Raw genomic sequence first — 144,179 nt, forward strand, 5'->3', positions numbered from 1 at the left:
CCTTGTATGTTGTTTGACCAGGGTTTAACCAGGCCCGTGATCCTATATTGTATGTTTAATAAGGAATAAATGAAAAGAAAAAAATGCCTTCCTCCTATATTACCCTATCTTGCCCACCAACATTTTTTTTTTATTAAAAGTCTTACTATATGTTAATAATTCTTACTGCACTCTGACTTCCATTTAACCTTAGGAAGGTGTGAGAGCAAGAGTTTAGCAGCATTCTAAATTATGTAGAATAAAATGTAAGAATACTTAAAATTATTCTAATCATCAAGTGATGATTTTCAACCCATTCCAGAGGAAACCATTTCCAAGGTGACACATTGACCATGCCCATTAGAACTTAGTCAGAGAGGAAAAAAATTGCATGAATTTATGCTTTGCTACAACAATATATTAAAAACCATCTAACAATAAGTGGATGCAAATTGTAATTTCTCATTTTGCTAAATTCCTTTTGCATATTTTCAAATCCACATTAATACCACCATTAGTGCATCTTACTTACTACTGAGTTACCTACTGACAAACATGTCTAAAATATTGATACAATTCGGATATTCTCTGTTCGGTATATCTAGATTCTATACAATTATTTTAAATAAAAATTATAAAAGGATGTGCACTATCTTACTTAGATGTCACTACTATGCTCAAATCCTTAGACTTGGCAACTATTTACAGTCTGAATTGCAAATTAGGACTGATCAGGTGATAGGTTAAATTCTCAAATTCTGAGTTGCATACACTAATCAAGTACCCAAATAACAAACCAACCAAAATGCACAGTGGCTGAGCATGTCCGTTTTGGTTTGTGATTCTGAGCTCCTCAAGAGTAGATTGATGGGAAGAAAATCTGACTGATGGGAAGAAAACACGATTGATGACTGTCACTAAATGTTGATTTAATTCACAGATCAATTAAGGGAAAATAACAGAAGCAGTAAAAAACTAAAATTTATATTCATATATTATATGTTTAATAAATATATGAGATATAAATATAATGTTGTTACTTTTTTTTTTTTACTGTTACTCCCGTTTTTCCATCTATTGGTGACTTTTTCTTACTTGATCTGTGAACCAAATAGTGGGAAAATGATCATATCAATGGACTGCTAAATAAATACATGTCTATGTTTTGCAGTACACTGCTTGGCCCTTTTGGTTCATCTGACTCAGTGCCAGAACTGGGTTTTCGGTACTGAAATTCTACCAAGCCAAATAAACATTCAGACACAATTAAGGAAAACATAATTTTGCTGGGTCAAATGTTTTCGCCATGCACAAGTCTACAAATACATTTCATTTATCTTCTCCAGGTATTAAAACATGTGAGACAGGTTTTAATAAAGCTCAAATTAGGTAATATTTGAATTCACAAGACTAATCTTAGCAGCCATCATTGATACAAGTGTGACACAGTAGATCAGCCAGACACCTAATGTTACCACAAAACCTGTGTAGGAGGCTTTAATGATTAGGTATCAGTATTATGTACCTACATATTATATAAAATAACAGCTGCATTGAAATATAAGTAAATTAAACATTCTATGTCATGGATAAAACAGCAACTGTGATCAACAAGTCATTACGTTGTCAGATGAATATTTCATGATGTTGAGTAAAAGAATTAGATAAAGCATGATATTGTTTAATAATGGAAAATAACATGGATGACATTAGATAAAATCAATAAAGATTTAATGGCTACAGTTCAATGGATGCATTGTGAAACATATTACATCTTTGTTTTAGTGGAAATGGAAAATGACATGTGCAAGCTGGCAATCATTTACTCTTATTAAATACATTGAAGCAAAAAATGACTTACTGTGATTTAATTGCAAAAAATAAAAATAAAGTAATGATTGTTTTATACTTTAACCGTAATATGCATCTTTTCGAATAAAACTATACCAGAGGTAACCAAGAAGATATGGTTTGGTAAAGTTTTTTTGTCAATCTTAATTTTTTAGTGCATAAGAGTACAGACAGGCTTGTAGGGCCACAAGAGCGACAACAAGCTTTTTGTTAAGAAACAAAATATTTTGGCATGAAATGTACTGGCACATTTTTGACAATAATACAAGAAAACAAATTAAATATAGTAAGCTGATATGTACAGAGGTATACTCCTAAATAAAATGCTGGGAGGGTCATGGTGACTAGAGGGAGTGTGAAGCTGTAGATGCCTTTTTAACTATAAGAGGAAGCGAGGAGAGTATCACCTAGAGTAGTAAGGCTAAAACACCCACGTTTAGGTGGTACATCAAGTAAAACTGTGTCATCAGCCGGGTGTGGGGGGGAGGTTCAAGGGGGAGGAGAGTACGAAGTGGGTGAGTAATCCATTAGGAAGCAGGAAAAAGTGTAGTAAGGCACCAAACTGTGTACCTGAGAACATGGTATGTGTCACATAAAAATAAAAACTAAAACAAAAAGCAGTAGAAACACAAACTGAAACAAAACATAAAACCAGTAGACTACTTGCAGGCCAGTCACGATGTTTGCTAAAGTTGTAAAGGAAAAATGATGACAAAAATGTAGAATACATTTTTAAAAATCTTTTTCAGGACAAAGATGTCAGATCATGTGATGACAGGGAACACCACAAAACGCATTTGTGTAACATGTTATTAAAATTTCGATTGAGACAAAACATAGATTTCCATAAGAACCATTCAGTCCATCTAGTCTGCACAATTTTTAAAATACTTTTAATTAGTCCCTGGCCTTATCATAAGTCTAGAATAGCCTTATGCCTATCTCACGCATGCTTAAACTCCTTTACTGTGTGAACGTCCAGGGCTGCCATCAGAAATTTTAGGGCCCCTGACACAGCTCAAGATCTGGGCCCCCGGGGCCAGCCCCGAGTCCGCCCACAAGGATGAAGTGTGTGTGTGTATAGTGGATGCGGTATGTGTGTCATGGATGCAGTGTGTATAGTGGATGTAGAATGTGTATAGTGGATGCGGTATGTGTGTCATGGATGCAGTGTGTATAGTGGATGCAGTGTGTATAGTGGATGCAGTATGTGTGTCATGGATGCAGTGTATATAGTGGATGCAGATTGTACGTTTGTGTAATGTATGTAATGTTTGTATGCATGCATTAGATGCAGAGTGTGTGTGTAGTGAATGCAGGTGTGTGTATAGTGAATGCAGAGTGTGTGTTTTTGTAGTGGATGTAGTGTGTTTGTAGTGAATGTAGTGTGTTTGTAGTGAGTGAAACGTGTGTATAGTGAATGTAGTGTGTGTGTAGTACAAAGTGTGTTTAGTGAATGTAGTGCGTGTGTAGTGCAGTGTGTTTAGTGAATGTAGTGCAGAGTGTATAGTGAATGTAGTGCAGAGTGTATAGTGAATGTAGTGTAGAGTGTATAGTGAATGTAGTGTGTGTGTGTAGTGCAAAATGTGTATAGTGAATGTAGTGTGTGTGTGTGTGTGTGTGTAGAGCAAAATGTGTATAGTGAATGTAGTGTGTCTGTAGCGCAAAGTGTGTTTAGTGAATGTAGTGTGTGTGTGTGTGTGTAGTGCAGAGTGTGTTTATTAAATGTAGTGTTTGTAGTGAGTGCAGAGTGTTTTAGTGAATGTAGTGTATGTGTAGTGCAGAGTGTATTTAGTGAATGTAGTGCAGAGTGTGTTGAGTGAATGTAGTGTGTGTATAGTGCAGAGTGTGTTGAGTGAATGTAGTGTGTGTGTGTAGTGCAGAGTGTATTGAGTGAATGTAGTGTGTGTGTAGTGCAGAGTGTGTTGAGTGAATGTAGTGTGTGTGTGTGTAGTGCAGAGTGTGCTTGTAAGGATTCAGTGTGTGTGTGTAAAATAGGGGGAAGGGGAGTATTATTTTATTTATTTATTTGTGTATATTTCAATTTTATTCCCACCTCCCTGGTTCTTTCTGTGCCAGGGAGGGGGGAGATCGCATTTCCTGTTGATCCAGTGGCATGGTGGAGGGAGCCAGCCGCGGTACATTGAAGAGGGGGCCCAGCAGCACACATTGTCTTCCTTTCCAGCTCCTCTCTGACTAAATCTCACGAGACAGGCCTGTGTGCTGTGCGGAGCGTTGCCATAGTAACCCGTGGCAACGCTCTGGCAGCCGCAGGGTGCAGGAAAGTTAGACAGAGAGCAGCTGGAAAGGAGGACAGAGTTTGCTGCTGGGCCCCCACTTCGTCGTACAGGTAGCAGGGGGCCCTCTGCGCACATATATATATATATATATATATTTATGTGCTTCTCTATGACAAGCGTTCAGCGTCGACATGCAGAGCATGGAGATGTTGAATGTCAGTGCTGCACATTTTGCAACACTGACACAGGAAGCGCCTAGGTGTTCCTAGGCAGCAATGTAAACACTGCATTTTCTCTGAAAAGGCAGTCTTTGCAGCAAAAACCCTGCAGTGGTAGACTATACTCACCAGAACAACTACATTAAGCTGTATAATATAAATTAAGCTGTAGTTGTTCTGGTAACTATAGTGTCCCTTTGTGCGTGCAAAGGGGTAGGGACTGCAGAGGGTGCCGAAAGGAAGGGGCTGTAAAGGGTGTGAGTGGAAGGGGCTGCAGAGTGTACAGGGGGGAATAGAGGCTGTAGTGGGTGCAAAGGGTAATAGGAGCTGCAGTGGGAGCAGTTGGGTAGCCCACTAGCCACTACCAAAAGCGAAACCCTACCATTGCGCACAGTGCAGGGGATAGGGGATGCAGTGGGAGCGGGGGGGGTAGGGGATGCAGTGGGAGCAGGGGGGTAGGGGATGCAGTGGGAGCAGGGGGTAGGGGATGCAGTGGGAGCAGGGGGGAAGGGGATGCAGTGGGAGCATGGGGGTAGGGGATGCAGTGGGAGCAGGGGGTAGGGGATGCAGTGGGAGCAGGGGGGTAGGGGATGCAGTGGGAGCAGGGGGGTAGGGGGTGCAGTGGGAGCAGGGGGGGTAGGGGATGCAGTGGGAGAAGGGGGGTAGGGGATGCAGTGGGAGCAGGGGGTAGGGGATGCAGTGGGAGCAAGGGGGGGTAGGGGATGCAGTGGGAGCAAGGGGGGGTAGGGGATGCAGTGGGAGCAAGGGGGGGTAGGGGATGCAGTGGGAGCAGGGGGTAGGGGATATGCAGTGGGAGCAGGGGGTAGGGGGATGCAGTGGGAGCAGGGGGTAGGGGATGCAGTTGGAGCAGGGGGGTAGGGGGATGCAGTGGGAGCAGGGGGGTAGGGGGATGCAGTGGGAGCAGGGGGGTAGGGGATGCAGTGGGAGCAGGGGGGTAGGGGATGCAGTGGGAGCAAGGGGGGTAGGGGATGCAGTGGGAGCAGGGGGCATAGGGGATGCAGTGGGAGCAGGGGGCATAGGGGATGCAGTGGGAGCAGAGGGCATAGGGGATGCAGTGGGAGCAGGGGGCATAGGGGATGCAGTGGGAGCAGGGGGATAGGGGGTGCAGTGGGAGCAGGGGGGTAGGGGGTGCAGTGGGAGCAAGGGGGGTAGGGGATGCAGTGGGAGCAAGGGGGGTAAGGGGGATAGGGGATGCAGTGGGAGCAGGGGGGTAGGGGATGCAGTGGGAGCAAGGGGGGTAGGGGATGCAGTGGGAGCAAGGGGGGGGGTAGAGGCTCCCAAAACCCTCCCAAACCTTACCTCTCTGGTGGTCCTCTTCTGAAGGAACCTCACAATGCTGACACGCTGCCTGTAAGTCTGCTCAGGGCAGCTCCGCACAGCTCACTCTGCACTGTGACTGGTGATGTCACTTCCTGCAGAACCAGCTGCAGGGAGCTGCCCTGAGCAGTTACAGGCAGCTCAGTGAGGCTGTGTTTGGAGACAGGCACACTGAGGGGCAGCCTAGTGGGGTCTTTGGAAGGCCCCTATAGCTGTCCCTCAGTGTGCCCTGCACGGAGGACATGATTAGTAGCAGCAGGGGCCCGCGGACGGCTGTGCGGGCCCCTTGCTGAGTGCAGGCTGGCTGGGGAGATTGTTTAACTCCCCAGCTCAGCCATTACTTACTGCAGCAGTATGTGGGGCTCGGGGCCCCCCAGGACCGCCGGGCCCATGACAACTGTTATGGTTGTCATGCCCTGATGGCGGCCCTGTGAACGTCTACCACTTCTATTCCTCTCTGTAAAGTAATACTTCCTGAATTTATTTTTAAACCTTTGTCCCTCTAATTTAAGACTATGTCCTCTTGTTGTTGTAGTTTTTTTTCTTTTAAATTTAGTCTCCTCCTTTACTGTGTTGATTCCCTTTATGTATTTCAATGTTTCTATCATATCCCCCCCTGTCTCGTCTTTCCTCTAAGCTATACATATTAAGATCCTCTAACCTTTCCTGGTAAGTGTTATCTTGCAATTCATGAACCAGTTTAGTAGCCCTTCTCTGAACTCTTTCTAAAGTATCAATATCCTTCTAGAGATACGGTCTCCAGTACTGCATACAATACTAAAAGTGAGGTCTCACCGGTGTTTTGTGCAATGGCATGAGCACTTCCCTCTTTCTACTGCTAATACCTCTCCCTATACAACCAAGCATTCTGCTAGCATTTCCTGCTGCTCTATTACATTGTCTTTTTACCTTTCAGTCATCTGAAATAATTACTCCTAAATCCCTTTCCTCAGATGTTGAGGTTAGGACTCTATCAAATACTCTATACTCTGCCCTTGGGTTTTTACATCCAAGATGCATTATCTTGCACTCATCCACATTAAATGTCAGTTGCCACAACCATTTTTCTAATTTATCTAAATAATTTGCCATTTGACTTATCCCTCCTGGAACATCAATCCTGTTACACATCTTAGTATCATCAGCAAAAAGACACACCTTACCATCAAGACCTTCTGCAATATCACTAATAAAAATATTAAAGAGAATGGGTCCAGGTACAGATCCCTGAGGTACCCCACTGGTGACAAGCCCATGCTTCGAATATACTCCATTGACTATAACCCTCTGTTGCCTGTCACTCAGCCACTGCCTTACCCATTCAACAATATTGAAATCCAAACTTAAAGATTCATCAAGCAATCTCTTGATAAATTGCTTGATAAAGACACATAGTCAAAACATTGCTGTCTTAAGTTGCCAAAAAAGGAATATAATTTTTCATGATAAAGAGTGCTGGACATTCGTTTCTTATGTTTGGATAGTTTTCCAATGCGATGTAACCAGAGTTTCAGCATCCATAAATTCATAGAAGATGGGTGCTCTCCTTAATTACATTACTGTTTACATTTTTTTACTATTTGGTTAGTGTTACCAATTTGAATGTTTTTAGTGTCACTGTTCATACTTTTACACTGTGTTTTTAAGACGTTTTGCGCACCTAATTATCTATTTTACTTGTTTGGGAATTTGGTTGCTATGTGAAATTGTTTGACACTGTGTTTTGGGTGTTGCTACTTGCACTTTACGATTACTTGCGCCATTTTATTCTGCTTGTATTTCTCAGAAGATGATCTATATTGAAAGATATCTGATAGAACACTGTAGGCACCATGACCACTTTACTTAAATGAAGGGGGTTATAGTGTCTGCAGTTCGTATGTGCTAAGTCCTGTATCATGTTAAATGGTTCACTTACCATTTAGTAGAGATTCTTGGCCTGGGCAGCTTGTAACCTGGCCCCAACTTACAAAACCACAGAGGTGGGTCTATGCTCTGCTTCTTACCATACCAGAGGAAGCAGGCAGTGATTCACTGACAGTGATCTCTGACAGCCCTCAGCAAATTACTGCCCCAATCAGTGGTATTGTACTTAGGGACCAGTCAGCAGGCTGCCAGGGGCCAAGTATCTCTGCTGAACAATGAGTTAACTAATCAGCCGTGATGCAGGACCTGGTGCTTGTTGATTTCAGGAACCATAGCCACTTCACTCAGCTCAAGTGGTTATGGTGCCTTCACTGTTCTTTAATTCATGTTTTAATGGATTTTGAGAAAGAAACAAAACTTTACAAATAAACAAACATAATTCTTTCAGTCTGCATGTCCTTTAGGACACACAAATCCAACAGCAATTCAACATGTTTAAGATCTAAGCAACTCTTGGGAGGAGATTTGATCTTTGACATTAAAACAATCAATTAACCTTTTTAGGCAGTCTGTTAACTTATATTTTTTTAGTGTAGCAGTTAAATATTATACTCCCTGCAAGTCTAGTGCAGACATGAGCACAGATCCACAGTATACATGGCCCCTTTTTTTCAAGGATTCAATTATTCTTTTCCACATTAACCCGTTGATTAAAACAACAACAACAATAGTGTCAGGCTCAACGACTGTTGTTCAAAATAATTATATTCATATGCAAAAGAATAAAAAAAGATTTAATTTGGGTACCTGAAAAACAAAATCAAGGTGAAATCCCAAGGTTCTAATAATCTGAAAATAAATAACTCTAAGAAAATAATTTCAAATTTGTATATGAAATCCTTAATTTTCACTTATGAAAACAGGCGATTAAATAATTAAAAAATATGAACTATGTTGTGGGATTTTCATAAATATAATCTTTAAGCTCACAGCAAGTGCAAGATATACTGATAGCTATTATTGGTGAGTCCATTCGTGATACACACAACTACCCAATTGCTTACTCCACTAACAACACAGGCAAATACATAGCTCTCTTACTAATCTCTGTATTGAACTTTGTTAGGAGGAAATAAATTGTCAACCAATTTACAACCTAACAATCTAATTTATTGTCTCTACAGTCTGTCTTGTGTGTCAAAGTTCTGAACCCAAGGTTAGAACACTTCAAGATTAAGGGAAAAGTTCCCTGTTTTGTTTTGTTTTTTTGCAACAAAGTCCATAGTAATTTAATTACCGTAATAAATGTGATACTGTTTAGCAATGTCTCTGCTCTGGTTAGGTTATACGATCTAATTATTTTTTGTTTTATTACAAAGCAATTTACATATGATGTAAATGTATTATTAATAAGAAAATATTACTTTATCACCCTTGTCATTAAAGACCGCTAGAAATGTCTATATGACCCGAAAGCCAGGATACGCATCAACAGAGCCCTATCGCCCTTCTTTCCCATACGGAATGGCACGAGACAAGGATGCCCTCTGTCCCCCCTCCTGTTTGCCCTCTCTCTAGAACCATTCCAGGAGGCGGTTAGACGGGATGGGGTTAGCACGGGATTCAAGCAGGGAGAGGGGGAGCACAAAATAGTAGCGTACGCAGACGATCTGCTATTCTTCTTAGAAGCGCCAGCTGTCTCGCTGCCTAACCTGCTCACTAGATTCTGCGAATTTGGTGGAATAGCCAACCTGAAACTGAACATGGATAAATCAGAGGTCCTCCCGGTCACGATACTGGACGCAGAGAGCATGAACTTGAGATCATAATTTGCTTTCAAATGGTACAAAGCCAGAATTAAATACTTAGGCATTTGGCTCACAAAAGACCACTCCAAGCTTTACCAAGAAAACTTCTTAACCATCCTACACACACTCTGAACAGACATGGCACGGTGGGACAAACTCTGTATCTCGTGGTTTGGCAAAATCAATGCGCTGAAACTGAATTTACTGTCAAGGTTACTATACCTCTTCCAGACCATTCCGGTGGCTCTTCCAAAGGTGTTCTTTCAGTCCATCAACACGGCGCTCACGAAGTTCATATGGAAAGCTGGGACCAAAGTCATAATAGATACGGACTTGCCATTCTAGTCACTACCGATGCACCTGCATCACACCAAACTCCCATTGGCGGCATACAAGAGCTCTCTCACACATCATCTCCTGAACGTAGCCAAGTCGCTCATCCCGCCCTCCCCCTTTTTTCACAGGACAGACATTCACTCTGTGCTGGGAAAATGACAATTAAGAAACCTTTCATGCTTAGCCACGACCACACGCACTTCTGGGAGTTGAGAAAGACTCCAGTGCCAGGATCAATAAGGTAGAATGAGCCCTGTGGACAAGTGTGCATGGTTGCATGCACTCACAGGCTCTCTGACTTGAGGAAAGCAATGACAGGTGCATACTTGCACTTACCCTAACCTCCCCGGTTGTATTATTGACAGCCAGGGAGACATATCATAATTTATTTATAAAAGTGTCTATTTCTCAGGGCAAATAGGCAGTTTTGTAAAGTGCCATCAAAATTGTATGCACCCTACCCATCAAGCACGCTGAAGTTCTTCATGGTTGTGGAGTGGTCCTTTAAGCAGTTTTTACTGTTTTAATGCTAAGCAAGTGTCTCCAGCAGTTAATCCACTCTGTGAGGAAACACTAGCCTGAGCAGCAATGGGTGGCTTTGGTTGGCCAAGGGTGTAAAATTACCACTTTTATCATCTCACTGCACCCTTTGCTAGTATCATTTGGTATAGCTAGAAATAATTGTGTATTCTCTGCCTTAGCAGTGGGGGCTGGGCTTTGGATGGCTAATTTGGTGTCAAACTGCTGAAAATGGTTTAACCCCTTAAGGACACATGACATGTGTGATATGTCATGATTGCCTTTTATTCCAGAAGTTTGGTCCTTAAGGGGTTAAAGATGAATGGTGGGACAGTGCCTGGGGACTCCGGACAATATAACCATTTTTATGAGATGAAATGGTTATAGTGCTTACAGTGCACATTTCATGTTACACCTACAAAATTAATATATGACTTACTAGTCCATTTCTTCCCAACAAAATGTATAATCATACTAACATTTATTTTGCATTGCATTTAAAAAAAGAAAAGCAGAATTGAATTTGACCCATAAAGCCCTACTTATAGTCCCCTTTCTTCCATTACTGTTTCTACACAGAAATAAATTTCTCTGCCAGAGCCCCAGTCTGACATTCTGCATTCCTGTTAAGGGACTGTAAATGACACTCTTCCTCCTTATGCTCTGTGGCACCTTTAGGGGGTCAAATTTTGTGGCCACATTCTAATAGGAAATAAGGGGGGGGGGGGGAAGGACACAGGAAAGGAGGGGGCACCTAGCAGCTTTAAAACCTTGTGGTTGGTGTTACTGTAATTATTATTTGTGGACAATACACCCACAGAGAGACATTATTTTTACATTTTAGTATTTTGTTTGCATTTCTTTTATAAATTCTTTATTTTTGTATTGCAAAGACGAATGAACATACAGCTTGTCATGCCCCAATAGCAATTGACAAGTGAGCTAGGATACATACAGGTGATACTCGAAAAATTAGATTATCGTGCAAAAGTTAATTTATTTCAGTAATTCAAGGTAAAAGGGGAAACTAATATATGAGAGACGCATTACATGCAAAGCAAGATAGTTCAAGCTGTGATTTGTCAAAAGTGTTGATGATTATGGCTTAAAGCTCATGAAAACCCCAAATCCACAATCTCAGTAAATTAGAATATTACATTCAATCAATAAAACAAGGAGTGTACATAGAACAATATCGGACCTCTGAAAAGTATAAGCAACATATGGACTCCGTACTTGGTTTGGGACCCTTTTGCAGCAATTACTGCCTCAATGCGGCGTGAAAGCTATCAGCCTGTGGCACTGCTGAGGTGTTATGGAAGACCAGTGAGCAACAGACCAGGTCTGTTTTTCTTTAGCCCAGGTAAGACGCTTCTGACGTTGTTTGTTGTTCAGGAGCGGCTTGACAAGAGGAATATGACATCTGAAGCCCATGTCCAGGATCCGTCTGTGTGTGGTGGCTCTTGATGCACTGACTCAGTCCTCTCCTTGTGAAAGTCCCCAACACTTTTGAATGGCCTTTTCCTGACAATCCTCTCCAGGCTGCGGTCATCCTTGCTGCTTGTGCACCTTTTTCTTCCACATAACTTTCTATTAATGTGCTTTGATACAGCACTTTGGGAACATCCAACTTCCTTCATAATTACCTTTTGAGGCTTTCCTCCTTATGGAGGGCATCAATGAGGGTTTTCTGCACAACTGTCAGGTCAGCAGTCTTCCCCATGATTGTGATTCCTACTGAACCAGATTGAGAGACCATTTAAAGGCTCAGAAACCCTTTGCAGGTGTTATGGCTTACTCAGCTGATTAGAGTGGGACACAGAATATTGCACTTTTTCATAATATTCTAATTTACTGAGATTGTGGATTTGGGGTTTTCAGGAGCTGTAAGCCATAATCATCGCACTTATGACAAATCACGGCTTGAATTATCTTGCTTTGCATGTAATGCGTCTATCTCATATATTAGTTTCCCCTTTTACGTTGCATTACTGAAATAAATTAACGTTTGCACAATATTCTAATTTTTTGAGTATCACCTGTAGTTTACATGCAATAAGGCAGTGAATGTGACATGCACCAATTTTTAACCCCTTAAGACCGCAGCCAAATGTACAAGTTGTGATCCAAAAAAACGTAAACAAAACCTGGCATTTGCGCTATATGTCTCTCCAACCATAATTCACCTCTTTCATATTAAATGCACCCCCCATTATTATATATCATTTTATTCAGGGGAAACTGGGCTTTCGTTTAACATCAAATATTTAGGTATGGAAGATAATTTAATATGAAAAAAATATTTAAAAAATGGGAGAAAATAAGAATTTTTTAAATTTTTTTAGTTCTACGTGACATTCTAACTGTGAATGTCATAATACTGTTTGCTTTTACTGCAATACAATACACATATTTGTATTCAGCGATGTCTCGCGTGTAAAACAGTACCCCCTATGTACAGGTTTTATGGTGTTTTGGGAAGTTACAGGGTCAAATATAGCGTGTTACATATTTCAGTTTTTTTACATTGAAATTCGCCAGATTGGTTACGTTGCCTTTGAGACCATATGGTAGCCCAGAAATAAGAATTACCCCCATGATGGCATACCATTTGCAAAAGTAGACAACCTAAGGTATTGCAAATTGAGTATGTCCAGTCTTTTTTAGTAGCCACTTGGTCACAAACACTGGCCAAAGTTAGTGTTAATATTTGAAAATGCAAAAAACTAATTTGAACGCAAATTTTGGCCAGTGTTTGTGACTAAGTGGTTACTAAAAAAACTGAACATACCCTATTTGCAATACCCTGGGTTGTCTACTATTGCAAATGGTATGCCATCATGGGGATAATTTTCATTCCTGGGCTACCATACGGTCTCAAAGGCAACCTGGCGAATTTTAATGTGAAAAAACTGAAACGCAAACCTTATATTTGACTCTGTAACTTTTGAAAACACCATAAAACCTGTACATGAGGGGTACTGTTATACTCAGGAGACTTCACTGAACACAAATATTAGTGTTTCAAAACAGTAAAACGTATCACAACAATTATATCGTCAGTGTAAGTGCCATTTGTGTGTGAAAAATGCAAAAAATTTCACTGTCACTGACGATATCGTCGTTGTAATATATTTTACTGTTTTGAAACACTAATATTTGTGTTCAGCGAAGTCTTCCGAGTAAAACAGTACCCCCCATGTACAGGTTTCATGGTGTCTTGGAAAGTTACAGAGTTAAATATAGTGCTAGACAATGTAATTCCCTGAACTTTTGGCCTGGGTTGGCAGGCAGGTCCTGCAAATTGTAATTAATAAAATGACCTAATTATGTAAAATTATTACATAAATATATGCGTAGAATTATTATATATATATGTGTGTATATATATATGTGTGTATATATATGTATATAATTTTTTTTAATAATTTTTATTTATATATAGGTATATACATAGTGATATACACGTATATACTTATGTATATAGATATATATATTATTTCGTTCTACATGTATTTTGATATCAATATATATATATTAATTTTAAAATACAGTTAGAACGAAATTACGCATGTTTATATATTTTTTATCTATTTTTTTATTATTATTTTTTTATTATTTTTTTATTTATTTTTTTAACGTATTTATATATTTATTTATTTTTTATTATATATAAATATATATATAATGAAAATTATATATATATTTAATCAATATCATTGTACGTGTATTTTGATATTAATATATATATATAATTATGTATATATTAATATTAAAATACACGTAGACAGTGTATGCATATTTATGTGTATGTGTGTATATGTGTATATATATACTTAGATCATATATATAATAAATATATATATGATCTAAGTATATATAATCTTATTTTTACACTGTTTTAACTGATTTTATTTGAATTTCAGACAGCAGGGGGAGTACCTGTCATTACAGGCACTCCCCCTGCTGGCAATGCCTTGGACGGCTATGCCGTCCATGTGATCGCGGGGTCCTCGCAAGGACCTCGCGATCACATGGCCCTGGGCGGCTGAAGAGGACGCAGGGGGACTCCCTGGGCTCCCAGGTAAGTCCCCCATACCGCGATCGCCGGCGTGGGATCGCCGGCGACCGGGTAAGTACATAAGATCGCAGGACGTACTATGCCGCCCTGCGGATTTTAGAGCCACCAAAATAAAGACGGCATAGTACGTCCTGCGGTCTTAAGGGGTTAAAAGAAGGTATAATAACAAGATTATATGAACATATGTAGTGATAGGTCGGTTTAGGTTTAGCATACAAGAATTATTTAATTTTCTTTATCTTATCCTATTGAGGCAATATAGGTTAATCAGGCGCTGTGGTTCCTGCTACAGAAGTAGTCATATTGGTATTTGGGGAGAACCCCCCAAGGCGCGCAGCCTCCCGTTTAAGCTAAAAGTCATGCTGGTTCGACAGCGCATGCATCTGTTTCATCAAGATACTACATAACATCAACAGATTGCGGAAAAGTGTAAATAACATGAGATTTGTAAACAAGGTTGGTAAACAAGTTAGTGGCAACGAGTGAAGTAAGAGGGTCATGCTGGGTAAAGGGACCTCCAGTGGTCTCTGCTCAGGCTATGCAAGTGTACCACTCGATCAGTAAATAGTATTATTGGTGGATTGGAGTTCCGGTTTATTCCTGAATAAACGTGCCCTATGCGAGTAGTAGGTAAGTGGTATTACAGTGCTATTCTATTAAGTTAAACAGAGAGTGGAAGGGAAGCGTTTCATGGTGGAGCTGTGGAGATGTGCCTGAGTGAGGCCCCGCTGGGGGCTGGGTGGCACTCTGGTTGGGTATAGTATCAGGGGAGTAACCGCTAGTGGCATTGAGCTGTGTCATTTATAGTTGGGGAAGAAATTAGATCTTTAAAAGTGTGTATTGCTCCCCAGTAGGAGAGTTGTTCGATGCCACAACAGCAGTTGCAGGGCGTTATGTTGGTGCAATATGTTGTGCCTATCATGTGTGGGGCTTGCAGGAAAAAATACAACAATCTATAATACATATCGGAGAGAGTATGAGGTTACCACTAGGGCTCCTGATAATCAGGGATTACTGCTCAAGGTTAGGTTAATCAGAGAAACAAAAATGGGATGACTGGAAACAATTTTAACTGCACTTTTGTGTCAGCTGTGCAATCTGCAGGGTGGTCGCCCACTTGAGTGAGAGGGCAACAGCTCATGGCCGTTTTGAAACTAACTGCGGATTTAATTATAGAACAGAAATACAACGATTATATAATAGTAACACAACTAGTTCAACTGTGTCCCGAGGGATTCGAGTCCCCTAGGGAGGACGGGTTGCAGTGGTCCTGTATAGGCAGTTCATGGTGGCGCTTAGGTAAGTGAGTGTGCCCGCCATCTCTGATTAGGTGGTGACTGAGGCGTAGGCGTCTGGCGTGGCGTTTTGTGGTACATATTGGGCAATTCTTGCTGGATCCCAGCTGTGGGCAGGAGAGGTGAGGGCTTGGGGTCTCTCTTGGGTGAGTGAGTCCTGTGGCAGGCCCAAGGTTTGCAGGAGATCTGCTGCGTCCAGCATGCCGTGGATCTGGTGTGTTTTCTCTCCATATTGTACGTGTGTTAAAAAATGATAAGCTTAGAGTCATGTCTACAAATGCTCGCAGTTTAGGGAATAAGATCCATGAACTTGTGTCAATAATGGCAACTGATAGTGTAGATTTAGTCGCTGTTACTGAGACATGGTATAATGAGAAAAATGACTGGGACATAGCAATACCAGGGTACTCTTTATATAGAAAAGACAGGGAAGGCAAGAAAGGGGGAGGGGTGGCCCTGTATGTAAAGAATAGCATAAAATCTAGCCTAATAAAGGTTAGTGAGGCGAACATAGAGTCAGTTTGGGTTACGTTAGAATTTGGTAATCACACAGTAACTCGTGTAGGTGTGATTTATAGGCCCCCAGGACAAATTGAAGAGTTAGATAATCTACTAGTTGAAGAAATAGCTAAAATGACAATGAAGGGGGAAGTTATCATCACGGGTGACTTTAATCTTCCTGATGTAAATTGGAAACCAAAAATAGCTACTTGTGCCAGGAGCACACATATTCTAAACTCCCTACTGGGATTGTCTCTAAAACAAGTCGTTGAGGAGCCAACTCGTAAAGAGGCCATACTAGATTTAGTGTTAACAAATGGAGATTTGGTATCAGATATTACTGTAGGTGAAAGTTTAGGATCCAGTGATCATCAGTCAGTGTGGTTTAATATAAGAACAGTGACTGAGTCACACCACACAAAAACAAAAGTTTTAGACTTTAAAAAAACAGACTTTTCCAAAATTAGAATATGTGTAAAGGAGTCATTATCAGACTGGAGCAATTTAAATGGAGTCCAAAAGAAATGGGATTATTTAAAAGTTGCACTACTGAAGGCAACAGAAAATTGCATTAGGCTTGTCAGTAAAAGCAAAAAATTCAAGAAACCACTGTGGTACTCCACAGATGTAGCCAAAATAGTAAAAAACTAAAAGTTAGCATTTAGTAATTATAAAAAAAACCAGAGTGAGGAAGACAGAATGACCTATAAGATTAGGCAGAAAGAGGCTAAGCAAGTTATAAGAGCTTCCAAATCACACACAGAAGAGAAAATAGCACAGTCAGTAAAAAAAGGGGGACAAAACCTTTTTTAGATACATAAATGATAAAAGTAAAGTAAAACAAGGATTAGTTAGATTAAAAACAAAAGAAGGAAGGTATGTAGATGAGGATAAAGGTCTAGCTGACTGCCTCAATGAATATTTTTGTTCGGTATTTACAGATGAAAATGAAGGAAAGGGACCTCAGTTAAGAAAAAGGATAAATTAGTCATTTATTACACGTGAGTTTACAGAGGAAGAGGTTCTATTTCAACTGTCAAAAGTAAAGCCAAATAAGTCAATGGGACCTGATGGAATACACCCAAAGCTATTAAAAGAGCTTAGTGGTGTACTAGCAAAACCATTAACAGATTTATTTAACCAATCATTGATAACAGGAGTAGTCCCAGAAGATTGGAAGTTAGCAAATGTTGTGCCCATTCACAAGAAAGGTAATAGGGAGGAGTCGGGCAACTATAGGCCAGTAAGCCTAACTTCAGTAGTGGGGAAAGTGATGGAAACCATGTTAAAGGATAGGATTGTTGAACATCTAAAAACACATGGATTTCAAGATCAGAGACAACATGGGTTTACTTCAGGGAGATCATGCCAAACTAATCTTATTGATTTTTTTGATTGGGTAACTAAAATTATAGATCAGGGTGGTGCAGTAGACATTGCTTACCTTGATTTCAGTAAGGCTTTTGACACTGTTGCACATAGAAGGCTTATCAACAAACTACAATCTTTGAGTTTGGATTCCAATATTGTTGAATGGGTAAGGCAGTGGCTGAGTGACAGGCAACAGAGGGTTGTAGTCAATGGAGTTTATTCGAAGCTTGGGCTTGTCACCAGTGGGGTACCTCAGGGATCTGTACTTGGACCCATTCTCTTTAATATTTTTATTAGTGATATTGCAGAAGGTCTTGATGGTAAGGTGTGTCTTTTTGCGGATGATACTAAGATATGTAACAGGGTTGATGTTCCAGGAGGGATAAGCCAAATGGAAAATGATTTAGGTAAACTAGAAAAATGGTCAGAGTTGTGGCAACTGACATTTAATGTGGATACGTGCAAGATTATGCATCTTGGACGTAAAAACCCAAGGGCAGAGTACAGAATATTTGATAGAGTCCTAACCTCAACATCTGAGGAAAGGGATTTAGGGGTGATTATTTCTGATGACTTAAAGGTAGGCAGACAATGTAATAGAGCAGCAGGAAATGCTAGCAGAATGCTTGGTTGTATAGGGAGAGGTATTAGCAGTAGAAAGAGGGAAGTGCTCATGCCATTGTACAGAACACTGGTGAGACCTCACTTGGAGTACTGTACACAGTACTGGAGACCCTATCTTCAGAAGGATATTGATACCTTAGAGAGAGTTCAAAGAAGGGCTACTAAACTGGTTCATGGATTGCAGGATAAAACTTACCAGGAAAGGTTAAAGGATCTTAACATGTATAGCATGGAGGAAAGACGAGACAGGGGGGATATGATAGAAACATTTAAATACATAAAGGGAATCAACACAGTAAAGGAGGAGACTATATTTAAAAGAAGAAAAACTACCACAACAAGAGGACATAGTCTTAAATTAGAGGGACAAAGGTTTAAAAATAATATCAGGAAGTATTACTTTACTGAGAGGGTAGTGGATGCATGGAATAGCCTTCCAGCTGAAGTGGTAGAGGTTAACACAGTAAAGGAGTTTAAGCATGCGTGGGATAGGCATAAGGCTATCCTAACTATAAGATAAGGCCAGGGACTAATGAAAGTATTTAGAAAACTGGGCAGACTAGATGGGCCGAATGGTTCTTATCTGCCGTCACATTCTATGTTTCTATGTTTCTATGGAGTGTTTGGGAGGGCCGCCAGCGGTAGTGTATGTTGTGTCACTGGAGCAGGGAGGTGAGAGGCCGGAGTGACCTATGCCATGCTAGAGTTCTGCTGGACAGGTCTGCGTAGAAGGTCAGCGTCATGTTCTCAAACTGCAGGGGGGTTTTACCCGGGAGGGCAGTGAGGACAGTCGATTTATCTTTCCCAGTCCTGAAGGTAATTATTGTGTCCCTTGTGGCTGTGACTGGGGCCTTGGTGGGTTTGGGGACCTGGAAGAGGTCTGTGGGTGTGATGGATTTAGCTTGGCCAGGGGGTAATATGGTTGTCAACATGCGCTTGAGTGCTTGCGGCAGCTCTGCCTCCGGCAACCCCTCTGGGAACCTTCTGACCTTCACATTATGTCTCCTTCAGGTATCTTCTTGGGCCGTGAAGCGACATTCAAACAGCAGGTTTTGGTGGCGTAAGTCCTGCACATCTTTCTGTAGCGAAGTAATAGTCCGCTGGTGGTCTTGGGAGGAATCCTCCAGCGATCTTATGCGGCCTGTCAGGCCCTGTAGCTCTCCCCTTAGAGTGGTGACATCCGTGAGGATGTTCATCTGTAGGTCTGCTAATAGGGTTTTTAATACCCCGGTGGTTACCAGGTCAGCGTCAGGGTCAGCTCTCGGTTTGTTGGATGTCACCCTCGGCTTTGGGTCTGAGGCTGGGAGGTAATCATCCTTGGCTCACCCAGAGCAATCATCCGAGAAGTCCGAGCAGCCTCTGTGGAGCGCCGCCATATTGGATCCGATCATGCCGCATGCTTGCAGCCACATTTCTCCTATTGTCAGCCCTGGAGCAGGTTTGTCTAGCGCCGTTTTTTTATTTTTCCGACCCATTAGGCTTGGGGTAGTAGTCGGTGGGGGTGATGTAGGATATGTTTGGCCTTAGTTTCTTCATTTTTTGCTCGGAGCTTCAGGATCGTGTGTCCGCTTGCCTCCGCAGTTAGGCTCCATCCCCCTTGTTTGGATTTCTCAAAAGCTAAATGTGTGAAAGTAGCGGGGATCCTAAACCCAAGAATTAGACATGAAATCTGACTTGTGAAAACAGCCAACAGCTTTATTATCAAAAATGTCACCAACAAATATCATTCAATAACAAAAACTCACTATATTAATATAATATATAACTATGTAACCTTAACGCAAAAAAATGTCCTTGCCAAACTATATATATATATATATATATATAAATAAAAAATACAAAATATTCCTGCACTCACGCTTAAATCATTTTTTTAGGAGCTACAGAAGTGGGCACCTCCACCAGGAGCCGGGGAAAAGGAATTGGAGAACCAGAAGGAGACGCAAAAACAGGATCAATGCCGAAGGGCAAACCACCTCACAAGAAATAATCCCCATCTTTAACCTATCCCATAGGCCGTTAATCCAAGACGAAATTGATTTGTTAAGTCGAGGATTATCTTTTGTCCCCACGGCCAAAGCTAATAAATTTCAGTGGGATGTAGAGTGGTTCAAATTTGGCAGAAATTTGAGACTAAAATAATTTTTCAATAAGACCAAAACCACTTCACCGATGGGTAATGATGGAATAAAAGAAAAGTTCAGCCTTAAGTCAACCTTTGATCCCTCAACCTACAAGTCCTCCATTAAGACTTACCTTTCACTAACAAGCAAAGAAGCACATAAATTAATATCTAAACCCGAAAAATAGAGAATGAAGGAGAGACCACCTCGTAACAAGACGGGCCGTTCTCCTTCAAACCACCCCAAAGTGAACGTCTATAGAAAATAAATACATTTTATTGAAAATAACGGTATAAAAAAACAAATAGCCTTGGGACTCATAAAAAGGTCTTGCCTATTAGCTGCAAGGTATATCAATCACTAATAAATGTAGCAATATAAACTTGAGTTGATGCCAAAGTGATGTCAAAAGTGGTAATAAGGGTATAAGATGTGGCAATCTTAAACTTAAATTAAGTTAATTGCTAAAAGTGATGGTTGCAATGCAAACTAGACCTTGCAGGGGACCAAAGAGTGCAAAATTACTAGCCCAGAATTAAAGTCAAAAAGGTAAGGGGATAGTATGTATCAGTCACTTAAAACTTAGGCAGAGTTAATGCTAGATGTGATATCTAAACCCTCTTATGGACGACAGAATGTCACTAAATATCAACGTCATCTCATCAAAAACTTAGCAGAAAACAACTCTATTGTCATACAGTCGGCGGACAAAGGAGGGGGCATTGTGCTCATGAACTATCTTGAATATGCCAATGAGCTGAAGAGCCAATTGCAAGATATAAATACCTACCTTCCCCTTGACCACGACCCTACTATGGACTTCCAGCGTGTTATTCACGATACTCTCTCCATGGGCCTAAGAGCAGGATTTATTAATTTAGATTTGTTTCAATTTCTAAACCAGAAGCATCCTCGCAGTCCTATTATATATAGCATCCCGAAGATTCACAAGGATGCCTTGCGCCCACCAGGACGCCCAATAGTGTCCACGATTAAAGGGATCTTGGAGCCTTTAGCCAAATAGCTTGACTCCCTATTTTAAGGACCAATTGAACAGCTGGAAACCTGTATTAAGGACACGCCAACGTTGCTAGGCAAAATCAACAATATTGAATTTCGAGAGACTAAACCAATTCTAATCACGATGGATGTCAAAAGTTTGTACACCGTTATCCCACACGAAGGGGGCATAGAAGCCATGAGACAGGTACTTTCAGCTTCAACAGTGTATGTAGAGCCACCCATTGAATATGTTTTGGAGATATTGGCGTTAACACTAGAACTGAACTATTTCCGATTCGAAAATCAGTGGTATCTCCAGGTTTCAGGTACATCGATGGGGGCAGCAATGGCCCCCATGTATGCTAAAGCATACATGTTCATATCTGAACAAAAGAATATCCTGATTCCGCATGGCCACCTAATACAGGGTTACTTCCGTTACATCAATGACCTGTTGATTGTATGGAATGGCACCATAGCTGAAACCTATACCATGGTACAAGAACTTAACAAGCTCCCAACACCAATCAGGATGAGGGCCAACATCAGTAGTGAGAAAGTACAATACTTGGACGTGGAATTGTCTATTGGTACGAATACAATAGAGTACAGTCTGTATACGAAGGCCACAGACCAGAATACGCTGCTACACAAACAGAGTGCTCACCCTACAGCACTGAAGTCTTACCTTCCGAAAGCCCAATATCTTAGAGTTATTAGGAATAACTTTAAAGAAGACCTGAAAGAGAGACAACTGTTAGAGATGACAGGAAGGTTCCTGGAACGTGGGTACCAGCGCTCTATCCTTGATAAAGCTCTTATGGAGGCCAAGTTGCCTCGAGCAAAGAATGTTTTTTCCTACAACCTTCCACCGGTCAACTGCACACATCTCTTCGTTATTAGAAAGAACTGGAGGATATTGGCTGCAGATGACACCCTCCCCAAAGTCTTCCAAGAACAACCTCTGATCTGCTTCAAGAGGAACAGAAATTTTAAAGATCTTTTGGTCCACACGGATCCTATATTGAGCTACTCAGAGAAAACCACAACATTGAACCGAGGTAGTGTACGCTGCCTGGGCTGTGTAACGTGTGGCCATATGACTCCATCAAGAACTTTCTCACATCCACATACCAATAAGAAATACTCCATTGGAAGTACAATCACCTGTAAAACCACACATGTTGTATACAGGCTCACATGTCTATGTGGCCTTGTATACATTGGCAAAACAGAAAAAGCGCTATGTGAGAGGATCAGAGGACACCGTTCCAGCATCAGGCTGGCATAAAGGGATGGGATATCTGATAAACCTGTAGCCAAACACTTCCTCGAACAGAAACATCCATTAGCCTCTTTGAAGTTTGTGGCCATTGATCATGTCCCCATATCAAGAAGAGCGGGAGATCGAGGCAAGATTCTATTGAATAGACAGACATTCTGGATCCATGAATTGGATACAGTAGCTCCAAAGGGTTTGAACGAGACTATCTCTTTTCACTCTTTTTATAAATATTCTTTGTTTTAGACTAAATTTCTGCATTTTAGTCAGTTTGCATCATGGCTTTCATATTAGTGTTATTTAATGCTCCAACTTGAATTAATTTAGAATTACAAGTCCTAGATATACGACTTACTGCCCTGGCCATTAATATAATATGTTTAATATGATAGTTCAAAGCTCCTATTTTGTAGAAGATATTTACCTTCAATATTTAGTATTTAATATAAGGGATTAATTGTCTACTGACCTACATATGTTTAATGGCAGCATACCTATTTGGTGGCAGCATCGCGACTGGGACTTTTAAATATGTGTATATGGTATGTGTTTGTTATATGTATATTTGTATGGTATTGTATACTTAGCAGAGGACTTTACATCCTCTGTATATTTGAGATATCAAAAATCGCCATAGTTTATTTTTGACTAGTGACTAATCTTAATTGTGTTGGCACTTTTAGCACTTTTTCACCTGCACTGGATTTTTATCACTTAGCACTTTTCTAGTTGTTTATGCACCAGCCACTTTTTAAATATAGCTGTGAAACACACAGCCATCGATGTGAATAGTAATTATGCAAATTTACAATTTAATCTTGTCACTTTAATATGCACTACTCAGACTCCAAGTACAGTATAATAATGCTGGTATTTTGTTTCACCATCTACTTTACTATAACACTTATGTCATCATCACATATGACTTTCACTCACTCACTAGCAGACACACACACACTCACTAACAGACACACACTCACACTAACAGGCAAACACACACACACAGTCAGACACACTCACTAACAGACACACACTAGCAGACACACACACTCACAGGCAAACACACTCACACTAACAGACACACACTAACTCACTAGCAGACACACACACACACACTCACTAACAGACACACACTTACACTAACAGGCAAATACACACACAGTCAGAGACACACACACATTAACACACCCACACTAACAGACACACACAACCAGACACACACACTCACACTAACAGGCAAACACACACACAGTCAGAGACACACACACACACACTAACAGACACATACACACTCACTCACATTAACGCATTTTTTTATTTAAGTTCTCTATTAACTATTAACTCTATTAACTATTTAAGTGAATAGAGGGTTCTCTATTTTCCTGGTGGTCCAGTGGCTGCAGGGAGGGCGGCACTGGCGGGCGGGCGGCTGGCGAGGGAGCACTTCCTCTGAGCTGTCTGCTCAGCTCCCTCGCGCACCGCAGAGTGAGGCTGGGAGCCGGAATATTACATCATATTCCAGCTCCCAGCCTCACTCTGCGGCGCGCAAGGGAGCTGAGTAGGCAGCTCAGAGGAAGTGCTCCCTCGCCAGCTGCCCGCCCGCCAGCGCAGAGCAGCCTGCACGCCCACCCAGCATGTCAGTTAGCCGCAAGGCTAACAAGGCATTTGCCTTGTGCATTTGGGGGCGGCGTTTTTTGCCGCCACCTGGATAATGCCGCACAAGGCAAATGCCTTGTTTGCCTCGCGGCAAAAACGTCCCTGGTGTCCCTCAGGGTTCTGGGGCTACTTCTATTTAACATATTGATAAATGATCTTCAAATAAGCATTGAAAGTCATGTTTCAGTGATTGCAGATGACACAAAACTCTGTTAAGTAATACAATGTGAGAAAGATATTATTTGCTGATAGACTGAGAGAATGGCAGATGCAATTTAATGTAGAAAAATGCAAAGTTATGCTCTTTGAGGTAAAGAGTGCACAAGCAACTTATACCCTAAATGGTAGTGAATTAGGGATAACAACACACGAGAAGGATTTGGGAATTGTTATAGACAACAAACTAGAAAATAATGTGCAATGTCCATCAGAAGTGGCTAAGGCCAGTAAGTTATTGTCATGTTTAAAAAGTGGGATTAATTCTCGGGATGAGAATATATTTTTGCCTCTTTATAAAGCACTGGTAAGACCACATCTTGAATATGCTGTGCCATTTTGCCATCTGTTATAAAGAAGGATTTTATGGCACCAGAAAAAGTGCAGAAGCGAGCTACAAAATTAATAAAAGCAATGGAACATTTTAGTTATTAAGAAAGATTAACAAATTTAAACCTCTTTAGTTTAGAAAAACAGTAGCTCAGAGGAAATATGATAACATTATACAAATATATCCGTGTCCAATACAAACTATTGTCTGGAAATCTATTGATGCGTTGAGACTGGAAGAAATGAGATTTAGTCTAAGACAAAGGTACGTTTTTTTTTACCGTTAGAACTATAAGGATATAGAATTCTCTGCCTGAAGAAGTGGTTTTATCAGATTCTGTACAGATGTTTAAACAGCAACTAGATGCATACTGCAAAAACATAATATTCAATTATATAATTTTTCATTTGTAGGGTAATAGCTTCTTGATCCAAGGATAAATCTGACTGCCATTCTGAGGTCAAAAAGGATTTTTTCCTAGTTTGTTGAAAAATTTGAAGTGCTTCAAACTGTGTTTTTTGCCTTCGTTTTGATCAACAGCAAAAAACTAATGTGTGGAAGGCTGAACTTGATGGACACATATCTTGTTTCAGCCTATGTAACTGTGTAACTATATGTAAACCGAACTCTCCTGGGCATACCAACCTCATACTAACCAACACTGGCCTCAAAATCTGGCCTTCCATTAACACCATGCTAGCAACTATCCAGCCTTTGGAACAGTGGGCACGTCTGATAAACTAATACCGTTTTAACAGAGTTTAGGGGAAGGATCAGCCCCTATCTTCCTTCATTTCCCATTGGACTGATTGGCAAGGACAATCCAGGCCTGCTGTGACAAGAAAAACAAGTTAAAACAAACAAACATTGCATAATACCAAAGAAAGGGCAGGAGGGGGGGGTTGCTGTTACCTAAAAAAATACAAAATGGCTGAGGGATAAGGTAAGATGGAATATATAGGTTCTAACTTAGGTAGAGTATCCATGTCATTCCCCCCAGTGGATAACTAAGGCATCCGGCACGTCGAGAGATGGGACAGCCACTCAGCGAAACCCACACACCCTTACTGAGCACGTCAGTCTTGGGATGGCAGAGCAAAAAAAAACTAACCGCAGTGGCGCCTCAGAAAAATGCTGAAACAAACCCCCTCCCCCACACCTCCTTGCTAGGGCTAACAAGTTCCCCCAAAAATGGCAACGGTGAATGCCAGCTGAAACAGGATCACTTCATAGTCCGAGGAGCACACCACCAGCAATAAAGTAAACCTACCCAACAGTAAAGCCCTTGACATAGGCCTGCAGGAATCCAGATGCGGTTATTCTTTAATGGGCCATGGAGTTAATAAATATGTGTCTGTGCTAATTTAGTGTTAAATCTAGATTGTGTTACTGGAATATCACACAGTAAAGTTCAATCAGTGCATGGTCATTCTCGCAGCTTGTGTTCTTTTAAATTGTTAAGTTGGTACTGGTACATTCTTCCTTTATTGGTTTATTGCTGGATAGATAAGATCTAACTACCCTGGCTTTCAATCTGGTGAGCTCAGAAAAATAGAAATTTAAAAAACAAATGTAACCAAGTTATTTACAGGCAATCCTCCCATCACAGGTCTGAGAAAATGAGAACAAAAATGTGAAAAGGAGCAGATAAAAAAAAAGTGTTCTGTGCAGACCTCAAACATTTTGTATATTATTTTTCAAACGGCTAGCAACCTAATAGATTGAATAGCCATTAATATTAATTGTTTGATATAGTAGTGTGAAAACAATATAGATGAGTTGACTTATCTGGCAGACTTTGTCTTTCCTCTTACAGTTTAAAGATGGCGGCTCCCTTATCAGCAGACAGGCAGGCTTTGTTTCTTGTGAAATTAAGCTAATCCTGTTAATGTATTAAAGAGACTTAGGGGGTGAGAAACTAGTTTTCCAGCTGTGTCGTGTCTTTCGTCAGCATGGAAATAACCATGGCTGTGTGTTTATGGGAGATAGTGGAACCACTGGCACTATAGCCTGAGAGTTCATTTAGGAGGAGGCCTCAGCTGAAGATTCATGGAAGCCTCCATCAACGCCAGAGTAGGGATGTGCATGGGCAAAAAATGTGGTTCGGTTCGGCACTTCCGAAAGTCGGGACTTCGGCAGTTCTGGAGTTCGGCAATTCGGCACTTCGGTTCAGTTCAGCACTTCCGAAATTCGGGACTTCGGCAATTCAGGACTTTGGCAATTCGACACTTCGGTACTTCGATTTGGTTCGGCACTTCCGAAATTTGTGGACTTCGGCAATTCGGGACTTCGGGAATTCCATAACCCTAACCCCTAACCCTTCCCCTAACCTTACCCCAACCCCTAACCCTACCCGTAACCCCTACCCTTAACCCCTAACCCTACCCCTAACCCTTACGTTTTCCCCAAGCCCCTTAGCCCCTGGAAAAGAAACACTGTGCTGAGCTCTTTCAGTTTGTTCTCACACCAAAAAGATATATAACTCTATACATTATACCCTCCATCTGATAAGTATATGGGGTTTCTTATAACATTAAAATATATAACACTATATTAAATAATTTACTAGCACTAGGAACAAAATTTAAGCTAACCTGTCAATATGTTGAATGAAGATCATAAAATTCTGTTCTTTGTCCAAAATTAATTAGTTATAAAAGAAAACATGACAATGTGACCGGGAAAATTATGTGAAAATACTTTTAACTTTTACTTTATCACTTATTATATAAAAATGAGGGTTCCCATTGAATATTCTGACTTCCTTCTATGTAGTGAAGACATTTTATGAATGATTATTTTGTGATTGGATACTTTCAGACAGCCTAATTTCCCTATATAGGCATGTTTCATTTAACTTTTTTATTTATAATTTTGATTTTGTCTTGATTTATTTATTTAATTAACATAATTCCCTAAAGGTAATTCAGCATTGTATATTTGGTCTCCAAATTGGATCATAACTATACCCATGGAGACACTTTATTCTTGTTTATTTTTTGTTTTCACGTTATTATTATCATTTTTATTCAATTATTATTGTGAATGATATGAGATTGAGGAGACTAGTCTTTTTGGTTTTCATATGAATGTATATTTATTTAAGAACCTGTTAAATTTTTCAACAATGCCATATATAATTACAATCAACATGTCTAAGCAAATGGTATAAAAGATGTACTTCTACCCAATGAACATTAGTCTTGATAAAGTCTGGCTGACAGACGAAACGCGTAGACCGAGTTCCTCGTATCATCGCTTCATTACCTTACTACTACTCCAGCACAACTTCTTCCACTTGGTTTATGGATCCTGACTCCTGACTGCTGTCGACTTAGCTAGCCAACATTATTTTTGACGGGTTCATCGGTGTGCTCCCTGAGCCTGGCGTGCGTTGTGGCAAATAGGGTAAGTTAATACTGGGAGTCCCCACGCAACACCCTCAGCCTGATCGCATTTGCCGGGCGGGTTCAAGAGCTCCTTGTTCCGTTTGCCTCTCTTTACTTCACTTATTAACATTCTTTTATTTTGTATAAACACCCATATTTTTGGGTGTTTTAAAGGGTATTATATATATATATATTAACTCCAGCAGAGGGGCCCCTCACTGGAGTTATATTTAACCTGTTTGGGAATCCCTGTTTTTATATGGGTTTATGTGTTTAATATCGTATTTTTATGATTTTTTCTGGTTATGTGCATTGATCTATCTAGAAGGCTACTTAGTGACATCAAAACCCATTGAATTATATCTAGCTATTGGTCGGGATAATATCCTGCGATATTGCTTTTTGCTGGGTTAAATTTAGCCACTTTTTATATACTGTTATGTGTCGTTTGAATTTCATTGTTGTTAAATAAAAGGCATTATATGGTTTGCCGTATTTAAATCAACAGATTGTGTTGTTGTGTGTGGATTCAGGATACAGAGTTATTAAATTATATTTTGTTCCTTTCTTAGCCATTATATCTTATCTATCTTGTTATAGTTGAGATTGATCATTTTACCAGATTAGCTGACATTGTATGAATTTTGCTATTTGAATTTTATGTTGCTACAATTTGGTTTGGTTAATAAAACCTTTAGATTATCTTTTCTTTTCACTCACTGTAATGAAGAATATAAATTAAGACATTTTAAAATAATACAGAAATTTAACATGCAGCATAAAAATGAATTAGACCTTGGTAAACATGTCCCAAAGTATTTAGTGGAAATACAAGCCATTTTTATTATATTGTGCAATGTGCTTGGTATACACATTATCTGAATGGCTTCATTCAGAGAGATTTTTTTTAATAGAGATCATATTCCATTTGCATGGCCATTTGAAGGGCATCCATTGTCTATGCAGTAACAGCTTTAACCAAGCAAGCTTTCTACCACAACTCTATTGATAAATTATTTACCTTTTCAGCCAACGTAAACATAAGCTAGCAGTCTCATTCATAGTCAGACTAGTTTGTATAAATTCTTTCAAAGTGCCATTTGCTGTCAGATGAACTAAACCACAGCTCTGTCATTTAAAGTAGGGGTATAGCTAGGATTGACATAGTAACCTAGCCTTGCTGAAATGATCAGATTTGATCTTCTGAAGAAAAGTCAAGCAAGGAAGAAATGCAGTATTTCAGATACTGCCCCAAGGGTCGCTACTTCCCTTTTTTTCTACCCAACACGGAGGAAAATACACATACGTATATCGGGAGAGAAGGGTCGTGTGGTCTACCCAAAAAGACACAGACACTAGGAAGTTTAGAGCCTTATGTCTGCAAAAGGCTCTAAAAAGTGTGAGTGGATTCGATATTATATCCGGCAAATTCACTATTTAATTTAACCCACTTTAATATACTGCACAATTATTTGTATATTTTCTCTCTTTTTTCTTTTCATATATACAAGTGTGAAAAAGAGGGTAAGTGCAATTAAAGCACTTTTCACTTTTATATTTCTAACTATACCTAGCGCTACACTCATTGTTGTTTTTGGTGATTTTTTTCATCCAGCACTGTAACTGACGACTCACAATTGTGTTTGTCAATAATTGTGACTTAGATGAAGATCAGATCACATTTTTATGAGTAATCAATACAGAAATCCTTTTCTTGCAACTGTATATGTACTTTGTAATTATAATTAATGATGTGGTGCTAGCTATGAATAAGTTGATCTGTAGATATAATATAACATGGGAATCCTTTAGTAAGGTTCTACTGTTTCAAGGATTAAAGCATTATATGTCATAATACTTACTTCTATGGATTCATATAGGTTATTAAAAGAACACTATAAACTCCAAAACAACTTTAGCTTAATCAAAGCAGTTTTTGTGTATAGATCATAATCCTGCAGTCTCACTGATCAGTTTCCTGCCATTTAGGGGTTAAATCACTTTGTTTATACAACAATAATCACACCTCCTTGCATTTGACTTGCATAGCCTTCCTTAACACTTCCTGTAAAGTAAGATCTTATGTTTACACTTAATTTATTGCAATCTGTTTAACCCCTTAAGGACGCAGGACGGTTCAGGACCGTCATCGGCATTTTTCCATTGCCGACCGACGACGGTCCTGAACCGTCCTAAATTTAAGATGTACTTACCCGATCGCCGTCGTTCCCCCGGCGGCGATCGGCAGTGCTCCCGTTGTGGGGAGACTGCCTGCAGCCCAGACAGTCTCCCCATGGCGGATTAGGACCCCTGTGGCCATGTGATCGCCCAACAGGGCGACCACATGGTCACAATAGGTGTCCATGTGTCTGCCTGCAGGGGGACTGTCTGTGCTGACAGGCAGTCTCCCTGCTAGTATAAAATCATTAAAAAAAATTAAGTTAAAGTGAATAAAAAAAAATGTATTATTATATATGTGTATATATATATATGATATATAGACATATATTATACCTATATAATATATGTCTATATATCATATATATAATGTCATACTAAGTGTATTTTTATATTAATATGTACATATATTAATATAAAAATACACTTATAATTAAATTACACACGTATATATATAATATATAATAACTATATATATTGTATATATATTGTATATATATATTATTATAAAATACAAATAAAAAGTAATTTAAATTAAATTAAACATGTAAAAATAATAATAAATTTTTTTTAAAAAATTATATATCTATACGAAATTTTATTCTAACTGTATTTTGATATTAATATATATATATATATATATTTATATTAAAATACACTTAGAATGAAATTGTATATATATCTATGTATATATAAATAAATAAAATGAATACGAACTATTCATATGTCCATATACAAAATTACATAAATAATTATATAAATATACACGTAGACTTCAAATATATAAATATGCATATATATTTAAATTCTACGTGCGTATTTATGTAATATTTTTACATAATTAAGTTATTTAATTGATTGCAATTTAAGGGACCTGCCTGCCAACCCAGGCCGAAAGTCCAGAGAATTTAATTTGCTATCACTGTATTTTACCCTGTAACGTTCTACGACACCCTAAAACCCATATTGAATACCCTGGGTTGTCTACTTTAAAAAAAAATATGTACATGTGGGGTGTTCTTCAGCGATTTATGACAGATAATAGTGTTACAATGTCACTATTGATACATTTTAAAAATGTATGTTTTGAAACGCATATATCGCAATATCCTACTTGTACTTATAGCCCTATAACATGCAAAAAAATAGCAAAAAGCATGTAAACACTGGGTATTTTTAAACTCAGGACAAAATTTTGAATCTATTTAGCAGTTTTTTTAATTCGCTTTTGTAGATGAGTAAAAGATTTTTCACATAAAAGTAAAAAAACATGTATTTTTTTAAATTTTTCATCATATTTTTTCATTTTTTTAAAATTAAATTACATGAGATTATATAAATAATGGTATGTAAAGAAAGCCCCTTTTGTCCTGAAAAAAACATATAATTTGATTGGGAACAGTAAATGAGAGAGCGGAAAATTACAGCTAAACACAAACACCACAAAAGTGTAAAAAGATGCCTGGTCGCAAATGTACAACATTGCAAAAACAGTCCGGTCCTTAAGGGGTTAATCAAGGAATTCTTATCTCCTGCTCTTTTAAGAATTATAGACCCTCTTCTAGAAGGTTATTAAAGAAGGCTTCTTCCAGAGCCTCCTGTGTTTGATTTAATTTTAATTTACAGAGCAGGAGATAAAAACTTCTAAAACAAGTTAACATACGATTGAAAATTAATTTATTTTTTAATGTAGGGTGTGTGAGTCACAGCCCTGGAAGGCATGGCTAGGACTGCTTAAACAGGGTCTAGAAGGCTATTAACATGTTTATGTTTTTCTGATCTGTGTGCCATATAATGCAGATGATATTACGGTGTCCTGTTTCCCTTCATTGTTACCTTTACAATGTCATCTGTTTATGCATATTTGTAAATAAATTTTTAATGACAAAAAATATATATTTTTTAATTCATACCGGGTATTTAAATTCTTGGCCATTTCCCACAGTACCAATACTAATGGGTTAAATTCCTCCACTCAGCATGCAGGACAAGAAATACATATAATCTAATTTTAATAAACACCCTCCCTGCAGATCTAGAGGTCAGTCATTTTTAAAAGACCAAGAAGAAAGGGGTGGGAAGTGGCCAGAAAATGAAAATGACGGTAAGTATGTTAAGAATTTTGTGTTTTCCTGAGATTTATCCCCATCTAAGAGGTAATGCTTTGCCAATGTGGAACTAGATGACAAGGTAGCAACCCTGCAAATAGCATCTGTGGGAACATCTGCCCCAGAAAATAGCCTCTGTGGGAACATTTGTCCAAGAAGCCACCGTGGCTCTGGTAGAGAGGACAAATGAATGGAGGCACATCAAGACCCGTCTGCAGCATGGTCCACATACTGAGGTTTGGGCCACCCAATGGCAATGTGTCCTCAGGGGCCGAGGCAGCGCTACAGTCCTTTAATAGCACGACCAGGTCCCTGTGATATCTGCAGTGCTGACCAGGCCCCTTTAGTGATGTCAGCGCTGAGAGGAAGTGACAGCTAACTTCCTCTTGCTATCAAAGAGCACCATGAGGAGAACTCCCAACAGCCTCAGGCAGCCGACTGGACCCTATGGAAGACATCCTCCTGCTCCCTAGGTAAGAAACAAGAGGGTGGCATATGTGTCTGTTTATGTATCTGTATGTCTGTCTGTGTGTCTGTGTATCTATCTGTGTGTGTGTCTGTATGTGTGTCAGTGTTTGTATCAGTGTTTCTGTGTATCTGCATGTGTGCCAGTGTGTGTCTGTGTATCTGCATGTGGCAAGACTACTCTGTCTGGTAAAACCACTGTATAAGGGGTGTTGCAGGAGAGTGCCTATGGTTTTGAAGCCATTCTTGCCTATGTTATGGCCATTAGGCAACAATCTTCAAAGTTGCCTATAGAAACCTTTCTGCCATAGAATCCAAAGCCCATCTTTCATTTGTATGTGCCAAAATAGCAGAGACTTGGACCCTTAATGGGTTGTGGCTAAATCTTGTTTAGGCTTTCCTCAAGGAATTCCAAGATATTAGCTCTTGAAGGATGCTAGAATTATCTTGGTTTATCTAAAGTCCACAACTGAAAAATTTCCCAAATCCTATGATAGGTCTTTAAAGTGGATTTCTTGCATGAGAGAATGAGTCATAAATACCCTGGGTCAGAAGCATGAGGCGTTCAAAAAACAGCTTAACAGCTCTTTCTTCGCCAGAGGGCTCCAGCACTGGGTCACTGAAGTTAGCCTCTGAAGTAGGAGTACCATGGCCAATATTGATATTAGCTAGTTTTACAGTTTGGTAATTTTATTTTATATTCTCTTGTCAGTTCTCAACAATTCCCAGTTTGTTTAAGACAAACAGTTGCTATTTTGGAATAAAAGGATATACAAATGTTTATTATGAATGTACTAAAAGCTTTTAAGGGGTGCGGGGCCTGACATTGCAAGGAGACGGATGCCATTGCTCCGAGCTCCGTAAATATTCGCCCTAATCTGCGGGAAATCTCTACCATCCTGTTCAATCCCGGGCAGCCCAACACACTGTCTGCCTCAGCACACCCGGAGGCGACAACAGATGCCGTTCTTTTCACCCTCGGGCTCCAACACACGATGCTGAGGCAGCAAGGACTACCGTGTGAGCCGGTGTCAGTAGGATCTAGCCGGAGGGCTCTGGCCATGGATCAATTGCGATCTGGAGGACTGGATATCCGGTTCCCAACACGAAGGTGAGATAGGCCGCAAAACACAAAGACCGCCCTCAATCAACCCGAAGCCCCAGAGGGAAATAGGCCAGATGCTCCTAACTCCCAACCCTGCACAGAAATCGACCCTCCGAGTGACATCACTAACGCCCTCAGATGAAGGGGACCCACTTGACAGCCCCCCGCTGAGCCCCCAACCTCAAAGACTCCCGCGGGACAAGCAGAACTGTGCCCCAGCCTCTAAAAGCGACATCCAGGTGATGATAGCAGGCCTACAAACTAATCTCAGACAGATGTGGGAAGCAGACTTAGCGACACTCACAACCAAAGTACAGGCAGTGACAGCAAGAATGCAGGCAATGGAAGACAAAGTAACAATCCTGAGACAGAACCTCCACACAGTCCAAGAGAGTGTACAACAACTACAGGCCACACAGGCAAATATGACCAGGCAGGTGACCCTGCTAGATGACATAGGCAGATGCAAAAACCTCAAGATCAGAGGGGTTGCGAAATCGATGCAATCGGAGTTACCTCACTTTATTAGGCGTCTCGCGGCAGTAGTGTTACCTACGAGAATGGCCAAAACCTTCAGATTTGACATGGGTCTACAGGATCTCTAAATCAAGCACAGCCCCACGTGACCTCATACTGCGGTGTCAAAAAATGTCTGACAAACTGGGATTGCTAACAGTTTTGCAGGGAAAACACCCTATGACTTTGAAAAATGCTAATTATCCTTCTTCCAGGACTTAAGCTGGGCTAAGCTAATGTGGCGCAAGAACATGCAATCAGTAACCAAGCCCTTCCAGGCCGCAGGAATCGCCTACAAGTGGGCGACACCAGGAACGCTCTGGGTCACAAAAGATGGACTGCATTACAAGGCCAAAGGCCCAAAAGATGGCCCAGCGCTGCTCAAAGCACTAGGACTCACCCAACATAACTCGGACTGTACACTACTGACTAACCTCCTACCACAGACCACATGCACTGCAGCCCCGACCTGAGCCCGCTATCGTGGGCCACAAACAACATACCAGCTAACACTGTTATGACTATATGCATTACTTTTCTTGTTATGCCTTACCCTGTTTTGTTCTACCTGTTGAATTGACACCTACAGGTTATATAGCGATACACACCCTATGGACTACTGGCCATAGAGATAGCACACCCTCGCTGCACCACCCACAGCCCCGGGGATGTAAAGGGCCCCCCTCATAGCCCCAGGGACACAGGGGCATATCCAGCATAGGAGCTCACCCCTCCAACCCGCCTCAACAAGAAAATAGAGTTGTCAGCCTAGAGAAGGCACTGTACCGGCCCAGACAGGTGGTACAACTCACCCAAGCTCCTAATAGCCCACTATACGACTATAACTAATTTCCTGACCTAGTCTAAAATACATAGCGCAACAATATAGACAACAGCATGACAACACCTGATGGGGCCCTGGTAAAGCCCAACTAGCACCCCTACATACCACGGATTTCGCCAACTCACACGACCCCTCAAGGACTCGCAGCACCAAGTCCCTACCACGACTAATTCGCACCTACAGACAGCACCTAACCAACACGATCCAGGCCTCCATACATTTTCGGCCTCACAATCCGATACCTAGAGAGCTGTGAACCCCATATAGACGAGTGAATCCCACTCTCCCTTTTTGTTACTAGTGTCATACCTCGTTATAACCTATCAGCCCTTCATAACTAAAAATGTGCAAATTGTACCTCAGTGACATCCTATATTAATTTTACTAGTTTTTAAGTAGTGCAGCAAGGCTGTTGTGGCTCAACGCATCTGTTTGTAATTTATACTTGCACGAAAAATAAAGAATTTTTAAAAAATAAAATAAATAAAACATTTAAGAAACATTCTGTGGGTTGCTGCGATTTTATTTTAGTCAGAGTCAACATAAAACTGACATCAACAGGGTTATCACTCATCCAAGTTAATATTCAAACATACACTGTTAACAGATGAAAAAAATTATTGAAACCTATGTGTGAGCTAGCCGAGATTGCTGAGAGTTGCATATCCCACTGTTACAGTTGAAAAAGTTAAACTAACAAGGGGGCACGAGTGAATCTTTTTTTTCCAGAAACACACAGTCAGGAATAACAAGTCCTTTTCAAAACAAACCACTAATAAGCCAAGTATGCAACTAATTGAGGAATTGTTTGTCCAGGGAAATTGTCCTAAATACCTGTTAACATTTTGAAACTAATTTTAAATATTGAAATACTTTGTTGTTACTTTTCACTCTATGTATCACTTCCAGAAAATCCCAGGGATCACATGAACAATGAATAAGGATTCACCGCAGCTCTTTGGAAATGAGAAGAGCAGAGTTCATGGATTATAAAACAGTTTTTACCAAATTGGAGATGATCACTTTTGCTGTATGTTATCTAAACTGATAAAGCCCTATGAACCTAATAATCATAACATCAGCTATTGCTGATTAACACAGAGTTATTTCCAGTTGCACTGAGTCTTGTGAGAGGAGGGGGAGGGAGAGGAGAAGGAGGAGGAGACTGCGAAAAGTGTATTATAGAATGCAGTTTCTGTCCAGATTGCTTCACAACATCAGTTGGTGTGGTGCGTATGCTGCTCCGATCACTTGCTGTGCCTGTGCACAGTAAAAATACTAGTGTGATCAGTTTATGGTCCTCAGCAGATACCATATTTGTAACGTCCTCTGATCAGCTACAACTAAATTTATTATAGTTGGACAGAATATGCAAGGAATAGATATGTATGAAAATCCAAAACCTAAGAAATACTGTATCAGAGGATTACATGTGGCCATCATTGTAGGGTCAGTGGTAGTGGTAGGGTTAGCAGTGGGACTGGGAGTTGGTCTTACTTATCCAAGTCCATGTAAGACTAATGAGGGTGAGGTGACAACCACAGTGCCTACAAGTACTTCTTTATCTCCATCTCAACCAGACCAGGAGTTTTGTCCTGCCAAAAATGACAACTCTGGAGAGTGGAAGGAATTCAGACTGCCAATTTACATCAACCCTGTACACTATGACCTGGAGCTGCAGCCCTTCTTGGATAAAGACACCTACAGTGGTAGTGTGACTATCCATATCAATGTAAGTGCAGCGACCAAGCACCTGTGGCTCCATATTCGAGAGACCAAGTTAACTGGACAGCCGAAGCTGAGAAAAGCCAGCACCAACCAAGAAATCCTTGTCAGCGACTGTTTCCAGTATACGCTCCATGAGTATGTAGTCTTTGAGTCAAGTGAAGAACTGAAACCTGAAACCTATCTCTTGACCTTGCAATTTGCAGGACCTCTCAATGGCTCTCTGGTGGGATTTTATAGGACAACCTACGTGGAAAAAGGAATTATCAAGTAATGTATCAATAACGTGTTACCCTCTTCTTTGCATCCTGTCGTTTCCCCCTGTTTGCCTTCTTATCTTGATGAATTTTTTTTAAATCTAAAAATGCTTTACTATGTACTATTGCAAAGTAAATAATCCTGCGGCAGTTAAATACTTGATTTACCAAACAATTAATGGTTAACAATTTGCATAGTTAACAGGACACAGATTAAATTAATCTTTCACTCAGTTATCCTTAGAGAAGCTGTTTGAGTACTACAAATGTATTTAGCAGTATCAGACTGGACTAGCATTCTGTTTTACGATGATCTTTATGTTGGTCAAGTATATCTTAATATTGCTCAAGTAGAAAATCAAACTCATATCTGGTGTAGGCGTGAGCCCACAATCAGGAAATTTATACAAAGTACCAAGGGGATTAGAGTGGGAATACATGAATGAGCCAGAACATCTGTAAGAGTCATGCATATGTCAAATAAGCCATTACTATGTTAAAGCTGATAAATGGGTTATAACATATAGGTTATGACTATAGAAAGCAAAATATTTGTCTAAAGGTTTTAACAATGACAAACTCAGTAGGCTTTCAAACCTGAAGAGGTTACAATGTTGTAGCTGCATAGTAAATGATAATACATTTTGAATGCTGATCTGTGGCACGGGAATTGCAGTGGTTTATAAATTGTACCTAACTATAGACAAGTATTACAATATGGATTCAATTACATGTTTGCATTCTGGAAATTCCCCATACACTTGTGTCAGTTATAAAGCTAAAATGGATGTATCCACAACTTTAAATATGTCACTGATTTACATGTCTCATTCATAGTGATTTAAGAGCAGTGATGGACAGCAGGAATGCTATAGATAAGTATCATGCAGAAAATTTTCTTTTTTTTCCTGGTATTTATTTATTTATATTTATATTTATTTATTTATAAAATATTTTACCAGGATGGATAGCTTAAAATTTCTCTCTGTTTCAAGTATGTCCTGGGCCCACAAAACACTGCATTGTTACAATAAGGTAAAATATAATATTACAAAAAAGAAATACTATATATATATATATACATACACACATATATAATTGCAACACATAACAGGTGATACATATAGTCAACCATGACAGGTGCATTTTTTATTGAGATAAGTTGCTTAGGTCTCTTTCAGATTTCAGATTGAATGAAGATTTGACTCTGTCCGTGAGGTTATTCCATAATTGCGGTGCTCTGTACGAAAAGAAGGATCAAGTCGCTTTCTTTTTGCATTGATTTAGATTAAATAAAGTGCTGGTACTGGATCAGAGGTTATAGGAGGTGGGAACAGCTGGAGAAAGCATTCTACTCAGGTAGGGTGGGAGCTTCCCAGAAATGCTCTTATACACAAGGCTGTAAAGATGGAGAGTGTCTCAGGATTCCAGCAATAGCCAGTTCAGCTCTTTTAACATGTCACAATGGTGGGTTCAGTAATTACATTATAGTACAAAGTGGCAGAACAAATTATATAAGGTATTAAGTTTATTAAGGTGAGTTTGAGGCGCAGGGGCATATATTACATCCCCATAATCAATGACCGCCATTAGCATTTGTTGCACTATCTGTTTCCTTACTGAAGGGCTTAGGCAGGATTTGTTTCTGCACAAGGTCACCTAGGTTTGAGTAAAGTTTTGAGGAGATTGTTTTCAATGTGAAGGCCAAGGGATAGATTGGGGTCTAGCAACACACCTAGATATTTGAAAGAACAGATTGGGGTCAGTGCAGTATTTGAATTTGTTCTGATTCATAGTTGTGAATTTTGTAGTTTATGTAATTTAGGTACAGTTCCAAAGATCATTATGACGGTTTTGTCAGTGTTAAGGAATAGTTTGTTAAGTGCAATCCACTTTTCTACCTCTACGAACTGGTCTTGGACCACAACCTCAAGCTGCAGTAGATTGGGTTGACTAGCATAGATTACAGTGTCATCTGCATACATGTATACAGTTGAGGCTTTTCAGACGTTAGGTAGATTATTTATAAATAATGTGAATAGTAGGGGGCTAAGTATGGAGCCTTGGGGAACACCACACGTGACAGCCAGGGAGAGGGAGGAAGACACTATCAGAAATGGTCACATATTTTGATTGCTTGATAAATAAGATCCAAACCAGGTTAGTGGACAATCACCAATACCTGAGTTTTTAAGTTTAAGTAAAAAAAAATGGTCTACTGTGTCTAAGGCCTTGGCATAAACTAACCCAAATACATGAATGAATAGGGCTGTTTTAGGACAGCCTGTGATAAAATATTTAATTGTACATTAACTGAACCATGCCATCCAAAGCATGACAGATATTTCATAATATTTATTGTCTATAGCCTGAACAGTGCAAATGATATATGATCCAGGGTGTAACCTATTCTGTACAGATGCATATCTTAAACTATTATCCTGAAAATGTTTTGAAGAGAATTAAGGAAACCTTGCTGGCACAACACTGGCATAAGATGAGAAGACATGTAATTAACTGTCCAGTGACATAAGGAAAATCTCTCATTATCGTCAGATTTCTTGTGAAAAATGTTTTCTTAGCCTGACTTCCAATAACCCAGAGCAGTAACTTAAGAAACCAACGTATTCTCTGCATTCTTCTAAATTAGCCATGGCATCATTTTCTGCCTAACGGTACCAAAACCTTCTTAACTAAAGGCACCTGACAATAAATAGATGTGAAAGGACATGCATATTTGTTTAAAACAAACACTTTTAAACAAATATACAAACCAAAATAAAGCATGAAACATGTTAAAAGTATGTGATAAACATCTATAAACTTACTATAAACTTGGTCAAATTGCATTATTAGGTACACCACTCAACTAGGGGAGTTTCATTAGCCCCTAAGTCCTTACCCACCAATCTCATTTTTAGACCAGTATGACAGACACAGTCAGTTCTGTAAGTATCCACTCATTGTGCAGTAGCAGATGAGAGAAACCTGACATTGGAGCCTGCTCTGCGTGACCACACTGATCAGACTCCCTTTTCTCTCCCTGTCAATATGTCGCAAGGTGAAGTGATACAGCATGTGCAAATCTGTTAGACATGCCCAATGCGCTTTACCAGCATTCCTAGGGATAGGACACTGATTGGTTAGATCAGTGCCCCCTGGAGTAAGTGTGGAAAGCATAAGAAAGAAGAAGCAAGAAGCATAAAATCTTATATACCTGCTTTTTTTAGCCTGTAGAGTGGGACAACTGTCTCATTGATGATGATAGTGATGCATGCCTCTTTAACAAGTTTACTTCCTCTAGCCATTTATCTAATGTTCTATCAACATGCTACATTTGTCATACTATACAGATACTGGTTCTTGGCCTATATGCATGCTACTCCAAGCTGTAACCAGGGCCAGTGCAATGATTTCTGTCACCCTAGGCAAAGATCCATTTTTCCACCCCCTCATGTCACTGACAGACACTCACTGACAGACACACACTCACTGACAGACATACACTCACTGACAGACATACACTCACACCGAAACTCACTGACAGACATACACTCACTCACTGACAGACACACACACACAGACACTCACTGACAGACATACAGACACACACTTACTGACAGACATGTACTCACTCACTGACAGACACACAGACACACACAAACACTCACTCACTAACACACAGACACTCACTGACAGACACACACTCACTGACAGACATAGACTCACTGACACTCACTGACAGACATACACTCACTCACTGAAAGACATTCACTGACATACATATACTCATTCACTGACACACACACATACAGACACTCACTGACATACATACACTCACTTACTGACAGACACACACACACAGGCAGACACTCACTGACAGTCAAACACTCACACACTCACTGACAGACACACACAGGCAGACACTCACTGACATACATACATACACTCACTTACTGACAGACAGACACACACACATACAAACACACTCACTAACAGTCCAACACTCACACACTCACTGATACACAGACTCAGACATGCAGCCTCCCTACCTCCATGGGGTCTAGTGTGGGCAGCTCCCCACTCCTCTAGTGCTGTTTAGTATGCCTGGGCCAGAATGACGTCATATTCCGGCTCCCGGCATTACAGAGGGCGTGTGAGGGAGGAGTGGGGAGCTGCAAGAAGAGCCTTGTTGTCTGCGTCCTCTCCTCCGGCATTCATTGGCAAAGCAGGCACCTGCCATCAGGGTAAGTAGGTGCCTGCTCTGCCATACAAATGGTCCCCTCTTGGGCCCCCTGTGACAGGGCGCCTCTCGGCACCCCCATTTTTGGGCGCCTGGAGGATCAACCCAGCGCTGAGGTGAGGTGGCTTTAGAGCCGCTCAACCAGCGCTGCGGCCCAGGACAGGGTGAGCCCACCAGGAAATATCCCAGTGGGCGCTCCCAGCAGGCCAGTGCCCTAGGTGAATGCCTAATTCGCCTAACGGTTGTGCCGGTCCTAGCTGTAACATTAGGCCATTTTCAAAGAAATGACAATATACAGGTCGACAAGTCTTTCTCCTGATTTACCAGTTTCATTCACTAAGCAGGAATACTTTGTACATGTGTTTCTATTTTAGACAATGAGCAAAACAATATAAAAGGGTATTGAATTAAATCATTGTTTGTTTCTCCAATCCAAAAAAGCAATATATATAGAGAGTGTTTAGAATATTTTTAAAACGACTAAATCTGGCAAAATGCATCAAAACAATTCAATAAACTCTAAATGAAGAACAATGAAACTATGAGATGAAATATGAGAACTAACTTTGCTTATTTAGCACTTATCCATTTCAGGAAAGTTAGGGGCCTCATTTTTTTTTGTTTACTTTAATCATGTTGGAGATGAGAAAACCCTTTTGTTAGTGTCAGCACAGACACAGCTGTCAAAGTGGCTGAGATTCCACGATAATTAAACCTGTCATGTTCTGCTTATATTTATAAAGTAGAGAAACAAAGAAACATTTGCAGTAATGATTTTTCTCTCAGATGCCATTGCTCATTCTTAAAAAAAAGTTTTTTTTAAACGTAGAACATTGAAAATGTGCATCAATAAGGTTTAAAAATAAGTAATAATTGAAATAATCCAGTTTAGTACTTAAATCGATAACACCAACCAGTATGCATCAAATGCTACAAAAGGTGATTTTAACGTTGGAAAAAAAAAAAACGAATGCAAGGTTTAAAAAGTGATGTCATAATCATGGGAACAAATGTAAAGTTCCTGTTTGGTCCACTTTACGGATTTTGCCCTATAAGAATCAATTTGTAAATGGCACAGATGTTAACAGGGTTATGCACTAAAGGGAGAGTTCAAAGTGAATTTCAAATTCTAGGCCAAAGTAGCTGAACTGGAAGCATAGCTGAATTCACTTTGAATTCTCACCTTAATGAATTACCCTGCAAGACAAAAACAATGCAAACCCAGTGCAACCATTAACACATCTTTAGAAGCAAAAAAAAAACCAAAAAACAGTAATCATTGTTACATAATGCAATTTAGCAATTTTCGTTTTATTGGTGCAAAGGATGCTGATAATTTACTAATATATAAGGGGTACATAGTTTTCTAAAAAAAAATAAAAAAAAAAATCAATAGAGTTTGCCTGCATATGTCTCACAGACGAGAGGGAGAGGATCAAGAAGGCTTATATGAGGAGCAGACAGTAGACAAATGTTGACATTACATGTATATGTACAATAGAAAATAGAAAAGTTTAAGTAGTTGTTCGTCATATCCTTAATCAATGATGTATCCTTTATCAGAAGAGTGACCAATACAACATAAAATATTTCTTCAATGCTTAAGACAATGATGTGTTTGGCAGAGGAAAAAAGATCGAGTGCAGTGTAGAGTAAATAAATAATTTGGAAAAAATTGCACTTCACACAACTAGGTTTATTTTCTTAACACAATCTATTGCAAGAAGATGCAGAAATTACTGCAGTATATGTGTTTTGTAGTTTGTTTTTACCCTTGGGGAGGTAACATTAGAAAGAAGTGGAGGGGAGCTGCGTGGTAGGTTTGAAAACAAAAACTAGCAGAACTGGGCGAAAGCTGTTCTCTCTCCATTAGAGACCAATTTTAGACCAACATATATTTGGCTGGTGGTAAAAGGCGACTGGCAACTGGTGTGGAACAGCACTGGTCCATTAAGGGGGCTCGTTAAGTGGTGCTGGAAATGTATGTGTGTGCAGAAGGTGGGGGTGTACATGTGAGGAGGGTGAGTGAAACTTGAAGTAAATTTGAAAACAAAGAATGAGCAATTGTCTTCCCCACTCCTTCTCACCTCAGTGCTGTCCCAGTTATCTCCTGGTTGGTGACAAGACACCACAACATAAATTGTGGAGCATATCTGCAAATGGGAAAGGGTTTGCGTGGGGCTTGAAAGGTGCATTTGTGAGGCAGACATGGGCATGTGACATAATGCCAAATATGGGTTTGTTAAAGATGCTGACTAAGCAGCCGTAGAAAAGAGACAATTGTGGAGCATGGATCAGTCCCAAAATTGCAAGTAGGCAGAGCAGGCAACTGCCTATAGATATCTTTCTACTAGGGGTACATACTTTAAATACTAATGTAGAATTTTCCCTTTAGCTATATTTACTATAAATTTCCATTTTATGATGTGGTAATTTCTCCAAATCATGGGGTGAGCAACAAAAAACAGTTTTTCTTGTAGTGGGGGAGATAAACATGGGCGTCTGCAGGATTTTTTCCGGGGGGGGGGGGGGGGGAGTGGGGAGGTGGAATAATTGTAATGACATCCATGCTTGGCCCCTTTTTGACAGTGTCATGAAGGGGAGGAGCATAGTCATTATCACATAAATCCAGGGTGTCAGGAATACATGTTTGTTTTCCTCACACTATAGTGTTCCTTTAATCAAATTAAAGGAACATTCTGGTCATCATAACAACTTCATCTAAATGAAAATGCTATTATGCAAGGAGGCCCCTAGGTGCTCTCTTTCCTTTAATGGGTGAAACCGCTCTCACCTTACAAGGAAAAAAAAAGGTTAAAGGAACTTAACATGTATAGCTTGGAGGAAAGACGAGACAGGGGGGATATAATAGAAACATTTAAATACATAAAGGGAATCAACACAGTAAAGGAGGAGACTATATTTAAAAGAAGAAAAACTACCACAACAAGAGGACATAGTCTTACATTAGAGGGGCAAAGGTTTAAAAATAATATCAGGAAGTATTACTTTACTGAGAGGGTAGTGGATGCATGGAATAGCCTCCCAGCTGAAGTGGTAGAGGTTAACACAGTAAAGGAGTTTAAGCATGCGTGGGATATGCATAAGGCTATCCTAACTATAAGATAAGGCCAGGGACTAATGAAAGTATTGAAAAAATTGGGCAGACTAGATGGGCCGAATGGTTCTTATCTGCCGTCACATTCTATGTTTCAAATGGTTTAACCCCAAAGGCTTCCTCCAGCTTCATTTGACAGTCTTCTTTTTCTTCTGACACGGTCTTCTCTCCTCCTTGGCTCCTTCTGCTCCTTTACCTTTCTGCTACTTTCTGTTTATTTTGCACCATTCTGCTCCTTTCTCTTTCTGATCCCTTTCTGCTCCTTGCAGACCCTTCCTTCTCCTTTCAGGCCCTTCCAGCTACTTGCTGCCCCTTCCTGCTCCTTGCTGCACCCTCCTGCTTCTTGCAGACCCTTCCTGCTCCTTGCTGCCCCTTCCTGCTCCTTGCTGCGCCCTCCTGCTTCTTGCAGACCCTTCCTGCTCCATGCTGCCCCTTCCTGCTTCTTGCTGCTCATTTCTGTTCCTTTTCCTACTTTACCTTTGCGCTCCTCCTGTCCCTTTCTGCTCCTTGCTGCCCCTTTCTGCTCCTTCTCCTACTTTAAACATAGAATGTGATGGCAGATAAGAACCATTCGGCCCATCTAGTCTGCCCAATTTTCTAAATACTTTCTGCTCCTTCTGCCGCTTTTAGATCATTGCTGACCCTCACTGCTCCTTGATGTCCCTTCCTGCTCATTTCTGTTATTTTTCCTTTCTACTCCTTCTCCTACTTTACCTTTGTGCTCCTTCTGATTCTTTCTGCTCCTTTACCGTTGTGCTCCTTGCTGCCCCTTTCTGCTCATTTCTGTTTCTTCTCCTTTCTCCTCCTTTTCTAACTTTACCTTCCTGCTCCTTGCTGTTCTTTTTTGCTCCTTCTCCTACATTACCTTTGTGCTCCTTCTAATTCTTTCTGCTCCTTTACCGTTGTGCTCCTTCTGTCCCTACCTGCCCCTTTCTACTCATTCCAGAACCTCCCTGCTTCTTGCTGCCCCTTCCAGCCTCTTGCAGCCCCTTGCTGACCCTTTCTGTTCATTGCAGAACCTTCCTGCTTCTTACTGCCCCTTCCAGCCTCTTTCAGCCCCTTGCTGACCCTTTCTGTTCCATGTAGACCATTTCTGTTCCTTCTCTGACTTTACCTTTGTGCTCCTTCTGATTCTTTCTGCCGCTTCCTGCTCCTTGCTACCCCTTCTTTCTCCTTGCTGCCCCTTCTGCTCCTTGCAGACCCTTCCTGCTCCTTGCTGCCTCTTCCTACTACTTGCTGACCCCTCTTGCTCCTTGCCGACCCTTCCTACTCCTTGCTGACTCCTACTGCTCCTTGCAGACCAATCCTACCCCTTCCTGCTTCTTGCTGCCCCTTCCTTCTCCTTGCTGACCCCTCCTGCTTCTTGCTGACACTTCCTGCTCCTTGCTGCCCCTTCCTGCTCATGTCTGCTCCTTTTACTTTACCCTCCTGCTCCTTGCAAACCTTTACTACCCCTTTCTGCTTCTTGCTGACCCTTCCTGCTCCTACCTATTTCTTGCTGACCCCTCCTGCCCCTTGCAGAACCTTTCTGCTAATTTCTGCTCCTGCTACTTTACCTTCCTGTAGGCTTTATCCCCCCCATCCCTCACTTACCTGATCTGTAGTAGGCTGCCCCCACCCATGCCTCACTTACCTGATCTGTAGGCTGCACCCCCATCCCTCACTCACCTGATCTGTAGACTGCCCCCCATCCCTCACTTACCTGATATCTAGGCTGCCCCCCATCCCTCACTTACCTGATCTGTAGCCCCCCCACCTCACTTACCTGATCTGAAAGCTGCCCACCCATGCCTCACTTACCTGATCAGTAGGCTGCCCCCCCCCCCCCATGTCTCACTTACCTGATCTGTAGTCTGCCCCCCCATGCCTCACTAACCTGATCTGTAGGCTGCCTCTGTGCTGCTCTCCTGCGGATGCAGTCAGGAGAGGGAAGCAGGGATAAGCTATAGCTTCCTATCCCTGCCTTTCTCCATTCACAGCGCCTACTGGCCGGTGCCGGTATTGCAGTGTATTCTCACACTGAAACGAAAAATAGCAGTACAAGCTGAAAATCCAGGGGGGGAGGGGAGCATGGCGATAGAGGTGATTGAGAATTCTGAGCCCACAGAGATGTAAATATAACCATTGTTTGACTACTTACCTTGAGAGCAAACCTGGCAGCATACCCACTATACCCTGTTGCAGTTGTTACATTGCTTGGAGTGTTCCTTTAACTTCTTGTCTCTATCTTCATTTTCTGATTAACTGTGGATTACTTCTACTTATTTCAAATTTCAATTACAACTTTTTGCACAAAATAATATCAGTTACTAACAATACTGTCTTACAGTAGCAGACTACATAAACGACAGAATTATTTAGCAAAAGATAGGCAGAAGATAAGATGACTAAAAATAACTATTTTTAATTAATATAAGCAGATTACGGAACAAAATAAAAGGCACTTGAACACCTTAAGGATGGAGGCAATTGTCCAACTTGTGAAAACAAAACAGAATTGGGGCTATGTGTTTGTTCCACTGTAATTTAAGGGTTTATCTTTAACTGCAGCTGGACATATTATATATTGTTAATTAAAGGACAGAAATAACCTTCATTTAACCCCTTTAGGACCGATGACGGTTCAGGACCGTCATCGGAAACATCCCCTTGAGGACCGATGATGGTCCTGTACCATCATATTGGTCTTGGGGAACTTACCTGATCGCCGTCGGTCCCCCGGCGGCGATCAGCTTTCCTCCCAGTCCAGGGAGACTGCCTGTCTGCACAAACAGTCTGCCCGCGGCAGACCAGGACCCGACGTGATCGCTCGATCACATGACCGCAATAGGTGCCTGTGTATCTGCCTGCAGGGGGACTAGCTGTGCTGACAGGCAGTCTCCCTGCAAGTGGAAAATGACAAATAAAGTTTTAAAATAAAGTAATAAGTGTAAAAATATATATATATGTATGTATATAAGATATATATACATGTATTATATCTATATATAATATATGTATATATATCATATATAAAATGTCATACTAAGTGTATTTTTATATTTATATATACATAAAAATACACTTATAATTAAATTACACACATATATATATAGAATATATATAATAACTATATATATTGTATATATATATTATTATAAAATATAAATAATAAGTATATAAAATAAATTAAAAAATGTAAAAATAATTTTTAATAATTAAAAAAATTATATATATATATATATATATATGTAATTTTATTCTAACGGTATTTTGATATTAATATATATATATATATATATATATATTTACATTTATATAAAAATACACTTAGAATAAAATGATATATCTATGTATAAATAAAGAAATAGAAATAATACGAAATGTACATATGATCATATACATAATTGCATAAATAATTTCATAAATATACATGTAGACTTCAAATATATAAATATGTATATATATTTAAATTCTATGTGCATATTTATGTAATATTATTACATAATAATGTAATTTTACTGATTGCAGATAATTTAATTTGCTAGCACTTTGTTTACCCTGTAACTTTCTAGGACACCCTAAAACCTGTACATGGGGGGTACTGTTTTACTTGGTAGACTTCGCTGAACACAAATTTTAGTCTTTTAAAACAGTAAAACATATCACAGCGCTGATATGGTCAGTGAAAGTGAAGTTTTTTGCATTTTTCACACACAAACGGTACTTTCACTGATGATATTATAGCTGTGTTAGGTTTTACTTTTCTGAAACACTATTATTTGTGTTCAGCAAAGTCTCCTGAGTATAACAGTACCCCACATGTAGAGGTTTTATAGTGTTTTTGAAAGTTACAGGGTCAAATATAAGGCTTGATTTTACACAAATACACAAATACACAAATATAAATGCTAACTTTGGCCAGTGTTTGTGACTAAGTGGCTACTAAAAAGATTGGGCATACCCCATATTGAATACCCTGGGTTGTCTACGTTAACAAAATATGTACATGTGGGGTGTGATTCGGGGATTTATGACCGATAACAGTATTACAATGTCAATATTGATGTAAAAATATATATATTGAAAGAGCAATTTCCTACTTGTACCCTATAACTTGCAAAAAAAAAAGCAAAAAAGCATGTAAACACTGGGTGTTTTTAAACTCAGGACAACATTTTGAATCTATTTAGCAGTTTTTTCATTAGCTTTTGTAGATAATTAAAAGATTTTTCAAGTAAAAATCCAAAAACATGTTTTTTTTCAAATCTTTCACCATATTTTATTATTATATATGACATGATACAAATAATGATATGTGAAGAAAGCCCTTCTTGTCCTGAAAAAAACAATATATAATTTGTATGGGAACCGTAAATGAGAGAGCGGAAAATTACAGCTAAATACAAACACCACAAAAGTGTTAAAAACAGGCCGGTCCTTAAGGGGTTAATATTCTATACGTATGAATTAACAGTAACACATTAAATGATTGAAAAAGTAAAATTTTACACAATTTTGCTTATAATTATTTTTACACATCAAGTGCAAATAGGGAAAAAGAAATCAAAGTAGATTTACATATCAGTCCTGGCTGTTAAATGTCTTATATGTCTAAGTTTTAAATAAATTTTTGGTATTTAATGCCAACTCTATACATATCTTAGAATCTAAACCAAACCTAGCTCTAACTCTTTGCGTACTCTAACCGTACACCTACAATAACCTTAACTCTACATTTTCCCTAACACAACATCAAACCTTAAACTACACAAACACTAACCCTACTCCAACTCTTACCATACTCTAGCACGAATGCTAACCCCAACGGTAACTATAGACCTAACAATACTGACATCAGCAGAAAGATTATCCAGCTTGCGCAGTGCAGAGCTCTCTGTGAGCCCTCTGTACTGTTTAATTGCAGAATGAGAGGGAGATCAGATGACATGCAGGGAGAAGACCGTAATGGAGGAGAAATGATTGAAGTGAAATAAGTTGATTGATGGCTATGGGACAGCCAGTAAATGGCAATTTATTCATGGATTAAGTGGGAAGTTATTAATAGGCGGGCGATACGGGCTTTGTTCACATGGTGGTTTAGTTTGGATGAATTTCATCCATGCAATTGTTTCCAGAAGACTAATTCAGAATGTGACGGACCGCCTGGCACCCCGACTGGGTGCCTCTGCCAATCGATGCCCCTAGTGCTCACCGAGTACTCCAAGCACTTCACCAGACACCATAAGCACTGTAGCCCCTTAGCCGCCGCAGCTTGGCTGGGGTCTCGCCGTCCTCCACCCACCCTGGACCCAAGATCAGGATCCAGCTTCCACTGGGTGAACCTCTCCTACTCCAGGTATAGCAGGAACAGCTCTTATATGAGCTAGTGATTCGCACCTAGGAGAGTATAATGAGTATAGCAATCCCCAGAGTGAATATAGCTGTCCCCTCCACACATAAGACAAGGCTCTATGTTGAGGGTGAAGAGGAACTGATTTTAATGGTGCCACTCTTGGCCTTTTATGACAATCCCCGCGCAAGGGGTACGCCCTCATAGACCTTGTTGGAAACTACAACACAAAGTCACAGACCAATAATAACAGAGTTATAATGCATGACACTCCCACACATAGCATACAATCTCTCCCCTCTGCCTGGGAGATAATTGAGTCAGAAACTGTATTAACTCAATTATTTCCAGGCAGAAAAAAACACACATCTTTACAAAACCTCAAAAGTACTCCAAAAACACATAACATCCCGCAAATGTTACATCCCCTGATAGCCCTGATCTGGTTAACCAACATATAGAAAAAGCAACCAGATCAGTTCAGGAACTCTATGGACGTCACATTTTGACCAACAGCAGGCATGGTCCCATGCCCAAAACAGTTCCAGAGAATCAGGCTGTGTGGTCGGTCCACTTCGGGAATTTGAAGCAGAATACAAAACACCGAACTTATAGGTTCGGGTGTAGGCTCAGTCTATGTCTCTGGTTTGGGAGCTTATTCCCACCGAACACCATTCGACTACTGTTTGAATAACTGAACCCCTGTGGAAGGTAGTGTCAGGACGTCCATCCGTCTGGACGGGCTGTTTCCTCTGTTCCTCGCGGTCCATCCGGTCACGTAAACGCCGGCCGCGAGGGACTCACTTCCTTTTCTAGCATGACGTCCGGAAACCGACGTCATGACGCCAACCCAGAACGACCTGTCACTCAATCCTTCAGAGACTAATCAGGACTCGTCGGAGGCGTGTCTACCCTTCCGAGCCAGGGTATTTAAACTTGCTTCTCCCATTTGCTCATTGCCCTGTCGTGGTTCTAGTCTGCCTAGTCTCTCAGTGCTCTTGTATTTCTGTTATCCCTTTGGTTCTGACCCGGCTTGTTTGACTTACTCTGTTTATCTCTGTTACCCTTGACCCGGCTTGTTCCTCGCTTACCTGTCTTCTCGTTCCCTCGACCTCGGCTTGTCTTTGACTATTCTCTATATTCTCCGTACGTTAGTCCGGCCATTCTAAGGTCCGGTATACGTATCCTGTACCTGTTTGTACTCTGCGTGTTGGATCCCTGTCCCGATCCTGACATTACGACAGGGCCAATGGATCCTGCAAGTACAAACAGTCAGCTTGGTCCTTCTGATCCTAGGTTCGAAGCCATGGAGCACAGAATGGATCAGATGGCGCTAGCACTACAGGCGTTATTGTCTCGTGCTAATAACCCGCCAGAGGAGACGCGTACTACTTCTATTTCTCCTGTGAGCTCTGGCCTAGAGGTAGCCACTGTAGGTGCCTCTTCCCGTATTACACCACCAGTACGTTATGGTGGCTCACCTGAGAAGTGTCGTGGTTTCCTTAACCAGATCAGTATCCACTTTGAATTACAACCTCGCTCCTATCCTACAGATAGGGCGATGGTTGGATTTATTATCACCTTACTCATTGAGAAAGCTCTGAGATGGGCCAACCCATTATGGGAGAATGATAACCCTTTGGTATATAATTATAATGCCTTTGTAGCTGCCTTTAGAAGAACTTTTGACCCTCCTGGTAGAAAGGTCAATGCAGCTAGATTACTGTTGCACCTGAGACAAGAGAACCGAACTCTTGTGGATTATGCACTAGAGTTCAGGTCTTTGGCGGCAGAAGTTAAGTGGAACGAGCAGGCATATATAGATGTATTTTTGAATGGGCTATCAGATGTAATCCTCGACGAGGTTGCTACTAGAGAGCTATCTGAAGATTTGGAGGATTTAATTTCATTCATTTCTCGTATTGATGAGCGTTTAAGAGAGAGACAGAACACTCGAGAGAGGAACCTTAGACCTTCATTTAAATTAGCTCCCGCATTTCAAAGTCCTGATTCCACTACCTCACTATGTCCTGAACCTATGCAGATAGGCAATACTCGCCTCTCAGAGGAGGAGAGGCAGTACAGGAGAAGGGAGGGATTATGCATGTATTGTGGAGTCAGAGGTCACCTACGCCTGAATTGTCCTAATCGTTCGGGAAACGCTCGCACCTAAGTTTCTCTAGAGGACAGGCCTTGGGTGTTTCTATTTTGTCCTCTACGCATAATTATAAAGATCACAGGCTTCTGCCACCAGTTTCTTTAACTTGGGAAAGGGGAGTACTAAGGACCATGGCTTTGATAGATTCCGGTGCTGCTGAGAATTTTATCGATCAAGCCTTTGCTACTAAACACACTATCCCATCCCAGTTAAGGGATACACCCTTGGCCGTTTTTGGAGACCTTTACTTGAGCCTGTTATCTCTCGTGAGACCATCCCAGTTAGCTTAACTGTTGGTATCTTACACGAGGAAAACTTATCGCTTATGCTTATTTCATCCCCTTCTGTTCCCATAGTCCTGGGTTACCCATGGTTAAAAAGACATAACCCTATTATTGATTGGGAGTTAGGGGAGATACTCTCATGGGGCCAGGGTTGCCAGGAGAATTGTTTACGGAGGGTTTCCCCATTGGGTGTAATTAACACACCAGGTAGTTCTACCCAGTCTACAGAGATACAGATACCGCCCCTGTACCTAGACTTAAAAGCAGTATTCGACAAAAAGAATGCTGATACTCTACCTCCACACAGGACCTTTGATTGTAAAATTAACTTACTACCTGGTACCATGCCTCCGAGGGGCAATGTATACCCCCTATCCACTAAGGAGAATTCAGTTCTAGAGGAGTATATTCGGGAGAATCTAGACAAGGGATTCATTAGGAGATCTTCTTCTCCTGCCGGGGCTGGTTTTTTTTTTGTTAAAAAGAAGGATGGTTCACTAAGACCTTGCATTGATTACCGAGGTTTGAATAAGATAACCATCAGAAATGCCTATCCGATTCCCTTGATTACCGAGCTGTTTGATCGTCTGAAAGGCTCTAAAATTTTCACCAAGTTGGACCTCAGAGGGGCATATAACTTGGTGAGAATCCAGCAAGGACACGAGTGGATGACAGCGTTCAATACCCGTTATGGGCATTATGAATACACGGTCATGCCTTTTGGTCTTTGTAATGCACCTGCAGTATTTCAGGATTTGATTAATGAGGTTCTTAGGGAATTTCAACATGATTGTGTTATTGTATACCTGGATGACATACTGATACACTCTAGAGAGGTTGAGACCCACCACAGACAGGTCAGAAAGGTATTACACAAACTCCTGCAACATGGCTTATACTGTAAATTGGAGAAATGTAGCTTTGACCAGTCTCAGATAGACTTTCTTGGATACGTGATTTCTGGGGAAGGCTTTAAGATGGACCCTGACAAACTCCAGTCCATTTTAGAGTGGCTTTTGCCTAAGGGACTCAAGGCTATTCAGAGGTTTATTGGTTTCTCCAATTATTATAGGCGCTTCATTAAGGGATACTCTTCTATTATTGCACCTATTACCAATATGACCAGACAGGGGGTTGACACTAAGACTTGGTCTAATGAAGCTCTCGCTGCTTTCAAGACTCTCAAGGATCTTTTTGCTTCTGCTCCAATTCTAGTCCATCCTGATACGACTCTGCCGTTCCTACTCGAGGTCGATGCCTCTGAGACAGGCGTAGGGGCTGTTCTGTCGCAAAGGTTAGGGGTGGATAAACCACTACACCCTTGTGGTTTTTTTTCTAAGAAACTGTCTGGCCCTGAAAGTAGATATGACATTGGCGACAGGGAACTCTTAGCGGTCATTATGGCCTTAAAGGAGTGGAGACATTTATTGGAGGGGACCTTACATCCTGTTACTATTTTAACGGATCACAAGAACTTGTCTTATATTGGGGAAGCTAAGCGACTGTCCGCCAGACAAGCTCGTTGGTCCTTATTCCTGACCCACTTCAATTATGTGCTTACTTATAGACCTGGTTCTAAGAACTCCAAAGCCGATGCTTTGTCTCGCCAATATGAACCTTCTACTATATCTGAACCGGTTCTTTCCTCTATAGTTCCGAAATGCAATATTATCGCCAACACGAATCTCAGGATTCACTCTCCGTTACTTGCCGAGATCATTAAACTGCAACATCTAGCTCCTAAACAGACTCCTGAAGGTCGACGTTTCGTTCCTCCTGTTCTACAACTGGAACTGTTGCAATGTTTCCACAACAGCAAGGTGGCTGGACATCCTGGTATTCGCAAGACATGTGCTTTGATCTCTAAGGACTTCTGGTGGCCTGATTTACGGAAGGATATTAAAGATTTCATCGGTGCATGTGAGGTTTGTACTAAGACCAAGCAACCTCATACCCTTCCCTGTGGATTTCTGCACCCCTTAGAGGTTCCAGAGAAGCCATGGTCCTGTTTGGCTATGGACTTTATTGTCGATTTACCTATCTCTAAAAAACAGACTGTTATCCTCACCGTGGTTGACAGATTCACCAAGATGGCTCACTTCGTTCCTCTGCCTAAACTCCCGTCTTCTCCCGAATTGGCGGAGATATTCGCAAGGGAGATTTTTCGATTACATGGGATACCCTCCCAAATTGTATCTGACAGAAGTTCCCAATTTGTTTCCCGTTTTTGGAGGTCCTTCTGCTCTCAACTGGGTATCAAATTGAATTTCTCTTCTGCCTATCATCCTCAGTCTAACGGAGCTGCTGAACGCACCAACCAAAAGATTGAACAATATTTACATAGTTTTGTTTCCGAACACCAGGACGATTGGGTTGGTTTGATTCCTTGGGCGGAGTTTGCACACAACAATCTCGTTTGTGATTCTACTCGTTCAAGCCCCTTCTTCATGAATTATGGCTTTCATCCATCTATTCTCCCTTCGGCTTCTTCTTCCCAGGGGGTGCCGTCGGTTGATGTTCATGTTGCCAATTTGAGGAAGTTGTGGGATCAGACTCGACAGATTCTTCTGCACAATTCTATGCTGGTTAAGAAACACGCTGATAAACGTAGAAGGGCGGCTCCGGTGTTTGTTCCAGGTGATAGAGTATGGTTGAGTACAAGAAACATCCGTTTAAAAGTGCCTTCCATGAAGTTCACTCCTCGTTATATTGGACCTTACAGGGTGCTAACTCGCATTAACCCAGTTGCGTATCGTCTAGCTCTTCCAACTGCCTTATGCATCCCTAACTCATTTCATGTTTCATTGTTGAAACCACTAGTCTGTAACAGATTTTCCTCCACATCATCCTCTCCTCGCTCTGTTCAGGTGGAGGGTCAGGAGGAGTATGAGGTTAACTCTATTATCGATTCTCGAATCTCCCGGGGGAGAGTACAATATCTGGTCGATTGGAAGGGATATGGTCCTGAGGAGAGGAGTTGGGTACCTCAGGAGGATGTTCATGCTCCTTGTCTCCGCAGGGCGTTTCACTCCCGCTTCCCATCTCGTCCCGGTTCCTTCCGCCCGGTGGGCGTATCTGAGAGGGGGGTACTGTCAGGGTACCTGAAGTCTCTACCTCCGAGAGAGGTAGAGACTTAGACGTCCATCCGTCCGGACGGGCTGTTTCCTCTGTTCCTCGCGGTCCATCCGGTCACGTAAACGCCGGCCGCGAGGGACTCACTTCCTTTTCTAGCATGACGTCCGGAAACCGACGTCATGACGCCAACCCGGAACGACCTGTCACTCAATCCTTCAGAGACTAATCAGGACTCGTCGGAGGCGTGTCTACCCTTCCGAGCCAGGGTATTTAAACTTGCTTCTCCCATTTGCTCATTGCCCTGTCGTGGTTCTAGTCTGCCTAGTATCTCAGTGCTCTTGTATTTCTGTTATCCCTTTGGTTCTGACCCGGCTTGTTTGACTTACTCTGTTTATCTCTGTTACCCTTGACCCGGCTTGTTCCTCGCTTACCTGTCTTCTCGTTCCCTCGACCTCGGCTTGTCTTTGACTATTCTCTATATTCTCCGTACGTTAGTCCGGCCATTCTAAGGTCCGGTATACGTATCCTGTACCTGTTTGTACTCTGCGTGTTGGATCCCTGTCCCGATCCTGACAGGTAGGTGTTTAGCGGGGTTCGCGCTGTCGAGAGTCCGATTTGAGTTCCATACACTCTATACACTCGACGACCAAACACCGCTCAATGTGCTTGTGGCTTAAGATGGCCGCTGCCACGTGTTCGAATTCCGCTTCAAACCGCTTCAGGAGTTCGTGAGTTCGAAGTGCCACTTTGAACAGCTTCGGGAGTTCGAAGTGTCACTGAGTAAATAATGTCAGAAATCCAAAAGGCACAAACAGTGGTTTTAACCAAGTTTTATCACAGGGGCCCATGGGTCAGTTTTGCACCAGGGCCCCATGGATTGTGTGTACGCCACTGGTCACACGGTAGGAGGCTGGAAAACAGGCCCCTCCAAGAACCAGTGCTGAGGTTACTTTCGCCACACAGAATAACCAAAATGGTACAAAAAGGTGTACAACTAAATATAATTATATAACATAAATATCTTGTATCTAATTTCCAGTACATTCATTTTGTTCACAGATGAAGTAAGAAGTAACCAACAGAGGGGAAAAAATAAAGAATATTAAAAAGATATATAAAAAATCTATATTAATATATTTATTAAATATATATTATTGTTACAAAATGCCTTTTGCAACTGTTATTTTATGTGACAAATGGTCCTGCTTCCCTGGGTTATGGAGAAGCCTAATTGCCAGCCTCCTTCCCCATGACCATGGCCCTAGTGTGTATAGCCTTTTAAGAACCGTCTGGGGACATATTGAGACTTTTGGGAACTATGCCCCTTTAAGACCGTGTCCCCAGCCCCCTAAAATACTTTGTTCGTGCCTAAAATACTTTGTTCTGCACAGGCGGACCACACAGAAGTGGAAGCGTGCGGCTAATTTACCTCCCAGGCTGGGAGGTTGCTGTAGGTAAATTGCCGACCGCTGGGTGGCTGCCCTTCGTGCAAACGAACACGTGGCGGCGGCCATCTTTATCCAGGCGAACGCGGTCAGTGGTGTGTGCAGCCAAATCTCTGGAACTAAAATCAGCTGCAAAACGGCACGAACACCGCTGACCCTTACCTTCTCCTCCACTTAGTTTTCAGCCGCAGCGTCTAAGTACCGTTCGCACAGTGAGACTAAGCTATTTGCACGAATGGTGCCCGTTCGTGCATTTTTCTGAGTGAAATTGACCGACCACACAGCCCAAATCTATGGAACTCTTTTGGGCAGGAAAGCATGCTTGCGGTCGGTCACAAAGGACTTTCAGCTATCTTTTTAACCCCTGGAAGGATTTGCTTGAATTTTGAGTATGTTTGGATTTGAAGTATGCTGAGTAATAATATGTGCTTTATGGAGATTAGATGTATAGTTTTAAAGTTATAGTAAATGTGTAAAAAGTATATTTTTCCTGGCTGAGGGGAGGATTTTGTGGAAATGAATGGGGTGTTTTACTGTATTGTACGTGTTTGATTGGCTGTTCTACAAACCCATGTGGGTGGTACTATATGTGTAAAACCAGGATAAAAGAAAGCCCTTTGGTGCTGATTAAAAGAGAACTACTTGACCCTCTATCTCGCAGCCTCGCCTCGTGTTTGTAGGGCACAGCTATAATCACTACAGGGATTGCTAGGCTCTTTATACTCCCTTAGCTACTGAGCTCTTATAAGAGCTCTTGTTCCTGATCCTGCTTCGCTCTACAGAAGGAAGAGGTTTACCTACTGAAACCTGGAGCCTGGTCATAGGTCCAGGGTGGAGAGAAGATGGCAAGATCAATAATAAACCAATAATATGTAAGGCTATGTCTTGCCACCCCAGCTCACTGTCACACACACATGCTCACTGACACCCACATGCTCACTACAGACATGCACTCTGACACACATGCTCACTACAGACAAGCTAACACACACATGCTCACTACAGACAAGCTCACTGTCACACACATGCTCACCACAGACAAGCTCACTGACACACACACATGCTTCCATCAGACAAGCCCACTGACACACACATGCTCACTACAGACAATTTCACTGCCACACACACATACAAGCTCACTCACTAGCAGCCCCACACACATAAGCTCACTCAGGAGCAAGCACACACACAAGCTCACTCAGGAACAGACACACATACAAGCTCACTCACTACCAGACACACACACAAACACACACAAAAGCTCACTCAGGAGCAGACACACACACACACATACAAGCTCACTCACTAGGAGCCACACACACTCATAAAAGCTCAATCACGAGCAGGCACACACATACAAGCTCACTCACTAGCAGCGACACACACACACACACAAGCTCACTCACTAGCAGCGACACACACACACAAAGGTTCCCTTACTAGCAGCCACACACACTCCCACAAGCACACTCACTAGCAGGCACACACACACAAGTGCACTCACTAGCAGCCGCACACATACAAGCTCACTCACTAGCGGCGACACACACACGCAAGCTCACTCACAAGCAGGCATACACATACAAGTTCACTCACTAGCAGCGACACACATACACACACACACACAGGTTCCCTTACTAGCAGCCACACACACAAGCGCACTCGCTAGCAGCCACGCACACATACACAAGCTCACTCACTAGCAGCCACACACACACAAACTCACTTGCTGGCAGCCACACACATACAAGCTCACTCACTAGCAGCCTGTTACAAATGTGAAGCACTCAGGACCATAACACTACCACACTGACTAGCAGCCACCCACACATACACAAACACATGTTCACTCACTATCAGGCACACACACACACAACTCACTCACTAGCAGCCACACATACACACAACTCACTCACTAGCAGGTGCACACATACAACTCACTCACTAGCAGACATGCACACACACACAACTCACTCACTAGCAGCCACACGCACACAGCCATGGCTGAAGTTTACCTGGCACTGGTGGGTGAAGTTGCCATTTTGTGACCTCTTCCTACCAGAGAGGTCAGCAACGTGCGTGTGGGGGCAGAGCTTTGCACTGGAGGCGGAGCTTCTGTTTAGGAGGTGGGGCTTGCATTCAGAGGCAGGGCATGCAGACTAAATTTAGGTAAGGGAGATTGACAGGTCTCCCTCCAGGAGTGGGCATCCTAATTGCATCTGCAGCAGCCCCAGCTCCTCCTTCTTTACTCCCCTAGGACTGACACAGGCAGGCACAGTCCAAAGGGAAAATGATTTAAAGTACATGATCTGGGCTGTCTGCTTGGTCCCAGGTGCCGCGGCCAACCGGGAAATTTCCCGGTACCCCGGTGGGCCAGTCCGGCCCTACCCGTCTCTATCCTGGAAGGTGGGCCGGAAAGATTAGTAGTAATGAAACTGTAACCCCAACCCTAACACTAAACATTAATCTATACACTGTACTAACACTAAATATTTACCCCAAACTCTTTATTAAATATTTGTTTTCTTTTTAAAAGGAGTATCGCAGCTGCGGACCATGAACCGACTGATGCACGGAAGTCCTTCCCTTGCTTTGATGAACCCAACAAAAAAGCAACATATAACATAACCATCATTCATGAGAAAGAGTATAATGCATTGTCAAATATGCCAATACAGGTATGCAAAATATCAAAACAAAAAATTGACGTACAGTGGAACTTCAGAACTTGAACTTTGATCCGTTCCAGAAGGCTGTTTGAGAACCGATTTGTTCGAAAACCGAATCAAAATTTAAATTAATGTAAATTAGATTAATCCGTTCCAGACCCCCAAAATAACAGAATATTAAAACAAACTTTACAGTTTACATTAAAAGAAAAAAGGGTGTAGGTTAGCGCTAATAATATATTTGGACAGGCAGCGACCTTATAGAGGGTAACCCTCTAACCCTCTATACAAGGAATACAAGGTAGAAAACAGAGAAAGGTTGCGCCAAAGTTAAAAAATAACCAGTAAAAACTATACAACAATAAAAATAATAAAAAATAAGTTCCAATGTGTGTCAGAAGGTCAAATGGTTTTAGTCTCTAATTCCGCTGTGGGGGTGACTTCTCTTGTTGTAATGGTTCACACCGTCTCGTGATATGGAAGACACAAGAAGAGAGGACCAATCGTGCGGAGTGTATTACAGTAAACGTAGTAGTATTAAATCTTATGTATTACACTCACATTTAGATGAGCTATAGCCAGCTCTGGGTTTGTAGGCATATAGCGGAATAATCCCCGCTTACAGGATGTGTTGGTGCTTGTCCTCCAGGGGTTTGGTCCAACTTGCAGGAGAAGAAGATAAAAACAGCAGATAGTGCTCTCTGATAGTATTTATGGGTGATGAATAAAATAAGATAAAATATACTCACAAAAGAAGTGCAGGTCTCACTGCACTTTTTGGATAGCGTTAGTGGTATAATCCCCATATCCTGAAGTGGGGATTATACCACTAACGCTATCCAAAAAGTGCAGTGAGACCTGCACTTCTTTTGTGAGTATATTTTATCTTATTTTATTCATCACCCATAAATACTATCAGAGAGCACTATCTGCTGTTTTTATCTTCTTCTCCTGCAAGTTGGACCAAACCCCTGGAGGACAAGCACCAACACATCCTGTAAGCGGGGATTATTCCGCTATATGCCTACAAACCCAGAGCTGGCTATAGCTCATCTAAATGTGAGTGTAATACATAAGATTTAATACTACTACGTTTACTGTAATACACTCCGCACGATTGGTCCTCTCTTCTTGTGTCTTCCATATCACGAGACGGTGTGAACCATTACAACAAGAGAAGTCACCCCCACAGCGGAATTAGAGACTAAAACCATTTGACCTTCTGACACACATTGGAACTTATTTTTTATTATTTTTATTGTTGTATAGTTTTTACTGGTTATTTTTTAACTTTGGCGCAACCTTTCTCTGTTTTCTACTTTACAGTTTACATTATAATACTTTACGTGCATAAAATCATACCAAAAAAAAAAAAAATACAATGTAAATTAAATAAAAATGTTACTTCACTTTATCTGTCCGCTCTGCTTGCTGACAGAATGGAGCTCTTTGCTCACTCTAAACTGAGAACAGTTTAACCCCAAAACCCAACTTCTGAATGCAGGCCCGGACTGGCCATCGGGCACACCGGGCAAATGCCCGGTGGGCCGCGGTGGCCATGGGCTGAGGCCGGCAGGGGAAGGTCCCAGAACTTCCCCTGCCGGTCTATGCATGGCCGGCACTATCCGAGCTGGGAGAGAGGGAGGGAGCCAGCCTGCCTCGAGAGAGGACCAAGCGGAGCTCTAACTTGTAGCTCCGCCGGCTTCCACTCGCGAGATCCGGCGTGTTGCCATGGCAACGACCGGATCTCGCGAGAGTGAACTCTAGCCCGCAGGCTAGAGTTCACTCACCACTAGGACCACCAGGGAACACCGCCACCCCGCCTCCCAGTCTCAGGTACCAGCCCACCCCTCCCAGGCTAAAGGTAAGAAGGGAGGGGGGACATAATGCCTGTTATATTATTTGTTTACCCCCCCACACACAAATTCCATTCTAACATTTATACAGCACTCCCACACACATCACCCACAGCACTCTCACCCATCACACTCAGCACTCTCACCCATCACACTCAGCACTCTCACCCATCACACTCAGCACTCTCACCCATCACACTCGCTCTCACCCATCACACTCAGCACTCTCACCCATCACACTCAGCACTCTCACCCATCACACTCAGCACTCTCACCCATCACACTCAGCACTCTCACCCATCACACTCGCTCTCACCCATCACACTCAGCACTCTCACCCATCACACTCAGCACTCTCACCCATCACACTCAGCACTCTCACACCCATCACTCACAGCACTCTCACCCATCACACTCAGCACTCTCACACCCATCACCCACAGCACTCTTACCCACATCATACACAGCACTCTCACCCACAGCACTCTCACCCACATCATACGCAGCACTCTCACCCACAGCACTCTCACACTCAGCACTCTCACACCCATCACACCCATCACACTCAGCACTCTCACACTCAGCACTCTCACACCCATCACACTCAGCACTCTCACACTCAGCACTCTCACACCTCTCACACTCAGCACTCTCACACTCAGCACTCTCACACCCATCACACACAGCACTCTCACACCCATCTCACACAGCATTCTCACACACAGCACTCTCACACACATCATACACAGCACTCTCACACACAGCACACACAACACTCTCTAACCCATCACACACAGCACTCTCACACACACACACACAGCACTCTCACACACAGCACTCTCACACACACATCATACACAGTACTCTTACACACATCACACTCAGCACTCTCACACACAGCACTCTCACACACAGCACTTTCACACACAGCACATTCAGCACTCTCACACACAGCACTATCACACTCAGCACTCTCACACCCATCATACACAGCACTGTCACACACATCACAAACAGCACTGTCACACACATCACACACAGCACTCTCACACGCAGCATTCTCACACACACCACACACAGCATTCTCACACACACCACACACAGCACTTTCACACACAGCACTGTCACACACATCACACACCACACCCTCACATACCGCACCCTCACACACAGCACCCCTCACACACAGCATCCTTCACACACAGCATCCATCACGCACACATACTGCACCCCTCACATACACACAGAACCCCCCCAACACACTGCACCACACACATACACAATAGTTCCAAACACACACACATATATATATATAAAAATATACATACACACACACACACAGCACCCCTCACACACATACTGCACCCCTAAACACATTACATTCCAGACACACACTAGATCCCTTACCCCAATCTGGATCATCTACACACATACACACTAGATCCCTATATACACTCTGAATCCGTTATAAACACACACTCACTAGATCTCCTACACATTCTGGGTCCTTCAAACACACACTAGACTCCTATACACATACACACACACACACACACACACACACACACTACACTCTTAACATACACACTCTGGATCCCCTATACACACACACACACGATTCCTTGTAAGCAAACACATACTACACCCCTAAACACACACTTTAAAACTAACCTTATTACACAATACCACACCACAATCAGCTCACTCTACACACACGCAATACCACAAGCAGACTCCAAACACATGCACAATACTCTTTCCTGGCATTTTTGTCTCCTGGTATCCATTTATAGAGACACCAGAGACAAGTTGCAAGGAAACACAGTGCAAGCATGTTATTAAATTTGCTTGCACTGTGCAGAACAAATACAGTTTTTTTTTCTCATGCTAGAGCATGGTCTGCCCTGGAAGAGCATTGAACCAACATGCTCACTTTGAGAGGGGGCGTGCTCTGCCCCGCCCCCTTCTTAGTGGGCCTCTGTGATAAAAATATGCCCGGGCCGAATTTTTCTCCCAGCCCGGCCCTGTCTGAATGTTTCTTTTCAAGTCAGTTTTATGAATGGGGAGTCGCTGATTGGCTGAGAGCATCAGCTTACTGCTCTCAGCCAATCAGCAGTTACGCTGCCCGCTTCTGCAAGAGCCTTTTGATTTTAAGAAAACAGAAAGACAGAGAGGCAGGGAGATTCGTCATCGGAACACATGTGTTTTCTGTATTTTGTGTGTGTGTGTATATATAGTGCACACAGTGCATTATGGGAAAATATCTATGATTCTTATACAGAATATGTATTACCCTATAGAACAATGGTGTCCATTTTCTGTATTATTTTTCATACTCTATTTGGATCTGTTGGATCTGGTATTGCTTTAACTCCTGCATCACAGGTCATGTTTAAATTGCATTTGTAATTTTGTTCAAAAAAACATTTGACATACAGAAAGAGTAGTTTAAGAGGGCCCTGCCCAAACATGTTTACAATCTCAAAAGGAATGACATTAAAGGTATGCATGGTTTACCATTGCTTCTATGAGACAGTATTCCTAAAAAAATCTTACTCTTATTCTAGGTATAATCATTTTGTTGTTTATTGTTAAAGGACCACTCTAGGCACCCAGACCACTTCAGCTTAATGAAGTGGTCTGGGTGCCAGGTCCAGCTAGGGTTAACTAATTGTTTTATAAACATAGCAGTTTCAGAGAAACTGCTATGTTTATCAATTAGTTAAGCCTTCCCCTTTTTCCTCTAGTGGCTGTCTCACTGACAGCCACTAGAGGCGCTTGCGTGATTCTCACTGTGAAAATCACAGTGAGAGCACGCAAGCGTCCATAGGAAAGCATTATGAATGCTTTCCTATGTGACCGGCTGAATGCGCGCGCAGCTCTTGCCGCGCGTGCGCATTCAGCCGACGGGGAGGAGAAGAGGCGGATCGGAGGAGGAGAGCAGGAGGAGAGCTCTCCGCCCAGCGCTGGAAAAAGGTAAGATTTAACCCCTTTCCCCTTTCCAGATCCGGGCGGGAGGGGGTCCCTGAGGGTGGGGGCACCCTCAGGGCACTCTAGTGCCAGGAAAACGAGTATGCTTTCCTGGCACTAGAGTGGTCCTTTAATCTTAATGTATATATGATCAATTGTTAAGCTACTGAACCCCTAAATATCCCCTTTCTATAAATGTAAACTGCTTAGGAATATGTCAGTGCTATATAAATGTTAATAATAATAAACGTGTAATATTGGGCTTATTATTTTCTTTAGGCGACTGAGGACCTTGGAAACGGATGGATCAAAACCGTGTTTATGAAATCAGTTCCCATGAGCACCTATTTGGTGTGTTTTGCAGTACATCAGTTCACATATTTAGAAGAAATATCGAAACGGGGGATTCCTGTAAGTTAAAATTTTTGATCATGCAGTCCAATTAAAAGGTTTTATAGAATAATAATTTGCTATTTATATTGCACATATGCTATGTGAACCTGAAATAGAGTTGCTGTGGCAATTAATTAGAAAAGGTGTATTTTTTTCTTGACACACTTACACGTCACGAAACTGTAAATGCTATCTGATGGTCTGTATCAATGGAAGCTAATGTAAGTAGCATACAGATGTTGACCATGGAAACCTGTTAGCATGTTATACCTACCCAGCTGTGGGTATTACATCGCCCATAGGCATGATGAGGCTCAGGGGAAACTGGGGGGCTATTCTTAACTACATGTTCTAGGTGGCTCTCCTATGTTAATGCATCTCTACTAGTAAATGCCTCTGCCTGCAGGCTATACATTCATACCTTCTTATATCCAGCCATCTGTCATATGCAGTCTTGTTTTTCTATATTTTTTATATATAATTTTTGTAAACATATTTAAATTGACATTTTTTGTTTCATTTTTTTTAAATTTTAGTTGTAAAGCAAACATAAATAAACCATATAGAATGTGACGCGCAGGTCCCCAGTAGTTATGTCAGACATAAATGATAAATGAAAGCAGTTATCACAAAAAAGCAATATATTTCCTTATTAGGAGACTTGCACGTCCCAAACCATAAGAGAAAGGGACTCGCAGGTCCCTTATTATACAGCAGGGAAAAGGAACATTGGATCAATGAGAGGTAAAACAGAATGCAAACGACATTGTCATTTCAGACTTAATCTCATGCAGGGGAACAGATTGTATTAACTTGATATATATCCCATAGCCTTAAAGAAGGAGAGAAAGAAAAAAAGAAGAATAGGGGGGAAAGAAGGGTAAAAGGGGGAAACAAAGAGGAGGGAACAAGTGGACATGCTCAGTCTCCAGCGCTAATGCTGTCAGGGTCCGTTCTTTGTCATAGACGGGGTGGCGAAGTCCACGCTGGCTGTGGCCAGCAGCCAATGGGACCATTATTTTATAAATAAAAAAACTTTATGTACAATTCGTATTTTGTGGCGATAAATACATTTACTTTTTGTAACTTTGTAGTGTCTTTGTTATACTAAAAAAAATCATACATTGAAGTTTTAACATAGAGAATAATTATTTAGATACTAATTTCAGAAAATTCACGAATATAGGTGTTTTTTTACCTTGATTATACACTTAATCATAAACTTGAAACATAATATGTTTAACACATTGTAATTTTTTTTTCTTTATATGTACCATCTTTTTTTCAGTTCCAATTAAGTGTATTTTACAAACTACAATCCAATTTTATAACCGCAGTGGGTAAACATGCCTTTGCATGACCTGTTTGACCTGTTTGCTAGATTGTAATGGGTTTACATTGTCTTTTTCCAGCTAAGAATTTATGTACAACCCGAACAGAAACATACCGCTGAATATGCTGCTAATGTCACTAAAATTATCTTTGACTTTTTTGAAGATTATTTCAACATGTCCTATTCATTACCAAAGTTGGGTATGTATTCAAGTTTATTGCATACACACAATAATAGTTTAAATTAATGTAATGACTTTACAGTGGTCTGCTAAGAAATAAAATATAGAAAAGTATTTTAAAGCTCACCCATCACTATTAGCCGCTAGGTTAAAAGTCTGTGAGATTGACAGATGCTTACTTTAATGAAGGGAATCCAGTGAGGGTTCCCACATACCTCTCACCTATTGCTAGAAGACCAGGTGTTAAAAAAAATAAACAGCCAGCAGTTGAGTTTTGAGTAACAAACCAAGCTAATAAAAAAAAAGTTAGCTGCAACTTAACCCTCAAACCTTGATGTCAACTTCTGGTTAATACATAACACCCTATACATTCTATAGAAAAAAATGTTAGCTTTATGACATTGCACTGGCACCCTAAAACACGTTTCAAGAAAATATAGCATGTCTTTTTATAAGTATAAAGTTATCGCCCGAATGACTGCCACTAGAGGTGTTACAAGGCAGTAAAAGGCAGTGTTTACATTAAAATGCTTGCAATCACTGACTATACTCACCAGAACAAATACATTAAGCTGTAGTTGTCCGTGTGACTATAGTGTCCCTTTAAAAGAATAAATCATAAATCACATAGCAAATATTTACCTCAAACGTTTCATAGACATGCATCTGGGACAGCACAAAATGGCTAAATCGTGAGCAGTCGTTATCTCTGTGACCAGACATTATTGGCAGTCAGCTGGTAAAAACCAGCAACAAGGATGAAAACCAGTTAGTATTTAGTAGCCACTACTAGTTATCAGCTATTGTTAATAACAACCACTTACGGAAGCTGCCTGTATAGGTTTCAGCGCTTAGTTGATAATCCCCTTATTGGTAATAAGGGTGTCAGTATATGATTAATAATGAAACATATGTGAATAAGGTCAAAATTAAATTAAAAAATAAAAATAAGAACAACTAAAGTTCAAAATAATTGTGGAAAAATACCAATACAAAAGAAAGTCCAAAGTCTGCAATATCTGAGTGTAAGTCCTGCAAAAAAGAGTCCAATAATGTAGTGGGAGCTGGGGGTCCAAATGTATGCGGAATTACACGAATAAAAATATGATACTCATCGTGGAACAGAAGAAAGAACCCGTGCTCACTCGTTATAAATTCACACTGAAGCCATCTTGTGAGTGTTATTGATTGGAGACGCACATGGTCCCGCCCTCCACATAACAAGTGCCATCACAGACAGCCCTCCTTAGTGCACCAGGCAGCTGCTGTCCTCCTGGGGGAACCGGAGCTTCAGTGTGAATTTATAACGAGTGAGCACGGGTTCTTTCTTCTGTTCCACGATGAGTATCATATTTTTATTCGTGTAATTCCGCATACATTTGGACCCCAAGCTCCCACTACATTATTGGACTCTTTTTTGCAGGACTTACACTCAGATATTGCAGACTTTGGACTTTCTTTTGTATTGGTATTTTTCCACAATTATTTTGAACTTTAGTTGTTCTTATTTTTATTTTTTCATTTTATTTTGACCTTATTCACATATGTTTCATTATTTATCATATACTGACACCCTTATTACCAATAAGGGGATTATCAACTAAGCGCTGAAACCTATACTGACATCTCTACATAGGAATTGGGAAATTTCTTTTGTTTTAGCTGCTAACATTCCCAAAAATAGTTACAATACTATTTCTATTTATTTTATTTAGACTATACATTGGTTTTTACGTTAGTCTGTTATTTATTTAGTACATGCGCTCTCTTTTATATTTTGCACTTACGGAAGCTATTTACTGACAAGAATAGAAATTAGCTTTTAATATATTTTACTGATTCACATTCCCTAACTGACTGTTTATAATGCATCCACAGCATTGAAAACTGTAGTTTGTGGGGGGTTTTTTTGTGTGTGTGTCTATAATTTATTTGTATTAATTTCCAACAAAGATCAAATAGCAATACCTGATTTTGGCACTGGAGCAATGGAGAACTGGGGACTGATCACATATCGTGAAAACAATCTTCTTTATGATCCTAATGAATCTGCCACTATAAATAAACAGAGAGTAGCAGCTGTAATTGCTCATGAACTCACACATCAGGTAAACATATCGCATTCCAGGTTATACAATGCTGTTTTGGTGAATGCATAGTTGCCACATGTGTGTCTTGTACAGTTATTTTTTATTTGTTTCATATTCTACTTAATTAGCTATGTATGTTTTTATATTTATTAACACTGTAGCTGTATGCATATTTGTGGTATTGTGCAGGCATTTTCATGTAAACACTGCCTTTTCATAGAAAAGATGGACACTAGAGGTGCTTCCTGGGGCAGTGCTGATGACATTCAGCATCTCCATCCTCTGCATGTAGATAATAAACTTTGTTTATAGAGATGCATTGATTCAATGCATCGCTATGAGAAGGTGGTGATTGGCCAATTTGGCATTTGGCCCCGCCCCTTCCCACCTCCTTGCCTATTAGAAAGCATTCGATTGGCTGAAATCATCAATTCTGATTATGTCAGCCAAGGAGGCAGATCAGGGGTGGGGGCTGTGAACCCTCAAGGCTCTTGAAATAAGGTACGTTTTATTACCTTTTAAGAGAGGAACGGGTGCAGCAAGCCACCTAAATGGTGATTTTAACACTATAATGTTAGGAATACATGTTTATGTTCCTGACCCTATAGTGTTCCTTTAAATAAATCTAAAATTGTCTATTTGTACTAAGGTTTAACGTGGTTATAGAGACTGATCTACATCATTTGAATCTTCAGCAACATACAGTCAGGTCCATAAATATTGGGACATCGACACAATTCTAATCTTTTTGTCTCTATACATCAACACAATGGGTTTGAAATGAAACAAACAAGATGTGCTTTAACTGCAGACTTTCAGTTTTAATTTGAGGGTATTTACATCCAAATCTGGTGAACGGTGTAGGAATTACAACAGTTTGTATATGTGCCTCCCACTTTTTAAGGGACCAAAAGTAATGGGACAGATTAACAGTCATAAATCAAACTTTCACTTTTTAAAACATGGTTGCAAATCCTTTGCAGTCAATTACAGCCTGAAGTCTGGAACGCATAGACATCACCAGATGCTGGGTTTCATCCCTGGTGATGCTCTGCCAGGCCTCTACTGCAACTGTCTTCAGTTCTTGCTTGTTCTTGGGGCATTTTCCCTTCAGTTTTGTCTTCATCAAGTGAAATGCATGCTCAATCGGATTCAGGTCAGGTGATTGACTTGGCCATTGCATAACATTCCACTTCTTTCCCTTAAAAAACTCTTTGGTTGCTTTTGCACTATGCTTCGGGTCATTGTCCATCTGCACTGTGAAGCGCCGTCCAATGAGTTCTGAAGCATTTGGCTGAATATGAGCAGATAATATTGCCCGAAACACTTCAGAATTCATCCTGCTGCTTTTGTCAGCAGTCACATCATCAATAAATACAAGAGAGCCAGTTCCATTGGCAGCCATACATGCCCACGCCATGACACTACCACCACCATGCTTCACTGATGAGGTGGTATGCTTTGGATCATGATCAGTTCCTTTCCTTCTCCATACTCTTCTCTTCCCATCACTCTGGTACAAGTTGATCTTGGTCTCATCTGTCCATAGGATGTTGTTCCAGAACTGTGAAGGCTTTTTTAGATGTTGTTTGGCAAACTCTAATCTGGCCTTCCTGTTTTTGACGCTCACCAATGATTTACATCTTGTGGTGAACCCTCTGTATTCACTCTGGTGAAGTCTTCTCTTGATTGTTGACTTTGACACACATACACCTACCTCCTGGAGAGTGTTCTTGATCTGGCTAACTGTTGTCATGGGTGTTTTCTTCACCAGGGAAAGAATTCTTCGGTCATCCACCACAGTTGTTTTCTGTTGTCTTCCAGGTCTTTTGGTGTTGCTGAGCTCACCGGTGCATTCTTTCTTTTTAAGGATGCTCCAAACTGTTGATTTGGCCACACCTAATGTTTTTGCTATCTCTCTGATGGGTTTGTTTTGTTTTTTCAGCCAATTGATGGCTTGCTTCACTGATAGTGACAGTTCTTTGGATCTCATATTGAGAGTTGACAGCAACAGATTCCAAATGCAAATAGCACACTTGAAATCAACTCTGGACCTTTTATCTGCTCCTTGTAAACGGGATAATGAGGGAATAACACACGCCTGGCCATGGAACAGCTGAGCAGCCAATATTGTCCCATTACTTTTGGTTCCTTGAAAAGTGTGAGGCACATATACAAACTTTTGTAATTCCTACACCGTTCACCTGATTTGGATGTAAATACCCTCAAATTAAAGCTGAAAGTCTGCAGTTTCATTTCAAATCCATTGTGGTGGTGTATAGAGCCAAAAAGATTAGAATTGTGTCGATGTCCCAATTTTTATGGACCTGACTGTACACTGAATAATACCCCCTTTCCTCAAAAAATATGTGCATTAAATACAATATAGGTTTGTATGGCTAGGGCAAGGCTACCATTTGCTAGAACTGCTGGTCTCCTATAGTGTCCCTCAAAGTATGTTCTAAGCAAATATTGTCCCTTTATTATTATTATTATTATTATTATTATTATTGCCATTTATATAGTGCCAACAGATTCTGTAGCGCTTTACACAATTATGAGAGGGGGGAATTAACTATAAATAGGACAATTACAAGAAAACTTACAGGAACAATAGGTTGAAGAGGACACTGCTCAAACGAGTTTACAGTCTATAGGAGGTGGGGTATCAGACACGTTATCAATGTATCTTGTACTACTTTAAACTATTATGTAATCTAATCTTTTACTGTGTTCTTAAGAAAAGGTCAATTGTATTATATCAATATAAAAAATAAATCCTGCACTCAGACTCCCACTACTCCTGGGCTGTCGCAATGACCATAGTACACATTAGCCACAATATATATAATAAAAACCAAAGAAAATAGTTACTTGTGCACTACCACAATCCCTATGCGTATTATATTGTGTAGATATAGCACAAAAATATTTTTAGGACATTGACCCCAAATTCCTTGTGGAATATCTATCTGAACCTCTAGAATAATCAGTAATCAGTTAATAAATGTATTTTTCCAAACAAAGATGACGTGTCTTATTCCCCCTGCAATACATATTTAGGCAAGAAACAATAGGCGATTGTTTACAATTTCTTTGAATCCTTCAGGATTAATATCTATATTATTTTATGCCCTTTGAGAGTAGCTGAGTAATACTATAATGCTGGGTCAAAATGTTTCATAGAGACATTAAAACAATATATTTTTGTTATCTGTTTAGTCGGACTAATAGGATAATAAATATTATTCTTTATATTTCCCAAATTTTCTTTCACTAGAGTTCCTGAATGATATGATGATTTTGACTGGTAATAATTATGACATGTGGGGACACTCTTTTTTTAAACAATCAATAATAACCATACCTGAGGTGCCCAGGTCTGTCCTAAACCACAATGGGTTTGCAAGTGATCCCTGCATTTGTTGGACTGCACATTAGTCTTTGAGAGTCACAGTGTTCTTTAGCTCTTCCTAGTAGGCAACGTACTCATGAGCTCTTGAGTAAGTTCTACTAATTTTAGGAGCAGATTTTTGTTCCTGCCAAAAATAAATGCTTTCTGTCTCATAATAGAAATAGGGGAATGTAAGGATCATTTTCTCACTAATGTTTTAAAATATGTTATTAATATAACTGTCTTTGTTTTGCTTAATTGTAGTGGTTTGGAAATATTGTGACAATGGACTGGTGGGACGACTTGTGGCTGAATGAAGGATTTGCCAGCTTTTTTGAATATTTTGGTGTGAATAAAGCTGAACCCTCTTGGAACATGGTATTTAATTATTTGCTTACGTCTACCTGATTTGGATATATTTCAGTAGGTAAAAAAAAAAAATACCTACTTGGCCCTGCTACACAAACAAGCAGCCCATCATATGCAAATAACATGGGGTAGTCCCAGCATTATCTCAGATAGAGGACCATATTTTGGCTTTCAAAATTATTTTATTTATAAGCAATGATAATATGGGTGTGAGACTGAGGGTCATAAAATATCTATTCAGTATATATAAAGGTGGTGTGTAAAGGTACCAGTTTAAAGGTGTAAGGACCCTGTTGAGAACATCAGTCATGTTGTTTCCTGATAGACTGCTTCTACCATGTTTCCATGTAGAATATTGTGTGGAGTAAAGAAAGCAGTATTATTTGTAAGCTTCCCTGCAGTGGTTGACAATACATTTATTTTGTGGCCCTGTGGCATGTAAAACAGATTCAAGTAGTCCAGCCCAGAAATATTGAAAAGAGAACTAAATGGCCCGTAGTTGAGAGGTTATAAAACTGAATAATTGACAAACAGCTCAAAGTGCCAAGTTTGGAAAAGATGGCAGGTCATTGCATGCACCTTTTCTGCTCTGGAGGTGCAATGCAACTGTCAAAGATCTCACAGTCTCCCCAGTTATTTTTAGTTTAGTTTTTTATTATTATTATTATTGTTTGTTTCAGAGAGAATTAAATGCATTGCAAAAATGTAATCCAACTAATCATTACAAAGATAGATTAGATAGATTGATCTTACATACCGGTAAGTAAATATCAGGTTCAATGCAACCCTAATTTTTGATGCTTACTTTTCCAAATGATTTAGGTTGTTTTTATCCTACAAAAAATAACATTCATATTTTAATTGTTGGAACTGCTTTAATCAGCAGAATGGCCATTTAAAAAAGTAAACTTTGTGTAGATATATTTTTGTAAATGTGTTTTTAAACAATATTTCCCACGGTGTTTAATCTACACTCTTTCTTTTTCAGCTTGATCAGATTCTAATTGATGACTTGTTACCTGTGATGAAGGATGACGCTTTACTGTCCTCTCATCCAATAATTGTTACTGTTTCAACCCCTGCTGAAATCACATCGGTTTTTGATGCCATATCCTACAATAAGGTTTGAAATATTAAAATTATATTTCTGTATGGCTTACTAACAATAGAGAAGTTTTTTAAGATATCAAGTATGCTAACTTCTGAAACTTAGTATAAAAACGCTCTACTTTACAGATAGTGGAAGACGCGCTCTGCTCTATAAATATATATTTACTGTCAGATGATGATAGGGACTTTAGTTTCATTATTGCCATGACAATGCCCTCACTGTGTTGCACTATTGGTGGAAAGGGGCTAATAATAATCTGAAGGGTGTCACATTAATTGGGTACAAATTCAGTTTGAGAACCGAGCAGGGCACAGGCACCGCTGATTGGCTAAGAGTGGAAAGAAGCATACCTTTTCCAAGCCAGTTTTGTGAATGTGGAGTCATGATTTGCTGAGAGCATCAGCTGACCACTCACAGCCAATCAGTGGCAACCTTGCCTGGCGGCACTCCACACTTCCTGAAAGTGAAATTTCAGAAACCGGATGCTGCCTTGGGGGAAGCTGGTATCGGAATCAACTTTGGAGTTAAAACATTCAAACTCAGTTTAACACCTTGAGGTAAGAGTGATTTAGATGAAGTTGTTAAGGTGCCTAAAATTGTTTTTTTTAGTTAAAAACTATGTTTCAAATACAATCTGTTGCTTTCTCTCTTTCAGTCACAAATTTATATATTTTTTTACATTTGATAAAGTTAAGCTTTAAAGGGATTCTATAGTGCCTGGAAAACAAACCCGTTTTCCTGGCACTGTAGAATCCCTCAGTGCCCCCCTCCCACGCGGCTTCCCCTTCAGTCACTCACCTGAATTCAGCGCCGATGTCCCTCGACGCTGAGTCAAGCTCCGCTCACATTCCTCCCCCGCCGACATCGACGGGGGAGACCTACTGCGCATGTGCGGCAATGGCCGTGCTCGCATTAGGAGTTCCTCATAGGAAAGCATTATTCAATGCTTTCCTATGAGGAAAATCTGACGCTGGAGGTCCTGATGCAGAGCGTGAGGTGCAGCATCAGATAACGGAGCAAAAGTCTGTTTCAATTCTGGAAGTCCCTCTAGTGGCTCTCTGGTAGACAGCCACTAGAGGAGGAGTTAACCCTGCAAGGTAATTATTGCAGTTTCTTAGAAACTGCAATAATTACTATTGCAGGCTTAAGGGACATGGGACATTGCACCCAGACCACTTAAATCACCTACAGTGTCCCTTTAAGATAAATGAATACCTACCAGAAATTAGTCAATTTTAAAATGTAAGTTTATATATATACTATACATATATACATACATACAAACAAAAACAAATACACTTTTTATTCCAGGGTGCATCGATTTTGAGAATGCTTGAAGAGTGGATTACTCCTGAAAAATTTAAAATAGGGTGTCAGGTAAGGTGTAGCAGATTTGAATCTTTATGTTTATAAAAAACAAATGTAACTCAAATTAATATTTTTTTCTCCTATCTGGGCAAAATAATAGTAGTCACCTTGGTTATTGGCAAAAAACATTCACAGTTCAACCAAAGCTCAGTAGATTGTCAACGTGTTGAAATGCATCTAGAGTGGAAATTTAAGTAATTCAGTCTTATTCACACTGAATCGTGAATTTGATAATCCAAACATGGAGAGGAAGCCGAACACTTAAAGAGCCTAGGACTAGGTGCTCTAGACCTGGGGGTGGCAAACACCCATACAGCAAGTGAAGAAAATGGTATGGTCCAGGCACTCTAGGTATATCATCAAGCAACTTAATTGGAAATAAAGAACAAGAAATGCAACATTAGAAATGCTTAGTACTCTAGAGCTGTACTTGATGCCTTCAGCTGAATTTACAGAGACCTAGAGACCTACTTTGGGATTTGAAAAATTTTAACCTTGTTGTAATCTGTATTTACTTTTTTTTTTTTAATTTGTCTATAGAAAAAGTTTTCCATATACCTGAGTTTGTATTTGCCGGATTTAGTTGCCATTAAACCCTTTTTTACTTATTTTAGAATTACCTAAAAAAGTATGAATACATGAATGCTAAAACAGATGATTTCTGGGGTTCTCTGGCAGAGGTAAGAAAGAGCAATTAACTGTATGTTCTAAAGTTAGCCTTGGAATAGGGAACCACAATTCAGAATTATTGACGTTTTGTTTAGGCAAGTAATGAACCAGTGAAAGAAGTGATGGATACCTGGACTAGACAGATGGGCTATCCTGTCCTGAATGTGGACTCGAGCTCGACCACTGTAATACAGAGACGCTTTCTCTTGGACTCAACAGCCAATGAAGCTGAACCACCCTCTGAATTCAAGTATGTATATAGAGATTTTCATTTATTTAAACATTGTTGTATTGTAAATTTCATTTCATTATCCATAGATTTAAAGTGAAACGTTTATAATTAAAAACACCAACAATTGCCGTGTCATGCAATACCTTGAATAAAAAATAGAGAACCACTGATTTATAACAGGTATCCTCGCACAATGAGAACGTAAACAGACTAGATAGCTTAGCACATATGGATGTAAAACATTTTATTGTTATTGTTCATAGAGCAAACATGATTTGGCCTTAGGGTGCATACACCTACTCCATCCTTCCCTTAATGCAATTGACAACACGCAATTCCTAGCACACTGAAGCATTCTAAGAGTTGAAGAGCGCAACTATGTCATTTCAGGGCACAACTAATATTAAACAAATTATTTAACCAGGAAAAGTACATTCAGATTACTCTGGCTTTCAAGTATATCCTGGGGATGTTACCTTAGCCCAACATCCAGGGGTTGTTTAATGGTACTCATTTTATCTACCTCGGAAGGATGAAAGGCTGAGTAATCTCTGCTGGGATTTGAACTTGCAACCCAAGGGCTGAACAGATTCCACTGATGATGCATTAGCCCACTGAGCGATCTCACCAGATGTGTTTTGTTTTTCTCAGTATTGTACATTATGCTATTTTCCATTTTAAACTATCTGGTGCTCAAACACAAAATAATAGATATAAAATCTATGTTAACTCTTTTCTGTTCTCTGCACCCTAAACAGCCAACCTTTGGGTTATTAGTGTCAGTATTTGAAACTGATATCTGTCACAACTAAAAAGAACAATTGTCTTAATGTTTTTAATTCTAATTTGACTCATTATTATTTATTACATTTTTACATAGAAATGTTTCTGTATCTTTTAAGCTATTTGTGGAATATCCCAGTAACATTCTATGGAACTGCCAATAGCGGCACTACACATACCATATTGTACAACAAGTCTGTATCTGCAGGTAAGTACCAGGATATTTTACTAGTTGCCAAATGACCCATTAGAGTAACATGTATCCATTTTCTTGGAATTTGTATGAAGTCAGATTTCTGATTGGTTAATGTGATTACCTGCCTATTTCCAAAGAGAGGATACCTAATGGCAAATGTATTTAACCCCAATGTCCCTCACCCATCCTCCCCGTAATATGTCTCTGAAAATGTTGTGTGCTTTGCATCCTTGTATTGCTGTAAAGTATATGCACGGTGAGATTGGTTAGTATGCCCCAGCTACATCCTGAGTCACGCAAATATCACATGAGAAAGATCCAGGGGGCCATTTGGACTGCACAATCCAGACACTTTTTACTCTATTCAGCAATATCTGAATTTTGCAGTTCAATTTTAAACTGAATTTGGTCCAGACTTTAGGAAATGGCAAGCACTTGATAGGCAGCCATAACATTATTATTGGTTTTTGTTTGTTTTTTCTAAACAACAAATTTTATAAAAATGCCTTTGGGAATAATAAGACCCCCATATAACTATAAAGGAGGTTTAAAACCTCCCTATGCCCCCACCTGCCATGTGGCAGGTGGGGGTATAGCTACTAAAAGTTTAAAACCAGTGACCAGGTAGTCATTGCTGCCAAGTTACTATAAAAGCTCCATCACATGGGGCATAGGATTAGGGACTTTAAAATAAATAGTTCACTGTCCACCCCCTGCACTCACCTGAGACCAGTAGGTGGGCACCCTAATTATAATATTAAAAGGGGGAAGACCTAATGTCTGCAACCACTTCCCATGTGCAGGTCACTAAGCCATTTGATATTATAACTAGGGCCCCCGTCCACCACTGTGGGTGGGAGCCGGGTGAGGACAAAATGTCCTCCTGCCCTTAATATCATAATTAGAGTGTCCACCCAATGATCTCTATGCAAAGAGCAGAGCCCAGTGCTCTAGGAGGAGGGGTCACCAATCTTTGCAATCTTAATGCAACTTCCTATGAAATAGAGAGCTAACCTTAAAATGATAATATAGGCATCAAAGCAACTTTACCTCAAGGATGCAGTTTTTATGTATAGATCACACTACTTCAATTTCGCTGCTCAATTGTCAATTGCCAAGTAGGAGTAAAATCACTTTGTTTCTGTCCATACAACACTAGCAACAGCTCTTCTGGCTGCAGCCTGCATGATAAATAATTGTTTCATTTTCTATCAGATATTAACTTAGTTTAGAAGTTTATATCTTCTGCTCTGTAAATTGAACTCTAATCAATCTGAGGAGGCTCCCCAAGGTATAAAAGGCTATTAACAGAGCAGGACATAAGAAATTGTAAATTAAACAGAATGTGCAATAATTAGGAAAATTCTTGCCCACTAACGAATTAAATCCCCACTCAGCAGTTAGGACAAGAAGTATCAATTAACAGATCTTAATAAATTCCCCTCCCTCTTTAGAAGCCTTAGTCTTATTATAAAGCATCCACCGAAGGGTGGGATGTTGATGCTGCTATATAAATGGCCAGGAAAAGAAAATTCCAGTATTGGTAAGACTTTTAATATTTCCTGGCCAACATGGCACTAATGGGGAATCCCCAAGCCAAGAAGAGAGTTAGAGATAAGTGTACTGCAAGGATTTTTTGTTTTGGAAGCGTTATTAAGAGGCTATGAAGGATAGAACACTGGACCCAAGCTTAGAAACTTTATCCTTAGAAATGTCTAGGCCAGGGATAGGCAACCTTTCGGCACTCCAGATGTTGTGGACTACATCCCCCATAATGCTCTTACACCCATAATGCTGTCAAAGCATCATTGGAGGTGTAGTCCAAAACATCTGGAGTGCCGAAGGTTGCCTATGCCTAGTCTAGGCAGCTATTCCTTGTGAAAGTGAAATCTGAAACCCTACATTTTTTTATATGGGAACAGATGTCCAAAATGTTGCAATTGCCCAGGTAGAGTGAAGACTGATGAATGGGGGAATCCACAATCCTTTCTAGAGTGGATTTCTCAATAGCCAACGAGAGTTATTAAATAATTCAAACTCAACTGTATACGTGTGTCTATGTACTGGGAGTGGATGTGTGTTTATGTATTAAGCAGGTTGTATGTGTATGTATTATGTATGTGGATGAGTGCATGCAATAGACAGTATCTGTGTGTATGTATTCGAAGGTTTGTGTGTATGTATTAGGCAGTGTTTATGTATTAGGTAGTGTGTGTGTGTCTGTGTGTGTGTGTGTGTGTGTCTGTGTCTGTGTGTGTGTATTAAGCAGTTTACATGTGTATGTATTGGGCAGTTTGTGTGTGTATGAATGTATGTATGTATTAGGCAGTCTATGTTTGTGAGTCTTGTTATAGTGTATAACAAATTCATACAATTGGATTACACTGGTGCAATGGCAACAAACTTTCACAAAAGGGAAACCCAAACAACGTCAGAAGAAGCCTCATTGATGAAGCGCACTCATTCATTCACTAAACAGCAATTTCAAGGGTCACAGACTGTTAAAGCTTTTTTTTATAAAAACACCTCACCTAGGCTAAAATAATGGGGGCTTATTTACATTGTATGATCATACATTGCACAAGCCTGCCATAACGCCAATGTAGCCCATTTTTAGCAGGTCCTACTCTAGCAACCTAATACCTGCTCTTATGAAATGAATCTACTTACTTGGAAAATGCTTCCTCCTTGGACTCTCTGCAGTATAAGGTGTCACAGTTGCCTCATTCCAGGGCCCTATTAAACCTTGCACTGCAGAAAGTCCCAGGAGAAAGCATTTCCCAAGTAAATGGATTGCTCTCATAAGAGCGGGCATTAGATTGCTGGTATAGGACCTGCCAAGAATGGGGTGGTTTAGCATTGTGGCAGGCGTATGCAATGTATGCCATTACACAGGTACTCCTCACTTAACAACTTACCTGCATAACGACTGCTTGGACATACGACCAGCTCTCTAGCGCAGAGAATTTCCCGAATCGGAGTCTCGGGAATTCCCCTCAAACATAGATTTGAGAGATTCCTCATGCTAGAGAGTAGTCTATGTTCGAGGGAATTCGCCGAACATAGACCAGCTCTCTAGCGCATACAAGACTTGGTTGTCGCGCCAGTCCTTGCTTACAGACCAATTCACTTGTTATACGAACGGAACCCAGTCGGTAAGTGAGGAGTGCCTGTGTATAGAGAGAGAGAGCAAGAGAGATAGAAAGAGTTTTTTTTTTTATTTGTATGATTTTGTAGTGAAAATTATTTGTCCCTACCTTATGCCTGGTTTAAACATAGGTAAGTTTAAACATAAGATTTCTTTATACAGGAAGTGTTTAGGAAGGCTGCAGAGAGGTGTAAATAGGGCTGCATAAACAAAGTGAGTTAACGCCTAAATGGCAGAGAGTTCATCAATGAGAGTGCAGCGGTATGATCTATACACCCAAACTGCTTTATTTTGCTAAAATTGCTTTGGTGCCAGTAGTGTCCTTTCAAGTACGTCGTAGTAAAAGCAAAAGGGCACAGAGATGGCATGAGTGAAATGAAATATAATGTAGGGCGAGGCATCTTCCTTCCTTTCTTGATTTTGTAAGATGTAAGTGTTTAACATAAACACCAGCCTGTACTTCATAGCAAATATATGAGTAATATATATTCTTTTATGTACTGTTATATTTTCTACACAGGATTAGAGTTGAAGCCACATGACCCTCTTAATGATGGATTCTTGAAAATAAATAAAAAGCACTTTGGGTTTTTCCGGGTAAATTATGCCACTCACAATTGGAATGAACTGTCTAATTTATTACTGTCCAACCATACGGTAAGCATCAATATAAACAATGAACTGATGAAATGTTTTACCCAACTTTCAGTTTTTTACAATCTACAAGATTTTTTTATGATATATATTAATAAAAGAAAAAGCTGTGTGTTTTCAGATTTTCACTGTTTATACACTGCTCAAAAAAATAAAGGGAACACTTAAACAACACAATGTAACTCCAAGTCAATCACACTTCTGTGAAATCAAACTGTCCACTTGGGAAGCAATACTGAGTGACAATCAATTTCACATGCTGTTGTGCAAATGGGATAGATAACAGGTGGAAATTATAGGCAATTAGCAAGACACCCCCAATAAAGGAGTGGTTCTGCAGGTGGTGACCACAGACCACTTCTCAGTTCCTATGCTTCCTGGCTGATACTTTGGTCACTTTTGAATGCTGGTGGTGCTTTCACTCTAGTGGTAGCATGAGACGGAGTCTACAACCCACACAAGTGGCTCAGGTAGTGCAGCTCATCCAGGATGGCACATCAATGCGAGCTGTGGCAAGAAGGTTTGCTGTCTGTCAGCATAGTGTCCAGCGCATGGAGGCGCTACCAGGAGACAGGCCAGTACAGGAGACGTGGAGGAGGTCGTAGGAGGGCAACAACCCAGCAGCAGGACCGCTACCTCCGCCTTTGTGCAAGGAGGTACAGAAGCAGCACTGCCAAAGCCCTGCAAAATGACCTCCAGCAGGCCAAGATTGGCAAATTCGCCACTGGCGCCCTGTGCTCTTCACAGATGAAAGCAGGTTCACACTGAGCACATGATACAGACGTGACAGAGTCTGGAGACGCTGTGGAGAACGTTCTGCTGCCTGCAACATGACCAGTTTGGCAGTGGGTGAGTAATGATGTGGGGTGGTATTTCTTTGGGGGGCCACACAGCCCTCCATGTGCTCGCTAGAGGTAGCCTGACAGCCATTAGGTACCGAGATGAGATCCTCAGACCCCTTGTGAGACCATATGCTGGTGCGGTTGGCCCTTGGTTCATAGAAACATAGAAACATAGAATGTGACGGCAGATAAGAACCATTCGGCCCATCTAGTCTGCCCAGTTTTCTAAATACTTTCATTAGTCCCTGGCCTTATCTTATAGTTAGGATAGCCTTATGCCTATCCCACGCATGCTTAAACTCCTTTACTGTGTTAACCTCTACCACTTCAGCTGGAAGGCTATTCCATGCATCCACTACCCTCTCAGTAAAGTAATACTTCCTGATATTATTTTTAAACCTTTGTCCCTCTAATTTAAGACTATGTCCTCTTGTTGTGGTAGTTTTTCTTCTTTTAAATATAGTCTCCTAATGTCTCCTAATGCAAGACAATGCTAGACCTCATGTGGCTGGAGTGTGTCAGCAGTTCCTGCAAGACAAAGGCATTGATGCTATGGACTGGCCCGCCCATTCCCCAGACCTGAATCCAATTGAGCACATCTGGGACATCATGCCTCGCTCCATTCACAAACGTCACATTGCACCACAGACTGTCCAGGAGTTGGCAGATGCTTTAGTCCAGGTCTGGGAGGAGATCCCTCAGGAGACCAACCGCCACCTCATCAGGAGAATGCACAGGCATTGTAGGGAGGTCATACAGGCACGTGGAGGCCACACACACTACTAAGCCTCATTTTGACTTGTTTTAAGGACATTACATCAAAGTTGGATCAGCCTGTAGTGTGTTTTTCCACTTTAATTTTGAGTGTGACTCCAAATCCAGCCCCTCATGGGTTGAAAACTGTGATTTCCATTTTTAATTTTTGTGTGATTTTGTTGTCAGCACATTCAACTATGTAAAGAACAAAGTATTTCAGAAGAATATTTAATTAATTCAGATCTAGGATGTGTTATTTTTGTGTTCCCTTTATTTTTTGAGCAGTGTAGTTGAGTAACACTAGTAAACACCATTTTTATACAGGTATAACCATCTAATGTTTATTAAGAAGCGTGCATTTTCTGCCTAATGGGGGGCCACAACAAATTTTGTTATGGTGCGCAACTTTGGATTTTATTTTTATTTTGAAATGTGGTCAGCTATTGAAAATTTAGCCACAATTGATCACTTATATGTTATGTATCAAAAAGACTAAAACTTAAAGGAACACTCTAAGCATCATTTGCAATAAAGCACGCAGTAGAAGTTATGGTGCCAGAAGTTCTCTGATGCCCCTGATTGTAAGTAGTTACACCTCTACCTCTACTGCAGCATTTTACATTATTTGTCTTCCTAATTACAGCTGTACTGTCCTCATGTAATCCTTTTCGGTGAATTATATAATGCCTATTAATAGCATGATTTCCCATTTGCAGTTACTGCCGGTATCATAATGCTGTTAATAGGCATTATGTAAATGCCTATTAAATGGTATCACACCGGTATGCTGGTAATGGGCACCTCACTCCTCCTTCCCTACCAGCCTTGTCTTTGTGATGTGTGTGACACTGATAGTTGTGGGGACAATGCCAGGCTGTCACAGTGGAGCCTGGCTCTACAACCGTATGACTTCACCATTCATTATAGACCCGGCAAGCAAAATGGGAATGCCGACGTGTTTTCAAGACAGACGGACCTGGAGAAGTGATCCGTGAGTACTCCCCCGGACATCCCCAAGCCGATCCGTTGGGATCAGATTGTGTATGACGGCTTGTGGTTAAGGGGGAGCTGTGTGGCAGAACCGCTGCCTGTTCATGGATTTCCCTGTTTCTTTTCATGTGTGTCCCTTGTATTTTCATATTTTGTACCCACTTCCCGTTCTGGAGGGCTGCTGCGAAGGGAATCCATTCGCCTCCCAAACAGGGACCACCCACATGCCCCATTTAGAATGCTGGGTTAGAACGTTCTCACCTCGCAACATCAGTGTTAAACCACAGACCACAAGGGAAGCAATTAATGAGTGCTTCCCTGCGTGGCCGCCCCCATGCCCCATTGGAGCGTTTACACCAATCAATCAGAACGTTCACAACATAAGTGTGAAACCGCAAGGGAAGTCATTAATTAATGCACCCCTGGGTGGCCACCATTTCGTATAGATGAACGCAGTCTAGGGGGAGCATCCAACCCTGTATGATTGTGCGGTAGACCCCTTGCATCTGGGTATGCAGAAAAGCCGTGTGTGGCCAATAAAATTGTGTTGTACCTCCAGAACTCGGTGTCGTCCAGTTACTGGGGGGGAAATTGGTCTTTTATCGTTACAAGTGGTTCCTGAGCGGCTGAAGGAAGGAATTAGCTGGGGTCATTTGCAGTGTCACGTACATCAAAGAAAAGGAGGGGTAGGGAAGGAGGAACGAGACTATCTAGGTACCTGTTTATGCACTCGGAGCATGCTAACAGTCCACAGGTTAGGGGGTGCAATACTTGCCTTGTCCCAGGTGCTGGCGACCCATGCTACGCCACTGACTGCAGCATAGTGAGAGACGGAATCCCTTGCTCAGGAGCTTCCATTAGCTCTCACAGACAAAGCCCTGTATTCCAAGGCTAGCTTGATTGTCTGAGTCTGTCAGTCGATCAGTTTCACACAATGAGCTAAGCCCTACATTGCCTAGCTTAGCTCAGGGAAAACTGCTTCCAGCTCTTACCCAGCTGTTGTAGAGGTGAGGAGTTCCCCCCGGCAGACACCAGATAAAAGGTCGAACTTCTCTAAAATAGTTTGACTAGTTAGAATGGGGGATGCTAGGACACTACTGACACCATAACTACTACAGATTGTGGTAATGGTTATGGGGCTTGGAATGTTCCTTTAACAATCTTTTTTTTAAAACAAACTTTACTTATAATTGAGAATCCACTATTTTGAAGCATGTTGCATCTTTACATGAGGTGTAAGTAACATTGTGGGCAATTTATTCATTTTGTTTATTTTTGTAGATTTTTTCTGAAGGAGATCGAGCAGGTATAATTGATGATGGTTTTGCTTTGGCAAGGTGGGTTATAGAGCGTTTGCTCATTTAATTTTTCCCTTAATTTTATAACCTACAGGCAAGCTTCATTGTGAAATCAGTATATTTCTATAAGTAAACAAGTCTTTAGGTGAAGTATTTTCTATAACTAAAAAGCATTCATTTCTGTCAGCACTTGTCTGTCAAAGTTCTAATTCTGCTTAGTACAGAATATACTTAGTATATAATATAATAAATATAACACTAGATTAGCATTAATGAAATTCGTGAGAAAATTCCATGGCATTAAATCTAAACAAAAACAGAAATTCTATGGGCTTCTGAAATGACTCAAGAACTCTAATGTAAAATAGCTTGGGAGAATCTACTTTTGCAAACAGTATGCCATGAGCAGGTTAAACAGAAATTCAAAAATGACTGACATCCTAGACATATGAATCCTTTCCACAATGAGGACAGATAAAATCATCTATTTTGAGATTTTTTCTAGCTGCACTATTGGCTAGAAATAATTGCAATAATTTTGTTTTCCACTTTAATATTTCATTTGTACTAATTTTGTTATGAATATATATGGGGTGTCCAAAGAAAGCCTGTTATGTCCTTTAAGAAACCATTAATACATATGGGTGTATTTTATGAGAAAGTGTGATAATTGTAAAGAGTGTATTGGTAGTCCACAATGCTACAATACTTGTTTGCTCTCCCCCCCATTCCCTGTCCCCTCAAACAAAAAAAACCCATGGGGTGTGGATTTCAGTGACCCTTAGTTTCTAAACTTATAAATAAAACAATTAACATGGTCAGCAAAAGCAACGTGTCCTTTACTGCTACATTCTGAGAATTTCTGCGTGTAATCAACAATCCCAAGTTCTCTCTGTAAACACAGGACAGATAGAAACCAATTTTATAACTGCCACAGACAAAGTTTGTATAGAGGCCTTAGGGAGTGCGGATGACCGATTTCTCTCACAATAGCACGTCAGAAGTTACAAAGTGCAGAATCTGGCCTGGCATTTCTTCCTCATATTCATTAATGACACAAACGAGGCAGCAGACAGCTTCAAAACAACTGCATAGGATCATTAAAATATTGGTATTACACACCAAGCAATTATAAATATAGCTTTGCAGCTTCATCTGTCACAATAATAACTTAAATGCATCTCTCCCGGGCCCAGTCATTAATAGTTGGCCTATTATTATCTGCTTTCAAGAAGACAATAACATGGAGCCTACACATTAGAGTTTCTTCCTTATTAAACAACAATACTTCTGTTCCTTGTACTAGGAAAACATACTGCTTGGGTCTTAGAGCCAAATGAGCATTGCCAGTCTTTGAAGATGTTTGAAGAGCAGCAAGGCACATTATTATTATTATGAACAGTACATAGATATTTAAATGTCTGTAGACATATGAAGTCAGGTCAGATTTTACAGTCTGTAGAAGCAATGGAAAATATTATTCAGTGGGGGAGATAAATACTGAGCAGTAATCAAGTGCCCAGATCCTTTCTCCATCCTACTCAGCTCTTCACAATTTTTCTATTTCACTGTCCACCTTTACCACTAGAGTTACCAGTCCTTTCCACATACAGCTCTCGGATATAGCAATCAGAAACCGAGAATACAAAAGTCAAAAGACAAAATACATGAATAAGAAAAAGCTATGTACATAGTATAAATGGTAATAATAATAATGTACACACATAAAGTAAATAATAACAGTGTTGGTAAGGTAGCGCCGTAACGCTCAAACCTCAGAACATGATAATAGAGGAGAGAAAAAGTGTCTCTAGTAATATAGGAAGGCTTGTCAAATGAAATGAGATAATAAAGTATCAAGATAGATAGACAATCTAACCGGATGATGATGATAATAAAGTATCTAGATAGACAATCTAACCGGATGATGCCGTGATAAGTGGTTATATAGTGAACAGATGTGTTAATAGTACCAACAGAAGGTGTCTATAGGTAAATATATATCGACGGAAGGTTAAATGGCGCACAAGGAGGAAAATATATGTATAGCGAGCATACACAATATAAATCGAAACAAATAGCTGCAACTCACTGGGAGTCCTGGTGAGATCTCCTAAGTGCTAAATAGGTAATAAGGAATAGTGAGTGCGCTTACAATAAATAAAATACAGTGTTAATCACACCTAAAAAATCTGAAGGGCATATAACACATTTGATTACAATGCAATAATACCAAAGTGCTATAGTGCTTTAAGAAATTTACACAATATGTGGAGTGCCAAAGTGCATATATGTGCAGACAAGGGATATCCAATATAAATAAAAAAAGGATTGATATACTTGCAGAGCTTCTGGAACAAATAATACACGGCTCTGTAATACAAATAATACAACACCTAGTGCAATATGTTTGTACAGTGCAAAATTAACAATAAATAAATAGGTATCTCACTCACAATGGTGGAGTGGTTGAAGTACCACCCCAAACTATCAGGCTCCAGGGAGGATCAGCCCCCAGTGATCGTGGGATCCACTCAGTGTAGAAAGAACGTGGGCCAATCCGGATATGTGTAAACCAAGAATTTCTTTATTACCAATGCATAAAAATATAAAACACCAGTCTCCTGCAACCTGCTACCGATAGTCCGAGAAAGAGAGAGAAGGTCTATAATCAGAGTGTCCTCCTCGCAGCTCAATCCTCATGGATACACGGATACACGGTGTAGGTGCAAAAACTTCCGGATTGTTTAGATGCAATGCATTTCTCCCCTCCCACGGGGCTTTTTCAAGCAAAGCCCCGTGGGAGGGGAGAAATGCATTGCATCTAAACAATCCGGAAGTTTTTGCACCTACACCGTGTATCCGTGTATCCATGAGGATTGAGCTGCGAGGAGGACACTCTGATTATAGACCTTCTCTCTCTTTCTCGGACTATCGGTAGCAGGTTGCAGGAGACTGGTGTTTTATATTTTTATGCATTGGTAATAAAGAAATTCTTGGTTTACACATATCCGGATTGGCCCACGTTCTTTCTACACTGAGTGGATCCCACGATCACTGGGGGCTGATCCTCCCTGGAGCCTGATAGTTTGGGGTGGTACTTCAACCACTCCACCATTGTGAGTGAGATACCTATTTATTTATTGTTAATTTTGCACTGTACAAACATATTGCACTAGGTGTTGTATTATTTGTATTACAGAGCCGTGTATTATTTGTTCCAGAAGCTCTGCAAGTATATCAGTCCTTTTTTTATTTATATTGGATATCCCTTGTCTGCACATATATGCACTTTGGCACTCCACATATTGTGTAAATTTCTTAAAGCACTATAGCACTTTGGTATTATTGCATTGTAATCAAATGTGTTATATGCCCTTCAGATTTTTTAGGTGTGATTAACACTGTATTTTATTTATTGTAAGCGCACTCACTATTCCTTATTGTCTATAGGTAAATAGACAATATATCCGGATCATGCCGTAATAAGCCTTGAAATACTGAACCGATATGTTCCTAATCTTAGCAGCTCATAGTTTCTGGTTGTAAGAGGAATAACCTCATATATAGTACACTATGATACAGAGCAACAGGCTTGTCAAGTGAAATGAAATCATACAGTGTCTAAATAAATAGGCAATATGACCAGATGATGCCGTGATAAGCAATGATATATTGAACGGGTATGTTCCTAATCTCAACAGCTCGTAGTTTATAGCTGTAAGAGAATTGACCTCATGTATAGTACGCAGTGATACAGAGCGATAACAAGTATCCAATAAAGGACAAATGTATCTAAAAGTACAAGCAGAGCGGGTGATTTTCCTGATCTGATTTAAGATACCTTTGCGCACTGGAGGTGCATAAATGAATAGAAGGATAGAAAGTATCAGATAATCCCAGTCCAGGTGTCATACCACCCTTAACTGAAGGAATGTTCAGAAATGTACAATCTATATGAGGCAGAAGAGTGGGGGAATATCTGCTAAATACAGACACAATAAAGAAACATAGCGTTTAACTGTGTGGGGACTGACATTGGTATATAATCACAATTGGTCACTCACAAATTTGTAGAATTAAAACAGCCTTAAGCAGTATCTTTTCTTTCCGTGTCCAATGTAGTGTTGTCCCTCCTCACACGTTCATCATAAAGCAGATGTATGTATCTCAAAAGAGAAGGATATATACAAAGATGTAGTGCACTTCCAGAGTGAAGTAAAAAAGTATTTAATGACTTACATTTAAATATAAAAACAAACAGCTTGTCACCATACGTCCTACGCGTTTCGTCCCAAGTATGGACTTCCTCAGGGACTTGGTGCAGTAAAGTGCAGTGAAAAATAGCAGCATAATAAACAATCCCCCCTCCCAGTCCTTATATACATCCCCTTTAAATTGTAAACATCCATCAGCTGGCTTTCAATTCTCTTTTTCGCGGCATGGAACCCGGTGACGTCATCGCGTACGTTACGCTGTTGAGCTTGGTGACATCATCGCGTCCGACGTGTGCGTTTCATTTTGCGTTCCACCGACCCGGAAATGGGTCGCGGCCGTTAGTTAGTCTCTCTGCGATGGTGTGTTAGCTCAAAACATGTGTGAGTGGGTAAAGGAAACCGGAGGGGGGGGAGAGGAAAACAATTAAAAAAACTCTGGATACATCTGGGTTGCCATCATGGAAGTTGAGAATGTGTCTTGCCACAGGAGTCGATTTGGTGGTATTTTTGACAGAGGCTACATGTTGCAGAATCCTGCGCCTAAACTGCTGAAAAGTTTTTCCAATATATTGCTTGCCGCAGCTACAGGTGATCAAATAAATGAGTCGCACAGAGCTGCAGTTAACCAAAGCATTAGTCTCAATTCTGTTTTGAGTTTGGGTAGAGGTGGTAAATTTTGACAGTGAAATGTACTGGCAGGCCTTGCAGTGTCCACATTTGTAAGTGCCCTTAATTAATATTTGATAGCCAGGTGGTTAATGGTTGTGGAGGTGCCAAATGACTATGTACAAGTTGATCATGAATATTGATCGATCTGCGAGCTGTTAAGGGTGGGTACTTTGGTAGCACATGATGGAGTTCTGAGTTGGATAGGAGGATAGGCCAGTTTTTTGTGAGGACTTGGGACATAGGTTTCCAGCCCTGATCGAAGGTTGCAATACATCAGGGGGCCTTTGATTCAGATTTTGGTTTGGTAGAATGTAGGCTAGTATTTCTATCAATGCAGCATACCCGATGGAAGGCATGTTTTAAGACACGGTTCGGGTACCCTAATTCCCTGAACCGTGATTTCAGTGCTCTACATTCATTGTAGAATGTCTGATCTACTGAACAGTTGCGTCTGGCCCTCAGATACTGGCTGTAAGGGATGGAGGCTTTCAATCCAAAGGGATGATGACTCTCCCAATGCAACAGACTATTAGTTGATGTCGCTTTTCTAAAGAGTTCTGTTTGGATGGTGCCATCCTGTTCCAGCAAAATTTTAACATCCAGGAAAACCAGTTCATGTTGATCTATCACATGGGTCAATTTCAAATTGATATCGTTTTCGTTAAGAAGTCTGACAAAATCTTCAAACATGGGGACGGACCCTGTCCAGAGGAGCAACATGTCGTCAATGTATCTATGCCAGCTCAAGATGTAATTGTGAAAGCGGCTAAATTGTGGTGTAGTGATGACATGTTGCTTCCACCACCCCAGGAACAGGTTGGCATAGGTTGGCGCACAGGCCGTCCCCATGGCAGTGCCAGAAATCTGTAGATAGTAACGATCATTGAACATGAAATAATTATGAGTTAAAGTAAACTCCAAGATAGCCATAATAAAATCTGTTTGTTGTTGTATGCTGTATTATTCAGAAAGCCTCTGCATGCCCTCATCCCTATTTCGTGAGGGATATTGGAGTACATTGCTACTACGTCCAGACTAGCTAGTTGTGTGTAAGGTGGAACCGTTCTGTAATGTCAGCAAGGTGGATTTGGTGTCCTGAAGGTAGGACGGCAATGCCAATACCAAAGGGTGCAAGACTTTATCAACAAACTTGCTGAGGGATTCAGTTAAGCAGTTGTTGCCAGACACAATGGGTCTACCTGGAGGGGGTCTGGTACACTTATGTATCTTTGGTAGACAATAAAATGTAGAAATAGTTGGATTTTTGTGTGGTAGTAAAAACTTGAATTCGTCCTTGCAAATTATCCTTTGATCCAGAAAATCATTCAGTAACGTAGTTAACTCTCCTACAAAGATCAATGTGGGATCCGAGGGGAGAGTCCTATAGTAAGTCTCTTGTCGTTGAGATGTGACATACACATGTCAATGTAGTCTGAGCGATTCATCAGTACAATATTACCCTTTGTCGGCTGGTTTAATTATGACATTCGTTTGTTGTCTAAGTTCTTTAAGGGCCTTCCGTTCGTTGAGGGTTAAATTGCTGGTGTATGGATAGTGTTTCTCCATTTTCTCAAATTCCTGTAGAGAGAATTGAACAAAGCGGTTGACATGGGGTGTATCTGAGAAATTGGGAGTGAAGGAGCTCTGTGGCTTAAAGTTGGTTAAGGGTCTAGAGGGATTGTTTTCATCCAGAAGACTATCTAGGGTCTTAGTGAGTTCATAGTCCTGTCTAGATAGGCCCAATTCATTAGCCGTATCTTGATGCTTTTTAGCATGCATAAGGGTCAAAGCCAATTTTCTGCCGAACAGATTTAAGTCCTTTGCCCAATTGAAGTCATTACAGGAGGGAGTGGGGACAAAAGAAAGACCTCTATTAAGTAAAGAGATATGATAAGTTGATAACTGAAAGTCAGAGAGGTTGATTATCTTGTTGGGGGCTATAACCTCTGAGATCGGCTCTGATTCTTGTAGGCCCATCTGTCCCTGACTAAGCCTGTTGCTCTGTATCATAGTGTACTATATATGAGGTTATTCCTCTTACAGCCAGAAACTATGAGCTGCTAAGATTAGGAACATATCGGTTCAGTATTTCAAGGCTTATTACGGCATGATCCGGATATATTGTCTATATACCTATAGACACCTTCTGTGGGTATTATTAACACATCTGTTCACTATATGACCACTTATCACGGCATCATCCGGTTAGATTGTCTATCTATCTAGATACTTTATTATCATCATCCGGTTAGATTGTCTATCTATCTTGATACTTTATTATCTCATTTCATTTGACAAGCCTTCCTATATTACTAGAGACACTTTTTCTCTCCTCTATTATCATGTTCTGAGGTTTGAGCGTTACGGCGCTACCTTACCAACCCTGTTATTATTTACTTTATGTGTGTACATTATTATTACCATTTATACTATGTACATAGCTTTTTCTTATTCATGTATTTTGTCTTTTGACTTTTGTATTCTCGGTTTATGATTGCTATATCCGACACTCTCTTTTGTCAGGCAGTCACTGCTGAGATAGTTTCTCTCGATGTCCCACTATTCACAATAAAGGACTTTTAATTGTTCTTCATTAGTAACAGACTCTTACTTCTCCCTTCCCCTTCTCCTCCCCCCCTTTTTTCAGTATATTCATTATTTTGGGTTACCCCCTTCTCTGTTCTTAGACATTGTTATACCAATACTTCGGCCATTTTTTTCATAGTCACATACAGCTCTCGTTTCAACCCCTTTCTATATGATCTCCAGAGTCTATATCAGCTCAGTTCATTACTAGTGCTCTTTGCACTTCCTATAATTTATGTAAATCCCCGGTTGTCTAATGTGTAGCGTTGTTCTTTAGGTGAGGAGTAAGCTTCACGTGGAACTATGCCAATTGTTTGGTAGTGGTGCCTAATAATGGCAATAAAAATTGCATGACGTTAAAATGAAGGGCTTGATTAATAGAATTTCTGTGCATATGAGAAGTATGCAATTTATCTCTTCCTGTCCACAGTGCTGAGAAGCTGGACTATAACATCACTTTAGACTTAACAAAATACCTTAAGAAAGAAGAAAATTATCTACCATGGCAAAGGGCGTACTCAGGATTATCGTACCTAGATAACATGCTGGAGAGCTTTGACGATATCTACCCAAAATTTCAGGTAAAATTCATAGCAATTACCCCTGCAGAAATGTATCCGTTTCAAAGCTGATAAAGCAGTACATGTTGACTAAGCATTGTATCTTCTGTCCTTAATTGCCTCGCATTCTATTTCCATAAGCGTACCTGCATGGACTCTTCTAATCATGCACCTTGCCCTTCCCCTTTGCAGTCGATGTACCCTAAGTTTGGTCCTTTGTCTATTTTCTTTTTTGGGGGGAGATTTTTTGGGGGGAATTGGTTAGAATCAGGGATAGTTGACATCACCATTGAACATGCCTAAAAATAATAGGATAATCTGGCGGGTTCAATATCCCCCAGAAGCAGAGTTCGAGATTGTAAATTGCATTTACATCAATCTACAATGTACACCCCAACCCAGGACCAGGTAAAGAGCAAAATTTAGTTTACATGAATCACTGCGCACAGGAAGAGCAGTAACCATTTGTTGGTTCTTGTCATGTTGCACATGACCAAAACCTAATTTGACAATAAAATTTTCAGTTTCAAATTTGATATGTAATAAATGAGATCCCTGAGATTGAACCTGTCAACCACAAATCACGTTTTCACATTTAGTTCGGTACAGAGTTAATTTGTTCATTGTGCTAGCAAATGTGTAGATCCAAAGATATACTTACCTGAAGATTTCTATATCCACTTCCAATGTGATGGCAGAAGGACAAGATAACGTGCGTGTTGCTATCACACCGCCATATGAAGCACATGGCATCCCAACTAATTGATTGTTAGAGGGACAGTCGCATGCACAGCTGTAATCACTATAGTCACTATATTTATAGTCTTTTTTATCATTGCATGATCTAGTCATTTGGCTATCACAATGTATTCATGACATGTTAATCCATTTCAAAAGGATGCCATGACAGCTGCACTTTAACTGACACACACCAAGGGTTTGTATTTTTTAAAAGTGATAGTTATGGGTTGAGAACAAGTTGGCAAAGTACTGCCAAGAACAGCTAGTCTGGCTAAAACTTATTTTAGTGCCAGATGATCTTAAGATTTTTTTTTCTTTTATGGGAATGTTTTTAGTCAGTATATCATTTAATATATTGAACATTTTCTTATAGGTAGGTAACTGTAAATATTTAAATAGAAATGTAGTTTCCTGAGCAAAAAAAACATAGATAGTATGAGAGAAAATACTAAATATGGAGCAATAAACAAAAACATTCATCTGATCTTTTGTGATTGAGACAAATTGTCAAACATGTTGTTTGGAAAACTGTGAAAATGAGTTGTCACCAAAGATAGTTTTATTAATTTTAACTATTACTCAATATTCTTTTTATGATATTTTTATGTGTAGTTGGAAATGGAAAAAAATTGTAATAAACCTTTGACGTGATGTTATAATAACCAGCTATATAATATATTTTAGGAATATTTCCGTACGCAAGTTAAGCCAATTAGCAATAAACTCGGATGGAGTGATATTGGCACTGATATAGATAAGTAAGTATATGTTCATTATAAAATGGAAAACACCCTTGTGTAAAGAAATCTGAAACTTACTGTATGTCACTCTAATCTAGACTTCTACGAGCTTCTGTTCTGACACTTGCATGCAGAATGAAAGACAGAGATGCCCTCAATGAAGCATCTAAACAGTTTCAGGATTGGTTGCATGGAGAAAGGTAATCAAGGATACAATTAAAAAAAATAAGGGTTTCTAATAAAATCTTTTTGTGTACACTGACTCTCCCCAAAATAGTAAGAGGCCTACTCCTATCTGTTTCTGTTATCTTGGCCACCTTGGAAAATGTCCCATACTACTCAGGCATTTAGGATACTTGGTTCTCTTAGACAGGCGCAAGACTAAGCACAATTTGTTGGCTTATAGAACAGGCTCACTAAATACTCTGCCCCATAAATCCCTGGTTGACCAACCTTGAACTGGGTTCCCTTTGGACAATGGGTAAAGGCTCATCACCAGAAAGCATGTAAAGGGATAGGCTCTTAAAATGCAATTTTATTTCAATTTATTCATTTTTATTCCAGCATCCCAGTGAACCTGAGACAGTTGGTGTATCGTTATGGAATGATGGAATCTGGTAATGCTACATCTTGGGACTACATGTTTACGCAATACCAAAATACAACTTTAGCTCAGGAAAAAGATAAACTTCTTCAGGGACTTGCATCCATAAATGATATAACACTTATAGACAGGTAAATAAACAAACTGGAGTTTTGGCAAATGTGCCATGCTGTCTGGGCTTTTCTTTGTTTATAAATGTGTTAACTAGTCAAAATGCATTGACAGCAGCTCTCACAATAGGAACAATGATTAAACACACTATTGCGAGAATAAAAATTACATACTAGCATAACAGAATTCAATATCTCGTCTTTTTATATGGCTTAGAATTATATCAGATATACCTACTGTCTACAAAGTGAGAGTTGATTAGAAAATACACAAAATAGTACATTTTTTGTCGGTTGACCAAGTTATATTTACAGCTATTAATTAATTTGAATATAAATCTTTAGTAGTCAACGTGGGTCTGGATACACAACAAAGTGTCAGTCTAAGGATTTCACACAGAGTCTCTGGTGTCATATTTTTCTGTTTGGTACCTAAGAAATTTTAATTTAAAGGATTACTCTGAGCTGTAGTGGTTATGACACCAGGAGTACCCTGGAAGCATTCCTTGGTAATGGGACAAACTATTTTGTAATGGTTAGCATCTTACCTAAGTCCATCTGGATGCTGAGCCTCCGGGATGGCAGCTGAATAACCTCTGATCTTTGCAGACCTTTAGCACTCTCAGAATGAACCTCTGTGCACCGAATATGCACAGAATTAACATGATGGCTGCTGAAAGTGGTGTTATACCTCAGACAGCAACATAAAATGTCTTTGAATGTGGACAGGGTTTTTGCACCATAATCACTTCAAAATACATCAGTGGTCATTATGCTTGGAGTAACCTTTGATTAATTCAATAACTTAATACAATTTAGAATTACTTTTAGGTCCATTTGTCCTTTGGGGGTATTTAGGAACACACTTTACCTTGTGAGGTCCCCATTACCATAATCATGGTTCTCATCGTCTGAGAGTGGGTAGGCGCCTACACAGTCACATTAGCTAAAAAGGACTCAAAAACAGGCAGTCGTCCCCTTAAAGTCCCATATTGTCTTTAAGATTCTGGTTTAATGACTGAAAATCACGTAACAAATCAGAGTACAAAAAAGTACTAGCAAACTTGGTTGGTAAGACAACCAAAGGGCTTAGCACTATATCATATACATAGAACACAATAAGGAGTTGCCCTAAACAAAAGGGGATACTCAGTAGCAGTGTCCTAAAAAATAGTAATACTGGCCCTTTTCTCAAAGTGACAGCATAAAAGTAATAGTTGAGTAAAAGTTGAAGGGGCAGAGTGGGAACCATGATCATTACATCCCACAGGAAATAACTCACATTACTTTCGTTGAGATCTCAAGTATGTGCCAGGTATCATTCATATTATAAATGAGATGGTTGAATAAACTGCTTATTGTTTCATCAGAGCACCCTCTAGGTCTTATGCGCATACCTGACCCAACACCGTACATATCTTACAACAGCAATCAAACCAGACAAGAGTGTAAGCCCAAAAATCTCCTATGATTCTGCAAATAATAGCAGCTCCATGGGAGATACTTGCATCAAGAGAATTAATGTGACTCAGGATCCATGGTTTGTTAGAGACATTTACAAAATATTAGGTAATTTTTACAAGTACACTGTAATTTGACCTTTGTATGTTTGAGAATGTAGCATTCAATATATGCCGCTTGCTCAGGCTGAGTCTCAATATACATCTGTGTTTATCTTTATTAAACTGGGTTAGTTAGTTAACATTAAATGTGTTATTTTGTTTGTCTTGCCAGATTCCTCTCATACTTATACAATACCACCCTTATAAAAAGTCAAGATACACTGAATGTTATATATTACATAGCCGTAAACAGCAAACATGGCAAACAAATGGCTTGGGACTGGGTCCGAATTAACTGGGATTACTTAGTAAGCAGGTATGTTTCAAGATTTGTATTTCTTTTACATAACCTCTTGTGATTTGTGGTCAATAATAATATTACAGTTCCTTCTCTCAAAGACACGTTAGGTCCCTAGCACAAGGTATATATAATAAATTTCCCCCTAGAACAAGCATATACAAATTGCTCAATTTAGTATACGCTAAGTAACCGCAGGTAAGTAGCACATGTTCTGAACAGGCATTTTCCAACAAATTGAATCCATATGTAATATGCCAAAGTATCACATGTATTAATCTAACCTATGTCACTTTCAACCAGTGAGCTGTGGGGGATTTTTTTGTAGAGTTTCATAATATGGAAAAAAGGAGTTGACAATGAGTTACATTATTACATGATACCTGTCTAACTCAGCTGTCAGGGTATTAACTTATAAATTACCAGAGATCATCAAATTGTTGAATTACCAGAGATCATTCATAGTGGTCTATGATTTTACTCTTACCTTCAAGCTGGTGATATAACTGTTTCCAGTAAATTTAGAAATTAACTGAGTAATCCTCAAAAGGTCCAATTGGTGCAAATTGAGAATCTTTATTTTCTATATTATGTATTTTTAAAGCTCTATGGTTCTTGTGTACTCTCAGTCTCATTTGGGAACAATCCTCCTTGTCTGGGCAGGAGTGGCATTTATCTGAATGCCAGTTTTTAATTAAGAACCTGATTGGGACTAATGCCAATGATCATTTTTAAGCCAAATTACAGAATATTAAAATTAAGAACACTACAAAAGCCAAGCCTCCCATCTATTCTGGATCTGGTTTGATAGTTTCATTTTGGGACATGTGTCCTGCCAGTCTGGGTTATTTCCTTGGTATTCTGGTTCTAAGTGACACTAATGAAAAGCTTATACCTCACAATTTATGTTACCATGAAACTACTAGTATGTGTTTTCATCATGATAATACCAATAGTGCTTTTACAGAAATAGTATTAGCAATACAGCAAATGAGGTGCCAGACCATTTGTACCAAAACACTCAAAACAAGGGTATTGCACCACTAGTATGATAGCACCATAAATATTACAATGTGCTGTAAAAGAATGTATTACCCAACCAGGGCCAGATTAAGAGCCCAGTGGGCCTGGTGCTGACAATTATGATGGGGCCTAATTACAGAATCCTATCGACCAAAAACACTAAAACAGTCATACCTCCCAAGCGTCATGTATCTGATGGAGATGGTGTTGGAGGGAAACTCAAAGGATGCAGCTATAAGAAAACACATACTCTATGCTAATCTCTCTCTAATTTATGCTTTCATCGTTCAAGTAAATCCACACCCCCTAAAAGCAGTGTTCAGTTAAGAAGGAAGTCAATGGGCGGGGTGGTGGGCCACTGACGCGAATCACATGGCCAGAACTGCAAAAAGGGGCAAACATGCCCAAAAGAGGGGGCATGTCTGTCCAAAGAATTGGAAGGCCAGCCTGGCATCAGTGTCCCTATGTATCACAGTGTCAGGGTCCCCATGTCGCCCTGTCCCCTAGTCTCCCAGTGTCACTATGATATTAGGGGACACATAGAAATGGGGACACTGAGGGACATGGGGACACAGTGAGACCCAGGGACACAGAGACCCATGGACACAGACACTTTGGGACACAGACACTTGGGGACGCTGGGAGACATGGGGGCACTTGTGGATACAGACATGGGGACAGTGGGAGACATGGGGACACTGGGAGACATGGGGACACAGACATTTGGGAACACTGGAAGAAATGGGGACAAATACACTAGGGACACAGAGACATGGGGACACAGAAACTGGGATACATGGGGACACAGATATTTGGGGACACTAAGAAACTAGGCACACAGAGACATGGGAACAAATACACTGGGAGACTAGGGGACACTCTGAGACATGGGGACAGACACTAGGGACACTGGCCGGGAGGCATGGGGACACTGAGACACTTAGGGACACTGGGAGACGTGGGGGCACTGAGACACTAGGGACACTGGCTGGGAGACATGTGAACACTAGGAGACATGGGGGCACAGCCATTTGGGGACACTGGTAGACATGGGGACACTGGGAGCCATGGGGACACTGAGACACTAGGGAAACAGAGACATGTGTCTCTGTGTCCCAATGTGTCTCCCAATGTCCCTATGTCTCACAGCGTCCCAATGTGTCTCAGTGTCCCCATGTCTCACAGTGTCCCCTAGTGTCTCAGTTTCCCCAAGTGTCTCAGTGCCCCCAGGTCTCCCAGTCTCCCCAGGTCTCCCAGTGTCCCCTAGTGTTTCAGTATTCCCAGGTCTCCCACTGTACCCTAGTGTCTCATTGTCCCCATGTTTCCCTGCTGCCTTTCCTCCCCCATCCTTCACTTACCTGAGCTGTAGGCTGTCTCTGCAGGATGGGAGTTGCTGTCTGAACTCTCTGTGCTGTGTAGCTGCTCCCCACGGATCAGTGAGTAGAGAGAGGCAGGGAGGGATATGCTGTAACTTCCTATCCCTGCCTCTCTCCACACACAGTGACCCCTACTGGCTGGTGCTGGTATTGCAGAGTAATCTCCGTTTATACTGAGAAAAATATCTGCATTTGTATTGCCAGTATTACTGCAATACCGGCACGGCCAGGCAGCCTCAAATACCGGCTGTGCTGGTAAAATACCAGTCAGTGGCAAACCTAAGAGTAGTGTGTGTGAAAAATATATATATATATATATTTTTTTTAAATGGGCCTATTCCATGGGCCTGGGCCTGGAGCTGCAGCTCCATCAGCCCCTATGTTAATCCGGCCCTGTGCCCAACTCAATATACTCAAACAATAACATCAGCAGCAACTTTCCTAAAGGAGAATCACTGAACTATATCAGAAACAAGGATTGTTAGAGAGCGAGAGAGAGAGTGTGCGTGTTTGTGCGTGGGTCCGTGTGTGTGTGTGTGTGTGTGTGTGACATTTTGTTAAAGAAAGAGAGAAAATTTTAAAGAAAATGTTTTTTTTTTGTGTTTTTTTAGATACACTATTAATGACAGGAACCTTGGGCGCATTGTCACAAGAATATCAGGAACATTTAATACACCTGTACAATTGTGGCAGGTAAGAGCAATATTTGGCACAACAAATAAAGCGATAAACGAATAATAATCTCTATTCCCTGACATACATGTTTTTCATATATCCCATCCATTCCTCGTTTGAGACCCTAAGAGGTGGGCATAGAGAATGGCCCTTATTGTCTCTGCATTCTAAGTAGTCTAAGAGTTTAACTTAATGTATCTTTTCAGATGGAGAATTTCTTTGCGAGATATCCCAACGCTGGTGCAGGAGAGACCCCCAGGAAACAGGCACTTGAAACTGTGAATAACAATATTGCATGGATTGAGATGAACAAAGATGGGATAAAGTCTTGGCTGGATGCATATTTTACTCCTTAGTAATAATAGTCCCACGGAAAAAACCACAAAATGTAGGAAATTCAGGGAGAAAATGACATTCCTGAAATGCATCTGTTGCGTAATTCTCTTTATTGGGGGTTTATTCCTTAAACAGTAAAACAAAAAAAAATTTCTACATTGACTGGGATGAAGATTTATTACCAGCTCAACTAATTTGGCCAAAACTCAGCATTTTGTGAATAAAACCTTTTGTCTGAAATTTGTAAAGATGTATATTTTTATTAGCAATGGAAATATTCTTCACTATTCTAAGTTATGTCTATTGATCATGATCTATATGAAATAAGATTGTATACCACAAAAATGTTTTTATTTGATTGTCTATAAATTATCATTTATTTATCATAGTTAAATGCAGCAAGCATTTTGAAACACACCTGGTAAAAAGTTGCCAGGTCTGTTTTCATTTCCCATCATCTGCCCTAAAGATGCTGCTGTCACTCACTATGAGGTCACGCCTATGATGCATGAAACCCCCGAATTTCACAATTATGAAGGGGTTTGTGCTCTTCATCACACATTGATATGAAAATAATCGCACTTGTGTACATTTACTTGTATTGCATCATGTTTGCCATTTTGTGAAAAATAACACATGCAAAACAAAGTTTTCAGAGTAATATCTGGTCAATAAAAGCACCGTCTTCTTTAATATGAGTGTTGCTTCATCCTTATTTTTTTCTGTCAATTTACTCTATATGTCCTTTTAGCATTTCTTACAGAGAGGAGAAATACAGTAATGTTAACATACACAGGAATAACACATAATATAATTACCAATAATTACCATGTACTAAACTCAGTTAGGAGTAAACATATGCTTAACCTCCAAGTGAATTCAAAGTGAATTTCAAATTTAAGGCCAAAGTAGCTGAATTGGGAAAAATCTCTAAGTCAGTTATGTTTCCATTCTGCTACTTTTTCCTAAATTGTGAAATTTCTTTGAATTCTCACTGTAGTGAATAACCCTGTTTATGTTGCTGCTGCTTCTATAAAAATGGTTAGTTGTAGGAGCGGAAGCACCTGTCTGGAAGATGGCCACTAGAGGCGTATTAATCCTGCAAAGTAAACACTGAGGTTTCTACAAAAGGGTTAGAACTAAAGGCTCACTGCACCCAGACCACTCCTGGTACGGGAATATTGTATGCAACCCCTTGCAAGAACGTACGTTTTTTTTAACTCTGCTGATTCAATTAATATTACGGAATATACAGCGTTGGTAGAGGAGGAACTTACTCCTCACCTAAGTTGTAAGAAAACCTAGGTATCTTATTATCAATTAATGTTACAATTTTACTTCCTGGCATCTTAAAGGACACTATAGGCACCCAGACCACTTCATCTCATTGAAGTGGTCTGGGTGCACTGTCCCTAGATGCATTTCTGGGTGTTTCATTGAGTTTAACTCCCTTTTTTTTTAACTCTGCTTTGCATAAGGACATCCAACATCTTGAAAACCCTCATAGGAAAGCATTGATTAAATGCTTTCCTATAAGAAATTCCTAATGTGCGCATGCATATTAGGTCCCCCCCCATCGCTGACATTGTGGGAGGAGGATCCAGATCCAGCGCCAAGGGACCTAAGCATTAGAATCAGGTAAGTGAATGAAAGGGTTTTTAACCCTTTTATGATGGGGGCACCCTCCTATGTCTTCTGTAAACCAGTCAGATTGATGATATACAGGTTATACAGTGTTAATCACTCAAGGCTTTCACTGCTCCTCCTGCAAAGCATTTCATGTTTGAGAGGTTACTAGTGGGCAGATGGCAGGGCCAGACTGGGAATAAAGAGCAGCCATGGAATTCATACATTTCATAAAACTGGTGATTTCAAGAGAAATTGTCACGTCTTTGGATTAGTTTGGGACCACCCCCTTGATGTCTGATATCCAAATAAGGGAGCTATCTGCTAAACAGCTCCCTAATTTGGTATCCTTAAATATGACAAATCTACATAAGGGTGCCAATTTAGGGAGTTATCTATTAAATTGATGAAATGTCAAAATTAACAAAAGCAATTCTTCATTTGATCTGTTTTGTAGATAGCTGCTAATTTGCTATCCTTATGTGGGATTGACATATTTAAATATACCAAATTAGGGAGTTATTTACTAAACCCATACACAAACCTTTAATCACAGACATATTTAGCTTCCCTACCTGTGCCTGGGAGAGCTGGGATGGATCCTCTCACTGGGGTTCAGTTGAGCTGCTGGGTTCACTGTGCACTGTGTCTGTATGTATGTGTGCCTGTCTGTCTGTTTGTATGTATGTGTCTTTGTATGTATGTTTGTCGTGTGTGTGTGTGTGTCTCTGTCTGTGTCTGTATGTATGTGTGCCTGTCTGTTTGTATGTATGTGTCGTGTGTGTATGTATGTATCTGTCTGTCTGTGTGTGTCTCTGTATGTATGTGTGTGTGTGTCTGTCTGTCGGGGGGGGGCACATGGATCAGTTTCGCACCGGGGCCTCATGGGTTGTGTGTACGCCACTGGTTATAGGCTAGGGCTGGCCCTGCTTTATACTGTATGCCCATGATTTTAACATCTGGATTAAGTAATATGGGTCAGTGTAATGCCAATTGTAAGTTTTAATCAATACAATTTATTTTATACAATCTGTTTTATGCATACATACACGTATATTAATGCATTTGTTTTATTTATTTTTTTATAATTTTTTTTTGTCATTCCTTATTTTTGAAGTGCTTGGAGATACAAACATGCTTGTATTGCCCCAACAGCAGGTACAAGCTAAGGAAATAATACAGAGTAAAAATATCATGGCATGCAAGAACCGCATAATTTTCATATTATGTTCAGGCTAGGTAGATATGTCTAAGACTGTGACTCAAACTAGGCGGTTATATATTAGAGACCAGTTAGACATAGTGATTTAAGTCGGGGAAGAAACATTATAATAAAATATGCTTAGATCTGTAGCCTAGCTCGTCATGCTAAAATGCTCGTTATGAACTATTAGATGCCCTGTTAAGGGCCTGTGTCTACGGTCTACGATATAGCCTGTTTGGAGTAAACTGCTGAATATATATATCAGAACCGCTATTGAGACATTTAAATTATGCTAGACATGTAGAATAAAAGTATGTAGCTTCGTGAATGTAGGATTATGGATGATCTGACAGCCAGGGTGAAGGGTACGACAGTACCTTTCCAAAAACTTTGGGAGCCATGGGACAATAGCCCAGTGGGCTCGAGCGGAGACTGACGGGGTGATGACCAGAGTATGGACTCGGTCCGCTTAATGGACCCCCCCATAAAGCAATTTGGATGTGCTGCTTTGGAAAGTGAAGTTTCCCCCCCCCTCTTCTCTTCTCCTCTCCCTTCCTTCTTCTCTTTTTCTTGACTAAGCTATCTCCTCTCACTTTATTTCGATACTGTATTATTACTTCTTATTTCGTTTCCTGCTTTATATCTTTTTCTTTTTACTCTTATTTTTATTTATCCCTTGATTTTCAAGGGACAAGTATTTTTCTACGCCAGGCATAATCAAGCTGCCGGAGGTGCTGGGAAGCCCACGAGCAGGGCTAGCTATAAGACATAGGGTACAAAGAGGGGCCCCAACTGTAGCCAATATGCCTGAATAAAAATGAACACTCCCTCGATGGGGCAAGGATTGTGCAGGGACACAGGAAGGACTCGTATGGCCTACTTGATCTGTATTATTTAACCACTTGCGATGTTCATATTGGCTTCTGCGTAAGCCCGACCGTTTCTGTGCAGTTGTTTCACCTGTTGAGTGAAAAATTAAGAATGTTAAAAATCCTCGATGGGAGGCAAGGCACAAAAGGCTTCAAAAAGGCTGGTCATGTGAGCTCATGTTACATATTGTATTTCCGAGAATGTTATCTTCGTTACTGGCTTCTGCGCAAGCCTGTAAGTTGTATTGTACTTGCTATACCTATCGTATGAAAAAATAAATAATAAAAAAAAAAAAGTATGTAGCTTGTAAACAACTAGACTTGCTTTAGGCAACGAGAATGATACCCCCCCCACCCCCCCTCATGTCTCTGCAATAGTCAAATGGCATCATTCAATGCGCTGTAACAGGAGCGAAACTTATGTGAGTATTCTGCTTAAATGCATGAAGGTGTACAGCGGCAGGTACTCTGCCTGGGTTAAAGTCCCAGTTCTGGTCTTCAAGTCAGCCGATGCATTGCTGGGGTCGAGTGCAAACCTTCCGTGCACCTCATTGCGGCCATTTTAGTGTCTCGAAATCAAGAGAACGTAAAGTCCCTGTGCCGAAAGGGAATAAGCTCTATGGGAAGCATAAAGTCCTCCATGCAGTTCCCTTTGCTTGGCACACCTCTTTTTTCCCCGATCGCGTTCTGCCCAGACTCCGGGAGGGCCTGCCATGTGCAGTCACTTGTTTGGGCCTTGCACCTGTCTATTTCCCCGAACGGCTTGGGCTAGTTGCGCCCCGCTGAAGCTCTTGCCGTTTCGAAGCTCGTGGGTGAGGATGTCTTCGGCGCTTTCTGTTAGGCCGGTTCCAGGAGCGTGCTCCCGAGGTGGCCCCTTGTTGATGCTGGCCTGCCGTGGCTATATAATTAGGGGGGTTGCTGTTCCCAGCCGCTTGACCATCCGTGGTGGGCAGTGTGGCATGTCGGTGGGCAAATTCTCCGGCACTGGAGGGTTCATGCGAGCCTCTAGTTTATGCCAGAAGGCGTGGAAGATTTTGTTTAAACAGAGCTCCGTCTCCAGCTTTGCACTGCCTGTGTGAGCGGCTTTGCAGGCATCGGCCATTTTGTGAGTCACGTAGGAAGTATGTTCGGGACTCCACAGTAGTGTCACTTGTTCATTGCTGTGCAGGTGGGACATGTGAGGGTAGACGGGGATAACCCCACCGGTCCGAAGGGAGGGGAATGAGGGCTCACGTTCTGATTTTCGGCGTGTCGCGGCTGCAGGAGAGAAGCCTTCCCTCCTGTGCCTACCATGCTAGTAGGCCTCACCATAGTTCCAGGTGCATACTGCTTTGGATGTTGCTTAGGTGGTGTCGTCTTGATGTCACCTCTCACTTGGTGGCCTTTTGGTGTCGAGTGGTCGCCTTTTTAGTCGTGAAATTTAGCGTTTTCTGCTGACACACTGACTCATAAACAAATAAAGACACTGACACATATACACTGGCCCATAAACACAGACACATTGACACATACATAAACAAATTAAAAATTCTCCCTCTGCACAGTACCATTACCTGCTGCTTCCAAATTGTTTACTGGGTCATTATTAGGTCTGCAGGTCTGGAGCTGGGTGAGAGCTGTCACTAGGCTTCTCTCCTGCTTGCACTGATTACCGGCCGCCAGGATATGATGTCACTAGGTATACCGGTGCTGCATGTCTGTTCATTGCAAGGAGTGACTATGTGATGCCTCTCCTTGCAGCTACCCAGCAATTAAAAAAAAAAAACTTTTACATCCAGCCTAAGCTTAACCGGCCCACCGGGAAATTTCCCGGTCTCCCGGTGGGCCAGTCCGGCCCTGGCAGATGGGCAGTGATCCCTTCCACCTCCTGTCCAGCCTCCTACACAAACAATGGTGGAGCTGGGACAGTACTGAGTTTTATAGCCTCTATAACTGTTCCTGTAGGTCTGCTATTAGGAGGCTGACAGAACTACAGAGGACCCTGGCCAAGGCTCCTGATATTTATCTCTCCCCATCAGCCTATTTAAGCTCAAAAATGCACATTACAAGTGCTGAAAACAGGTGCCCACTAGTGGTCAGGTTCCTGTAAACAGGTGTCTATTATGCCTAATAGGAAATCTAGCCTTGCATTCATGGAGATGACTGCTCACATACTGAGGTTAACCAACTGCTGTGCATATGGTCTTATTTTAGTACATTAATCACTTCATAGGACTGAAAACCTGCACTTGGCCAGGGAACCAGATATGATGTTTGTGTGTGTGTGTGTGTGTGTGTGTGTGTGTGTGTCGGTATGGGTCTGATTGTATGTATGGGTCTGTGTGTGTGTGTGTGTGTGTGTGTGTGTATGGGCGTGTGTGTGTGTGTGTATATGTATGGGTCTGTGTGGATGTATAGGTCTGTGTCTGGATGTATGGGTCTGTGTGTCTGTGTGTGTATGTATGGGTCTCTGTGTGTGTCTTTATGAGTCAGTGTGTGTGTGTGTGTGTGTGTGTGTTAATGATAGGAAGCATTAAAGGCAGAAATTATTCTTGCACCTATAATAATGGAGCATAAAGCTGGTGTCAGTTACCTTACTTAGACGTGCCTGGTGCCACACAGTTCTTTATAAGCACAAATGCTAATTTGTGCTAGATTGCAAGCTCTTGGAGTAAGTCCTTGCATTTCCTAGTTACAATGACATGTGGGGAATGGCCTCAAGAACTTGGAATGTAACTAAAGTTGACATTCCTGTGATAAGAAGAGCTGTCTAAATTGGACAGTTTGTTTAAGAAACATAGATGTTTACTGTGTTAGATTTCAAGCTCTTGGGGCTATTCCCTGCATGTCCTGCTTTCTGTATGCAAAGGCTGTAGTGAATTTGCCAAAGATCTTGTGTGGTCTTTGGCTGGCATCTTCTCACTGTGAAAATCACAGTGAGAAGCGCGGAAGCTCTTTTTAGAATTTTAGCAGAATACTACACCTATATCATGCCATACAAAAAAGAATCTGGTGCACAAGGCAGGAAAAGGAGAAAGATAGAGACAGAGCAGCAAGCTAAGTTAGCTGGAAGCCTTCACCGGTTTTTGGTGAGTACTGCTGAAATTACAGCAGGACCATCAGCAGCACCACAGGAGACTCATAATCCTGATCCTGTGTCAGTAGACATTCCTGTTCCTGCATTAGAAGCAGAGACAGTTTCATCTAAGGATGTTTATACTCGGCCAAATCTGCCAGAAAATATTGACCAAAAAGTTTATACTGATATTGGCTATTGGCCTGAAACCATGGATGAAACCTTGAAAACTGAACTTGTCAGGCGAGGGACAGAGGAACTGCAGAATAAGGATGCATGGTTTCCAAGAGACAGTAATGGCAGGTCATTTTCCAAGGATTGGTTCTACATACATTTGGACAATGGTGAGACTATGTTAAGGACATGGTTGGTGTTTTCTCCTGTAAACAATGCTGCATATTGCTTTCCTTGCATGCTTTTTCAGAAGGCTAAAGGGAAAAGTTAATTTGGAAAGTCAAGTGGATTTAAAGCATGGAGAAAGTTAAGCCCTAGATTACTAGAGCATGAGCGCAGTTCATATCACTTGAGTGCATTTACAATATGGAAAGAATTAGAAATGCGGCTGCATAAACAGGAGACTATTGATGCTGCTGCCCAGCTTGCACAACAGAGGTCATTTGAAAAATGGAAGGCAATCTTAGTCAGAATACTTGATTGTATTCTGTATCTAGCCAGGCAAACCTTACCCTTACGTAGTCACTCTGAAGATTTAAATACAGATGGTAACTGTGGAAATTTCTTAGAAACTTTCAAGTTACTCGCCAAATATGACCCAGTTGCCAAACAACATCTTCACAGAGTACAACGCACAGATGGTTACATTATGTCCTATCTCTCTCCACAGAGCCAGAATGAGTTTATTAGCCTGCTCGGCGATCACATTCGAACAGTCATCTTTCAAAATATCACAAAGGCCAAGTATTTTGCTATAATGTTTGATAGCACTCCTGATATTTCACACACTGACCAAATGTCCCAAGTGATTCGATATGTGCATATTGAAGATTCAGGAGTCCATGTGACAGAGTCTTTCATTGACTTTATTCAGTTATATGGGAAATCAGCTGATGTCATTACAAAACAAATTTGTGACAAGTTGCAAGCTGATGGCCTTAAACTAGAGCATTGCTACGGCCAGGGATACGACAATGCTGCGACTATGGCTGGACACATTAGTGGTGTACAAAAACGTATTTTGGATATGAATCCCAAAGCAATGTTTGTGCCATGTAACAATCACTCGCTCAATCTTGCTGGGATGCATGCAGTTGGTGTTGGGACAAAGTCTGTTACTTTCTTTGGCACTGTGGAAAAGGTGTATTCATTTTTCTCAAGCTCCACCCACAGGTGGGATATCCTTAAGAAACATGTACCAATTCGTGTAAAGCGATCGTGTAACACAAGATGGAGTTCAACGCATGAAGCTGTATGCGTACTTGCTGAACACACTGAGAAAATAATAGACGCTTTGGAAGCGTTGAGAGATGGGCTGGAAGAAACCTCTGAAACCAGGGGTGATGCAGGAAGTCTTTTAGTTTGCATAATGACATATGTTTTTTTCTCTTTCTTGCATTTTTGGAACCCAGTACTAACCGAAGTAAATGATACTCAGATCTACCTGCAGCAAGAAGGACTTGCGCTTGATCAATGCGTGCAAAAGTTAAAAGCATTGACTTTATTTTGTCATGAAAAACATGATAGTCTAGTGTCAAAGGCAACTGAGAAAGCTTTGCAGGTATGCAAAACCTATTGCATACCTACAGAGAGAAGAGTTGGAAGACGCAAGAAGATGGATGGTGAGAACAGTTGCAATGCTGGCTTGACCTTAATACAGGAAACAAGCAGAGAACAACTGGAAGCAATTGATACGAATTGAATACGCTGCACCAGCGATTTGCTTTTTTGCAAATTCAAACATTGTTGGATACTAAAAAAGATGATTTTATTAAGAAACAAATTCAGCACACGTGTGCTCAGTACACGGAATTGAATGCTGCATCTATGCTCACCGAAATAACTCGACTTCGGCACCACATTATCTTGTATAAGGAGGTCAATCCTGATGAGCAGGTTGCAAACTGGTCAGCTTTAGATTTGCTTTGCTGGGTGTATAAGTGGAAGCTGCAAGAAAGTTTAACTAACTTTGTTGTCACATTAAGAATCTTTCTTACTATCACTGTTTCTACAGTGAGTTGTGAAAGAAGTTTCTCAAAACTTAAACTAATTAAAACATATCAGAGATCTACAATGAGCCAAGAAAGACTGAGTAATCTAGCAATACTGTCCATTGAGAGAGACTTTAATGTAGATTTCAATACCGTTGTTGAAAAATTTGCGCTAATTAAAAGCAGGCGAATTTAAATTAATCTGTATATTATATACAGATTGATATCTTGCACTTCTATTAAAGAATTACAATTAGAGGTACAGGATTGAGGAAGTTGGCTCCATCTAGCCCAGTCTTGGATCATCTCCAGGGTATGGTTCCATTTTGATGTTTAGTTTTTGTTCTTGATATTTTTTGTCGTTTACGATGGTTGTGAGACGACATATAATAGCATGGCCCATGCTAGGTTACTACATTTGTATATTTGTATTCATAGACCTGCTGAAAATGTGGAGAATGTGTAATGCATGTTCGCACTCAATAAAGTGTTGGAAAATAAACTTGTATTTAGATGCATTTTACTTTAATTACATAAGTATTACATAATACATGTGCTTGGGGGGTAAGGGTTTCTTTAACTAATCTAGTGGAAGAGACTCGAGTGCTAAAATCCACGGGTTAGGGGGCGCAAATTACTTGCCTTGCCCCGGGTGCTGACAACCCACGCTACGCCACTGCTCTGTGATACAAGGTGTACCAGAAAAGTTATGACTTAAGAGGCAAGTGTTCAAGGCTAGATATGACTCATCTGCTAGGGATTTACCTGAACTGAATATTGGGGAACAAATCCGTATGAAACCGCTTCCTGGAGATCGAACAGGTCGCGTGAGAATGGGAACCTGTCTGCAAAAGATTGCACCACGCTTTTATCTTGTCGATATCGAAGGAACTCCCTACCGATGCAATTGTGTGGATCTGCGAGTGGCCGAGAAGCCCGATTCTCAATATCCAGTTGACAAGCCAGACACACCTGATATTCCAAGGACACACTCAGATGTCGGCAGTAAAGAGTGTACAGAAGTTATACCACACACTAGTACTAATGAGAGCCTTCAGCTATATATATATATATATATATATATATATATATATATATAAATATATATATATATATATATATATATATATAAAACTACAGCTCCTTGATAAGCACACAATGCAACCCCAATATACATGTACTCACAATGCAGCCCCTAGATGCACACGTACACAATTTACAGGCCCTTTCAGCGCGCGCACACACACACATTTTCTCACACACTCACAAATTGCCATTTTTATTTTCATATAAATCCACCCAGCCTTTGGGAGAGCTGAGTGGATCTTTCCCTGGCGTCCAGTGTGTCTCCTCTCATTCTTCCTGCAGTTTCTCTCTGCTCCTCTGCGCGCTCTCTGTAGTGATGCCAGGGGCGGAGTGACGTCATGTCACTAAACAGCGCGCAATGGGAGCAGAGAGGAGCTGCAGGAAGGTTACTGCTCCCTCACGCGCCGTATCCATGCTCGCCGGCTCTAATGTTTCCTGCACGGCTTAGCAAAGTGCTGACAAATGCCAGGTGCCAGGGCAAAATGTCTAGTCGCCATAGCGACCTGACGCCTGGAATTTGTTGTGCCCTGTGTATGTATGTGAATATATATATATATATATACACACACAAACGCGTTTTATAACTGCCCCCCTTCTTTTGTCCCTGATTCCTTATGTGCCCCCCCCCCCTAAGTATAAATTATGTAGATGCCACTGTACATAAATACTAACAGGCATTTCTCACTGTTGCTGGGGGCTTATAGGATACGTTGATGCCACTGTGCCGTCCGTGAAAAAAATGTGTCAGCATCCACAATGATGATTGCCCTGCTTAGGGAAGTGTTTCCAGAGAGGACCAATCAAATCTATCACTTATCACTTTGAAAGACTCACTTTAAGCAAAAACTGCTGCTTTGAAAAAATTTGCCATCTTAGTTATAATTAAAGCATGGCTATTTTACCATGAATATTCCAATTAGTTTTTCAATTCACTAGAGTTCACTGTTAAGTTAATGAACCCTTATTACATTACAGCATCACAAAGAGAGAAGATATCGTATTTGGTTTTGCACTGCCACCTAGTGGTTTTAATAGATAATGCAGTACTAAAATGCACTTTCTGTTAATATTGGTGTTAACAGTCTTCATCAAATTCAAAATTATTATACCATAGAACAGAAGTTATAGCAAATCTTGATAATAAGTAGAATGTTACATGACATAATATATACAGATATATATATTTACTTTTGCAAAATTTAAAAGACCATAGTTTTTTTTTTTTTCAATAATGCTTCAAAATATTGATATGACTAGATACTTACTTGATTATTTACTAAAGTGAGAATTATCAGCGATTAAAAATGAATTCAAAGTAAACTTTTCATTTAAGACCAAAATAGCTAGACTAGAAAAATTCTCTGGTTTGGCTACTTTTGTCTTAAATGTAAAATTCCCTTTGAATTCCTACCAATACTTTAATGAATAATCTTTGCAGTGCTGTAGCAGCATCTCCAGTCATCAGTGTGAGGGAACAAAATTGCAGAACAGAATAGAATACAACTGTTTTTGTGACACGTTTTTTATTAGTCCTTACCACGGCAACAAATTTTATTTTTATTTATTTATTTAATTTTGAAGCAAAAACTAAGGTGGGGAGACACTGCCCAGTTTGCCTCTGTGGCAGAGTACCCATCACTGCATACCTTTATGTAACACTTATAGAGGTATGTTTACAAATAGTTGGCTATTTTTGCCTGAATTTAGCAGTTTGAGTTTCAGATTGGTACAGTTTGGCCTTTGGTGAATAATGTTAGTGGGTGGTTTAGGGGACAAGGAGGGTTCATCAGTGGAGCTGTCTCCATTAGCTAAAAGCTTTATTTACTAAATGCAAGCTCTGAACGATAAAAAACTAATTTTCAAAATGGAGGCCAAGCTATGGCCTCGATTTGATATTGTTACATAAACTTTTTGAAATTATTTTGTTTTTGTTTTTATAAACTTTTAAAATATATTTTTCAAAATATTAAAATATCAAAAAATATATAATGGGGCGTGGCCTGGACGCAGAGCCGAGCGGGTGCAGGACAAAGCTGCTCCGGCTCTCAACTGCGAATCTGTCCGGTAAAAAGCCGAAAATCACTCTCAAAACCCGACAAATGGGCCACATACAGACGGCTGCTGAAGAGGGCTACGCATTGGTACCACACAACAGGTACCGACTGCAGAATACCCGGCGAAGCGACCCGAGGCCTTCAAGCATGGCCGGCGGGGAGGAGGCGGCCGCTCCTCCGTCGTCAGCGACGGCTTCCAGACAGAGCCTGAACACACGTTCCCCCCCCTATGGACCGGTGGGGGTCATCCCGGTCCCAGCTCACCACTACTTGCTGCCAAACGACGACGGGGCAACCCGAAAACGACAGCCACGCTATGCAACTGCTGCCAAGATGGCGGACTCCACAGGGATCCTCACCACGTGGGACCTAATGGAGCCGCTGGAGGTCCGCATCGACAAGCTGTTCACAGCCTTCTGGGCGAAGCTTGAGAATAAACCACAAAAAGTGCAACCATCGCCTGACCCACCGCACTCTCCCCACCACGCACCAAGCCTGTTCTGCCGGACAGCTCCCGAGTCACACATTGACAAGTGGCAGAGAAGACAGGTGAAGCCAACCACGCACTCTAAACCACCTCACCACGGTGGTGGGGTCTCTACCAGGCCCAAAGATGTGCCTCAGGGCCCAAAGCTCGACCAACGACAGAAACGCAGCCCTGTAGGCCGCCCACGACGCCTTCCCAGGCTGAAGACCACATGGAGTTACACTCCAAAACACCGACCACACCGTCGGAGGCTCACCCGCCGCTGGCGGCGGCAGAACACCGGAGCCCCACAAGACGCCCGCAGAAGGGATGACCCGGCCTCCTTGAGTAACCGAGTCAGTGGATCACAGGTGAGGGCCTTCACAGAGGCCTGGGGCTGGCAGTCGGCTACCAACGGCCTGCACCGAGCCGCACCCCCATGGATCTTACTAGCCGAAGGGGCCATCTTTCCCACTCCTCAGAAGTGTGCGGCTGCACTACCCAGCAGAGGAATAGGTTGAACTAACCTCCCTAGCAGACAGTCTCACTACCACCACACTTGGCTATGAACTGTTGGGACATTACCTGCTCGGCCACACGACCTCTCTTTGCTGGACTTTTCTTTGCAACTTCACCTCCAAGTTAAATGTTAGTTCCCGGGTGATCCCGCCGTCGCAAAAACCTCATGCACCATACGGAGCTACTGGCTACAGCATACCATCAAGCAGATCCCTGCAATCAGGCAGCGGAGCTTGAGCTCTGGAGTCGGTCAGGGGACTACTCTAAATTGGCTACCGGAGCTTAACACCTATTTTGGACCCTATTTCTGAGCAGCTGCTCTAGCCCTTAAACGCCATGCACCATATTTTGAGTTTTATGCCCTTTTCTTTTATTACTTGTCTTTCATTTCTGCATATGCCTCAATACCTGGACACTGGTTTCTTATAATCTTTAGGATAGCTAGTACAAAGTTGCTAAGTATTATAACGTGTAAGATTTAACTTTGAACAGCATACAGCCTGTACTATTATTGCCTACCTGGGTAGGAACGTAAATCTTATGTGACATACTGCAGTTTTAAACTGTGCAGCTCAAGTACATGATTACAGGCTACCACAATAAGGATGCTCTTACATTGCTAATCATTTTTGTTTTAATATGTACTGTATGCTAAACTTAGATGGCGACCCTCCTGAAAATTTCATATTATCGTTTGCTACGCTAGACTGATGTCTTTACCTACTCCTAGTTTAATCTACCGATAATCCACATGTGTTTATGTCCCCTATGCTATTGTAACTTGGAGTAAATCCAGCCTGAACCGTGCTATACTTACGGACTGCATGTATAGGAAATTTTATTGTATTTTGCTATTCCTTTGACTTTCTAACACGTCATGCAGTGCTCTTGACTACACTATGTTGTTACAAGTTCATAATTTAAAAACAAAAAAACGAAGCATCGTTATTCGGAAATGTACTAGTTTAACGCTGATACTGTTTACACCCTCTAATGTAACCAAACTATACGTTTCCCTCTTCTCTTCTGTACCCCATTACAAATGCTTCAATAAAAGAAAGATTGACTAAAAAAAAATATATATATATATAATATATGGAAAATATATCTTTCTATGGATCAATATTAAATCATTTGAAAAATGTATCCAACAATATTAAATTGAGGCCTAGGTTATAGAACTAAGAATATTTCCAATTATTTTTTATTTTATTTTAGTACCATCCTACAAATATGTTATTTATCTCAGCATAGTTTGTTTTTCAGTAAATAGAGCCCTATAAAAAAGCAAAATATGATTGTATTTCTTGACATGCAGTACCTTGATACATGTAAGATCGCATTATGTAACCCTATAGTGCCCTCTGGTGGTGAACTAGTTTAGTTCATTGTGTATGGTAAAGAATCACAGAAAGAAAGATATGATTGTCTCATTAAATACCAAACCATGATGATGCATTAAACAAAAAATAGGATCTTTTAAGGGGTTTACATACATATTTTAATATACCACCCAGCTGTGCCAAATCAAGACAGAGCACGTAATTGAGAGTGCTTATGGATGTATAACAACACATGTAGAATGTGCTCTGTGCATGACCAAGTGTTGTCGGTTGGATGGCAACACGCTAGTCAGCTCTGTAAAAATACACACTGAGCAATCACGTTATATTCATGTTCTTACATTTCTATACATTCATGCTGGTGCTTCTTTTAGTGATGAAGTACAACATTACGTTTCTATTTAAAATAAAACATAGGGTGCTGGAGCTAGTGACTGACTGGAACAGAAGTATTTCACTTAAACTCGGTTGAGAACCTACATGTATGAGCTATCAACCCCACCATTGCTGATTTTTAGGGGTTTAAAATTGTTTACCAGGACATTGTGTGAGTTTCTTATACGAAGAATAAACATATAGATGACTTACTTCATCTGGCACCCAGAACGCATGTAAATAAGATGGCTAAACTGAGGGAGCCTTCAACTGAGTATTCAGAAATGAGCTCCATGGAGGAACCAGAGAATCTCAGTGAGAAGTGACATGGCCAGGCATAGCTGATAGAGAGCCTATTACCTGTACCCCACGAATGGAATGCAACTGCCAGAATCAATCCCATGCGAGGTCATCTCAGGAGTCATCGGCGGGCAAATCCCTGCAGGCCATACAAGGGTCCAGTGTCCAGAAAAAAACACTAATTACTTACCATCAGGGCCAGTTCAGACTGATGCGCCAATTGACAAAAAAATGATCCCAGTAAGTAAAGCAGATATTAAAACCTTGCTTGCGGGTTTGAAGACTTTTCCATTGTTAGGTACGAGGTTAATGTATTGGAGGGTGGTGGGAAATGACGCAGAGTCATCAAAAGGACATTATCAAGACTTGGCAGCAGAGTTGTAAGAGCTGAAACAGGAGCACCCGCTATTTGAATTGCAAATAGCACTAATGAAGGACCTTCATCCGGGTGTGACGGATCCTCTGGTCACCTAAGCCGGATACATGTTTCCTAGGACCTCCAACAAAAGGACTATAACACTATGAACTAACCCCAGCCCATGCCTACCAGCCCAATGCCCCTTCCTGGCTTCCCAGAACGGCCTATCTTTCACCAGGGGGACCGCTGAGACATGGTGCACCTGACCGAGAGCAACTCTGAATCGGCCTGGAACTCTAAAGCGGATTGCAGAGTCACCGCGGTCCACTAAAAGCTTAGCTAGAGCACTTTCGATCCCAAGACACTTAATCAGAGTGCTTTGTGGCAGGTTAACAAAGAAGGTAGAGAAGCATCGAATGACACCAAGGACTTGGGAGGGCTCCAAATACCCACATGCTTTTTGTTGACCGAAAACTCTACCCAGCACTCTGGAACTCTGCGACGAATAAGAGGCGCTGTGCCCCGCTGAACTTTGTACTTCTATCGAATGCTTTTTGGGTGCTCCAGAAATACCTTTCTGGGGATATATGGCATGTGGGGATGCTGGCTAATATCACATGTATGTTGGGGTGTTTTATGTTTTGCGCTTTCTGTGTACAGGAGAGGATTAGTTCAACCAAGAGCTGACTCAATTATCTCCCAGACACAGAGGTGCCTGGGCGGGCTTGTGTTACTCTGAATGGAGACCTCATGGTAGGGGTCTGTGTATAAATTTGTGGGCTTTGACTAATAAACCAATTCGTCTTCACCCTTCACTAAGTCTCAGCTAGTGCTTGGGTGAGACAGCTGTACCTTGTACAGGAGGGTATAATCACTCTGAAGCTATACACACTGGGAAGGGACAACCTAGGCGGTACTAACCCATCTTATTGAGGGTATACCGCAACCCCAGGGTATTCCAGAATCAGTGCAAGAGATCCCTTACCTCCTTCTTGTTGCTGCCGGCCATAGTAAAATCTATTGTGGTGGACTCACATTTACATATGGCCAGTTCTTCCAGTGCCCTGATGGCTTTACCAAGATGGCTGTACCTAGTGTAGTTTCGCACAGAAGGGATAGGTCCGTAGTTATGGCAGTGACACTATACACCCTGTATCACACTTTTGAGACCTATACTCTCTCATTTTATGGGGACATCTCCACCTCTACGGTACACTGGAGACAATCTCTACAACATATGACCAAGCTACTACGAGACAATGCTATACAATACCATTGGGGATCAGGTTGTCAACTTAGCCTACACCACAATGGCAGACTAATGTGTTTCACAACTGCCACTAAGGCAACAGCCTTTACCTCAGCCTTGGGACTACCACTACCCATGGCAAGATCTGCACTGCCGCAACAGATGTTCCCTACACCTTACAGGGACATTGGCAACATTTGTCTGTTTCACCTGTTTTCACAAGATGCTGGCATGAGCCAATCTGATGCAGCAATAATCTGAGGCTCAGTGGACTGGAAGCCTTCTATTTGGGCATTTACTCCTATTATGGGCCCTATTCTGTGCTTTCTACACCCATGTTCTTGTTTAATTTTGTTTTCATATGCTTTCTATCTCTATTTTATTTATGTTTTTTTATGCTTACTCAGCAAGTCTCCAATGTGGGCCTTTTATTGCCAGACACTCCTTGCGGAGATTTCTCGCATTCACATAGCATGTGATTAAGCTAACAATCGCCTCTCAGACTAGGCTCCCTAACCAATGGCCAAGTGCTAGGTCCTAGTTTTATTTAGACAGCTTTTAAGATGCCTAAAACCATATCAGTAACACTGATTCAATCTTTGTTGTTTTATTTTAAATCTACTTAACTATATCTTAGTTTTGAAACAGTGTAAGGTGTAATTATATATACACAGAGGGAAAGACGTAACATGGGGTGCATGCAGGGATAGGGCATTATATGAAAGGGAAGGAATGTCATGTAGACAGGTGTAAATGATAAGGGTGATAAGTAAAGGGTGGAGGTAACTGAAAGGAGATGCCAGCTACATTGGTAAATATGCCAGGGAGAGTATGTCTGGAAGAGGGGAAGAGGTGAAATGCAGCAGATGCTGCATAGAGGGGAAGAGAAGATGGAAAGGGTATGCAGGGTCAGGGCCGTCTTTAATATTGATTGGACCCTGGGCAAGCATTTGCTTGGGCCCCCTGGGCATGCAATCACTCCCTCCACCGCAACCCAGCAGCAAAACTAATGTAGAGAGTGCCCTGGTGCAAAACAAATTTTAGGCCTCCCCTGTAGCACAAGATAAAAGAAAAGATAGATCCCCATCTGTCATACAACTCCTGCGATGCTATGCCAGCTGGGGATCTACCATCCTTGCAGGGTTGTATTTGTGAGCTGTGTTTGTGCAATTGAATGTAAGCATGTTTTTTTATACAGTGTATGTGTGCATTTAGGTGTGTATTTGTATGTACTATTACCATTGCAATGCAGTGGTGTACTTGTGTGTAGTGTTTGCGTTTGAATGCAGGGGTGTGTGATTGTCTGTAGTGTTGGCTTTTAAATGCAGGTGTACTTTTGTGTGTAGAGTTGGTGTTTGTATATAATTTTTACGTTTTAATACAGGGATGTGTTTGTATGTAGTGTTGTTTTTTAAATGCGTTATTACATTTGTGTGTAGTATTGGTGTTTCAGCAAACTGGTGTGTCTGTATGCAATGTTTGTGTTTGCAGGGGTCTGTTTGCATGTTGTGTGATTTCTGGGATGTATGCACATACATATTAACACGCAGATACACACATAAACACAATGACACATGCTCACACCTTGACACATGCATACACTGGCATATACACACACACATACACTCAGATACACACCCTTTGACAAACAGATACAAGCACTTTCACACAAACACATATACACATTGGCACATCCACACACAGAGATATATACACACACACACACACACACACACACTGACACAGGTATTTACACACACACACACACACACAAAGGTATAAATGCAGGGGTGCATATGTGTACAGTGTTAGCAATGGAATGTTGGAGTGTATTTTTGTGCAGTGTTGGCATTAAAATGCTGGGATGTATGCATTATCACACACCGACATATACATACACACACACATGTACACACTGACACACAAGTACACATACACGCAGATACACTGACACACAGACAAACACAGACAAATACACAAACTGACACAAAAACAACCAGATACACACACACATATATGTGTGTAAATGTATTATTTATATATTAATCTCTGCCCTCTAGCAGCTCCTGGACAGCAACTCCCAGCAACCTTGGCCAATATAATGTCTCAACTCTGTTCTTACATACCCTGGTCCAGAATTTGGCAAAAGTGACATTTGGAAATGGTGTACAGCCTTTGATAAAACTTTATGCAATAATATTTAAAAATAAATATTTTTTTTATTTATATTTAATAGGGAACTGTCAGGTTCTTCTAGGATTTTTAACATGTAGTTATACCCAGTGTGTTACATTACAAACACCAACACATGGGTGTTTGTAATGTCTGATGAATACAAGTGAAATCAGAAATTAGCAAAACAAACAAAAACAATATTTAGCCACCATCCTGTCTCCTTACCTTTTGGGTTGAGAAGGATGGCTTCCCTGGGGTCCAGTGGGAGCTTGCTGGCCCAGGCTGATAGGAGTATGCATTCAGCTGCCCCAGTCCCTCTCCCCCACAATGCTTGCATCCTCTGTGTGAAGTGTGCCTCCTCCCCAGCGGCACTGAGAAGGAAGTGATCTGTTCTTACTGGGTATGACCTCACTTCCTCCCAGCATGCCACCACAGGGCAGTGTGTAAGGGGGCTAGTTGTAAGTATGTAGTCAGCCAGACCCATATTACAGGGGCCCGGCCCAGAGCAGTATTAAAGGGCCGTGTCTCCTGATTACCTCAGGTGCTGCAGGGGGCCCATGGGGCAGCTGCCTTAGGCCCCCAGGAGTAACAGGGCCCGGGGCAGCTGCCCCTTTTGCCCCTCCTTAAAGACGGCCCTGTGCAGGGTTATAGGAAGATAGATGGGGCATAGGAATGGGGATGACAGGAGAGTATGCTAGGTAGGGGAATGAAAATGATAGGTGAAGGTACATGATGGAGAGGTTATGCTTGGTATTGGGTTGTAGATGATGGGATGGTTATGCTCGGTATAGAATAGAACATGATGGAGAGTTTATGCTTGGTATTGGATTCTAGATGATGGGGTGGTTATGCTCAGTATACGGCTGTTGATGATGGGGAGGTTATGCTCTGTATAGGGTTGTACATGGGAAGGGTATGCCATGGAGGGTATGCTGGTTACAGGGTAACATAGAAACATAGAATGTGACGGCAGATAAGAACCATTCGGCCCATCTAGTCTGCCCAATATTAAAAAATACTTTGAATTAGTCCCTGGCCTTATCTTATAGTTAGGATAGCCTTATGCTTGTCCCACGAATGCTTACCCTCTCAGTAAAGTAATACTTCCTGTCCTGATATTATTTTTAAACCTTTGCCCCTCTAATTTAAGACTATGTCCTTTTGTTGTGGTAGTTCTTTTTTTAAATATAGTCTCCTCCTTTACTGTGTTGATTCCCTTTATGTATTTAAATGTTTCTATCATATCCCCCCTGTCTCGTCTTTCCTCCAAACTATATATGTTAAGATCCTTTAACCTTTCCTTGTAAGTTTTATCCTGCAATCCATAAACCAGTTTAGTAGCCCTTCTCTGAACTCTCTCCAAAGTATCAATATCCTGAAGGGGAGAGTGTGCCGGGTATAGAGAAAGAGACATCTGGGAGAGCATGTTGGGGAAATGGGAGGAGATACAGAATAGGTTATGCCAGAGAGAGGGTAGGAGATTCCACGGTGATAGAGAGAGTACGTCAGTTGAGGGGGATGGGATGCTGGGTATAGCGATGATGATGAGTGGGTTTCATCACACTTTTTGAGAATATGTGAATTTACTGTAATGTAAGTCCATTGCTGTAATAGCTGTAGAAATATCTATAGTAATTTATTCCATCCTTGATCGTTAAGAGTAAGAAAGAAAAACCAGAACAATTTTTTTTTTGGCTGCTGTTTATTAGCAATTTCTAGCAAACATATTACGATAGCAGTATGTGATTCTTTTCTCCAAAACATAAAAAAATCAATATAAAAGAAAGCAACAAAGTCAGAAAAGAGGTGAAAACAACTTGTCAGAGATGTAGTAAAATATGAACTCGCCACTTATTAAGCGAGTAACTCATTCCATCTAAAAACTGCTACTAACACCTGTAAATAGAGCTAATTATGGAAAATTAAATTAATTAACGTCCAAAGGATGTTCAGTGTTGTCTTGGAAATGGTGGCTTTAATGCCCTTAGGTAGTCACTGAATGTGATGCAATATGGTGAGAGCAGGCTTAAATAGACCCAGGCATCAATCAAAACCTGAAGCTCCCCTCTGTCAGCAGGGGTCGGTTCTTTTGTCACAAAGGGGATGTAACAAGCAGGGGTGAGCTAAGATGGGTGCACAGTGTGCAAAGCACCCAGACCTCTTAGCTCTCAGTTCTGTGCAGCGTAGCCACAGCTGGTGCTGCAGCTGCCTTTGTTAAATTCATTAGGAGCACTGGTAGGAAGTCAGGCCTAAGCTGGTTCCTAGGGGACTTTACTGTAGTGAGAATGGAGGTGTCTAATATACATTAAGTACACAACTGTGTGTCTGCACAACTGCTTGCATGTCGCTTCCTCTGTCTATTCCATGACACTCTCTCACATCAGAAAGGCAACCAGAGTAGTGCTCATGATGGAGGAAGGACTAACCTACACATTTCAAGTTCTTTGACATTAGCGCTACACCAGGTGCGGTTTTGATGCTTTTCTCATGACAGTTAAAACCTCTGGGAACATGGCAACCAATACCTGTATGGTACTTTACAGTTCCTACTGAAGGAAGGCATCTGACATGTGACCACGGTAAGTCTTCATAAAACAAATAGTTTATTAATTTAAAGAAACGTAGGGATTGGATACTTGTACAGCTGGGTAATGAATGGCGTGATAGTTGAATGGTAGATTGGGAGAGAGCAGGTTTATACTCAGAAATACTTGTAGCCAAATTTGGGTTGATTGGTTGTACTGGGCGAATTCCATATCTCCGAAAAGTGGTAAGTACATTAGTAAACAACCATCTAACATGTTCATTTGATTCGGTATTCTGAGTTCTGCCCAAAGCACCAAATAATAGATGATTGAGGATAAAAAAAGATGATTTATGGCTAGGGGACAGCGGCTAAATGGTGATACTATGATACTATTCACAGGTCAAGTGAGAAGAAAACCACAGAGGGAAAAATAGGATGCTCCTTCTATTTTTAAACTATTTTGGTTACCTTTTCTCACTTGATCTGTGAACCAAATGGTGAATAAATGTACCAATATTTATATTATGTATATATTTTGCATTACACTGAACTTTGCCCCCTTTTTAGTTTGTTTCCTCTAATATTTTTCTATGAACAATATTCGGTTGATTCGAAGGGTCACATAAACAAGTGTTAGGCATCCAGAACAAAACTTCAGTTTCAAGAAACATAATTCAACTGAACCAAACTTTCACACCGTGAACCAAGTCTAAATCCTATGAATATGATATAGGGACATGAGCTTTAAAATGTAGAATGAAGATATTAACAAGTCTATCTTTAGTAGGGATGAAGGTTAGTCTGTGTTGCAATGCCACAACACCTACAATGACCTAGCAGTGTAAAGGCTGTCTTACAGGAAGGACCCATAGGACCCAAAATAAAGACAATTACATGAATGTACTGATATAAGTAGTTATCATCAGACAGTAAATGTTAAGATTCAACCAGTAATAGTTTTGAAAGCGTATCACATTACTCTTATACATCTCCATCCAACATTTTCTAGTTTGAAGGTAACGCTACTTTGTATATAAGAAGTAAGTAGAGAAGACTAAAAAGACAGATATAATCTATTTTTATGTCATTTTGCTTAGCTGAACTATATGCAAAAAAATATTCTACACACATTTAACTTTTTGTTATTATTTTATGTTTTTATCCTACTAAATGGTTAGTTAGATATTGTATTGGGTATCAAAATAAAACCCTATTTGCCTTTAAAAATAAATATAAAATATGTGAAGATGCACTTAATATGAAAGAGGAAAATTACAGTTGAACAAGCACATATTAATCGCTGCTAAATCTCGCAGCCATTACTCTATCCTAATTCTCCTTGATCTTTCTGCTGCCTTTGACACTGTTGATCATCAATAGCTTCTTCTCATTCTCCGTAATCTCGGTCTACAGGAAACTGCTCTCTCCTGGTGCTCCTTCTACATCTCCCAGCGCTTTTTTCAGTGTTTCTTTCTCTTGCTCTGCCTCTTCTCCCCAACGCCTCTCTGTTGGCATTCCCCAAGGTTCTGTCCTTGGTCCCCTACAGTTCTCCATCTATACTGCCTCCCTGGGTAAACTCATTAGCTCCTTTAGCTACCATTATCATTTTTATGCAGATGATACGCAATCTCCTGATCTCTCTTCGCCCAACTTTACTCGTGTCTCTGACTGCCTCTCCGCAATTTCCAACTGGATGGCTGCTCACTTCCTTAAACTCAACCTGTCCAAAACAGAACTTCTGATTTTTCCTCCCTTAAGTGTTGCTATTCCCGTGTCTGTCTCCCTTCAAGTCAACGGCGCCACCATCACCTCTACCTGGTAGGCTCACAGTCTTGGTGTTCTCCTTGCCTCCGACTTCTTCTTCACCACTCATGTCCAGTCGATCGCCAAATCGTGCCGCTTCCATCTCAAAAACATAGCTCGCATCCACCCCTATTTAACACCAGATGCGACTAAGGTGCTGGTCCATTGTTCTTTCTCACCTTGACTACTGCAATCCCCTTCTCAGTGGTCTTACGTGTTCCCAGATTGCACTGCTGAAATCTATAATGAATGCGGCTGCAAAGCTAATTTTCCTTTCCGCCTGCACCTCCCACGCCCCCCCACTCTGTCAGTCCTTACATTGGCTTCCAGTTAGATATAGGGCTCAATTTAAGATTCTGGTGCTTGCTTACAAGTCCCTACATAATGTTGCTCCAACCTACCTATCCTCCCTAAAACACAAGTATGTCCCGTTGAGGCCCCTTCGCTCTGCCAAAGACCTATGTCTATCCTCTGTCCACATATGATGCTCGCTTCCAAGACTTCTCTTCTCCAGGGCTGCACCTTTTCTGTGGAATTCCCTTCCCTTCTTCGTTAGACTTTCGCCCAGTTTCCAATCCTTCAAAAAATCTTTCATTCCCCCCTTGACTTCTCTCCTGCAACTGTAAAATATCCAAAGTTCTCAGTGAATACTTTTATAGCAACCTAGTTCATTACCCCTATTTATACCCTTTGTGTCACTATAGTCCACTCCCTCTAGCATGTAAGCTCATTGAGCAGGGCCCTCAACCCCTCTGTTCCTGTGCGCTCTTTTGTCTGGTTACAATTACGTGTCTGTTAGTCCACCCATTGTACAGTGCTGCGGAATTTGCGGGCGCTATATAAATAATAAAATAATAATAATAATATCAAAATCATTAAGGTCTCATAAAGGTGGTAAGAGGGAATAAATATGGGGTGGAACAACTTCTGCTGTGACGCATTAAAATGTTTGAATATATCAGTTTATGCAAAAAGCAGTGGTGAGCAGGAAAAAAATAGGACAAATAAAAACTTCTACTGTATTCTCATTAAAATATTGCCTGGTTAATGCTGCGTTTGTGTCACCTATTTACTGGTGCATCATTGACATACATTATGATGATGCAGGTACATTCTGAGGGTCTGCAATTCTCAGGGAAGTAAAGCTATTGATGAAATGACATTTTGAACTCTGCTTGAGGCTGTTGATGTAACCATCTAAAGCAGCTCTGTTACCTTCTGGGGTCTTTGAATATTATGGTGACATCGCTGCTTGGTGTGCAGTGGCCAGAAATGCAGGGAAAGGTAGATTTTACTTACCTGAAGCCATGAGAGTAGGTCCCCCCCAGGAAATCATGCAGGGGGACAGGTAATGGAGAAATCCCCCACAGTTAAATTTCTCCAGTGCCACTGGACCACCAGGAAATGTAAGCAGGGGACAAAACATACACACAAAACACTTAGCCACACTCAGATTCCCCTACACACACACACAAAATTCAGCCACCACACACACAATCAGACAGCATACAGCTCTCAGTCTGTGAGTATTATTGCTGTGGAGCTCTGTTATACAGTAGACACAAAAATACTGAGCTCCTACAAAACAGGAACATTAGGGTAGAAAGGAGAGAGAGGGTGATTTCTGCCTTCCCATATAGGGACACTTAGGAGGTATGTAATCAGGCTATGGTTACTATTTATCCTTACTAAAAGAGAAAACACTTGTGATCAATGCACATTATAGAGTTATCCAGCCACACACAATGTTTATATCTGTTCTCCCCTCCTAATCAGGCCAGGTCCAGGGAATAGCTTTGCGTTTTCGCCTAGTTTGGCCGCTAAGAGTTGCCGTAGCTGCACTTGTTGCCATGGTGACGAATGCCTGTCTGAGCGCGACCTTACTGGTAGAGGCTTTCTGTACACAGCAGAATACCTGGGCCATGTCTTATCGGGAGTAAGGGCTGCTTGGTTATAATGGCTTCTAGCACCCCATGTCACCCTCCCAGCCACTCACCACCACAACAACATTTATTCCCCCTATTTTACACACATTGCTAACTACTATTGAGTAAAAATGCTATCCCCCCAGATTTGTGGGGGTTCCTACGCCCATGCCTGAAGCTGTCCCTCGTGGCTGCCATCATCTCCTGGTGCTTCTGCCAGGATCCCATAACAGTGCTGTACTCTCAAACACTGATGTCTTTGGAGGCTTCAGCAAGATCTTGAGAGCCATATTGACAATGCCCTTTTCGTTATAGTTGTCATCTGTGATGGTTGGGTTAACTGACAAAACTTGACTGACGGTGGTAGCATAGCCCTTATTTTGTCTTATTAAAACTTTTAATTGTGTTGGAAGTTCAGTGACATCCCAACACAGTCAATGTGAGTATTTCATGAAGATTTGGGGGAAGGTCAGGGGTTGGAAGGGGTTTAACTGAGCAGCTTTAAGAATCCCAGGAACTGATATGAAACAGAAGGCATGCTTTGGGACATGTTGGATATAAAGCACATGTGTTTATTCCACAAAACTGCACTGAAATGAATTGAAATATTTAGGCTGAAATAGTAACGCTGTAACTATTAAGTAAGTGAATATTTCAAAATAGATAATTTGGCCGATATTTTGCCATTCCATCTACGGTTCTCTACAGTGCAACTTCTAGAAAATAATCCCCACTGTCTTTGTGAAATAAGATTAGCTCAAACATGTGCTTGGTCTAGAACCCAGTGTGACAAATGTCCACGAACGTTTGCCACAAACTTCTGGAGGAGTGTGACAGCTGGCCTCCTGCCCACCGACTATGGTCCAGGTCTGAGACACTATTTGGGAGTTAGCCTGCCCAGCCACCGTTAGCAGCTTTCCCTGGGTGCCCCTGGTTTAGCACTTTCCCTTCATTTGAATGAAACCGAACGCTGGCTCCCTGGCAGCCGTTCGCATGAACCAAACCCACGTAGGGTCCTGAGCTGTACTTAGCTGCAACCCATTTCAGCATGAGGACTTCCTGGGTCCCCGTGTGGTTCCCAGACAACTTGGTCCGGAGTTTTGAACCACTTTGCAACCCCCCAGGAGAGCGCTTTTTGGAGGGAAGGTGTCTGAGACTAAGGGGAACAAATGTTACCTGAATGCTAGGTGGAGCACCACGGCCGAATTTCGCATGCAGGAGCCCTGGAAAGATGACCAGCAAAAGCACCAAACGCCCTGGAACTATTTTAGGCATAGGACCACGTGGGCAGTCGGTCAGAACTTTAACACAAGGGCATTTCCCCTACACTGCATGGATCTGAGCTGTATTTGGACAGCTTGGGCGCTCAGATCAGGGCTTTTTGGGGATGTAGGAGAGATTCCTGGGAGGGGCTTGTGTTGAATACAATGGGGGGCTGTGCATCAAAGGCAGAGTTTGGCTCATTAAAATCAGTTGCACTCCCAAAACTATGTGTTATCTAGTTACTGGGAGGGGAAAGGGCTAATCACTGCTCAGCACCTTGTTCCAGCTCGTGGAGGATTCAGCGGGTAAAGTCCTTGTGAGGAATACAGCTCCCAGGACTGTGTCATCCAGTCCCTGGGAGAGAATAGAACTAGTCCCCTATCCTTCTCCAGGATGGAGAGGCTCCAGGAGGACCCAAGTCCAGCCTCAGCGACTGTGGCAGAAACGCTGACATTTTCCCAGGTTCCAGCGAGGAAGCGGTCCTTGCCGGAGGTACCCAGCCGGGGTACAGGGAGCTCCGCTACATCCAAGGATATCTAACATTAAACAAAATTTTATTCCCATATGTACTAAGAGAAAGGACATCTTGGGGTTCACCGAGGGACTAAAAATAGTAAGGGAATCCTATATGTATATATAGAGCTTGAACTCTGATTATAAGAGGTCCAGAATCCCAGGGCTGGGCAGTATGCGCTGGTAGCACGCTCTATTTATACAGGGAACAATTACAAGTCCAAGAATCCTATTAATGCTCTATAAATAAATCTCCTGAGTCGTGATTGGGAGAAGCTTCCTAAGAATGACTAGTCTAAATGGAGGAGAACCTGATGGTGACATCATTGCTATGCCATTGCCACAGAGTCACCAAAGATTTAAAGGGGAACTGTCACATCCCAGGATGTTTAATATTCTGTTTACTTATTCACTATATTTTACAAATATATTTGGGAGGTTTGAAAAATGAATTAATGGAAGAAATCCACACATCTTTCTTGGAACTAAGCACCTCCATCCATGAACATAGTTAGTAAAAGAGAAAAAAAAAACAGAAACAATGGAGGTGATATAAATAAAGTATTGTATTCTGAAATGTGGTCTAAAGTAAGGCAGTACCATGCAAACCAGTGGAACCAGCAGGCACATTGCTTTGGAAACTGGGAAATTAAAGTAAATTTACAAGTTTGCCAAAATAACCGACTTGGAATAATTGGCAACTAGGTCTTAAATTTAAAATTCACTTTAAAGTTACTTTGATTTTCCTGCAATTCTCACTTTAGTAAATAGCTCTGTATAGATTGTCTAATATTAGCTGCATTACTACTGGAGACGATGTGAGGGAGCTCTTACTGGGTCACACAACAAAAAATGGAGTAGCCTCATTAATATACAAGGGTTGGTGGATGTTAAAGGGAAACTCCAGTGCCAGGAAAACAATCAGTTTTCCTGGCACTGCAGGTCCCCTCTCCCTCCCACCCCCCAATCCCCAGTTGCTGAAGGGGTGAGGCAGCGACATGTCGCATGTCGCTGCTTCTTCCTCCACCGCCGCTCCTCCCAGTGATTACGTCGGCCGGTGGGCAAGACTGATCCCGCCCACCGGCCTGGAAGACCTAATGCACATGCGCGGCAATGCCGCGCATGCGCATTAGAGCTCCCTATAGGAAAGCATTCAAAATGCTTTTCAATGCTTTCCTATGGGGAAATGAGCGACGCTGGAGGTCCTCACACAGCATGAGGATGTCCAGCGACGCTCTAGCACAGGTTTCCTTTGCTATGATGCAGGAAGTGCCCTCTAGTGGCTGTCTAGTAGACAGCCACTAGAGGAAGAGTTAGCCCTGCAAGGTAATTATTGCAGTTTATAAAAAAACTGCAATAATTACACTTGCAGGGTTAGGAGTAGTGGGAGTTGGCACCCAGACCACTCCAATGGGCAGAAGTGGTCTGGGTGCCTGGAGTGTCCCTTTAAATGCACACATAAAAAATGCTCAGTATTTGTTTAGAAGAAATATATAATAAAAGCTTCTTGTCCCTGTCTCCCTCCTTATACTGAATATAGATGCAAGAATTTGTAAAACTAGCAGCAGGTATAAGCCCACCCCACTGTGTAATGTTATGGGAGCTGTATAGGTTCCTGCTTAGTCCAAACAAGCAAACTTTATAGAGCAATGGCAATGTTTACATTGCTCCCTATGGACACCTCCAGTGGCAGTCACTCAGATACCCAAGAAATGCTTCCTGGGTCAGTGCTACGTTCAACGCCTCCAAGCTTTGATTTGCTTTGTTTATTTTTGTTTTTACAGTCTTCTAAATACATTTTAAGGATCACTATAGTGTCAGGAAAACAAAGCGATTTTCCTGACACTATCATGCCCCCCTCCCGTGGCGCTGAAGGGGTTAAAACCCCTTCAGCCACTTACCTTAATCCAGCGCCGGGCTCCCTCGGCACTGGTGACTCTCCTCCCCGTCCAACGTCAGCTCCCCCGTCCAACGTCACTGGAGCCGAATGCGCATGCATGGCAAGTGCCGCGCGCGCATTCAAAGTGTCCATAGGAAAGCATTTCTCAATGCTTTCCTATGGACGCTCTGCGCGATGGAGGCGAAATACGCCTCCAGCGTTGCAGATGCGCCTCTAATGGCTCTCCGGAAGACAGCCACTAGAGCCTGGATTAACCCCAAATGTAAACATAGCAGTTTCTTTGAAACTGCTATGTTTACATGTGAAGGGTTAAAATCTGAGGGCCCTGGCACCCAGACCACTTCATTGAGTTGAAGTGGTCTGGGTGACTATAGTGTCCCTTTAACCAACTAGTCCAGGCAATGCCAGGATTAGCCGTGCATGCAAAAAATACAATTTATCAATGCGGCCAAAACCTATCAAATGCAATGTACAAAACTTGTGTTGGTACCCAGAATAACCCTTTAACCCCTTAAGGACACATGACGTGTGTGACACGTCATGATTCCCTTTTATTCCAGAAGTTTGGTCCTTAAGGGGTTAAGAATAATGCATTATTGATTGGCTTTTAAAACATCTCTGTTTCGCAGAACCTATCTGCATTGCTTCTGTTTGTTTGTTTAGTTTTTATTTACTGAGGCCATTCCTAAATATCGTACTTCTGTTTCAGGCGTGACGTTGTATGGGTATGAGTAACATTTGTGGCATATATGAGATGAATGCTTTAAGAATGGCCAATGCTATATTGGTGCTGTGTGTATGATATGAATGCTATGAGGTCAATGCTTTCTAAATGTGCGTATGGGTAATGTATGTCAGGTTGCTCTTTACACAAGTGCTCTGCTGCTGGAGGATGCTGTGCAAGTCATGAGTTCTCTGATTGCCAGTTATGGCAAATGTTGTGTTATTCCATACAAGCAGTTGAGTGGACATTCTCCATAATAACTCACTGTGTCTTTTAGCTGGAAATAAAGGAATACAAACTGTTGAGTCTTCATTTTCCTTTATTAAAAGAAATAGATTAATAAATCAGCATGCATAACATACATATTATTCGCTTATTAATCATATATACTACAAATAAGATGGGTGATTCTGGAACAGCCATTGGACATTCAGGAATTGAGGGAATCTGCACCCTCTTATCCAAAGTACCGGAGTCGATTATCCGAAGTAGCAATGCCAACCAAACATACTGGTTTAGTGAGAGGAGCCATGCTGTAGCCATGCCAAATTATTTGTTGACTGGTAAAATGATGGCACCTGGCATGGCTAGTAGTTGAAAGTTTCTCTACTTCCTAAAATATTTGTCCCTCGTGTCCTTAGATTGCACTCATTTGGGCAGGGCCCTATTCACCTACTGTTCCTACACATCCTACATGTTTTGTTGTTAGAATTAAATGTTTGACTTGTTTACCTATTTACAGCGCTGCAGAATATGTTGGCATCATGTAAAAAATTGTAAGATCTTATTCACCTATTCTCTCTGTCAGTTTTATTTTTATCTGTCAATTACTTGTTCATATATATATATGTAACCCTTTTGTAAAATAGAAAAGTATTGAGTGAAGACTATATAAATAATAATAATAATAATAATAATAATAATGATAATAATAATAATAATAAGCTGTTGAAAAGTAACTGGAACAAATGGCTTGGCACTGTCACATTCCACTGGACATTACAAATGAGGATTAAGAAGAAGAAAAGAAAAGATAGGTAAATAATAGTACTGACTTGTGATGGGTTAAAAATGGCAATTGAAATGCTTATTGGAACCTGGAGTATATGGGTGCAAGAAACGTTGGGGAGAGATAAACTGACAGTTACATTGGAAGAGAATAGGTTTTATTTACAAGAAGAGGGGAACAGCTAGAAACATGAACCAGGCAACAGGAAGAATGATATGAGTCAGGAAAGGGTAAGTCATATCGCCAGGAATTGGGATATTAGAGAACAAGAAAAAATAAATGGGGAAGAAACATGTGAATTGAGTGGGATCGCTTGGGGAAAAGAGGACAAATGACATGGGGAAGAATGGTCTTGTGATGTTGGTAGAGATCAAAAAAGAAGCTAATGACATAGGAAGGGAGAGGGCAATGACATGGGGAGGTAAAAGAAGGTACAAATACAATCCTGCATTCACTCGCACTGACACTACACACAAATACAACCTTGCATTTATTTACACTGCAACTCAATAACAAAATGCTGTAAACTGTACCATTTTGTGTGGCTTGTGTATCTGGTTTATGTTAAAGGGACACTATAGTCACTAACACAATGTTAGCTGAATGAATCAGTGTTGGTGTAAAGATCATGCCTCTGAAGTTTCACTAATAAATCCACTGCCATTTTGGAGTTAAATCCCTTTCGTTTCTATCAATGCAGCCCTAGCCATACCTCCCCTGGCTGTGACTCACACAGCCTGCATGAAAACAAAATTGTTTCATTTTTTTAATCGGATGTCATATACTTTAACTGTTTTTATTTCTTTCTCTATAAACTAAACTTTAATTACATACAGGAGGATCCTGCTGGGTCTAGCAAGATAATAACAGAGCAGGAGATAAGGAATTCTAAATTAAACAGAATTTGTAGTAAAGGAAGCATAAACATTAGATCTCTCTTTACAGGACGTGTTTAGGAAGAATATGTAAGTCAATCCGAAGGGTGTGACTAGAGCTGTATGAACAAAGTGATTTAACTCCTAACTGGCAGAGGATTGAGCAGTGAGACTGCAATGGCATGATCTATACACCAAAACTGCTTCATTAAGCTAAAGTTGTTGTGTCCCTTTAACGTCTTTTCATATTGCCCAGAAACCAAAAGAGCCTGACTAGATTCTTAAAGAGGACACTGGGATATTATAGTTTTCAAATCTAGTACCTTTCTGTCCAGATGCTGTTGATTGGTTACTTCTCATTACTTGAATCATTGAGCCTTCTCACAATCAGGCAATGGTAAGTCTATGAATTGGACTCTTGCTAGGAGTTTTATGCTACATGAAAAACATTAACACATCACAACTTTCCACTGATAGTCTAAGAGTCCATGAAGATTGTTGTCAGTTGGCAGATTTTCGACTGCTGGAGCCCCATGACCATTATTATATGTGGGTAGCTGTCAATTATTCGGTCCTGTTAACACACGTCTGAAAAAATACAAACTAGATGTAGTTCAATTTAAAACACAGCTCTATGGAATTTTGGAATTTGAGATTTTGTTTACATTGTTCAATAAAAGTTGAAATAGACATCAGAAATATGCCTGGGTTTAAAGGGGCAGTACTGCCTTTCTCCAAGTAACAGTGTGATTTCAACTGCAACAAGGAATATTTTTCATTGACAACAGTAGCTCATTAGCTGAGTAACAATTATTAAAGTGCTTGTGCTAGTGATGGCACAATGTTAGATTAACACCTTTGCTACTGTGTTATTTCCTTTTAATACATTGCATAATATTTATTTGAAACATTGGATGAATAGCTAATACATGTTTGCAGTATAAAACACTAGTCGATCCATGCACAGATTGCTGTTCAGGGATACCTAAAAAGATGAATTATGTAAATGTACATGTTTTTTCCCCTTATTTAATCATTCCTCTTCATAATAAATATATAACTCATTTTTTATTTGCTATGTCACTTGATTACAGTCATCTCTAGATATTGCATGTCGTTTGCACCATTAACTTTTTCATTGCCAGGTTCTTTAAAATATTAAAACATGAAATTATAAACATGGCATGTATAAATAAAATATAAAATTACAACAAAACACTGGTTTCCATATTAATTTGTTTGTCTACATTTTTGGGGGGCAGTTATGTTTAAAGGAACAAACATGTATTCCTGACCCTATAGTGTTTAAGCCATCATTTAGGTTGCTTGCCCCCCCCCTTAGTCCCCCTCTAAAAAGTTTAAAACTCACCTTATTTCCAGCACCGTGTTGGTCCACCTGCGCTGGCTCTGCCCCCTTCAAAATGGCTGATTGACTAAAATCGGCACGGGGGAGGGGCCAAAGGCTGTTTTGGCCAATCAGGACCTCCTCATAGAGATACATTGAAATAATGCATCTCTATGAGGAAAATTCAGCGTCTCCATGCAGAGCGTGGGGACGCTGAACGTCAGGGCTGCTTTGATCCAGGAAACACCTCCAGTGGCCATCTAAGAAGTGGCCACTTGGAGGTGTCCCTAGAGGCAATGTAAACACTGCCTTTTCTCTGAAAAAGCAGTGTTTGCATCAAAAAAAGCCTGAAGGGAACTATTATACTCACCAGAACAACTACATTAAGCTGTAGTTGTTCTGGTGACTATAGTGTCCCTTTAACAGGAATATTGGGGTGGATATGCATCTAGATTATAAAGCATTGACTGCCCGAGAGACCACCCGACCATTAACTCTACAGTGACAATATGGCGGACACTGGCCCCGCGGGGGAACCTGGCGCCGCCGGTATCCCCTATTTACCCTTTCTCCGGAAACCCGCAATTCGAGCCAGCGGCCTCCCTGCAGTTCCTGACCTCATTGGGACTGCCACGGTGGTTCAGACTAAAAAACATAGACACTGAAGGAGGCATGGTGCCCCTTGGGGACCTGCAGGTCCCGAACCCCTCGAGTTTCCTGACACAGATACCATACCACCAATTTTCGAGACACCTTAAATCCATCCCACACCTGGAATCAGCGAACAGACAACTGACCGCCAATGAAACACTTTGTGATCAAGACACCCTCCCAGCACACTGCATCTCAATCCTCTATCAAATGATTCTTCCCACCCAAAGTGGAAATCAAACTCCATACTTTACTAAATATTGGGAGAGAGACCTGGGGCATTTACTAACAGAGGATCAATGGCAAGACTTTTTCGTGAACACGCATAAAGCCTCGATAAGTACCAAATACCAGGAATCGGGATACAAGATGTTAACACACTGGTACAAGAACCCGGAAAAGCTCGCCACCATGGGCTTCAACTGTAATCCAGTTGGGGGCACTCTCTGGGCCGCACAGGCCACACACTCGCTCCTCTCTATTGTCCCTTCCTGGTGTCTCCTCCCCCCCTCCCAATTTTCCTCTCCCTCTCGTCTCCTCACGGTCGCTGCCTCTGGCAGGGCAGGGTCTGGGGGGGACACTCCGTGGAAGCCCGCCTGCTCGATGTACAAATAGAGCTATATAACACTCCAGTCTCCACACCGACCGAGACACAACAGACCACAGATGGGCATACTGCATGAACCGAAAGGGGTGATAGGACATGACTAGACATTACAAATTTTGAAACATCAAAGGACAGGAGGGGAAAAGGTTAGGGGATGGCAAATGGTAAGATACCCGACAAGCGGGATCTAGATGTGTCCACAGAATCTTTGGTAGGGGATAACCCTTCAGTATAAGATAATTAAGTAGATAGTTGGTGGTCAAAGGGCCCAGATAGGCACATGAACACCGGTAAAGATTCTATGATTCTACCCTTGGCGAACAAAAAAATAAAAAACACCTTTATTGTAGGGTATAGATTCCCTACGAAAATTTAAAGGAAACTTATAACAGATAACCACATCTAATGAACCACATCTAATGAAAAAAAGGGGGAGATAGTGCTATATCAATATGAGATAGGAGTGGTGAGTATAGTAGTTCGTGATAATAGTCGTCAGACCCCTAGGATAAAATTATGATCTGCATGCGAGGTGACTGTTGCATATTGATCATGGTCTAGGGATCTTGTATGGAGTGTTGGACGTTGTCCCCTGTACAGAGAACCCTTGCTTAGACTGAGGTTGGTAAGGGAACTATTGCATTTGTGATGCTCCAGTGTTGACAACAATGTGTCGATTGTACTTGATAATTCCCAGACCCCTAGCCGTACATAGTGGATAAACCGGTGGGGGGGTATCTAGACCACACACTCTGTAGATTTATAGACTTATCTAGAGCTTACTGTCGGACAGTATGACCGTATATTAGATAGCGCCTATAGTAAAATCCCAAAACACCTAGCCGTGAGACGGATAGTGAATCGCTTAAATGAGTGGGATAAGAGGTTACTGGTATCTGGACACCTACAGTTGTGCTAGACTGTCCATTTAATCTCGGCAGACCCTCTAGACCCTCTTCGGAATAAGCGTGGAGCAGACCATACTCCTATTCAGTAGGCTCTCATCAGGGAAATAACCTTGAGTTACGGTATACTGTGGTAAACCGAGACGCTGCAGGACCAATATAGAGTCTACTCGTCGTACTATTCATCAGGTGTATAGCATACTGAGGAATCTGAAGATTTTTCAGATTTAAGCGATTCACTATCCGTCTCACGGCTAGGTGTTTTGGGATTTTACTATAGGCGCTATCTAATATACGGTCATACTGTCCGACAGTAAGCTCTAGATAAGTCTATAAATCTACAGAGTGTGTGGTCTAGATACCCCCCCACCGGTTTATCCACTATGTACGGCTAGGGGTCTGGGAATTATCAAGTACAATCGACACATTGTTGTCAACACTGGAGCATCACAAATGCAATAGTTCCCTTACCAACCTCAGTCTAAGCAAGGGTTCTCTGTACAGGGGACAACGTCCAACACTCCATACAAGATCCCTAGACCATGATCAATATGCAACAGTCACCTCGCATGCAGATCATAATTTTATCCTAGGGGTCTGACGACTATTATCACGAACTACTATACTCACCACTCCTATCTCATATTGATATAGCACTATCTCCCCCTTTTTTTCATTAGATGTGGTTCATTAGATGTGGTTATCTGTTATAAGTTTCCTTTAAATTTTCGTAGGGAATCTATACCCTACAATAAAGGTGTTTTTTATTTTTTTGTTCGCCAAGGGTAGAATCATAGAATCTTTACCGGTGTTCATGTGCCTATCTGGAAAAGGTTAGGGGGACCGAGACCGAAGGAAGGGGGGGAACCTGAGTGGCGGAAAGAAGGCCTAAACCAGTGACTGCACACAAGCCCATGGGCAAACACGTCACAGAATGGAGTTACACTTTTGAAACATCAAAGGACAGGAGGGGAAATTGTTAGGGGGGAACGAGACGGAAGGAAGGGGGGGAACCCGAGTGGAGGAAAGAAGGCCTAAACCAGTGACTGCACACAAGCCCATGGGCAAACACGTCACAGAATGGAGTTACACTTTGACAAGACTACGAGTCACACTCTATACTCGAATGTCCTAGGGACACTGCTCAAATTACTTCAGGGGGACGGGGGGACAATACAACATGACAGATGACATAGATCCCGTTAGAACAACTGACAATACGAGATGCAGACACAGAGGGGGGATTGCACACCCGCTCCTGCAATATGCGCACCTAGACATGGACAGCCCGTACATCACGGCCTACAAGCAATTGCATTACACTGCCCCCAGCTACATGAAAACGGGAGGAAGGGTCCTATATAATCCCTATCTATAGATGAGGTATCAAGTAGGATGCCGGCACTCACACAGCTAAATCCATAACGGGAAACAGTTCAGTTATGATAAATGTTACTGTTAATGTTCATATTGTTATGCACGACATGTTTGGCGGATACAGTTACAAATACTAATTGTGCCCACACAAAGACACGCTTACCAGATGCGATTGGGTCCACAGTAATCTCATGGAGAACACTGAGAGGGCCCCGCTCCAACTTAAATTGTCAACAAGTTTGTAATAACCAATACATGCAAACCACTGTAAAATGTATGTTCCGCTCAGAAAACAAATGTGTGTAAAAATAACTATAAAGCATTGACTGGTCTTGGAATGCTTCATAAAGAATAGCTGAAAATAGTCCAATAAAGCAGAATGGTTTTTAAATACAGTAAGAAAAAAATAAAACATAAGGAAAAGTGGTCAGCTCAACTACTCCTTTATATCTAATTCCTATTCCAGTATTTTAGGGAATGTAAATTCCCATAATGCCAGCATACAATAAAAATAATGCATGGCATAATGTCCAAATTCGATAAATATTTCACACTGGATAAAATCAGAAGACTGCAATTCAGGCTCCAATATTCTGCAATGTACCTACAGCCAGGACCAATGGTTTAATGGTTAATCCACCATTTCAACAGCCCCTACAAGATAAGATATGGGTAAACAATATAAAAATCAATATTGCCCATCTAAAATCCCTGTTTCATAGAAACATAGAATGTGACGGCATATAAGAACCATTCGGCCCATCAGGTCTGCCCAATTTTCTAAATACTTTCATTAGTCCCTGGCCTTATCTTATAGTTAGGATAGCCTTATGCCTATCCCACGCATGCTTATACTCCTTTACTGTGTTAACCTTCACCACTTCAGCTGGAAGGCTATTCCATGCATCCACTACCCTCTCAGTAAAGTATTACTTCTGGATATTATTTTTAAACCTTTGCCCCTCTAATTTAAGACTATGTCCTCTTGTTGTGGTAGTTTTTCTTCTTTTAAATATGGTCTCCTCCTTTACTGTGTTGATTCCCTTTATGTATTTAAATGTTTCTATCATATCCCCCCTGTCTCGTCTTTCCTCCAAGCTATACATGTTAAGATCCTTTAACCTTTCCTGGTAAGTTTTATCCTGCAATCCATGAACCAGTTTAGTAGCCCTTCTCTAAACTCTCTCTAAAGTATTAATATCCTTCTTAAGATACGGTCTCCAGTACTGCGTACAATACTCCAAGTGAGGTCTCACCAATATTCTGTACAATGGCATGAGCACTTCCCTCTTTCTACTGCTAATACCTCTCCCTATACAACCAAGCATTCTGCTAGCATTTCCTGCTGCTCTATTACATTGTCTGCCTACCTTTAAGTCATCAGAAATAATCACCCCTAAATCCCTTTCCTCAGATATTGAGGTTAGGACTCTATCAAATATTCTGTACTCTGTCCTTGGGTTTTACGTCCAAGGTGCATTATCTTGCACTTATCCACATTAAATTTCAGTTGCCACAACTCTGACCATTTTTCTAATTTACCTAAATTTGGCTTATCCCTCCTGGAACATCAACCCTGTTACATATCTTAGTATCATCCGCAAAAATACATACCTTACCATCAAGACCTTCTGCAATATCACTAATAAAAATATTAAAGAGAATGGGTCCAAGTACAGATCCCTGAGGTACCCCACTGGTGACAAGCCCAAGCTTCGAATATACTCCATTATGGGGTAATATGGCAGCACTCTAATATTTCAGGGTATACCCAACCCTCTATTCAACATGTGGGACCTCTTGCCACACCACTTATGTGACAGGTTTGTATAAAACGATTAACCCAGGATCCCCTTTTAGAAATTAGGGAGAGGTGAACTGTTTCTGCCCCATGTATGGTAAGGTGTGGTCAATATATTACAGCATGGATTATAGATTACTGCCGGTGGATTACTGCAGCCAATCACACATCCTCTCTAAATATATGCAATATTTTAGCAGATAGCTATGAATTACTAAACAGTGAGTTGAAACTAAAAATGTGAATGAGATATAAAATCCCAACCACAAACGATGCCGCAACACCAAGTTTCGTAGTATCGTTGGCATCAGGTAGATTCTTAGTGCATAGATAGGAATCCTGAGATCATATGGTTAATTTTTAGATCATGGTGCTGGACTTTTCCCAATCATAGAAAATATCTCACAATATAAATACAATAGTCCGCACACAGGGTTGAGCCCGAATAGTCCATAGAAAAAATTAAATGGAGAATATGGGAAGTGTGAAAAATGTGCACATTTATTGGTATAAAACAGGACATAAACATGGCATTAGATTGTCATGGCAACCCTCAGAGGTACTTGGGGTTTAAGCAGGTATAATATATTATACAGATGACATGTTGTCTCCAAAAATAGCTATCCAAGCAAACGAAACAAGCTTTGCAAAAATAGGACAGATAAATGAGAGAAATAACAAGAGACCACCCACACCACTACACGAAAAACAAGTGATGCAAGTACCCTGGACGCGTTTCGCACCTCCCTGGTGCTTTCACAACATAAACTGTCATGGGAAATTCTAAAAAATATATAGGAGGGGTCCATTTAAAGTGAGACTCCTCAAAATTAAGATTAAGATTGCTATGAATTACCCCTGCCCATTATGTACAGTAAGTGTAACTTCCAGCAATCTCAGGCAGATCTGGATATGTATGTCTCAGTTCTGCCATAAGATCCTTATCCCTAACTATGAAAAATGATGTCATATAAAATCCCTATACTGCTGGAGGGTCTATTAGGGGGAAATGATGTCATGTTAGATTTCCAGATACATTTTCTGTCTTGTGGTTTATTATGATGTCTCCAGAACTCTGCATTATTTTATTTTGATAAACCCTCATGTATCCTCCTTTTCCCTGTACCTCTTGCATCTCTTTCCCAGCCTTGCTGGCTGAACATAATGAGAGTTGGTCATATAAAGTGCAAGCATAAAAACCAAATTTATCCCTGCTCTAAGAACTCTGCTAACTTTATTTTTTTATGTATTTGTGTATTTTATTTTTATCTATTTGCTGACTTCCAGATAATTACAAGCTGCATACCTGGGAATAATTTACTGCACAGTGTGTTATGCTGGCTTTATTACCAACATGCAAAATGCTGCTGTGATCTTAATATCACTTTAGATCTTTTCCCAAATTCTGCTACCGACTCACTGTTTAGCCACTCAACCAACCGATTTCCACTGGCTGAGGAGAATATCTGTACTTTGTCATTGAAGCAATTCCCTCCATGAATCCATAGAATGATTTTGGCATTCTAACCCCAAAATAATAAATTGTCAGCCTGTGTCATTTATGGCCAGATGACATAACAGAGATTCATTTTAGATGGTGTACTTGGTGTGTAGGATGGGACACATACACTTACACTGTCACGATGTATAAAGAGAGAATAGCTATAGGTACTGTCACAGTGACTTCTAATATCACAAAGGCCCATCGTTATTGTCATAACCTCTTCTAAGTCAAAAGGTTAAAAGTGCATTTTACACTTGTTTTATTGGGTTGAAATGAACTCCTAAATGTATCAATGTTTCTAATTTACAAATACTATCATGTGAAGGGCTTATGGTTGGGTAGCCTGACTTTAACCTCAAATAAATGTTTCTTTTTTAAGGTGATGAAGTACAAAGAACTGTACTGATACTTGGATTTCTTATGATAAATATCACTATGCTGAGATTGCATTAGAATGTATGTAATGTTGTTTATTCTGTTTATAGGTATGATTATTTTTTTTAATTATTGCAATGTTATTTTTAATTATTGAAACAGTTTGAAGAAAAGATACAAATTATAAAAGCGATTCATTGACTAACTTTACAGTTGTGGAAGGTTAAAACAATTCCCAGATTTTACTAATAACATGACGTAAAGTCATGATTTTATTAATGACACGGAGGCTCCTATTATGCTATCTCTTTCTTACTTTATTCCTCAGCAGCAAAGAAAAAATATACTGAAAGAGAAAAATATGTAGAATATGAAATATATAACCGATACAACCATATCTGCCTAGTAACAGGGCAGCCAATCAGTCTCTAGGAACAGTCCATAAATCTCCATCCTTGTACTTCCACTTCCTCTTCTTTGCCTTCTGAACCGAAGACCCAAACCGAAACATCCATATTAGTAACGAGTAACTTTCCAACTGGTAATTTCCACAAAACGAAATCAAGCTGTAAAACAAAGAAATATGTGGTAAACTCCAAACTTAGGACCTGAGTGTAACATATCGTATACATAATACCTGTACATCACGAGAATCCTAGTTAGATTAATAAAGATATATGTCACACCCGACAAGAATATGCATTCAAAACAAGTAAACCAAGTGCACTTACCATGAGTGAAAAATCACCCCGATTGAACCATAAACATAAACTTACCCCAGATCCATGGGCGGGTGGGTGGGAATAATACTCGCCTCCGTGTCATTAATAAAATCATGACTTTACGTCATGTTATTAGTAAAATCTGGGAATTTTATTAATGACACGGAGGCTCCTATTATGCTAGTTTAAAGCTGAGCCACCACCAATGAAGAAACATGTTCAATCGGGCGGAAATAGAAATTACGGAACGTCGATTCTTTAGACCAGTCCGCCGCTCTCAAGATATCGTCCAGACGACATCCCATCGTAGAAGCCTTCGATGCCATGGCACCCCTAATCGAATGTGCCGTAAAAATCGAAGTATCAATTCCTGCAGCGGAAAGCAGACCCTTAACCCAGCGGGCTAATGTAGTCGAGGAGACAGGTAGAAACGGTGCCTTAAAGGAAATAAATAGTGGAGGCAAGTCCGTTGACCTCAACTGTCGAGTATGAGCCAAATAGACCTGGAGACAAGCCACAGGACATAAAGTCGGTCTGACGGAGCACCTAGGGTAGTCCACCGACTTGGAAGCCGACTTAGTCCTCCTTGAGATATTAAACGACACACCTTCCGGAGTGAACGAAATCGCGTTCCAATCCAGAGCCCTGACGTCCGATACTCTTTTGCATGAAAGTAAGCACAGAAGCATGACCAGTTTCCATGACAACTGTTTGAGAGTCAGGTCCTCATTACAGGGCCAGGAGTCCAAGAAACCAAGGACAACATTAACGTCCCAAAATGATGAGTATCTAGAGCTTGGAGGCCTAGCGAAACGGATACCCTTCAACAGTCGACACACAACAGGATGTTGACCAATCGGAGATCCATCTAGCCCTCTGTGTCCGGCCGAAATAGCCGATCTATAAACATTAAGGGTACGATAGGCCAAACCCGAATCGAAACGTTCAGTCAGGAAACTGAGCAGAGCAGTTAGAGGGGCAGAAAGTGGATCCAGCAATCTTCCCAAGCACCAGCTAGACCACACGCGCCATGCGGACTTGTAGGCCTGCCTGGTACCTGGCGCCCAGGCATTTTCCAAGAGTCGAGCAGTTGCCTGCGAAACGTCCGTGACACACCAGGGTCCCCTGAGAGCAGCCAAGCCGTGAGTTGGAGCAAGTTCTGATCCACCAATTCGTGCGAGTTCCCATCCGGGTCTAGAAGCACATCCGGCCTCATTTCGATCATCCGTGGGAAGTCTATGGCCATTTCCAGGAGACGGGGGAACCACGGTTGAGATTGCCACAGGGGGACCACCATTACCAGCGTGCAATCCTGTCTGGTCGCGTACGTCAGTGTCCGGGATATCAGATTGAACGGTGGGAACGCAAAGTGGCGCCCTAGCGGCCACGTCTGTAAGAACGCGTCCACCGCAGCGGCTGTCGGGTCCGGTCTCCAACTGAAGTACTGGGGCAGTTGGGAGTTCAGTCTGGACGCGAACAAGTCCAGGTGTAGAGGACCCCATAGCCGGTCCATCCTTTGGAAGGTTGAGGATAGTAAATGCCAGTCTCCTGAATCTTTCAGGTAACGCGAATTCCAATCCGCCCACTCGTTGTCCAGTCCCGGAATATGTTCGGCTGTAACCGATATAGCATTGTGGAGGCAAAACTGCCAGAAGTCCCTTGCCAGGTTCGCCAGCTGTTTCGATTTCGTACCACCCAGGTGGTTTATGTACCTGACTGCGGACACATTGTCCATGCGCAGTAGTACGCAGCAATTCCCTTGAGTCGGAGATAGGCTCCGAATGGCGAACGAACCTGCCAGAAGCTCCAGGCAATTTATGTGTAAGGTCGACTCGACCTCGGACCATCTTCCACCGGTGGAGATACTGCCACAGCGAGCGCCCCAACCATGTAGGCTCGCGTCCGACTCTATCACCATGTCCGGCGCGGAGCCGAAGATGGCCCGGCCGTTCCATGCCTCCATGTGGTCCAACCACCATCGTAGCTCGTCTCTGGAGTCGGCGTCCAGGGTCAAGATGCTCTCGTACGAGCCCCCGGCCCGAAGATGGGAACCTTTCAAACGTTGTAGGGCCCGGTAATGTAATGGGCCTGGGAAAATCGCTTGAATTGAAGAGGCCAAGAGGCCGATCACTCTCGCCAGTTGTCGGACTGAGAGAGAGGAGGCCCGTAGTGCACGCCGTATCTCCTTCTTCATCGACCGAAGTTTGTTTTCCGGCAGGAACAGAAACTGGGTGACTGAATCGACCTCGAAGCCCAGGAATTCTATCCTCTGTACTGGTTCCACAATGGATTTTTCCCAATTCACGAGGAAGCCCAGGCCTTCCAGGAGGTTTACCGTCCATCCCAGGTGTCTGAGAAGTTGGTCGGGGGACGAGGACATAATCAATATGTCGTCCAGGTAAATAATCATGCGGACCCCTCGGGCCCTGAGGAAAGCCACCACAGGCTTCATTACCTTCGTGAAACACCATGGAGCCGAAGATAGACCGAACGGCAGACAGGTAAACCGCCATCGACGACCTTGCCACGTAAAGTGCAATAAGTCCCAGTGCTCTTTTGCCATGGGTATAGTCAAGTAGGCATCTTTGAGGTCCAACTTGACCATCCAATCCCCTTGACGTAGCAGGTCCCGGAGACAGTGGGCACCCTCCATCTTGAAGTGATGGTAACGGAGGAAAAAATTCAGGTGTTTGAGGTTTATCACCGGGCGGACACCTCCGCCTTTCTTGGCTACAAGAAACAAATTGCTCAGAAAGCCTGGGTGGTTGTAAGGGATTTCTTGAATGGCCTGTTTGGCAGACAACTCCGCGATCTCCGCGGTAATTAGCTCGGACTGATCGTCCGGCAGTCTCAGTTCTTGTGGGATAAAAGTCTGGACAGGGGGAGATAACAGATCCAGACGGAAACCCCTGACCGTCTCCAGAACCCAAACATCTGTGGTGATCATACCCCACCTTTCTAGAAATAGTGCCAACCTGCCCCCCACACTCGCTCTGCAAGACATACGATTTTGGGTACTCACCGTAAGGGCGTCTGTATGAGGGTTGTCCACGACCTCCTCGACTTTGCCAAGGTCTCCCACGTGAGGGGAAGAAGGGCGCTGGCTTATACTCCTGGTAGGTTCGGGGGGCGGAGAAGGAACCTCTGTGGGTCCGCGAGGGACCTCGAGCTCCACGGCCGGGCGGACGGCTCCTATACCTCCCGGCCCCATGGAAAACCTTAGGGCCAAAGACCCGCTTTAGGTTAGACTGCGCTTTATCAAGAGCGGTGAAGGTACGCACAAAGGAGCCCAAATCCTTGACAAAGCACTCCCCAAAGAGCATACCTTTGGCCGAGGCACCCGGCTCCTTCACAGCGAGGTTCACTAACTTTGGCTCAATCTTGAGCAAAATCGCCTTGCGGCGTTCAGCCGACATGGCCGTATTTGCGTTGCCAAGGAGGCAAATCAATCTCTGGACCCACCCAATCGCCTCATCGAGGTCGATGGGCTTTGTCCCAGCTTTAGCTGCCTCCAAAAGCTCATAGAGCTTGGCAGCGGGGCCCAGGGTGTCCAGGATCTTGTCCTGACAGTTATGCAATGAAAACTCTAGCCCCTTCCTGGGTTTCCAGCCTGTTTTAGCCAGGAATTGGGAGATCTGAGGGTCAACCTCTGGCGTCTTGCACGCCGCATCAGGCACGGAAGGCCTCGGGCACTCGGCCCTCAATTTACTGCGCCCCTCTTTGGAGAGAGGGGTACGCATACGAAGTGCCAGATAACTGGCAATGTGCGCGGGCGGGTCCCATTCCGCCGAGCGAGGATGGCGGAGATCATCGGGATCGAACAGGGGGTAA

General features: G+C 41.2%; 1 protein-coding gene across 1 annotated transcript; it reads left to right on the top strand.

Annotated features, from left to right (window-relative positions):
* The first annotated feature begins 36,460 nt into the window (after positions 1–36,460).
* On the top strand, positions 36,461–100,371 carry ENPEP (glutamyl aminopeptidase). The gene is made up of 20 exons (XM_063458356.1): positions 36,461–37,237; positions 59,416–59,557; positions 64,654–64,785; positions 66,180–66,300; positions 68,235–68,389; positions 72,030–72,143; positions 73,123–73,257; positions 74,557–74,622; positions 75,228–75,293; positions 75,378–75,532; positions 76,417–76,505; positions 80,162–80,298; positions 84,165–84,220; positions 92,084–92,234; positions 93,639–93,712; positions 93,793–93,894; positions 94,259–94,429; positions 96,143–96,286; positions 99,279–99,360; positions 99,549–100,371. Exons 1-20 carry the CDS (start codon positions 36,612–36,614, stop codon positions 99,696–99,698), a joined length of 2,868 nt encoding a protein of 955 aa, XP_063314426.1. The 5' UTR covers positions 36,461–36,611; the 3' UTR covers positions 99,699–100,371.
* The last annotated feature ends 43,808 nt before the right edge of the window (positions 100,372–144,179 follow it).

Source organism: Pelobates fuscus, chromosome 6 (genome assembly GCF_036172605.1).
Source record: "Pelobates fuscus isolate aPelFus1 chromosome 6, aPelFus1.pri, whole genome shotgun sequence".
NCBI lineage: Eukaryota > Metazoa > Chordata > Amphibia > Anura > Pelobatidae > Pelobates > Pelobates fuscus.

Bases quoted from the DNA above. Each gene is read 5' to 3' on its own strand.
- ENPEP (XM_063458356.1), top strand. From the start codon at position 36,612: ATGCAAGGAATAGATATGTATGAAAATCCAAAACCTAAGAAATACTGT. The intron at 72,144-73,122 runs GTATTTAATTAT...TTTCTTTTTCAG, and splicing joins CTGAACCCTCTTGGAACATG to CTTGATCAGATTCTAATTGA. The intron at 92,235-93,638 runs GTAAAATTCATA...AATATATTTTAG, and splicing joins ATATCTACCCAAAATTTCAG to GAATATTTCCGTACGCAAGT.